This window comes from Tamandua tetradactyla, chromosome 1, assembly GCF_023851605.1.
Source record: "Tamandua tetradactyla isolate mTamTet1 chromosome 1, mTamTet1.pri, whole genome shotgun sequence".
Taxonomy (NCBI): domain Eukaryota; kingdom Metazoa; phylum Chordata; class Mammalia; order Pilosa; family Myrmecophagidae; genus Tamandua; species Tamandua tetradactyla.
In genome coordinates, this window is record NC_135327.1 from 56,499,344 (window position 1) to 56,631,396 (window position 132,053).

A 132,053-nucleotide genomic window follows, 5' to 3' on the forward strand; every position below is an offset into this window, starting at 1 on the left:
CTTTAGTGCCAACAGAGCCCTCACAGCCAGAGATCTTTGGAGATGCAAAAGGAAAACGCCCCCAGGGAATTCGTGGAAGAAGCCTGGAGAGAAAGCTAGCAGACTTCACCAAGGGCCTTCCCAGTTGAGAGAGAAACCCCAAACATCATCGGCCTTCTTGAGCCAAGGTATCCTTCTCTGGACTCCTTAGTTTGGTCATTTTTGTGTGTGTGTATGCTGTATGGCGGGGTCACATTTCATGCTTTTTCCATTGAGTATCCTATTCTTGCAGCAACATTTGTTGAATTTTTGTTGATTTGTTTGCTTTCTGGGAAGTACATGGACCGTGAATCAAACCCAGGTCTCCTGCATGGCAGATGAGAATTCTACCACTGAACTACACTTGCACCCCCAGTTCAGACATTTTTATAGCCTTAGAACTATAAACTTGCAACTTAATAAATTCCCTTTTTAAAAGTCATTCCATTTCTGGTATATTGCATTCTGGCAGTTTCAACAAACTAATACAAAGTACAAATACCTGCCCACATCCCTGCTTGCAATTCTTTTGGACATATACATAAGTGAGATTGCCAGTTCATATAGTAATTCTGTTTCACTTTTCAGAGAGCTGCCAAACTATTTTCCACAGCAACTGCATCATTTTACATTCCCTCCAACAATGTACAAGTGTTCCTATATCTTGGCATCCTCATCAACCCTTGTTATTTTCAATTTTAATAACAGCTATCCTAGCAGACATGAAGTGATATCCCATTGCAGGTTTAATTTGCAGTTCTTTATCGGCTAATGATGTTGAGCATTTTTTCGTATACTTATTGACCATTTGAGTATCTTCATTGGAGAAACATCTATTGAAGTTCTTAGCTTATTTTTAATTTGGATTGTTTATCTTTTTGTTGTTGAATTGTAACAGCTCTTTATATATTCTGGATACTAATCCCTTATCAAATATATGGTTTCCAAGTATTTTCTCCCATTCTGTAAGTCATCTTTTCCCTTTCTTCATAACGTCCTCTGATGCATACAAACTTTTAATTTTGATGAAATCCAATATGTATTTTTTTCTTCTGCTGCTCATGCTTTTGGTACAAAGTCAAAGAAACCACTGTTTAATTCAAGTTCTTGGAAGATATTTCCCTATATTTTCTTCTAACAGTTTTATAGTTTTGGCTTTTGTATTTAAGTCACTGAACCGTTTTTAGTGCATTATTGTACAGTGTGAGGTAGGGGTTCCACCATCATTCTTTTGCATATAGATATCTGATTTTCCCAGCATCATTTGTTAAAGAGGTTTTTCTTTCCCCAATGAATGGACTTGGCACCCTTGTCAAAAATCAATCAGCAACAGATTTGTGGGTTTATGAACATTCGGTTCTATTCCACTGGTCTGTCTAGCCTTATGCCAGTACCACAATGTTTTAATTGCCATAGGTTTGTAGTTAAGTTTTAAAACCAGGACACGTGTATCTAATTGTTTGTGGATAAGTACATGTAGATCGGTGTATCTCTGTATGAGAGTGTGTGGAGGTGTGTGTTTCCACTCAGCAAAAGGAGAAAAGAGAAGACTATTCCCCAATAAATGCAAGCCCTTCAAACACAGAAGGTGGCTGACAACTGGGGAGGGGTCCCTGACAAAATCCAGCCCACCTCCCTTCCCGGAGAACAACAGCCATCATCAGTCCTAGAGGCCAGACCAGGGCCCTGTGGCCAAGTGACACAGGTTAATGATGAATTCACCTGAGGTTTGCAAGGACCCTCAAGGGACTTACCTTCTCTCCATGCAGCTGATCATCCTCAAGCTCTAAGAAGTCAGGTAAGGAGCTGACAGATGGACTCAGGCCCAGCTTGAAGGAGCAGGTGAGGGGCAGGGAGAGGCTCTTATTCCCATGGGGTATGTCAATAGGAAGGGGGCCTCCCACAGACTGGAATGAGGGGTGCTCCTTGCAGGAAACACAGGCACCTTCCTTTCTGGGGGCACAGCCAGGCCACGGTGCTGCACATCCCTTCACTCAAAGTGGCTATGACACACACACACACACACACAAACACACACGCACACAGGGCCTGAGGACAACTGAAGAGAGAAGCTGAGGAACATGGGAAGGGCAAGCCTCTTTTATTATCCCAAAATGCAAAGTATTGAAGGCACTTACACTGACAAGGTGGGAGGGGAGGGGCAGCTTGGGGAGCCAAGGGGTGAAAACACAGGGCTCAATCAGCAGGACCCACCCTGGTCATGACCTGGCACCGACAGAAGGAAAAGCTACTACAGGGCCAGGTTTAAAGCCAGTTAGGAAGTCTGTCTCTACAGAAGATAAAAATCCACTCTACAGAGGAGCAGGACATTAGGAGCAGGCGGCAGCCGGGGCAAGGGCAGGCAGGCACGAGTCAGTGGTCCTGGAAGGAAGTCCTCAGGTCCCCTGCTGGAAGAGGTCTCGGTACATCTCCGTAAGCCGAGCTGCCTCCCGCTGGCCAGAGAGCAGAGCACCATGGGTGGTGGAGTAGTACTGCCGGTGGGTGGCCTCACCTGAGAACAGCACCTGCATGGGCTGGATAAGGGACGGGGAGCGGGGTGAGGGTGGGGCAGCAACAGAGGCTGAGAGGCTCCCCGCTTGCCCCAGAGCTCCCCATCCACACAAGTCAGACAGGACAGGCAGGCATTTGAGCTGCAGGCACTGCTGCTCCCACAGGCTGAGGTGATGCCCATCCCACAACCACCTGCCCCTGCTTTTCCCCAACCATCCAGGCCCCAGTCTTCTCTGCCCCGAGGCTGTGGGCCGTGCTGGCTCTGCCGTCCACAGGCTCGTGATGCCTCTTACAAGTGAATTCTGGACAAGTGGTTTAACCTCCCTATGCCTTGATTTGTTTCTCATCTGCAAGACGGCTTGTATCACCTACCTCTGAGGGCAGCTGTAAAGATTAAATGAAATAATGTATCTAGAACACTTAGAACAGGGAACAATTTAAGCATTTGACAAAGTTAGGTGGTAGTTTAACAAACCTTTATGGAGCCCCTATTAAGGTCCAGGGACTGTTCTGAGCACTTGGAAGGTAAAAGGTGATCGGGCTGCTGCTTTGAGGTGCTTCCATGCTGGTGGGGAAGCCAGACACGAAACCCAGTTACTAAAGAGCATCACATGTGCTGGGATGGCTATTTTGGTGAGGGGCTGAGAGCCCAGAAAAGAGGCTACGAAACTATCGGGGGGAAGGGGGGATCAAGCAAAGCTTCCCAGAGGACAGAGCACTGGAGCTGGTTCTCAGGAGATGCTGGGTGAATACATAAGCAAAGGACATTCAGACAGAGGGATAAATGGGGGGCAAAAATGTACCAAAGCAGGCCTTGTTTGGGGGGCAGTGAAAATTTGGGGGGCCAGGGGTCAACCCTGAGGAATCAAGCTGTCTAGCTGGATTCAGGGTAAAGTAAAAGTTCTTGTATTCCAAGTGTGAGTTTGGACTTTACGCCAGTACACCTCAAAAAGAAGGAAAGTCATCACCTGGAAATCCAAATAAAATGCAGCCTTTAATGCATCGGGGCTGAGGTGGAGCCTGAGACTCTGCATTTCTTATAGGCTCCCAGGTGACGCTGATACTTTGACCACCAACCACCCACCTTAAGTAGCAAGGCACTCTCCCACAAAGAACCCACAGAGATCTTTAAACTGAATGGAGGGCGAAAACTATGGCAGAGCACAAGCTGCCTATTCCAACATCCATCCATTCTCCTCTTTCTCCTTAGTTACAAACCCTGAGCTCATTAATATCCAGAATAAACATGACACATCCCAGCCTCTCTAGCAGCTGGGCAGTCATGTGATGGGACCTGGTCATGTGACCTCATTCCAGCAGTAAGTGCACCTGTGGCTTTAAGACACCTTTAGGTCCTAGAGACCCAACACCAGCCCTTTCTTTTCTCCCCTTGAGCACCCAGCCAGGGCGAGCACAACACATTGCTGGTTTCCTGAAATTTTCACCAATTGCACCAAACAATTGTTTTAAATATAATTCTGCTCAAGTTTTAAAATACATTACATGTATATATGTGGGAGAAAACTTGAAATCTATTTTATGGGGAGATATATATATATGATTATAATTATTTCTCTTAGATTTACTTTTTCTCTCTGAGTGTATAGTTTATATAACTTGGAGAAAATGCAGTATTCTCAATTTTATTTTCAAAATGTATTGGGAAACTTAGTTCCATGGAACCAGGGCTGTCAACACAACTTTCCATGATGGAAATGCTCTATATGTATGTTCAGTCTTAGACCCTGAAATGTGGCTTGTGCATCTGAGGAAGAAAATTGTAACTTATTAATTGAAATTTTAATAAATTTAAACTAAATGTGGCTAATGGCCATCCTATTGGGCAGAGCAGCACTGACTGGTTCACTTGTCAAGAGTTTAACTCTCAGTGTGATTCCATCTTTTCCTGCAGAGGCCAGGTGTACATTTTCTTCTTGTTCTCTGGTTTTCTCATAGGCACTGCTCCATCCTGCCTCACCTCTCCACCCCATGCACACCCCCTCCTCACCCTGCACCAGCACACCCCCAGATGCCACACACACACCCTGGCACACTCGTCCTCACCCTGCACACACTCACCGCCATCTTGGAGCTCTCGGTGTAGGGCAGGGGCTTGGCCAGCTTCTCCACATCTGCCCCACTGGAGCCCACCTGCGTGTAGGAATAGGAGCCTCGGAAGTGGGGGTTGCTGCCCCAGGCCGAGCGCAGGATTCGCCGAGGCTTTGGAATGTTGGGGTTCCCTGTTGGGGAGTCAGAGGGGCCAAGGGGAGGAAGGATGAGGGACAAGTCCCACTAGCTCGGTGAGGGGTAGGCCGCTCTGGGTAGCTGGGGCGGGGGGGTTGGGGGGATGTGCAGGGAGGATGACGGGGCACTCACAGGGAGGATGGAGGGGGACACACAGGGAGGAGAATGGAGGGGGGAACGCAGGGAGGATGAGGGGAGATGTGCAGGGAGGGTGGCGGGGGGCGCGCAGGGAGGGGGATGGCTGGGGACAAGCAGGGAGGGTGGAGGGGGCGGCACGCAGGGAGGCGGGGAGGCTAGAGCTGAATTCCCACCCAGCACCTCCTCTTGATCCCCAGCAAAACACCCCATCTCTCCGGGTCTGAATTTTCCCACTTTAAAAAAACATGACAGATAATAATGTTTCCCCTTCTAACTTCAGGAGTTCCTGTGAGGCCCTTTGGAGACAGTAGATGAAAAAAGTTCAACTGAAAGGATTAGACAGTAAAACACAAATCCAACCCTTAGCAAGACAATATAGGCATGAAACGGGCCATTGGCATTGATGCCTGAGCTCACTGCCGTCAGCCCTTGGAAAGAGAAAATAAACCCCAGGCCTATCGCTGGGAGGGCCTGCAGCCTGGAACAGAAGTGAGTGCCACTGACCAAGGAGCCCAGCATGGACACCTGGCTCGGGGGCAGGCGGTGCCAGCTCAGCTTCTCCATCGGGAGGGTGGGGAGAGAGTGGGAGAGGGTGGGGAGACCCACGCACAGCCCAGGAAGTCTGCAGGGTGGATGGGCGCACAGGAGGAGAAAGACCACAGGTGTAAGCAGGAAGGAGGACGCTTGGGCCTGGCCGGCACCTGTGAACTGTCGCAGCATCTCCGTGCAGATCTCGGCCACGGCCTCCTCGTCGCACCTCTCCATAACCAGGGCCTCCTCGCCGCAGATCCAGCCGCACAGCACGTGGCCGTAGCGCTCGGGCGGGTACAGGACATCGAAGCCGCAGAGCTTCCGGTACCAGAGCTCGGGCGGGTAGGTGAGGGTGCAGCTCTCCGCCTCGTCCTCCCACACGAACTGGAGGCTGTTGCACTCGGGGCCCCAGAAGGGCTCCTCGAATTCCAGAAAGATCTTGTCGGTGGTGCTGATGCCCAGGCGGTGGACGGCGGCCACCTTGTCGGCGGGCAGGCCGGGCCGGAAGAAGCTGGCGTGCTGCCTCTTGAGCACCCCCAGCGACACGGTCACGATCACATGGTCTGCCGGGATGAGCTCGCAGTCCTCGCACTCCACCACCACCGGCCACTGCTCCTCCTCCTCCTGCCCATTCTCCCCGGGCTCCCCACCCCGCCGGCCACCTGCCCCGGTGTCCTGATTGTGGTCACCCTCGCGGCGCGGCTCGATCTCGGGGCCCCGGGGGCGGCCCCAGGCCTGGTCCCAGTGGACACAGCGGACGGGCTTGCCCAGCTGGATGACGTGGGCCGGGATGCCCTGGGCCAGCAGCTCCACGACCCTCATGAAGCCCGAGGGGATGATGTGGTGGGCGCCAGGAATCTCGGTCCACTCCCCAAAGGCGCTCAGGGACACCTCGTCCATGCTGTGTGAGCTGCTCTCACAGCTCTCCACCTGCAGCAAGACCCAGACAGGGGCCGGCGTGAGCCCCGGGGCCGGGCAGGGGCGGGCGCGGCAGGGCGGCCCTCCCGGCACCCAGGCTCCCCCAGCCGCGTCGGCCCCACTCGGGCCCCAGGCTCAGCAGAGATACCTTCAGGTACTGCTGGATCATGGCGAGCTTCAGGCGCTTGGTGGCCTCGGGGTCGTCCGTGTCGGCGCGGACGCGGCTGCGCACCTCATCCCGGGTGAACACCCCCACGCTGTTCTGACTCTCGGCGTCTACTGGTTTATCATGGCGGAAGAACTCCTGGGTCAAGTTATAGACCTGGCGGCAGAAGGGAAAACTCCGGCTGGTCCGTATCTTCGGTTCCTAGGAAGCCACCTCTGAATCTTTGGGGTTTTTGTGATAGGAGCGGCTTTGGTTCTTCAGGGTAAGCCAAGGACCCATTCCAGTAGTTCAGATGCCGAGATGGACCATGTGATTAGGGGCTCAAGGCCTTGACATCTGGGAGGGGAGGGGGCTGCAGGCTGAGTCCAGACCCAGGGACCCTGAGCCTGTCCATCATGCCTGCCTGACGGGACCCCTGAACTCGGGACACTGAGAACCCGGACTGAGGAGATGCGTGGCTGTGCCAAGAAGGTGATGCCTTCTGACTCCACGTGGAGAGGATGTGAATGCTCCCATCTGAGACCCTCCCAGCCCTCCCAGCCTTCTGCATCTCTCCCTTTTGGCTTCTTCTTACTGGTACCTTTTACTATGTTAAAACTGTAATCATAATACTAGCACTTTCAGTGAGTTCTGAGTCATTCTAGTGACTCATCAAGCATGAGGGGATGGAGGGAACCCCAAATTTTCAGCCAACTGGTCAGAAGCACAGGAGGCCGGAGCCCCTGCCTTTGTGTGTGTGCCCTTAAATGGGGTGTCTGGCCTAACCGGGGAGTTCGAGTCGGAACTGAACTGGATGGTGTCACTGCAGTGTCTGCAGGTGCTATAAAGGCTTTCTGATGCCCTACACAGACTGCCAGAGGGAGTCGAAACACATAGCCCCTGTCCTCATCCTGCCACCACCTTGGACCCGAGGGCCACTCAGAAGCCCACCACCTCCCAGAAGCCCCCTGCTGTGCCAAAGGCCCCTGCCTCCCCGTCCGCTCCCAAGGTGGCTGCAGAGCACTGACAAGCTGCCCTAAGCAGCCCACCCCTTGCCTCTCCATGCTCCCCTCTCCAGCCCCACAGGCTGTAGGGGAGCTGGGACAGGCCTGAAGGCTCTCATGCTGGGCCCTTGCTTAGAACACAATGAAACGTTTGGTGCCCATCCAGCCTGTGGGGAAGCAGAACTCCCTCATGGGTGCTACGTGCCCAGACGTCCACCCCACTGGAGGACACGGGTCCGCACACATGCCCCTCTTCAAGAACCAAAACCACAAGCCCTTTCCCCGCCGTTCTGCCTTAGCAGGTCCCCTCTGCTCTCTCTCTCCCGGGACAGCAGTCTGGGGCTGTGGTCAGGTCTGTTTTGGGGGAAGAAGGTGAAGAAGTGACCCCAATATCTGATCTCCTGGGACATGCCCTCCTGACCCTGCCGAGATCCAAAGAAGGAGCCCCTATGTGGAGGGCTCAGGAGGCTGTGAGGGAGATGCCACAGTCAGGGCAGGGGACACGAAAGGGATGATCCCGGGGAGGGCCTGGTGTGCCGAGGAATGGAATACATTTTGTAGGCATCTTTTGGCAGGAACTGCAACCCACGCCTCAGACAGAAAACGACAAATGAGCCCTGCCTGCCCAGTACATACCCTCCAAACCCTGAGCAGAGGCTCCCCAAGGCAGGAAGCCAGCACTGGGACTGGCAGGGGATCCCTGAGGGAATGTGAGGATTAAGTAAGATCCTGATGAAAAGTGCTCCATTATAACTGAGTGCCATTAGCTGTTACAGACCTGTCCCATTTCCCTAGGGTCTCATCAGGAGGATGTCAGTTAACACAGGACAGGTGACTGTTCCCATAGGACAAACAAACAAAAGGTCTGAGGTCCAACATTCATTCAACAAACATTTACTGCATGCCCGCTCTATGGCTGACCCAGGGAGTAATAGTGAGCGAGACAGACACAGCCCTAGCCCCTATGTTCATTCAACTTGGGAGACTTTCCATACCTGAACTGGTCCGATGGGAAAGGAGAGCTGTGAGACCAGCTCAGGGAACCCTGCACAGTTAGGAGATAATCGGGTTGGCAGAGGGAATGACGGGAAAAGTGTTTCAGGCAGAGGGAAGAGCACAGCTCAAAGACTCAGAAAAGAAAGACAGAGAAAATGCAAGACTCATTTGGGGAAGTTAAAGTAGCTCAGTTCTGCCGCAGGAGGCAGCAAAGCAAGAGAAAGTGGCAAGAGATGACTTTAGAAAAAACAGGCTGGGGCCAGGCCATAAAGAACTAGAGGGTTGGGTCAAGGCCTCTAGACTTAACCCAAAGCTCTGGACATCACTGAAGGGTAGCCAGCAAGGAGATGGCATGACTGTGCACGCCCACCTTACCCCTCTGGGCTTCCTGGCTAAACCTCTGTGGCTTCCCTTCCTAAAGTGAGTTTGAATTCGGTCAGCACATGCTCCGGGAACGCTGACTGCCCTGGGTCCCAGCGCTGGGACAGGCCCAGGGGCCGCAGAGCGTAGGAAGGTGGCAAAGCCCAGCCCCCTGTTCCACTCCAGGGCACGGCCTCCGCATGAGATAGAAGCATGGACTAAACATGCCTCTAAAGTAGACCATGTGAAAAAAGAAAATGAGTTAAATTGTTCGTTTGTCCTCCACAGTCACGAGGTGCCGGGCATCTGACCTCCACTGGAATCCTCAGCAAATTCCTCACTCAGGACCACAGCCAAGGAGGGGGACCTTCAACTGGCCTCCTCCTCCTGGGCTTTTTTCTTGGGTGATAAGCAACAGGGTAGCCAGTCCTTGGGGTATGTTGACCAGCGGCCAATCCGCCCAGCTGAGCAGTAACAAATCTAATTTCTTTGTTTTTGTTTTGTTCTGCTTTTGCCAACTAGCAGCCAGCAGAGCCTCGGGTAAACATGTTTGTCCTATGGGTACAGTCTCCTGTCCCGTGTTAACTGACATCTTCCCGATGTGACCTAAGGGGAATGGGACCGTTCTGTAACAGCTAATAATACTCACCTCAATTATCATTAAGCACTTTGCATCAGGACCTCAATTATTCCTCATAATCACATGAAGTAGGCACAACTATGTCCATTTTACAGATACGGAAAGTGAGGCTCAGACAGGCTCAATAACTTGCTGAGGATGACACGGCTTATAAATGGTGGAATATGATTTGAGTCAAGGAAGACTTGCTCCAGAGACCAAGCTCTATGTGGCATTCCTACACACACTCATTTTATCTGTTAACAGACATTAGCACATTCAAATGAGTGTGGCCCTACAAAGTCATCACCTTTGGAGTCTGCATGTTTATTACAAAGCCACTCTCAGGCAGGGCTTCCCATTCTCAGGACACACCTTTTCAGAGTGGCCTCCAGCATTGGTTAAGAGCCACACAAGGACATCTGCCACATGAACTCATGACATTCCTCCCCCTTCGGGCCCAAAGCATTACCACCCTCCCTGCTCCCCACCCCTCGTCCATCCCATTTGGCCATGACTCACACTCTCAGCTTTCAAAAATTAAGCCCACCAGCAAAAGCTGATGGTGATCTGCTTTTAGACATTCAAAAAGACAAGCCACTGACCTTAAAGTCATTCTCAAGAGGCATCCAGGCTTGAAGCACTCACAGTAACCTGGGAATCAGGGTGTGACTTACCACAGGAAATCTACTTTGAAGAATACTAGTTCACATATCTGCAAATTAATAATTCAAGCTCTTTGCACATGAGTGGTCCTGGGTGAGTGAGAACACACAATGCCATACCTTGTGGTGCATACACACAAGACATTATGGGAGTGGGTGTGCATGTGACATACCCCATGTGTGTCTGTCCTCAGTAGAATAGGGGCTACCTCAAAGCAGGAGTCACTTCTCCTTTCCCATGCCCAAGATATGTAAAAAATGCATAATAGGTGCTTCTAGGCCAATTTATTGATTGACAGAGAAGGGTCATTACACTACAAATGACAAGCTATCAAAAGGCCGGGCCTATACACCTTACCTTGCTTTTTGTATGCAGTTTATAGCACCACCGAAAGATACTAAGTATATTAAGTTTTTTAAAAAACCTCAATAAGACAAATGTGTGTATCATCACGACTTCTATCCAATGTTGTACTGGTGATACTAGCAAGTACAATAAGGTAAGAAAATGAAATAAATGGTCTAAGGTTACATTGTCCAATATGGTAGCCACTAGACACTGGGCAATTTAAATTTAAATTAATTAAAATTAAATATTTAGTTCCTCAATCACAGGAGCTACCTTTCAAGTGCTTAATAGCCACATGCAGCTAGTGCTTATCATACTGGACAGACCAGGTCTAGAACAGCTCCATCACTACAGAAAGTCCTAGCAGAAAATGCTAGTGTGAGGACTAGAAAAGAAAAAAGAAAATTCTCAAATTTCAGATAGGATCATATACATAATATTCCAAAATAATATTAGAATAGTAATACAATAAATATATTAGATACTAAAAATGAAATGATAATTTAGCAAGGTAGGCAAAATCAATATATAAAAATTATATTTCTATTTCCAGAGAACAGTTAGAAAATAGAGGGTTTTTTAATTATCATTTACTAAGAGCATCAAAAAAAAAAACACTCCCACCAAGTACCTGGCAATAAATTTAGCAAGATGTTTAAGATCTTTTGGAGAAATATTTAATTATGCGGATCAACAACCTCCTGTCCAGAGCAGTCTCACCACCCTCCCTCTCTCTGCGTGGGGTATGACTCCCAGGGGTGTGGACCTTCCTGGTAACGTGGGACAGAGATTCTGGAATGAGCTGAGACTCAGCATCAAGGAACTGAGAAAAACCCTAAAATGAGCTGAGAATTAACATAAAGGGATTGAGAGAACCTTCTTGACCAAAAGGGGGAAGAGTGAAATGAGACTAAGTGTCAATGGCTGAGAGATTCCAAGCAGAGTCGAGAGGTTATCCTGGAGGTTATTCTTACGCATTAAGTAGATATCACCTTGTTGTTCAAGATGTAGCGGAGAGGCTGGAGGGAAGTGCCTGAAAATGTAGAGCTGTGTTCCAATAGCCATGTTTCTTGATGATGATTGAACAATGATATAGCTTTCACAATGAGACTCTGTGAATGTGAAAACCTTGTGTCTAATGCTCCTTTTATCTACCATATCAACAAAAGAGTAGAACATATGGAATAAAAATAAATAATAGGGGGAATAAATGTTAAAATAAATTAAGTTTGAAATGCTAGTGATGAATGAAAGCAAGGGGTAAGGGGTATGGTATGTATAACTTTTTTTCTCTATTATCGTTTTATTTCTTTTTCTGTTGTCTTTTTATTTCTTTTTCTAAATTGATGCAAATGTTCTAAGAAATGATGAATATGCAACTATGTGATGATATTAAGAATTACTGATTATATATGTAGAATGGAATGATATCTTATTGTTTTTTAAAAAAAAAACCTTCTGTCCAGTACTCCACTCATGTTCACTTTATCTTCAAGTTATCTGCTCTTCCGAGTGGAGGGCCCCTGATGGGTGTGACAGCACAGCCAGAACCACAGAAGACCCCAGCAGAGCTGCCCGACCCAGCCAGGGCACTCCCTGCCCCTCTTGTCCCCTCCCCCCATCCAGCTGCCCCATCTGCACCTCACCTCGTTGTATAAATCGCTGAATTCCTCAACCACGTCCTTGGGGATCCTCCGGCCACGGTTGGTGAGGTAGCAGGCCACGCCATTCTTGGAATAGAGGCTGATGCGACCCACGCTGCGCTCCCCCTCAGTTGTCTCTTCCAGGAGGCCATTGGCTTCTGCTAGATGATAGATGGGGTTCCCTTGGGAGCCATGGATCCACGTGGCTCCCAGCTCAAAGGTGGCGTGTCCTGACGGGGAGAACAACAGGCCCTCAGAGGAGCAAGGGCTTCGCAGCCAGGGCCATGGCGCTGCCTCACCTGCCTCTACCACAGGCCAGTAAGGGGACTGCGGGCCCCCCTCTAGCAACCAGCTGACCAAGGGCTGCAGGACAGAGTTCCCGGTGGAAGCTCCAGAAAACTGTCCCCGCCCCTCCCAGAGCCATTTCACAGAACCAGTCAAAAGGCTCTTCTTTTCTAGTCCCCCCGCTTTTCTAAGACCCTCTTTCCTCATGGCCCTCCCCTTGAAGGAAATTCCATGGGCACCCAAGAATACAGGGGTTCCAATGAGGACGTCAAGGCCACCTGAAACACCCAGGAAGAGGCCCTCCCTCCAGGCCCCTCGTCCCCACCCAGCCATTCCCCAGCTCCTCCCCATCCACACTACCCCTAGGGTAAAGAAAACAGTGGCCCCTCCCTCTCAGCCTGAGCAGGGGTGAGAGGGCAAGCATTCCAGTTTGGAAGATTCCTCCCCAAGTCTGTCTAAAACACAGACTTCCAGGGCACGGCAGCAGCATCCCGAGAGTATGGTCCACCATACTCCTGGGTCCACATGGGGACACACCTGGGGGCTGGTTCTAGAACCCCTCCCAGATGCTCTGAGGCAGGCTGTCTGTGTACCTCGGCCTCAGTTTCCTCTTCTGATATAGGGACTGTGTCACGTTCATCTCCTTCCCTGCCTAGCTGAAACAATGAAAGGAGAACAGGGGAACATTTTTTGGTGTTTTATCTTGTTTTTGGAGACCTGATTCAAGATATCATGCTTAGTGAACATTTTGCCAAAGAGCCATGATAATTCCTCCAACCACCGTACGTGTGCCACTTTGCCACGTGGCTTTGCAGCTCCTCCTGCCAAGAGGCGGGGTCTGATTCCCCACTTGGTGACTCTGGGATGGCTGGCGACTTGCTTTGATTAAAAGAAACTGACACATCCAACAACTGTTAAAGAAACCAGAAAAGAGATCAGGCTTCAATCTGAGATAAGAATGAAGCCAACCCAGTTGGGACGAAGATAAATCAGAATACAGGAGTAAGGGCATTGTCTGTATTTTAGAAGCTCACCGATGGTTGGAGACCAAAGGAAGAGAGGTATATCTTGTCCAAAACCTAAATTTTTTTTGTAGCATATAATCTAACTCAACCTGTCTGGATAGCTCATTTAAGAAACTCAGGGCAGGCCACAGTGGCTCAGCAGGCAGAGTGTTCGCCTGCCATGCCAGAGGACCCGGGTTCGATTCCCGGTGCCTGCCCATGTAAAAAAAAAGAAACTCAAACACATGGAGCCCAGAACGGGAATAAGGGTTTGTAATTCTGTATAGCTTAAGGTAATATTCAGATACATCTCGGAGTATGTTGGACAGACAACTAAAAAGTATTGGCATGGAGGGGTGCAAGGGTAGTTTAGAGGTAAAATTCTCGTCTGCCATATGGGTTCAATTTTTGGCCCATGTACTTGCCCCTCCCCTCAAAATAATTTAACAAATGGTGCTAAATAACAGGATACTCACAATGAAAAAGAATGAAATGTGACCCCTCACCATACAGCATACAAAAAAATAAAAAGGACTGGCAAAGTCCCTTGAGGGACGGGAATTAAAAATACAGAACTATTAAGCTTCGGGTAGATATTGCTATTTATCATAGTTTGCCAAATCCCAACCAAACCATTTCTGTCAACCCTAAACAACACCTAGGCTCTATCTGAGATTCTATAAAAGTTGCACGCACTATGATTACTTTCTAGAAACCTACAACCTCCAGATGGTTTCCTAGACCAGATAAGTCCTGAAATCCAGAGAATCCCGCCTCTCCAAAACATCAACTAGATCCATTCCCCTATCTTATCCATAAAACATAAAACTGTTAGAGTGAGCATAGCCCAAAACCCCCTAAAGATTGGCAGAAAGATCAAAGGAGAAGGAGGAATTATAACAGAGAAGATAGGATTTAACAAATGAGTGTGACTGCTGAATCACTGATATTTCTTTTAATCTCCAGTGTCTTGGAGCTAGAAGGAAAAACCTTAAATTATAGAACTGTAACCCATATCAAACTCTGAAATCTGTTCTACTTGCTATAATGTACTTTGGAATTTATTGGCTTTTTGTATATATATATTATATTTCACAATTTTAAAAGATGTTAAAAAGAAAATGACAAAAGGGAAGCTATGTAACTTCATGGTCTAAGCCTCAAGAAGCTTCACGGTGTCCACTCTCAACCTCTTAGAATGTGCTGCCAAGAAATCCAGGTTTATCCTCCTGGAGACACAGGGCCCAGCCACCAGCCATGCCAATCACCAGACTTGACAAACCAGCCCCACTAAAGCCACCAGTTGACTGTACTCACATCCAGCTAAGCCCTGCTCAAATTTCTGGCCCACAGAATCGTGAGCAAATAAAATAGTATTTTAATTCACTATGTTTTGGGGATGGTTTGTTATGCAGCAATAGCTACCTGAGACCCCATAACAGATGGCAGTGCTTCCCTTCACCCCAAGAACTGGGTATTCCTCTTTTTTGTGCCTTCCCTTTCCTGGGCTGCTTCTAATTAAACCACCAGTTCCTAAAAAGTAGCCCTGCTGCCATGTATGTGCTGGAGAGCAAGAGAAAATGCAACCAATTTCACACCACAGCCAGCAAGACAAAATTTTCTGGTGTCTCTGAAGGTGCAAGAAGAGGTGGGAATGGGTTGGGCCCTCTGTCCAGGAAAAGTGAGCAGACTTAAGGCACCAGAGGCTGAAACCTCAGAATCCTTCCTTCAGGGGATTCCTGGCAGACCCTGAGAGCCTCAGGCATAGGGTTCCAAAGTGCCCTGCCCGGTCTGAGCTCCCAGTAGAAGCAGATGGCATGGCAGGGAGCTCTAAGACAGAACTGGGGCTGACATGTAGGCATGGGGCCCCTCAGGAAAAGACTAAATGGGGTGAACAGCTCAAAATCAGAAGCAAGGTGGCAGCCCGTACCCCTAGGCCTCAGGCTCTGCAAAGAGGCAGAACACAAGGCCCTGGCCTGAGGATGTTTCCTGCCCTCTCCCAGGGGCCCCTCTGCTCTCACATCTTCCCCATAACAGCCTCAGAGCCTCTGGCCCTTGGCCCCCTTTCAGCATAGAAAGGTTCACAACCACCATTTCACACGACAGCAGGCCCACGCTGCAGCCTGGGGTTTCAGCCCTGCGTGTCTGTACACACGATCCATGTACCTGCACCCTTGCCCTGACATGCTCTCTCCTCTGCTGCCAAGGTGCAGCCTCCAGCTTCCCCACATACTTCATTCCATGCATATTCTCCTTCCTTTGCACTACCTACCCAACTGCACCACCACCTGAGGCCCACCCAGGAAGTCTTCCCACCAGATCATGCAGACCCTCGGCCTCCTGCAGCCCTATCCGTCCCACCTCTCAGCCATGTACCATCATTTCCCTGCACAGCATATCTCAGCTGTCAGCTACCACTGAGGCTAGGCCAACTGTCCCCCCCTCTTCTGCTTCTACGTTAAACCCTGATTATCTCATCAAAACCCCATCACCACAAAGGAAGTGCTCCTTTCCCAAGACCCTCAGTCAGTCCATTGGACATTGAGCCAAGAGCCCCAGGGCTTTCCTGCTGGCTGCCCCCAGGTTTATGAGTGCCTTAAATGGCGCTTTTGCCCTCACTGCCAGCAAACGCGGCTGTCTGTGCCAGGGAAGGGCAGATGCAACATCACGTACGCTTTCCAGGAAACGTTCTAGGGAGAGATGTCAAAAGTGGCCAAAGTTTGTGCAATAGCAGAGAAGGTCCCTCGGCCGTTCTAAGCCTAACCACCTACTTTTCTGAGTCAATTTTCTCATCTATCAAGTGGGAACACAGAACTTGGTGGGCCCTACTGTCCTGTGTGAGCAGTGACAGTCACAACATCCTCCGGTGAGTCAAAGCAGCCTCCATCCTCCAGGCCACAATGTCCCATTGTGTCATTTTCATGTCCCCTACCCACTCAATCTCTCGTCAGCCAGACATCGACCCCCATCCAAGCTGGAAAGTCCTGACTTCCGGCTGCATCTCAGGTAAATTCCCCACTCTCCAGGGCCCCAGAAAACTCTGTGTACCCCTCAGGTAAGTCTCTGGCCTGGCTGCTTTTCTCCATGGTCCTCATCAATGGCCACCTTGACAGAACCTCTTTCCAGACAATCCCAAGACTCATCCATCATCCACAAGGAGGCCCAAATCCCCTTCCACCTCCACTAACTGGGTTCCTACTACCCTAGGGCTAGCTCTCTGTCAGGAGACACTAATTCACACTCAAATGTTAATGACTAACAGGTATCAAGGGAGCTTCCTTCTGGGTGCCCCTCCCACCTAAACTGTGCACTAAGCCAGCAGTTCTCACAAAATGGAAGCCAGGGTACTCCCTCCTGCCCACCTCACAGGGCTGCAGCGTGGGGCAAGGGAAGCCTCTTGAAAACGCCAGGGCAGGATGCAGGAAGGAGCATACACCCCAGGGAAGGGACTGAAATAGTGGGATTTCAGGCAGGGCCAGGGGTTCAGGGCACAGGAGGGGGTCTTGGGGGTGGCTGGAGGGTGGGCGTACCGAGTTTCACGCTCTGCACACGGCCTCCAATGCGGCTGGAAGCCTCGAGCACAGTGACCTCTGCGAAGCCCTGCTCCAGAAGCGCTTTGGCAGCAGCCAGGCCAGCCAAGCCGGCGCCGATCACCACCACACGAGGCTGTCCCCTTCTCCGCAGGCCACGACTGAGAGGGTCATCCGCACTGTCGCCACTGGATTCACAACTTTGCATACCGTCCGCACTCGACTCCTAGGAACCTGGGGGCGAGGGGTGGGGGGGGGTGAGGGCTGAGCTCGCGCCTGGCTCTGCCTTCACTTCCCATCCGGAGGACCCTGCAAGGGCTCCCATTGCATCCTGTCCTCCCGGGAGGATTTCAATTCCTCCCCCTCCCTCCCCAAGGCCGTGCACAAGGAGATCAATGCCAGAGGATGCAGGGAGGGAGGGGGAAGGAGAGAGGAAGGGAGGGAAAAGGGAGAGAGGGAAAAGGGAGGGAGGGAAGGATGGATTTTGGACACCACGAGCAGACAGGAGAGCTGGGAGCCCACCCTGAGTCCCTGAAATCCATCGATCCTACCCAAACCTGCTGGGCACTGTGTCCCTACTGGCAGCTCCCAAGGCTGCAGCAAGAGCCAGACAGTGAGGGGGTGGCCAAGAAGGCCAAAGTCAGGAAAGACTGACCAGGGAGCTAGTGACTCAGGTTCAGCTCAGCCTGGAATCGCAGCAGTGGTCCAGCTCACCCCGACCCGAGGGTACTCCGGCCGACCCCAGGGTGCTCCGGCCAACCCCAGGGTGCTCACCTACCCTAGGGTGCTCGCCCCGACCCCGGGGTGCTCCGGCCAACCCCAGGGTGCTCACCTACCCTAGGGTGCTCGCCCCAACCCCGGGGTGCTCCGGCCAACCCCAGGGTACTCACCTACCCTAGAGTGCTCGCCCCGACCCCAGGGTGCTCCGGCCGACCCCAGGGTGCTCCGGCCAACCCCAGGGTGCTCACCTACCCTAAGGTGCTCGCCCCGACCCCAGGCTGCTCCTACCGGCCCCAGGAAGGTCACACTGACCCAGAAGCTCACACATACCGCACTGGGCCCTCTGCCACTCCCTGCCCCGCCTGGATCTCTTCGCCACTCAGCCTTGCCCCTTCTTTTCTCCTCTGGCTTTCTGTTGGCCATGCACAGCCTCAATGAGGTGGTAATTTGGTGGGCAGGACACAGTCCCACCCGCCCCCCAGAAAGTGCCACGAGGCTGGTGTCGGACAGGCCCCTGCTATTCCGGGTAGGTCTTTGGCTATTTTCTCTGACCACTGAGCCCCTCAGTCACCACAAAGCAACAAGGAGCCCAGGAAACAGGGGCCACCAGGACCTGTGGCACCAGAGGCCAGACGTCAAATTGACAGTTTCGCTAACCCAGAGACGCCAGGCTGGGGGGCTGACGGCCGGGAGGCCTGGGGCTCCCTAAATCTGTCCTACAGCTGGGAGAAGCTACTCTTCTCTTCCCAGAGACCACAAGAGCTTGGAGATAAGGGGAGGGTCATCCCAGAGGCCACTCAGCTCTGATCCTGTCCCTGTTCCTTCCCTGACCCAAGAAGCCAAGATTCCAGTTGCCTTTGCTGAGGTTTCGGTAGCAGCAGTTGCAGAATCTGATAATACCCAGGGGTGGAGGGTGGCAGGAGTTGGGGGGGGGGGGGGGTGTGCATATAAAAAGCAGTCACACACATCTAATAAAGCAAAGTATAACCCCACCCAGGGCACAGCAATCCCACTCCTCGGAATACACCCAAGAGAAATAAGGCCTGTTCCACCAAACAGACATGTTAAAGAACGTTCACAGTGGCTTTATGCATACAGCCCCAACCCGGAAACAAGCCAAATGCCCATCAACAGGAGAGTGGATAAACCTATGAGCTAGAGTAGCACATTTGAAGCACACAATATGCTTCAGCAATAAAAGGAACTGGACTGCCGGACTCCCAGCAAGTCAGATGTGCCTTGAACACACTGTGGTGCGCAAAAGAAGCCAGTGACAAATGAACATGTACTGTATGACATGCAAGTTCAAGGAGAAGCAAAACCTCTGTGATGACAGAGGTCAGAAAGAAAGGGTAGCTTGGGGGCGGGGGGGAATGATGGAAAAGGTACCGCTGGGGTGAGGGGACTGTGCGTCTTGATCTGAATGGTGGTTACACATTATACACAGAAATAAAGAGCCACTGAGTTGTTCATTTAAGAGGTGTGCAATTTACCATTGAACCTCAAAACAAATCAAGATACTCATTCCTGCCTTCCTAAAGAAAAAACAAACTGCCACACTGACATCCTTCTCCATGCATCTCAGGGTCTCATCTCTAACAGTGTACTTTAATGTCTTTTCAGCATAGGTTTAATAAAGTGAGTCTTTTGGGAAAATGTACATGGCTCCTTGTGCCTCCCTCCATCCATCCCACCTGCCCACCCAATGCCGGACTCTCGGGGTGGGGGGACACCCCACCCCATTCCCCAACCCCCACTGCACCTCCACCCCCTTATCACCCTCCAAACCGAGGAGGCCCTGGCCCTCCCAGGGCTGAAGGGACGCTGGGAGTCGGGGCTGGCTCAGGCCCTTTCTTGCACCCCCTTCTTCTGTGCCTCTCCCCCTCTCCCCCCACAGATGCTCCATCCATCCGTCTGTCCGGGGTGGGGGTCAGGGCTGGCTCAAGCCGCTTCCCCCCCTCTCTCCCTCCTTCCCCTCCCTCCACTCTCCCTCTTCCTCCCTGCCTCCTCCCCATACCCCACCAGGTTCGCCTTCCTGCGGACTAAATTTAGAGGTGAGGATGTGGCTGCCTGCAGAGGTGGGCAGGGAGGAAGGGTCAGCCATGCCACCGGATGTCTGCTGGCTGGAGCACGCCTCGAGGGAGTGAGGAAGCGGGCGCTGGGTCAGGTCTGTAAACACACGGCGCGTTGGCCAGGGCCCTGTGCCAGCTGATGCCACCACGGCTGGGCACCCCGTGACGTGGCGCTTGCTGCCACCCCACCCCCATGCCTCAGGTCCCCAGGAGGGGGATGGGGATAGGGGGCTCTACTCTCAGCCCCAGCCCCCCTATAAATGAAGGGGTGGGACCACCACAGTGGTTCTCTAAGCTTTTTGGTGGAACCCCTTCTTCTCTGAAATCTCCTGGGGGCCCAGAATATAACAGGGATTAAACCTCACCCCCAGAAAGCCATCAGAGAACCCCTCAGGCTCCCTAGGGCATCTCCTCTGAAAAGCAGGAGTCTAGAAGGGTGTAAGGATAGTACGCCTGGATACCAGTGGCTCCTGCTTAGCTATCTGAGCGTCCTGGCTTCCTAGAGCCTCTGCTTTCCCCTCTCTGCACCAGCCAGCTGGACCTCACTACACTTCAGTGACAGTTCAAATAAGGCCCTATATGGATGTCACAAGTGGTCAGTATCTTCAGATGGCTCATGCATGAAAATCATTTGTAAAGTTCTATAGCTAAATCATGAGCAGACTACCCTGGAAGGAACTGGGTTGGGGAACGGATGGGGGAGATAGGAGGCAGGCAGCTCACTTGCCTTTAAGACCACACGGGAAAAAGCCCCAAGCTCCCCCCACGAAGCCTCAAGACCTTGAACAGCAACAGCCATTCACACACGGCACCCCAGGGTGCAGGCCAGAAAGCGAGGGCCACCTGCACCCCTGGCCCTCAGGCAGGCTGCCCGCCGGTCCAGCAGCCCTGTCCTCCCACTGGCCTTGTCCCAGCTGGGCCCCATCAGCCCCAAGAGGCCAGGGACGCCCCCCCACGCAGTCCTCGGAGGACAGAGAGATGAGGTCTGCCCTGTAGTACCCCATATCAGCCCAATGAGCAAACCCTGGGCCGGGCCCAAACCGAAAGGAAGGAGGAGAGAAAACACCTCCAGGAGACCTGCTGTGAGCTGAGCTCTTGGCTAAACACTGCCAGGACTCACCAAGCGCCTGTTATCTCCAGCTGGGGGGGCATGGAGGGGGGAGCAGCAACTAGCTTTCTGTTGGTTCATGTCCTCCTCTCCCTTCCCTGTTGGATTATTTAATTTTTTTAAAAAATGAGAAAATGCCTTATTGAGGAAGCAGCACCATTTAACAGTCCTCAGTGCCTGCCTGTCCTTCTCTCGCCTTCGGGAGAGAAATAAATAAATAACATCCGCTCCTTGATCTGTATGCACAGGAGAAACAGAACACCCTGTACTTTCCAAGCAGATAAAGGAGAGAAGAAAAAAGTGCTGGCTCAGCCAGGCAGGGGGGAAGAGGGGGGCGGGCCACAGACACTTGCTTTCTTGCTCCTGCTTCCATGGCAAGATGGGGGTGAAGCCTGGAGCCCCTCTCAGCCGGCACCTGTGCAGAGGCCCGCACCCCCAGGCCTCCACACCCCCAAGCCTGGCAGCCTCAAGAAAGTAGGCCAGCGGCACGAGGGCCCCACCCAGTCACCCCCGATTCAAGGCACCCCGCTGCCGGCACCCCACCTCTCTGGCCTGCAGTCTACCACCTTCCCCTGCTACCCAGATCCGACGCTGCCCTGACGGAAGCTGCCCGAGAAGCCAAACTGGGAAGGAAAAGGCAGCAAGGAAAGGAGGCCCCACCACGGGTTGCCAAAGACAATGAAGACGCGTGGCCAGAGGATGGGAGTGGCACGAACAGCTGAGTCCCGTGTGGGCTGCCACCTCCTCACCACCCTCCCCCACACCCCCACCACTGGCGTTTTGTCACCCTCAGAAATTTACCCTCCAACAAGTGCGCGCCTCATCGGCAAAAACTAGAGACACGTTTCAGTCCAAGATCTGACACTGCTGACCTCCTGGAAACGCCCAGAACTGAGCTGGGGACCCAGCACATCTCGTGCCTTCCCTGTGGCAGTTAAAGCCACTGGAGCACCAAAGGTGCCAAGGCTCAAAGCTGGAAGTACCTTTTGTGAGCAGCCCTCCCTTACCCACCGGGTCAAGCCCTGTCAACCGCACAGCCCCCCCACCCCACGGCTTCCTCAGGAGCCTGCCTGCCGCCTCCTCAACCTCATTGCAGAGAACTGCTCAGCCAGTTCCGAGTCTCGCCATCCCTCAGTCCCACCCAGCCAGGTCTGTCACCGTCCAGGGGGTACAATCTAGCGATTGGCTGAGCACTTACTATGCGCCAGGCACAGTTAAGGCCTCAGCACACCAGCCTTGCGCCCTCCAGACACCCATCCTCCAAATATGCACAGACCCCAACCTCACCAAAGCCCACGCCCCCCCCCCAGGCCTGCGCGCAACGGTGCTCCCACTCACATGTCTCAACATGGCACACCCGTTGCACAGGGGGCGGGGACGTGCCTCTGTGCGACTGTGGAACTGGGTGCTGCTCGGACTACAGGCAACGCTGGTCCCTCAATGTTTCCTGCAACAGCAGACACCCTTGAAATGTGGGTTCTGAACACTGGTCCTGCTCTGTCCCCCCACCCCCCATTCTGCCCCAGAGCACGGGAAATCTTGTCACTGTTGTCACAGGAATGAGGCTGCAGCCCCACAATAGCTGAGTGGGTCAGCAGCGATCCCCCACGCTGTGGCTGACCCACAGGGGTGCATGGCCCGGCTCAGTGTGGGAGCTCCTGCCTCCCTAGCCCAGGCCAGCCACCGGCAGGTGTGACCCAGCCACAGAAACAACGGCACCCTTCCAAAGCCTCCCCACCTCTGACTCCTGCAAGGTCACCCCAGGATGAACAACCTCATTTCCCAAAGGGGAAGGGAAATGCCCCAAGGCAATCAGCCAACCCAATTCATCTGCCCCCACTCCTTGGGGCCTAGAACTTAGGAGGTGACATGGTCTAAAATGGGCCACCCTTCAACCAGCCAGGCTTCCCCCTCCTCCAGGGTCCAGCGAGCCCTGTGTAGGCTCTGGGTGCCCCCAGCCAGCAGGGGACAGCTCACCCACACTCTCTGCAACCACCCCTGGGACTCATGCGCCTCTCCTCCTAGCAGTCAGCCATGGCACCAATGGGCAGCTGCCCACCTCAGGTTCCCTGGAGGGGACCCTTGGCCGCAGGCTCCTAGCATGGAGCAGAGGGGGCAGGAAGGAGGCTGGGGGCCGATCCAGGGAAACCTCTTTGGACGGCCTGGCAGGTCTGGGGAGGGACTGGGATGTGTGGTCCCCAGACAATGCAATTATTCTTCAACTGTTAAAAACGTCCAGAAATCTCAGACCAGCTGCTTCACACAGAGGCCCAGACAAAGGGGTTCTGTGTGGGCCCGCGAGGCCCCTCCCACCCCATACCCCGGGGCGGGGCCAGCCCCAGCACCCCCCCCCAGCTGCCCTCACCCACGCCTGGGAGGAGGTGAAAGAGGCAGGGTTGCTGAGCCTGCAGGGCCAGCCACGGAGGGGAATGAGGGGGTATGAAATGTGGAACAGAGAAGACAGCAGGTGAGCCCCAGGAGAGGGGCTCTGTGTTGGGGAGGGGAGAGACCCAGGAGCCCAGACCTGGGTCCAAGAGCAGCTCCGTCCCGTCCTTGCCAGGTGACCCGACACCCATGTCTTCCTTTCTCTGTCCCCACTTGGCCACCCAAAGTCTGAACTCAGCCCAAGGACAGAGTATCTGACCCGACCTCTAGGATGCACTTGTCTAAGCCCCATCTGATACTTAAATGACTCCCTTGGTCTCTGAGCTTTCCTATCTGTAAAACGGAGACAGGAACCTGGCGGAACTGCAAAGGGCACTTCAGAGGGAAGATACCCAAAGAAACCAGGGCAGAGGTCAGGGCCAGTTCTCCTGGGGCCTCGAGCCCAGGGAAACTTGGGAAATTACCTTGCCTTCACCTGAGCTCAGAGCTCGACCTCAGCCTGGCCCTCAATCCTAGTGTTAGACTGAACCCCAACATCAAAAAGGACCCGGCCCACAGCCTGTGCTTGACTGCGCCCCAACCCTGACTCACCCTGACCCCCAACACTCATCGGGCCCCAGCCATGCACCCTCACTTTCAGCCTGCACCCCCAACCCTGACACTTGTATCCAGCAGTGTGGGGGAAGGTTGTCAGAGATGGGGCCCCCCAGCCACGCCCGGGCCGGGTCGTGAAGGGGGCCAGCCTGGGGGAGGGGCACCCCTCTGTGCACAAGGTCTTTGTTATACCCTCCCTTTCTTGCCACCAGATGCGTAAAGCCCCTAAAAGCACAACTTTAAAAGGTTTTGAAAGCCTATTTCAGAAGAAAAGCGGGGAACAGAGGCCTTTGGCAGCCTGTGCTGCCTGAAGAGGGGCAGCTGTTGGCTCAGTAAATCGGGGGAGGAGGGGGTCAGGTACTGGTGGGCAGGAGGGGAAGGATGCCTGTGAGGTGAGAGCACTCTGGGCCAGCCTCAATTTCCCTTCATGTTCTACAAGGCAGGACAGATGTGCAGACAACCTGGACTGACTGACTGATCCCAGCCCTAGGGGAGGCATCAGTTGACTTATTGCTGCCTGCAGGGACCCACCCAGGAGACTAGCCACCCAGCCCCAGCCTAGAAAGCCAACCGGGGGTAGAAGAGGGGAAGAAAGCATGGGAAGAAGCCAGAGCAAAGGGAGGCATCGAGCTCTGCTGGGGCCCCTGTGGCCGTGCCCTCCAGGACGCAGTGGTCCCAGGTGTCACCTGTCCCAAGGCTCCTCCACAGCAGCTGGGCTGGAGGGGCTGGGGTGGGAGAGTGGGAAAAGGAGTAAAACAGAGGTAGAGACCGGGCAGGGCAGAGCCCGCAGCTCAACCGCAATTCTCTCCCCCACATCCACACCTCAACACTTAGCCCCCAAACCTCTGTATAAATCCCAAATTGAACAAATATAACAAAGGGATCACACTCGGACGAGAGGGGAGGTGTCTGCCATGATGGCTTCAAACATCTGCTCTGAACCTTCAAAACCTGGGCCAGACCTGGCAGCTCCACTTCAACCTCTACCCACGCTCCTCACACCAGGCCCGGGCGCTCACCTGTCTGTGCGTGCACACAGCATCCTCTCTGACCCAAAGGGCCCACGCCTCTCCACGTCCTCCCCTTCTTCTGGAAGTAGGCAAGCCCCATGCTCCCTCGGTCCAGAGGAGGCTCCATGGTCTGAGGGCCCTGCCATTTCTGGACCCTCCTAGAGAAGGTGAAATCATCCAGACAGCAGCTAGTTACTGTCCTGGTTACCACGTTGATGTTCAACTGATCTTAGTGACCGCCAAAGCTGGCCAGAGGCAGGCGAGGGCCGATGGAGATGGTGCCCCGGCTGCCCACTCCCCCAGGGGAAGGGTGAATGCAGCCTCGAGACCAAGGTACAGCCCAGCTCTCAGGGAGGACCCCTCCCTCTCGCTCACACACACACTCACCAAAACACTCTTCCTTGTGTCTCAGTTTGGATCAACATTCCCCTCCTTTGAAAGTACCATCGTTTTCACAGGGGCCCCGGAGTCAGATGGGCTGTTTTACATACTAGTGGTTTGAATCTCCACCACTTTCTTACTAGATGAGTGGTCCGAACGTCAGTTTTCTCCTCAGTAAAATGGAGACAAGAATATCTGCCTCCCAGCGCTGGGCGTGACAGCGCGAGCCGAGTGCCCAGCCAGAGCACAGAGCACAACGGTTCTTACATCTTCCCACAGACCCAAGGCTGCACCCCTTGTTGGGTCCCCCAGGAAGGACAGGGCCAGGAGACCAGTGACTTCCCACACCAAGTCCAATATAGTTCTGACCCTAACTTCCCGAAGTCAGGCCAGACTCTGCAAGTTAAAGGCAAATCCCAGCCACAAACTTGGGGTTCCCGGGCCACCCCAACTTCTGACCAACTGGCTACAAACTCAGGAGTTGCCATCACCCCTTCAAGTTCAATAATTCACTAGAACGACTGACCAAATCAGGAAAACACTATACTTATGATTATAGTTTGACTACAGCAAAAAAAGGATAGAAATCAGAAGAAGCCAAAAGAAAAGATGCAGGAGTGTGTACAGCCAGGGAGAGTCTCAGACACAAGTTTCCATGTCCTCATCATGTGGAATCGGAACGCGCCACCCTCTCAGCGCGTATTACCAATCATGGAAGCTCCCAGGGTTCCAAATGTCCAGCGTTTTTATGGGTTTCCAGAACATAAGCACAATCGACGGAATAAATGTCCACATGGTTGAACTCAACCCTCAGTCCCTTTTCTATTCCTAGGAAATGGGGCAGATATAACATACTCAAGCCACAACCCTGTAATCATATGGTTCTTTCTGGCATAGCCAGCCCCCCTACCCCAAAAGACAGTAGGGATACTCAGCCCCATCCTGCCATCTATTAGCATAAACTATCAGATATGATCTGGAGCCCACTATGAAAAATAAAAAGATACTCTTGCAATGATGATGATGGGAAATCCCAAAGAGTTAGCAGTTACCCCTGCAGGAGCTGAGACAAAAGCCAGACTGCTTTTGGGGGGCCAAATCCCTTACTGGACAGTGGATATGGAGGAAATAGAGACCCTCTTGTACGACGAGCCCAGAGCAGGACCCCCAGGCCTCAGAGAACCCCACACACACACCCTGCAGAGTTCTGGTGCCAGGGGAGGGACAGGGATTAGGAGGGCAGGGCTTCCCTGCTTGCCAGCAGCACCTGAGCCCACCTGACAATGGCTGTGAGGCTGTAAGGGCAAGAACAGGACAGTCTGCAAAGCCTCCAGGGTGGCCACCCCTCGTGCCCTAATGTGGCCCCCTCCCAAGCCGAACAAAGTGGACCTGTGTAAGCAGCAGGATCCTGTAGAAACAGTGCAGGGGGGATTCCCAAGACTGGGTCATAAAAGACATCGTGACCCTGAAGCCACTGATGGAGAAGCCAGCGTAGCACGGAACTGGGACCCCGCATCCTGCCAACCACACGAATGTACCTCCCTGGATGGAGCCCCCAGTCACACCTTCAAATCTCTGCAGCGTCCCCCCCCCCACACAACATCTTGACTACAGCCTCATGGGAGAGTCCAAGCCAGAACCACCTAACTGAAGGCCTCCCAAGTTCCCCAAACCCTTAGAATAACACCTGCGCATTGTTTTAAACCACTATATGTTAGGATAATTTGTTATGGAGCAATAGATAAGGAATACAGTCAGAAACTCTCTCTCCCCAGGCAAACCCCACCCTACTTCTTCCTGGGGCCTTGGTTTCCCTTCCCTTCCCTGCAGGGGTTAGGGTGGGGCAGGCAGGGTACCCAGACCCAGCCTCTCAAGGCCCTGGGGACAGGAACTTCTTCCCAGCCAGTGCACTTAACTCACTTGGAAATTTTTAGAAACTACCCAGGCCCAGGCCCCAGCCCAGGTCATTTAAATCAGATCCTTTTGGGTGGGCCCTGAGCGTGGTGTTTTTCTTTTAAGGGCCCTACATGATGCTAATGCTTAGCCAAGATGGAGAACCAAATGCTGACTGCAGGTCTGCCCAGAGACGCCCTTAGGGCTAGGAGAGGAGGGGGGGTCTCCCTGTGCCCTGCTGGAGAGAGGGGGTCTCCCTGTGCCCTTTGCCCTGCCACGGCCCAGCTCCCAAAGCCTCTCGCCCCAGGCCTATAACCATCCCAAGCCTCCCAGCCACCAGTATTCTGCATCCCGGTGCATGCCTCACGTCCTGTCCACCACCACACCCTCGCTCTCTGCATCACCAAGGCCCACTCAGGCCCCACCCCTGCCCACCTGGCCTGATCCCTCACGAGGGAGAACCGAGGGCCAGGGGGAGGGGTCTAGCTCACAGTCATCTTGGAAAAGACTTATCTGTAAAATGGGAATTATCATCACACCTACCCTGCTCTCCAATGGGTCCAGGGCCTCCGGGCAGAAGTCCTCAGAGAGAGAGAAATATCTGGACTTGCATGTTCTGTTCCCCCAGGGACGTAGTTCCTGCCTGGCATTGCAGCAGCCGCAGGGAAGGACACAGCAATGAGGGCAACAGAAAGGTAGCCCAGGGCTCAGGGCCAGATAACGCAGAGATGCAGCCTGCAGCAAGGGGGTGGGAGTGGGGGGTGTTGGTAAATGCGGGGTGCAGGGAAGGTGGGCGGAGTGGCATCATGGACATGGGTGCTGGGAGAGAAGATTTCCAAGAGAGCCTGATTGGTGAGCTCCGGGGGGGGGGGGGGGGCGGTGAGGGGAGTATGCGGCAGGGCAGGCCCAGGCCTGCTGAGAGAGCAGCTCAGCACCAGGCACCCTGGTCCCACCCGCCGTGCCCCCCTGGCCCCTCCCCACCTGCAGCCACCACTTCTAGTTGATGTCCTCATCTCGCCAGGACTGCCCTGTACCCTGCCCCCGCACAGGGCCTTCCCCACAGGGCGCCCCCTAAGCTGGGCCTGCGAGTCAGCCACACGCGCCCCGGAAAGTGGGCACCAGGCCTCCAGGGACAGGCGAGGCAGTGGGCAGGGCAGCCAGACGGGGCGCGGGGCTGGGCAAGGTCCGGGTGGTCCAGGAGGTCTGGGCTGGGGGGTGTCAGAGCTGCCTCTTAGAGGCTGAGGCCAGGGTAGCGAGAGGAGGAGCGATCCAAGACTAGGGTTTGCAGGTAGTGAGGAGACTGGAAAGAAACATGGCCGTGGTGGAACAGAAAAGACAAGGCCTGAATGGGGGAGGGGCATAATGTGGGAAGGGAAGCAGAGCTTTCCTTCATTTACTCAAAAACTTTGAATGCAGGCTGCTCTGTGCACTCACACAGGATCCCAGGCACTTGGGGACATAGCAGTGGCCAGAAGCCTCACCCTCGAGGATTTAACCCATCAGGGGTGATAAGTGCCATAAATAAGAGAAAAGCAGGGGGGAGGAGTGTTCTGTGGCCACTCTGACAGGTGACACTGGAGCAGAGGAGGTGGCAGAGGCAGGAGGGGACCAGGACAGAAAACACAATGTGCTGCGGTGCCTTCAGGACTTGTGGAGGACAGGACCGGGGCTGGGGCAGGGTCAGCATGACTCAGTGGCCAGTCATGCCATGGGCTGGGACAAACCCTGATATGTCCTAACCGTATTGATTGCCAGCCCCTCTGTTGCTCACATCGAGCCTGTGGGGTAGAAAGACGAGAAACTGAGGCCAAGGGACCTGGTGCAGGGGTGGGAGCTGGGCCAGGCAGTCAGATTCCCAAGTCCTGGGCTATCCCTGGAGCCATGGAACCTGGCTGCTTCCTTCCACAGGGCCAAGTGCCCGCCAAACACACCAGTCCAGGGCCCCTCTCCCAGCCCCACTTCATCAGGCATAACATGCCGGACAACGCAGCCAGCCCCTGACCTGACTGGGTGCCCCCGGCAGCCCCACGCACAGAGACCCACCCATTCTGCAGAGCAGACCCCGAGCTTGGGAGCTGGGTGCCAACGGATGGGAGGGTGGCTCGTCTGGCCCCCTCCCCAGCCCCGTGGGCTTCTCCCTGCTCCCTGCACGAGCCACAGCCTCCCTGTCCCGGGGCAGGAGAACAGCCCTGTCAGCACTTTCCACTGACTTTCAAAACCGCTGAAAAGAACAGGCTTGTGAGCGCTCAGCCGGGCGCAGGCCCCCTCGGCGGCCCCTTGTGACCGCACAAAGCCCGTCTGTGCTGGAGCTACAGCCCCCCTTGAGGAGGGGTTATCCCGCGGGCCCTGGCCCATCCTCTCTCCCAGGGCATGAGGTCCCCGACTCTGGCCAGCTTGGGACCCGAGCTCCCTGCCCACAAAGGGACACCCATAGACCCCAGGGGCAGCCTCCAGCGATGTCCATGGCCATGGTTTGCTGGGTCTAGCAGCGCTTGCAACAGTGGGAGGGGGGAGGGAAGGGGAAAGAGGTGGACGGGGGTCTCCTCTACTGGAAACACTTTCCCGTGCTGCCACCTCTCCTGTGGCCCCACATGATCTCAAAGGCAGCATGCATGATCACAAAATGGCAAAAGGAAAACGTAAAAAAAAAATAAAAGCCAAGTTCCCAAGCCCCCCTCGGCCTACCCTCCACTATTTGATCCCTTCCCTGCACATACTGTGCCAGGCACTTGGGGCTGCCGGGAGTCACTCAAAGCTGGCGGCTCAGCCCTGCAACCTCCTGGCCAGGAACTTAGCGGGGTGGGCAGGCTGCTGGTCACCCGTCTCCCAACCTCATGGGGGCCAGCTCAAACTTGCCAGGCACTCCATGCTAAGCCAGTCCATAGCCCTTGGCTCTCGGCTTCCTTCTCCATCCACGCAGACAGGGACAGGGGGCTAATTACTTCTGCCAGCACAAAAGAAAACTCAACAAGCAACTAAATCATAACTTGCTCCAGCCACCAATTCTCTCACTGGCCCAAGACTTCCCCCTCCCGGTGACTTCAGGGTGGTTTAACTGTACCCTCCTAACAAGTGCCCAGAATCACCCAACAAAGAGATCCCCAGAAAGTTCAGTCCTGAGGCAGACACCCCCTCTCCCCCCAGGCAAGAGCTGGAACCAGGTCTGAAAAGCCAGCTTGGCTCAGTTCAAAACACACACAAAGCGGGCCCTGAGCTTGAAACCAGTGATTTAATCCATAAAACACCTACAGAGTTAAAACGCTGAGTCTGGACAATAAACATATTCTTCGAGCCCTTTTGTTGAGTCAAAAAGAGACTTAGTAACTCACCAGCTTTTGAAATTAAGAAAGGCCCTTCTTATAATTCTGTCATCGCTGACATCACTATTTTTTGCCAAGCATGTTTGAGATGCAGAGCACAGTGCTAATCACGGCCCGTGGAGTATTTCAGTTAATCCTCACACCACTCCACGCCAGAAGAAACTAAGGGTCAGAGAGGTCCCACAACCTGTCATTTGGCCTAATGCACTCCCAAATTCACCTCACAGGACACTGAGAGTAAAACCTCACCCTCTTGTAAATCCAACAAATGAGTCAACTTCACTGCCTTTCCTTATTTTTTTTTTTTTGCAATTTTATTAAGATATAGTCACACACCATACAATCCATCTGAAGTATACAAACAATGGCTCACAGTATCATCGCATAGCTGAGCATTCATCACCGTGATCAATTTGAGTTACTTTTTTCAAACTCTAAAAGCTTTTGGATTTAACTGCATTAATTGTATAATTAATTAATTAATTCTTTTTTTTATATATATATAATTCTTCAAAGCTAATTTTCCAAAACAGAAGATAATAAAAGGGACATGTGTGTTTAACATTTAAAGGCATCACTTTAAAATCTTTCCTAAGAACGCTTGCCCCTCTGGAGTCCTGGGTGTGTCCCTCTTGCCTGCCATCCTAAAGCCTCGCAGACACAGGGACCAGTTTTTTGCCAGCCCACAAGAAGAACCCATCAGGAGGGCAGGGGGCTGAGCTGGGCTGGCCTGTGAGTCTGGCTGTGGGTGGGAAGGCATGGTGGAAGGCCTGGGGACAGGCTCTGAGGAAACTGCAGAGAGAAGAAAGTGGCATCAGACTAGCTGCCCTGGACCTGGGTTTGAGAGCCAGGCATGCCATTTGTGGCTCTGCCAGTGTCTCCATCTGTGAAAGGGGATAATAGTCTGTGCCTCACGGGGCCATGTGCCAGGGCCTGGCACAAAGTTGGCAGGGGGTAGCTAGGTTCTTTGTTCTGTTTTGTACTAAATTTCAACTCATTTCCAAGTGCTTCTTCCCCTAGTCTTAAGTTGTACCTTCCTTAAAACCCTCCCCCCAGAAGCAGTGAGATGACAAAGGAATCCAGACCAAGGGGGCTGGGGGGCTGCACTCCCCACCAGTCATGCTGCTCTGCTCTGGCTGAACCCAAATGCTTTTCTCAATCCTCCCAACCCCTGATTAACAAAGAGCAAGAAAAGCCCCAGGCTCCTGCCTGCTGCGGGAGATGAGTATGGCATGGGGGGCAAGGTGGTCGGCACCACCAATCATGGGGAGAAGAGGGAAGGGGGTACGGGCCCTGGCACTTTTCCCCAACATCCCCTGCACTTGCGACACCCCTTCCAGGAAGACAACAGGATGAGATTACGGACATTTTGGGAAAATGACTCAGGGCTCTGAGAATCTGGGGGAAAGGGTTACAGGAGCAATTCGACCACCCCCCATGCTTTGAGCTGTAAAGGGGCACAGCTGTTCTGTGAGGGACCCCTATATGTGGGGGGTGGACCTTGCACCCCAGCCCAGCCCACCATCACTGTCCACCCCTGCCACATTCCTCACTAAAGTACTGCTCTGCTCAAAAACCTTCAATGGATCCCCATGGCCTAATGGTGCTTCCTCTGTCTTCAGCCTACCTCTCCCCTACATGACCCCACATCCACCCAAAGGAATCCGAGGGCCCGGAGTGGCCTGCAACCTCTCCCCACTCTGTCTCCATCTCCCCCCCTGCTCCCTGGCTCCCCTACCCTCCCTCTTCCTCCTCTCCTGCAGACTGCTCTGGCTAGTTGGGACCCCACCCCAAGCTGCATGCTGCATGCTGCTCTCTGCTGGCTTGTGTGCCTCTCCGGCCCACAATGACTATCCTGGTCCCTGAGGTCCTCCTGGAGACCCTGTGTTTCTCACAACAGTAAGAGCAACCAAAAGGTATCCAAGTGTTGAGATGACCCTAAGAGGGAGGCAATGTTATCCCCATTGAGGAAACTGAGGCACAGAGAGGTTTAGCTTCCTGCCCAGAGATTACAGTACTACTGCTAACCTCTGTGATGAAAGACTAGGTGAGAACTTTTAGAGCAAGATCATAGCAGGGAAGTGCTGGGCAGGAGATAATACTAGAATTCCAAAGACCCAGCTACTCACTGGGTCCTGGGCATCAGGGGGTCCTTTCAGTTCCTGTTCTCACCCTCCAGTGAAGCAGAGCTGTTGCCACACAAACCCAGGGTTGGCTCTGGGCTCAGGCCCTTTCCAGTCCCATCCCTCCCTCTGCAGAGCCCTCTTCTTCCACTGCCTGTCCAAAGAGTACCAGCCCTAACAAGTCCACTTTCCAGGAAGCCACCATCCTTTCCTCCTTCCCTGGCACTTCCGCTGCCTACCCCCAATCCTCGACCCTGAATTCATTTTTATGGCCTTCCATTGAGCAGCATCCTTCCACATCAGCCCTCCCAAAGGGTGTCTTCCTGGTTACTGGGATATTATTAGTAAGTCTTCAAAGATTTCCATGGTCAGAGCACAGTAGAATAAAACTAGAAATCAATGGACAGAAAACTGGAAAATTTACAAAGATGTGGAAACCAATGCATTCTTAAACAACCAATAGGTCAAAGAAGAACTCATGAGGGAAATTAAGAAATAGCTTGAGACAAATCAAAACAAAAATAACATACCAGAACTTATGGGATGCAGCAAAAGCAGTGCTCAGGGGGTAACTTATAGCTCTAAATGGCTACATTTAAAAAAGAAGAAAGATCGCAAATCATTAACCTAACTTCACACTTAAATAAACTAGAACAAGAAAAGAAAATTAAGCCCAAAGTCAGTAGAGGGAGGAAATAGTAGAGATGACAGCAGAGATAAATAAAATAGAGAACAGAAAACAATAGAATCAGCAAAACCAAAAGCTGTTGTTTTGTTGTTGTTGTTAAATAAGATCAATAAATTGACAAACCTTTAGCCAGAATTGACAAAGGAAAATAGAGAAAGGACACTATGAACAATTATATGCCAACAAATTAGAAAACCTAGATAAAAATTAGACAAATTCCTTGAAACATACAAATTACCTAAACTGATGCAAGAAGAAATAGAAAATATCAAGAGACAGACAACAGGAAATTGAATCTGTAATAAAAACCCTCCCAACAAAGAAAAGCCCAGGATCAGAAGGTTTCCTTGCTTAGTTATGTAAGACATTTAAAGAAGATTTAAACAAATCCTTCTCAAACTACCAGATATTTAAAGATTTAAATAAATTCTTCTCAAACGCTTCCAAAAACTTGAAGAAGAGGGATTACTTCCTAACTCATTTGATGAGACCAGCATTACGCTGATATGAAAGCCAGATAAAGACAGCACAAGAAAAGAAAATTACAATATTCCTTATGAATACAGATGCAAAAATCCTCAACAAAATACCAGAAAACCCAATCTAACAGCATATTAAAATAATTATACAAATGACCGAGTAGAATTTATTCTAGGAATGCAAGGAGGGTTCAGCATAAGAAGCTCAATCAATGTTATATGCCACATTAATAGAATGAAGGGGGAGAAAACACATGATCCTTTCAAATGATGCAGAAAAGGCATTTGACAAAATCCAGTATCCTTTCATGATAAAAACACTTATAAAACTAGAAATAGAAGGGAGTTTTCTCAACATGATAAAGGGCATTTATGAAAACACCACAGCAAGTATCATATTCAATGATAAAAGACTGAAAGCTTTTCCCCTAAGATCAGGAATAAGAAAAGGATGCTTGCTGTCACCTCTGTAATTCAACATTGTACTGGATGTTCTAGCCAGAGCTATAAGACAACAGAAAGAAATAAAAGCATCCAAATTGGAAAGAAGAAGTCAAATACGCTCTATTTGCAGATGGCATAATTCTGTATATTGAAAATCCGAAAGAATCCACAAGAAAGTTACTAGAACTGATAAAAAAAAAAGTCAGTTAAGTTGCAGGATACAAGATAAACATGCAAAAGCCACTTGGATTTTTATACACTAGTAAGAACAATTTGAAAAGGAAATCAAGAAAACAATTCCATTTGCAATAGCACCTAAAAGAGTAAAATTAAGGAATATTTTTATATTTCTAAATATTTAGGAAAATCTAGGAATAAATTTAACCAAGGAAATACTTGTACACTGAAAACCACAAAACATTGCTGAAAGAAATTAAAAAGACCTAAATAAATGGAAAGACATCCCATGTCCATAGATTGGAAGACAATGTTTTTAAAACATCAATATTGCCTTAAGCAATGTACAAATTCAACGCAATCTCTATCAAAATTCCAGCAGCCTTTTTTGCTGAAATGAAAAAGCTGATGCTCAAATTCATATTGAATTGCAAGGGGCCTGAAACAGTCCAAGCAATCTTGAAAAAGAAAAAAAGTTGGAGGACTCACACTTCCTAATTTCAAAAGTAACCACGGGGCCACAAAGCTCAGTGGCAGAGTCCTCACCTGTCATGCCAGAGACCCAGGTTCGATTCCTGCCAATTTAAAAAAAAAAAAGTAACTACAAGGCTACAGTAATTAAAATGGAATGTTACTAGCATGAGGATAGAAATCTACACCAGTGGAATAGACTTGAAAGCCCAGGAATAAAGGCTCACATCTGTGGTCAGTTGATTCTTTGCAAGGTGCCAAGTCCGCTTCATGGGGAAAGAATAGCCTCATCAACAAATGGGGACAACTGTAAACTCACATGCCAAAGAATGAATGTGGACCTATCTTCACCATATGCAAAATTAATTCAAAATGGATCAATGGTTTAAATACAAGGTGCTGGTTTGAAAGTATTATGTACCCCAGAAAAGCCACGTTTTAATCCTGATTCAATCTTGCAGGGGCAGCGGTATTTATTAATCCTGATTCAGGACTGTAGGTTGGAAACTTGATTAGATTATCTCCAGGGAGATGTGACATGCCCAGTTGTGGGTGTGACTTTTGATTAGATGGAGATGTGACCCTCACTCATTCCAGTGGGTCTTGATTAGTTTACTGTAATCCTCTAAAAAAGGAAACATTTTAGAGAATCAGAAAGGACAGAAGCCTCAGAACCAACAGAGTCCAGAGCTGACACAGATGCCGACACTTGGAGAACAGAGACATGGATGAATGGAGATGCTTGGGGCCTAGCAGATGTTGCCCTGAGATGTTAAGCAAGCCAGAACCTAGGAAGAGCTAAGGGAAGCCAAGAGATGAAATCCAGCCCTGTGAGGAACCCCAAAAGGAACAGAGGCTGAAAGCACTGGAGCCCAAGAGCAAGGGACCAGCAGATGCCAGCACATGACTACCCAGATGACAGGTGTTCCTGACCCATCAGCCTTCCTTGAATTAAGGTCTTTCCTTGGATGCCTTAGTTTGGATAATTTTATAGGCTTAGAACTGTAAACTTGTAACTTATTAAATTCCCCTTTTCAAAAGCCATTCCAGTTCTGGTATATCACATTTTGGCAGCTTGCAAACTAACACAAAGAGTTAAAACTATAAAACTTTTACAAGAAAACATAGGGAAATATCTTCAGGACCTTCTAGTGGGCAATGGAATTTTAGATTTTACACCAGAAGCACAAACAACAGGGTAGAAAATAGATAAAATGGACTCTGTCAAAATTAAAAACTTTTATGCAAAGGATATTATGAAGTAAGTGAAAAGACAACCTACAGAATAGGAGAAAATATTTGGAAACCATATATCTGAGAAGGATTTAATAATCAGTATAAAGAGTCCTACAATTCAAAACAAAGCAAACAAAAAAAAAAATACAATTAAAACATGAGCCAAGGCTTTATATAGACATCTCTCCAAAGAAGATATTCAAACAGTTAATAAGTATATGAAAAGATGCTCAACATCATTAGCCATTAAAGAAATGCAAATTAAAACTACATGAGATGCCACTTCACACTCATTAGTTTGGCTATTAGTAAAAAAAAAAAACTGAAAATAATAAGTGTTGGTTGGCAAGGATGCAGGGAAATAGGAACCCTTGAACATTGTCAGAGGGAAGGTAAAATGGAAAAGCCACTATGGAAAATAGCTTGGTGGTTCACCGGAAAAGGAAACATAGAATTACCATATGACCTCGCAATTTCACTCTCAGGTATATACCCAAAAGAATTGAAAGCAGGGACTCAGGCAGGCATTTGTGTACCACACAGCATTATTTACAAATGCCATAAGGTGGAAGCAACCCAAGTGTCCATCAGCAGATGAATGGATAAACAAAACGTGATATATCCATACTCTGGAATAGTATTCAGCTGTAAAAAGAAAGTACTGATACATGCCACGGCATGGAGGAACCCTGAAGACAACACACTGAATGAAATCAGATAGACAAGAAAAGGACAGACATTGTACAATTTCTCTCATATGAAGTACTTAGAATAAGCAAATTTATAGAGACAGAAAGCAGAAGAGTGGTTAATGGTGGTGGGGGAGGGGGTCCGTGGAGAGCCACTGCTAAACAAGTATGAGCTTTGGTTGGGGATCGTGAAATTGTCTAGAAAGATAGTGGTGAAAGTTACATGGTATTGTCAATGTACTTCATACCAAAGAACTGTCCACTTTAAATGTTAAAAATGATTTTCATGTCATGTATATTTTACTACAATTAAAAATAAATAAAAATTTAAAAATTTCCAGGGGTACAAGGGTAGTTCAGTGGTAGAATTCTCACCCGTCATGAGGGAGACCTAGGTTCGATTCCTGGCCCATGCACTTTCCAAACAAACAAAAGAAACCAACAAAAGCAAACAAACATTAAAAAAAAAAAATCAACAGATGGTGCTGCAATAGTGGAATACTCACATGGAAAAAAAAAATGTGACCCCGCCACATAGCATACAAAAAAATAAATACAATGCAATAAAAAGATTTCCATGGTCAAATCAATTTGGGAAATACTAAATTACTTCTTTTTCTACAGGACTTGCCAGAGCCTTTGATTCTCTTAAAGCTTTCTGAATCTCCCACAGGTGGTGGAGTGAATTTGCCAGTTTCTACCCTCATGTGTCCACTGAACCCTTTTCCCCACCCGGAAGCAGCTGATGAGATTGAGGTTTCTCAGAATGATCTTTAAGAAATGCCATCCTCTCCTCCCCTTAGTAGAGCCTGGCACAGCAGCAGGCACACAGACAGGGAGCAAAGGGGGGGTGTGATTGGCTCTGCCTGGCCCTCTTTTTAGGAGGCATTTGGGGAGCTCAGCCTGAGAGCAAGTCTAACCCCTGCCCCCTCCAGCCCCTCTCAGCACTGCCGGGTCCAGAAGCTTTGCCTCCACTGTCAGTCCTTCCCACACTCCTTTGTCTGGATGTCTACCTCCCCTCGGACTAGTACCCTGAGGGGCCTCAACTGCCCAGAATCCATCAGATACCCCACAGGTCTGGCACAGCTAGAGAGCAAAGGACCCTGCACTCAGAACCTAGGGAGATCCCCAGAGCACGGGAGACAGCACTTCCGTGCAAACAACTGGTTCTACTCCATCCTTGGCATGCAAGTTTTAATACTAAACACAAACCAAAATGTGTTCAGCTGCCACTGTGGGATGATGCAGTGCCCTGACCAACAAACCCTGTGACCTCTTTTCCCCACCCCCTGGGGAGGGGGCCTGAATCTCTGATTTTACCCTAGAGGAAACTGAAGCCTCAGAGAGGAGCAGTCACTTGCCTGTAGGGACCCCGACAGGTGCAGAGTAGAGAGAAGCATCCAGACCTCCCCACTCCCTGGTGCACTGGGGAAAAGGCTCTGACAGCAGCTCACGCAGCCATCAGCAACAGCAGCCAGGACCATCACAGGATGGGATGGGGGTCACTGCATGGACGGTGGGAGCTCAGCAGCTACAGAGACTCTGGCCTTTTAAGTGAAGATGCTACCACTGGGCTGGAGCCAGCTGTTTCACCCACCTCGTGGCCCCACCCTGGCTGAGGAAGGGTGCAGCCTCCAGATTGACAGCCTGTAGCGTCAGGCTCGGCTGTGGGCAGACAGATAAGGTGCCCTGCATGTCATCCTGGGACACAGTCACTCCAGACAACCTCTCAGGGTCTTGAGGGCTTCCGACAGCTAGGGGCCCCGGAAATCAGGCCTGTATTCCAGACCTGAGGCCCCCCGAGCTCCTGCACCCAGCCCTGCCTCCCAGCAATGGCTCCTGCATCCCATGCCCTCTCCACCCTCTCCCCTGCCTCAGCTCAGCCCCCATCAGGCATTCCTCTATGCCCTGTCTGCCTCCCCCTGGGGCCTAGCCCATGGGAACTGAAATGGTCCCTTTCCATGGTCCAGGTGCCACCAAACTGGTCTTGGGCCTGCTACAGCCTGGCCTAAGCCCACCACATAAAGTACAGCCCAGGGACCATGGCATCACATGGCCCAGGAGCTCGTCAGAAATGCAGACTCTCAGGCCCAGCCCAGACTTGTTGAATCAGAGCCTGCCTTTTAACAAGCTGCCCAGGTGACTCATGTATACGTTCGAGTTTGAGAAGCGCTTTTATAGATGGCTGCTCTCATCAAGTCATTGCACCCACGGCCCATAAACCCTCGATGTCCCCTGGGGACCTAGTGAATGAAGTCTAGACTCAGCCATTTCCAGCCTGGCTTCAGCATCCCTTCCTGCCCCAAATGCCTTCCTCTTCTCAGTCCAGCCAAAGGGGCCCAGGGCTTCAGGACCCTCCCCAATCCCCAACTCCTCCAGGAAGCCGGTGTGATCAGCACCTCCTTACATCCCACCTGGCATGGCTCACCTTTATTTCCTGGAGAGGGGGGACGACGATGTGTTCCCAGTGGCTCTCGGCGCCAGGCTGGGGCATGGGAGATGCCAAGCGCTGACCACGGCCAACAAGGCCCCACGTCTTAGCCATGAGGTAATCCACCCTCGGCTCCAACCCACCTGCCTTGGGCTCTCCCACAGTCCTCTATGTCAACTCGGCAGATAAGGACTTAACCAGCATGGACAAGCCTCCTCCATGCCCCCCATGCCAGAGGAGGGAGCAACTCTCAGAGGACCATGGGGGATCTGGTAGGCTTCCAACAGCAGTGTGCCTCAGTTTCCCAAAACTCAGAAAACAGTGCTCACCTATCCTGCCTCCCTCTCTTCCTGGCAGGATCTGCTGGGAAAAATGAGCACAGCACATCCTCTAAACTCTAGGGGCTCAGAATTTGGAGCAAATAGATCCCATCCCTTTGTGGTGAGCAAACCCTTCCTCAGCCAGCCAGCCAGGCCCCTGGAAGGCCAGGTCACCTGCCTAGGGGCGTCCTCACTCCCCAACAGGAATGGCTCCCAGGGCACAGCTGCCATGCCCTCCCCCAGCTCCATCCTTTCTGGCCCAGTTCCTGGAGGGAAGTCCTTGCTCCTTTCCACTGGGTCTGTAAGAAGGCACCCAAGCGCATAACCTCAAGGAGTTCCTCCAACCTCCACAACCTCTGGGAAACAAAGGAGAAGTCTCCCCAATCCCATTTGACAGACAGAGGCAGGTAAGGACAGGACCAACGATGAGACGGATTAAGCTGTTTTCAGTTCCCATCCCTCTGTCTGGCACCCTCCCCCAGTTCTCCCTCTACTCAGATCCCATCCAGCTCCCAGACCCTGTGGGAAGCCAGGTTTCCCCAGGCCATGCCTGAAGCTCTACCTCACAACATTCTAGAAGGACCCCAAGAGAAGCCAACTTATCTGCAGAGCCCAACCTGACCTCTGTCCTCTCCCAGGAAGGCTGGGATTTTAAGAAGCAGCTGAACTGGGCAATGCCAAACCCAGGGAGATGGCATTATAACGTAGCACCTCACGCAGGGAGCTGTTTTTCACCATAGGCAGGCAGCCACCCAGGTTTCAGCCACCCTGAAACCACATGTGCACATGACACCCAACTACTTGGATTTGGCCCAGAGACCCTCCTGGGAGAACAAGTGAGACATGAGGCAGAGAAATCAGGCCATTCACTCTGTGCACGCACCTCTGGGAGACAGAAAAAACACATTTATTAAGAAGCCCTCACAGGTGCATATCTGAGAGGCACAAAAGAAGCGGTAGAACAGAGTGATTAAGAGCATGGATTCTGGGAGCCGGGCTGCCTGGGTTCAATCCTGACACTGTAACTGTTTATTTAGCTGTATGACACTGAGCAAGTTTCTTAGCCTCTCTGGGCCTGAGCCTTCCCATCTGTAAAATGGCAGAGGATTAAAAGAGTTAATATTTGCAAATACCTTAAAACAATGCCACGGTAGGCAGTGAGTATACCTCCGCTCTGATTTTCCCCCACCTGGGGTGCCTGCCTCGCTCCCCCCACCCCAGCTCAAGGCTGCATCTAGGCCCGCCAGCCCCTGAGCTGGACCCCAGCCTTCCTTCCAGTGCTCACCTCATGCTGTTACTCTGGCCCCCTGCCCAGGGCCCAGCTCCCCTCCCTCCCAGACCTGAGGTCCCTGGTTCTCAGCCCTTTGTTCTGACAGCACTGGCCACACAATCTTTGCTGACTCCTCTGTAGAAATGGGAAAGCTGTGGTTGTAAGGGCCAAGGGTCTCCAGTGGGACCCCCAGCCCCAGCTTTCTCTTCCTCTTCAACTCTCTGCCCCCACCGCGCTGTGCACCCAGCAGTCACCCAACGGAGTAGAGTGAAATAAACCCTCCCCAGACTAGACTGGCTGCCCAGGCCAACTCCATCTCCCAAGTTAGGAAAGTTCTTCTCCCCAGCACACTCCCACACACACACACTCATCCTTCTGTTGACCTCCTGGCCTGGATTTCCACCAAAGGGAGCAACAAAAATCATTTATTCCCAACCTACTGAGACCCACATGGAATCCAAGCTCCCAAAACTTCCCCTTGGTGCACAGCCCTGCCCTCAAGCCACCCTGCACCATCCCCACTTCCCTTTTTCACATCCCACTGACACCCTCTGATTCTTGCAGCAATCTGCACAACTGCTTTTGTGGAAAGAAAATTAAAAATACTTCGGGTTACTTGAGGTTTAAAGGGGCTCCTGTGCTGACTACAATACCTTCCTCTTTCCAGCCCCAGCTTTCCCACCTGGCTCAAGAAATCCTGAGCATCATAAATGTTCTCAGAAACGACCATAGTGATGAATATACAACTATGTGATGATATTGTGAGTTATTGATTATATACCAAGAATGGAATGATCATATGGTAAGAATGTTCGTGTTTGTATGTTGTTGTGTTTAAAAAAAATTTTTTTTAAAAAAAAAGAAATCCTGAGCATCAACTACATGCCAGGTACTGACTAGGTGTTTCAGATATGGCAGTGGGCCCCTCAGTTAAGCTTCCAGCTCTTGAGAAGATGAATTGTGGGGCAGGTAGGGGACCTTCTACCAAGACAGGGTGGTTATGGCAAGATCTGAGGGGGGGGCCAGCCCAGTAAAGGACCCTGAAGAGCATTCTAGGAGAGGGAACAGCATGAGCAAACCCTAGGGCAGGAAAAAGTCAAGGAGTTAAAAGTTCAAGAGGCAGAAATGCTCCGGTGTGGCCGTCAGGAAAATGCAAAGGGGATTGTAGCCAGCCAGAGGCTGGACAGGTCAGCAAAGGTTAGACTGGAGGGTCAGTTTTATTCCAAGTGCAATAGGTAGCTATCAAGGTTTTTAGAGGAGTGAGATGATTTAATGTATCTTTTTCTAGATGTTTCTAGCTGCTCTGTTAAAATGGATCAGAGGAGGGCAAGCAAGGACATGGGGAGAGGAGTTAGCAGTTACTGCAGCTTTCCCCACAAGACACAATGGTGGCTTGACCTGGGGCAGAAGCCATGGAGTCAGAGCCACGAAGAGAAAGGCCCAAAACAGATTTTGTAGAAAGAATCCAAAGATCTTCCTGCTGTACTGGAGGTGGGAAAGGAGGGAGAGGGAGGGGTTGATGTCACCTGGTTTCTGGTCTTTAAAGATGAGTAGATTATGGGCCTTTTACTCAGATGGGAAAGCCCAGGGAGGGTCATGTTTGGGGAGTGCCATTGAGGATTCTGTTTCACCCATATTAAGTTTTTCCTACCTATGAGACATCCAGGACACCACAATCATCAGATTCGTGGTTAGATAGAGAGGCTGGAGGTGAAAGTTGCTATTAAAAATCATGAGAATGAAGATGGCATACATTTTAGATCTGTGTGTTTCGCTGTATGTAAATTAATCCTTGACTTTAAAAATCAAAAGAAAGAATGAGAAGCCCTGGGGGGAGGGAAGAGTAAGTAAATAGAAGGTCAGAGAATAGGAGAGGGGCCAACTAAGAGACAAAGGGGCCTAGGACAGGCACCCTGGGGCCCTCCAACGTTTAGAGCTAAGCAAAGTCTAAGGAAGGGGTAGATACGGAGGGAGGAAGTAAAACCTGAACGGCCAAGAAAGATTATTGGTTCTAGAAGGAAAGAGGGATCAAGGAGACCAAGGGAAGTCAAGGCACAGAAGGGGCAGGTAGGTCACTCCAGCAGAAATCACTGGAAACCTTGACTGAGGCAGTTTCAGAGAAGAGGTGGGACCAAAGCCAGGTCTCATGTACTGAAGAATCAAAAAGATGTGCTCCAAAGGAGCAGGTATAGACAGCTCTCTCGAGAAATTTTTCTAAGAGAAGTGTGGGTCTATAGCTGGAGAGATCAAGAGAAAAGGTAGGGACTATAAAATGGAGGGACCAAAGCATGTTCTTACATTGGCAAGAATGGTCCAGGGGGAAAGAAGCCGCTGATAAAGCTAGAAAAAGGCAAGGGAACTGAAGACTGGAGGGCCGGGGTGTGAGCCTTGGAGACTGTCATGGGATGAACTGTGTCCTCCAGAAGGATATGTCCACCCCTTCTCAACATGAAAAAGTCAGAACGAGTACTGACTAAAGATCCCGACAGATTGGCAGAGGCATCAGAGGGAAGGAGGAGGTATAACAGAGAAAACAGGATTTAACAAACAACTCTGACTGCTGAATCACTATATTAACATTCCTTCTAGCGTCCAGTGTGTTGGAGCAGCTAGAAGGAAATATCTGAGATGGTGGAATGGTAGCCCATGACAAACTCTGGGGTCTATTCTGCAACTTCTTGTTGAAGTGTGCTTTGAAAATTATTATTTTTTCTTTCTTTGCTTTGCATGTATGCTATATTTTACAATAAAAAATGCTAGGAAAAAAAAAGACATGTTCAAGTCCTAACCCCAGGGCTCTTGAATGTGATCCTATTCCCAAATGTGATCCTATTCCCAAATAGGATCTTTGAAGATGTATTGGTTAAAATCAGGCCAAATTAGATCAGGGCAAGCCCTAATCCAACATGACTGACTTCCTTACAAGAAGGGGTGAACTGAGCACAGAGAGAAGACAATCACCCGGCAGGCAGACACTACCACCAAATCCTACAGACTCCAGGGGACGCCTGGCCCCGCTGGAGCCTTTACTTCAAACTTCGAGCTTCTAGAACTGTGAGGAGATAAACTTCTGCTGTTCCAAGCCCCCTGGTTTATAGAACTCTACGGTGGTCCTGGCAGACTAAACCGGAGCCCAAGTAGGGGGCCCTGCCCTGTGGCCGCGGCTGGGATGCCCCCTCCCCCTCAACAAGAAGGAAGTGGGGCGGCGGCACCTAAGGCAGGTGGGGGACCCTCACGGCGCACACCGGGCCTACCTGCCCCTCTCCTGGCACCCGCCGGGCCACCTGCTGCCCGGCTACTGGCTCCAGGTTCGGACAAGTGGCCCTGGCGGGGCGGCACGGGATGCGCCACCAGCGGCCGGTTCTGCAACAGTCGGTGGACACATCTCACCCACGTCAGCCGCGCGCTCATCTCACCAGGCCGAGCCCCTTCCTGGGGTAAGCACCGAGGTGGGCTGTGGGCCCCCAACCCCCGGCTCTAGACAAGTCTCACCCCACCCCCACCCCACCACCCACACACCTCCGGGCAGTGGCTTTCCTCAGTCCCTCTCCCAAAGTGAGCACTCACACCCCCTGTCCCCTGCCCAGCCTGGCTCTCACCAAGCCCGGGGCAGCCCGCGAGTCCCGAGACCGTCCCTCGGAGAGAGCTGCTCCCACCCTGCCCGGAGCCTCCGCGGAGACTACCCCACACCCGGAGCTCCGAGGGGGACGGCCTCACCTCCCCCCAGCGCCCACCTTCCCGGCTGCCCGAGCCGTCGCGGGACGTGCGCGTCCGGCTTTGTCTGTGTCCACGGAGCGCGCCCACTCCGCACCCCGGGCGCCCCGGCTCGGACACGCAGTCCCCGCGGGTCCCGCCTGCCCTCCGCCCCGGCGCTCTCGCCCCCGCCCGCGTAGCCCCCGCCCCGGACCACCGCCATCCTGGGCCAGACCACCGCTACCCCCGAGGCAGCGAGGGGGGCGCGGCGCCCACCGCTCTCAGCGAAACTGAGGACCGCCGCGCTCCCTAGCCCTCCCGCCCGGGCGCCGCGCTGGCCGCCGGAGCTCAGAGCCGGACGAGACCTCAGGGACCGCGGGCGCCGCTCCGGGCCCCTCACAGGTCCCGCGGGCGGCCGTAGACCCTGCCTGCGCCCGGGCGAGGGCTGGGGGTCGGGGGCCGGAGAGGAAGCGCGCGGTACCTTTCCCTGCTGAGCCGGGGAAGTGAGTGTGCGGCGGGCTGCGCTCCAGCCTTGGCCTCCTCCGTCTCCCCTCCTCCTCCAGCCGCCCGGGCTTCCTCCTCCAGCCGCCGCCGGGTCCGTAGGGGCCCGAGCCAGCCGCCGCGGCCTGTGTGGGGCCCCGCTCCGCCTCGCGTCCCCAGCCCACCCCGCCCGGTCCGCTCGGCCCGGCCCCCTGCTCCGCCTCCGGGCAGGGACGCGCCGAGCTCCTCCCCGCGCCCGCCCCGCCGAGGGCGGGGAAGCCGGGAAGCCGGAGGCCGGCGCAGCCGGGCGCTGAGGTGTCCCTGCCTGCGAACCCCGGGCCCCGCGCTCCCCACCTGGACCCATACCCCAAGCTAGCCCTCCTCCCCGGGCGCCAAGCGGCCCCACCGATTCCCGAAAGAAAGGTAGCCAAAGTCAGCCCAGTTTTGGGGGGCGCAGTGAGGAGCCGAGGCAGCCTACGAGGCTACAGTCAGAGCCAGGACGTAGGGCCTCAGTTTACCGCAGGAGTTTGGAAACGTCCTTTCGATAGTAAGGGAGGGCATCCGCTCTACTCCCCGACCCCCCTTCATTCCTGCAGGCTTTCCTCCGGATCTCAATTCGAGGCAGGGGTTTGTTCCCAGGGACCGGTCTCATTTTCGCCCCTATACCTCTCCTGTACCCTGCCGCCACCACCCCGGCGCGGAGGTCTCAGCGCGTTAATCTCGAAACCTGAACAGCAGCCCAGAGCCGGCAGTGGGCAGGTGGGCCGGGGGCGGGGTGGGGGTGACACGGCACTGAAGTCTTCCCAGCCTGTCCCTCCACAGCCCTCAGTTGTGAGTTGACCACGTGGGTATGCTCACCTCTGTGGCTCGCAGTGGCCTCTTTAATAAAACATCCTTCCCTGGTAGCCGCCGGTGCCACGTCCTCAATGTAATGAAAACCAAAGGAAATGCAAGTGTGGGGATCACTTTTATTTTTCCTTAAAAAGAATCAGAATTATTTAGAAAGTATTTGTTTATTGACTTTCTATTTGAGATTCCCCCAAGCACTGCTCCCCTTACAGTTTTTCATTTGTTCTAGTTTAATTGTGGGGAGGGATGACTTGGCCTCTGACAATTACATTTTTTTTTAACCCTGTGAGTTCCTCCGAGGCCTCAGGGGGCTAATAAGAACGCAGCCCAAGGGATGCAGAACTTCTTTGGAAGCAGGGCCCCTGGCCTGTCCTGGATCTCAGGCTGGGGAGGAAGACAGACCTAATCTAGTCTCCCATGGAGAACCCACAGTGGGACAGGTCCCCAGGGCAGAGGAAGGGTCCTGATGGATTCTGAGGCCAGGTGGGCAGAGGTGTCCCTGCGGAAACAGGGTCTGATGCTCCCTGCAGGAGGGAACTGCTGGGGGGTCCAGGCTGCAGGCAGGGACAAGGTGAATTTCAGATAAGGTTTTTTACTCAGCAGAAAATGCCCTGTCATTGCACAAGCTGTTCCTTCCACCTGGAAGCCTTCTCTCAGCTCTCCTGGCAAACTCCTATGTCCCCTTGGGATTAAATGTCAGTTAAATGTCACACCATCTTCCGAAGAACAGAATATTTATGAATGGGGTCTGAGGGTCATAGTTCCTGGGTTTGAATTCTGCCTCCATGTAGCCTTGGGGAAGTTACTTAAGCTCTCAGTATTTCCATTTCCTCAACTGTAAAATGGGGTTAATAAATAGAGCCTACTTCTAAGAGTTGATATATCAAATAAGAATATGGACTCGACAGATTACAAAATGATGAGAAAGTCTACTCAGATTGGCTTGGTGAAAGCAAACAGGAAATTTGTATGTTCACATAACAGAAAATTCTAATGGTATGACTGCCTCAGAAATCAAGAGATTTAAAAAATATCTTCAAAACTTGGACTTCCTCTCCTCGTCTCTCACATCTATTCCTTGCAGTGGCAAGATAGCTGCCAGCAGCTCTGGGTTCCCTCCTTACAGCCCAAGTCTTCATTTCTTTCAGCAAAAAAGCCAGTGTTACACCTGGTTAGCTCTGACTGGGTCATTTGTCACCCCCAAACCAACAACTGGTAGGTTGGGCCTGACTCACACGTGCCCATATGTGGAGTCAGTCCCACTCAAACTTCATGGATGGAGAATGCAGAAGGATGATTTCCGAAAGTACATCCGAGCACTGTAAACAGATTAGAAGGTGAGTGGCCCCAGAGCTTTGATCTAGGCACAAAGCAAGTTCCCCCAAAATATAGGCTATTGTTGAGGCCCTCCATTATGTTTCTGGAGTGCCCAGTACCTCCTGCATACCCTTCTATGTTTGGGAAATTTTCCATGTCATGAATCCTGCACTCTCCACTCCAAAGCCAGAACCACTCTTTCCCAGTCTCCTCTGCAGCTGAGGGACTGGTGGCATCCAGCACCTGCCAACCAAATGCATCAATAATATTTTTTATGTGGACGTGAGCCATGCGAGGGGGCAGGTGTCCCCAGAATTCATTTGGGGGAGGGTGTGGCAAGGATGTCACCCAGGGCATATAGTTTTAGGGGCAACGGCAGAGGTGCTGGAAGTACTTGCCAAAAAGGTAAAGAAGCACATTTCAGTTGTCTATGGCTGCATAATAAGCCACCCCAAAACTTAGTGGCTTAAAACAGCAATGATTTCATATTTCTCACCATTCTTTGGACTGGTTGGGCTCAGCTGGGCATTCTGCTGCATGCAGAAGCTTGGCTGGGGCTGGAACACCCAAAGTGGCTTCTCCATCCACGTGACCTCTTCAGCAAGAGACCTTGGCTATCCAAAGGGTCAAAACTACCAGGTATCTTAAGACCCAAGCCAGAACTGGTAATTCATTATGTCTGCTGAATCCAGAAGTATTAATTGCTAAATCAAGTCCCAGGCCAGTCCACTTTCAAGGAGAGGACAAACTGACTCCACCTCTTGATAGGAGGAGTGGCATATGCATAAAGAAATGGGAAGAATCATTGGCTGCTATTTTTCCACATAATCTACCTCAAAGCAGAATCTCCCAGAAATAGCTCTCCCTTGTCTTCAGACTACTGGGGCCAGCAGGTGCAACTGACAAATATTCCTGATGAATCATACCATCACCACCCCTTGGGCATAATCTGTTTAACTATCCCACCAAAGGGACCTTTGGAGTCAGATTGGTGCCAAGTGGGCTGGAGCTAAGAAGGTTCCAGAAAACCAAGGAGAAGGAACTCAGGCTTAGGCATCTGATAACCAGTTGCGAGGCCTTGAGGAAGTTCAGGACACCCCTTTTAGTCATTTATAAAATGGAGGTAATGATAAAAGCCTGTTTCTCAGGGCTATGGTGAGTATTTAGAAGAATAAAGGAAAATAACTAAATAAATAAAGGATGTGAAGGGTGATGCCAAAGCCATCAGCTCCCCTCCAAATGTCAGTTACTGTTCATATCAGGCTCTGCCACATCTGTGCACCTTACACTCCATTTGGGGTTGAAAACTTAGAAAAGCATTGATCACGGTCAGACTGCACATGTTTTGAGCACTTACACCCCCCATGACAGGGAATAGGAGTACTGTGAGGGCAGAGCAACAAAGATGGACTTTGAGAGTGTTAGTTATAGTAATGCTAGCTGCTGTAACAAAGAGATCCAAGAAGGTAATGGTTCAAGCATAGTAGAAATTTATAGCTCTCCATATGATTTTGTGGATGGCTTTCCTCCATGCAGTGATTCAGGGTTCTGGGCTCATTCCATCTTGTGTCTCCAGCAGTCTTTAGGGTCTTGTAGCCATTTGCAGAATGCTAGCACTGGAAAGTTATAGCCTGAAAGATGGCATTTATTGCTTCTGCTCACATACCATTGGCCAGAGCTGATCACATGGTCATCCCAAACTGCAAGGGAAGCTGGGAAATGTGTTCTAGCTGTGAGCCCATGAAGGCTAGGAAAATGATGTTTGGTGACCAGACAGTAAGTCTTTGCCATGAGGGAGTTTATAGAGCTCTAGAAGGATGGGTCATGTGTCCCCAAGGAAGATTAGTTCCTGGTTGGAGAATGTAGGAGATTGCTCATTGCCACAATTCTTTACTCCCTCATGTAGTATTTTTGTGTCTGCATTCTTGCCAGGTACTCAGAGAGGTGGAGTATGTTTTCCCACCCACTGGTGTTTGGCTTAATCATGTGACTTTCTCTGACCAATGAAATGGGACAGAAGCAGTAGTGTGCCAGTTTTGATCCTTGACTTTGAGTGTTCCTGCTTTTTCTTATGCTTTCCCCATCTCCATCAGATGAGCTTCCCTGCTAGCTATGGACCCCTCAGCCTGGGCCATAGGATGAACCCAGGAGGAGCAGACCAGAGCTGGAGCCAAACTCACCCAGACCAGCACACTGAGGGCGTACTGATCCTAGCCTAGATCAGTCCCACACCCACCCAGTTCACAAATGCATGAGATCAGCAGAGCCATCCCAGCCAACACCCTTAGACATGAGGAATAAATACTAATGGTTGTATGTTGCTGAGATTTCATGGTTGTTACACAGAATTGTTGCAACAATAACTGACTAATACAGAGGCTAAATCAAGACTGCCCTTCCTATGTCCAGCCCTTTGATAACCTATATCAGTGCCATCTAGTTGAAGAAAGAGTTAAAAAAACAAAAAACACGCATTGCTCAAAACCAGACCTGCATGGCCATGTGGTAGATGAATATTGAATCTAAAGTCAAGACCAAACTATTGTATACCTCCTCTTCCCTCCCCACTTAACTTGATGGACGTCCTTAGGTTTGTCCAGCAGGACAGGAGCCCCCGATCTTTAGCCAGCATCCTTGGTTAGTGTACGGTTGTATCAATGGAACAATGATATATGATGAAAAGATCCTAACAGGCCCAGGTAATGGATACGAATTCCATGACTGTGGGAAAAGCTCCAATTTTGTACACCCAGAAGTAGAAGATGCTGAAGAAGGCTTTGATGGAGAGACGAGCAACCCTGGCTTTCAGGTCCCCACAGCTGTTTCTGTGACCGTCCATTATGATGAGGTTCCTACCCCACTGTCCATTCACAGGTGAATGGAGAAACGAAACGTGGCATGTACATCCAAAGTAATATCAGTCAGCCATTAAAAGGAAAAAAAGTTCTGATACGTACATGCCACAATATGGATGGGCCTTAAAAATATTATGCAGACTGAAATAATCCAGACACAAAAGGATAAATATTTTATGATTTTACTTTTATGAAATATATACAGTAGCCAAATCCATTGAGACAGAAAGTAGATTAGAAACTATCAGCAATTGGGGGGGAAAGAAATGGAGAGTTACTGCTTAATAGGTACAGAGTTTCTATTTGAGGTGATGAAAAATTTTAGAAATAGATTGTAGTGATGGCTACACAATGTAGCAAATTTAATTAATGCCACTGAATTATACACTTAATAATGGTTACAATGGCAACTTTTATGTTATACGTATTTTGCAATACTAAACAAAAAAATTGAGGCTCCTGACACGTCTCCTAGAGCAGGTTGTCTCAGACACAAATCGCCTGGGGACATTGCTGAAATGCACATTCTGGTGAAGTATGTCTGGCACAGGCCCCCAGACGCTGCATCTCTAACAGCTCCCAGGTGATGCTGATATGGCCGGCCTGCAAGCCCCACTTTGAAAAGCAAAGCTGTAAAGCAAACTGTGACCACAGGTTGGAATTCATTGGGAAGTTTTAATAAGTCCTGATCCCTGGCTCCCTCCCCCAGAGGTTCTGAGTCTTTGGTCTAGGGTGCAGCCTGGGCATCCTAGCCTTATTTATTATTATTATTTTTTTACATGGGCAGGCACCTGGAATCGAACCCGGGTCTCCGGCACAGCAGATGAGAACTCTGCCACCATGGCCCACCCCATGGCCTGCCCCCAGCCTTATTTTTTTAATCTCCTAACTGATTCTAACGTGTAGACACTGCTCTAAAAGCACCCTTTGCTGTTTTCAGGGGTGTTGTACTTTTCTGAAGGCATTGGTTCTCTACCTGCCTGTCTACTTTTTATTTTACCAAACAAGGGAATTAAAAAATAATAAGCTACAATTATTCTCATTTTGTGAAAGAAGAAAGACATATCAAAATGGCAAAATAGAAAGGGGAAAAACAGAGTCCTTTAAATTAAACAAATGTGGCCTAAAAACCTCACTCTCCTGCCCTTCTTTTCCTCACTAACTGGTGCAAAATCCCTACCCCTGACTACAGTACCTGGCCCAGTTCCCCCTTCCCTCTAGCTGGCAGGTGAGCTGGGGAGCTGAGTGGGGCCATCACTGAACCGTAACCAGGGGTAAATGTGTGGGGCTGGCTTGCTGGAGAGCTCCCGAGAGGAATGCTTGTTTTTCACCAGGACCTTTTTTTTTTTTTAACTTTTTATTGTAGTAAAATATGTACAACTCACTCCCCATTTTAACCGCTTTTAAGTATAACCTGAACAACTTAATACCTGTTTTTGTTTTGTTTTATCAAAACAGGCCTAGAAACATGGAGAGGCACTTAACTTCCAGGTAAGTTTTAAGTGAAATCCCAGATTTCAAAGTAATTTGGGGTTTGCTGCTGATGGCTTCAGGCTGGGGCAAAGGGACTGCCCTTTGGAGGGCTCAGGAGTGATGCCAGATTTAACAGATAAAAATAAGGACACCCAGTTAAATGTAAACTTCAGATAGACAACAAACACTTTTTTAGTAAAGTCCGTGCTCCAGTCACACTGCAGTGAGGGGTAGAACTCTGAAGTGTCACACTCAGCGCATAGTTGGGCATGAAGCCAGATGTCTGCCGAGCTCCAGGTGACTTTGGGAATTCGGCAAACCTCTCCAAGCATCAAAGACCACAAGTATCAAAAACTGCCATAGCTCGAGTCTCAGGGTTACGTGGGTATGTTGCTTGGTTGTTTCTTTTGTTTGACAATCTTGGTTTGGGTCCCTGAGCTTGGAGCTTAGGAGTCAGGTCAGAGGCAGGCACTTTGAAACCAGACAGTGCCATCATCTGTGCTTCGGCCCACTCCATGCCCATCATCGCCACCATCTGTCCTCCAATCTGGTCCAACCAGGCAGATCTTACTCCCCACCAGCCCCAACACCAATGCTCGGGAACCTTCACCAGTCCGTGGCCACTGTGCAGGATTTGAGGAAACCAAGAAAAACAAACTAAGACATGCCTCTCAGATCACATTAACTAGGGAAGAATGGGCGTAATCAGGGAGCTGGGGCAGAGAGGGGATGTAGTGAAAGGTTCTCAGGTCCCATTGCTGTGTGACCCAAGCAAGCCCCTTGCCTTCTCTGGTCCTCACTCCCTCATGAGAGAATAGGAGCTCTGAGCAAGAGGCTTTCTAACATCCCCTCTCCCGGCACTGCCCTGCTCACATCTCAACCCCTCCCCCTATCCCCACACCCCGAGTCACTTCAGTCTCCTCTCTAGCTTCAGTCAGGAGAGCTCTCCTGATTCCCGAGTCTGTGCCAGTCATGCTGGGCTGTCAGCGTCAGCAGAGAGGAGGTGACCTCAGCCAGCTGACTGCCCCCACGACATCCCCTACAACAGAGCGGGGGGGGGGGGGGGGGGGGGTGCAGTGGCCAAGACCTCCTCGGCTCTGGTGGGGCAAGCCAGCTGACCTGGTCACATCTGCCTCTGTGTGTCAGCTTCCTGGGCCCTGCCCCACCCTGGGGGGCTGGGGTGGACAACGTCACAGACCACAACCCAATGTGTCAGCAACAAGTAAACAGGATGGGCTGCTTGCTGCCTCCATAAATGATGCCACTCACCATCTGAACAGGAAAGGAAGCACACACCACCGGGAGGGCGCTTCGCAGCTCACTGTGACGTGAGAGAGGAGAGAAAGGGAAGGAGGACAGGAGAGAAGAAGAGACATTAGAAGAAAACAGACCAAGACAGAAGAGACCCAGAGAAAGAGAAAGCCAGAGTTGGCAACTCCGTGTCTCCAGAAGTCAGGCTCTTGAGCTGCTGTGTAGCCACCACGGGAACATTTGCTTGTGTAGCTCTCCTGCCTCCCACACGCCACCCGCAGTCCCTGATACCCAACCAGCTCCTCCCACATCTAACCTCCTGCCCCTTCTGCCGTGGAGGCCTCCCCACCCCCTCCACCGTCCTGCCAGGCCCTGCTCAGGCCTCTGCTTGTCCTAGAAATCCTCCAAGATTTCTCCTTCCCTTTTGTACAGAAAAGTTTCAAAGTGTGTCTCCAGCCAGCTTTACTCCCAGAGGGCTGGGTTCATCTGTTCTCCTTTTGGGCTACTGAGTCGATGTGATGAGTTCAATAACTTCAAACCCCAACTAGGAAACGATCCTGACTCTAACTGCCCAGCGTTAGCTCAGACGCCACAAGTTAAGAGCGATGTTGTAGATGATTGCCAGCTGCAAACTCCAGGGTTCCCAGGACCACCCTCACTTCCGACCAACTGGCTAAAAGTCGGGGGGGGGGGTCCCACCACCCCCTCAAGTTTGATAATTCACCAAATGACTTATACGATTTATAATTTTATTATAGCAAAAAAAGGATAAAAGGATACAAAGCAGAAGAAGCCAAAAGAAGAGAGGCAGAGGGCAAGGTCTGTCTCAAACGCAAGCTTCGGTGTCCTCTCCACATGGAGTCAGAAGGCTTTACCCTCCCAGCAGAGTTCTGTGTTTCCAGTCACGAACGCTCTTCGGGTTTGGGGTATCCAGAGTTTTTATAGAGTTTCATTATGTAGGCACGAATGATGGAACAATTCCCACGTGGTTACGTTCCACCCCCGGCCCTCTCCCCTCCCCAGAGGCTGCTGAGATCTGATATGATGTGGCTCAAAGCCCCAACCCTAAGTCATCCCCTTAACATATACTACAGGAAATTCCTAAGATTTAGAGGATATCTCCCAGGAACCAGGGACAAAGACCAGCCACTTTCTTTATTATGCAGTCTACTGACATTGTAGGATCTGCAACTTCTCCCATTTTCAGAAAAGAGCACTGGGACTTTGGTGAGCCCCCCAAGGCCACCCGCAAATGAGTGACAAATTTAGTCCCCTGGATCTTAGCCTCTCCACCCCTGTCCTCTCTCCTGGTCCATTTAGAGCTGATCTTTCTTGGCCGGCCTCCCCCAGGTCTGAGTGATAACTGTCTTTTATTTATTTATTTATTTTTTGAGAAATCTTCACACATGCACAGTCCATCCACAGTATACAATCGATGGCTCACAATATCATCACACATTTGTGTATTCTTCACCATGATCATTTTTAGAACATTTGCATCATTCCAGAAAAATAAGAAACTCATCCATCCCACACCCCTTACCCCTCCCTCTCATTGACCACTAGTATTTCCATCTACCCAATTTATTTTATTCCGTCTCCCCTACTATTTTTTTATTATCCATATTTTTTTACTCATCTGTCCATACTCTGGATAAAGGAGCATCTGTCACAAGGTTTGCACAACCACATGGATAACTGTTTCTCAACAGGAGCTCCCCAGGACCCGGTGACTCAGGTAGGGGGAGGCTGGGGGCTGCCGACTTCCTGGGAGGAGCACTTAACCATTAAACCGACCATCCTCTGAGTCACTAGGCAAACTGGGGAGATCCCAGAGGCTGGGCAAGGCTGACTCACTGTGTTTTTATTCCAGCTTCGTGAGAAAAGGCCTCACACGTAGGAGAACATAACCAGTTCATCGCCATTTCCCCCACATGATTGAAAGTTGGGATGGAGTCATATGGAGAGATGGGTCCTTGTGACAATCCTGGAAGAGGTGACCTGGGGAGAGAAGACAGAGAGTCCAGAGTCCTTTTATAATAGGGATGAAGATCAAGATACACGAAACTCAGTGTTCAAATGCAGATGCAGACAAAGAAGTACATTTAAAGGATATTATTGGTCGTGGAAAATAGTTTTCCATTAGAAGGATTCAGTTTCTTTAAATTGCATTCCATTCTTGGCAATTCCCAGGGTTTGCTGATAGTTCTGTCACTGATTAAGCACGCCAGTGCTCATGGCACTAGGGACTTCTACCTCAGAGGATCGTTGCCATTCTCACCCAGAAATTACAGGTCACTCCCAAGGCCTTGGTTCTTTCACTCTAGTTCAGTGGTTCTCAAGCTTTCAGAATCACCTGGTGAGCTTGTGGAAAAACACAGACGGCTGGGAACCGCCCCCAGAGTTTGTGATTCAATGTTTGGGGTGGTGCCCAAGAATTTGCATTTCTAACACATTCCCAGGTGATGCTGATACTTCTGGCCTACATGTTGAGAGGCTACACTTTGAGAGTCACTGATCTGTCAGACTCAGCCACCCGCACAGGCCCCAGAAAACTCCTGCGGGGAGCACTGCTAGGGAAAGTCATGCAGCCTGGTCCCTGCACTTCCCTTGGGTCTGGCCTTTCCCACTCTCCAATGTGACTAGTCCATACCTGCTCCTCTGCTCAATCTCATGACCCCGGTGTCCCCCAGCCCAGCTGATAAGCCTGATCCACACTTCACTGGAGGAAGAGAAGTCACCACCCTCCCACCACCAACCCTACAAATCCACCTGCCTCTGGGCTTGTTCTCTCTGCTGTCCCTACTATTGTGACAGAGGTGGCCCTCTGTCCCTTCTCCTTCAGTTCTTCCTTCTCTCTTGTTTCTTTAGTCACTCCCACTCTGGTAGACCATTCCCATCAACATATAAACATTCTCCAGCCTCTCTCAACTTCAAAAAAAGGCCATCCTTGACCCCCTTATCTGCCTCCAGCTACCACCCCATTCCTCAGTTAAATGCAGGAAAATTTCTTCAAAGTATTGTGACAGTTTCTATCACCAGTTCCTCCTTCCCAACCCATTTCAGTCTGACTTCCTGCCTTAGCACTGTGTTAAAATTCCAACCACTCCCACATTGTCAAATCCAATGGACACCTCTCTGCCCTCACCTCACTTAGTCCCTAGACATGTTCAATACCTCTGGCCGCTGCCTCCTTTGGGCAAGGCTCGTCCTCTTAGTTTCTGTGACCCACATTCTCCTGGCCTTCCTCCTACCTCACCACTAATCCTCTGAATGTTGAAGGGCTCCAGCCTTTGCCCTGACACCCTCCCCTTCCCTGCCCTCTCTCTGCTCCAATGACTTCAAAATGGTATCCGTTAAATTTGTATCCAGCAACCTGATCACTTCCCTGAGTTTGAGTTTTTATCTAACTACCTTCTGGGCATCTCAAACTAAACATGTCCAAATAAAACTCTTGATTTCCCTGCCCTACTTTTTCCTTCCCCAATTCCACTATCCCCCAAATTGCCCAAGAATACTCCCCAGGAAATTTTCCATCACATTATCCAAATAAAGGTACTCACAAATGTTCTGGCTTTGAAATCACTTTTTTTTCTCAACCCCCTAAAGCATTTGGTAGCAGTGGTTTTACTTTCCACTTCAGAACTTCCTGAGATGTGGGCAAGTGGTAGAACCATAAAAAAAAAAAAAAAAAAAAAAAAGGTGTGTCTGGTGCTGAGAGGTGAATATGATGGAAAAATAGATTTACCTGATTATTTTGCTCTTCTTCTCACCTTTGCATCCTTCATCTGCTCCTTTGCATCAGCCCTTTCAACTGCACTCATTTTCCTTCTGTCTAAAGTACTTACTGAATGATCTTTAGACTTTCCTTTAGTAAAGGTCTCATATTTTGGATGTTTTATTTATTGAGATGTCTTTATTTCACCTCTTTTTAAAAAGATGTTTTAGCTAGGTATAAAAATTTATATTGTTTTTTTTTTTCCCCAACACATTGAAAAGATTATTTTACTTTCTTCTTACTTCCATTGCCATTTAACTGAAAATAATCTGTCTTTTTTTCTCTGACTGCTTTTAAGATTTTTCTCCTTGTCTTTGGTCCTCTATAGTTTCACTATGATGTATATAGATGTAGATTACTTTTAATTGTTTAGAAGTAATTGAGTTTTTTGAATGTGCAAATTAGTATCTTTCAACAGTTCTGGAAATTTTTCAGCTATCATATCTTCAAATACTGACTCTACCTCATTTTTCTCTCATCAACTTCTGGAACTGTGATTAAATATATATTTCAACTTCTTACTGTATCCTCTCAGTCTCTTGCCCTCTCATCTGTGTTTTCCTTCTTTTTATCTCTTGAGATTATTATTTCACTGTTCAGATAAATGCCCATGAAATGTGTCAAGAACTAATGTCCTACCCTAGAATGAGCTGAGAATTAACATCAAGGGATTGAGAGAACCTTCTCGACCAAAAGGGGGAAGAGTGAAATGAGACAAAGTGTCAATGGCTGAGAGATTCTAGAGTCGAGAGGTTATCCTGGAGGCTATTCTTACGCATTAAGTAGATATCACCTTGTTGTTCAAGATGTAGTGGAGAGGCTGGAGGGAATTGCCTGAAAATGTAGTGCTGTGTTCCAGTAGCCATGTTGCTTGATGATGATTGAACAGTGGTATAACTTTCACAGTGAGACTCTGTGAATGTGAAAACCTTGTTTCTGATGCTCCTTTTAGCTACTATATCAACAGAAGAGTAGAACATATGGAATAAAAATAAATAATAGGGGGAACAAATGTCAAAATAAATTCAGTTTGAAATAGTGGTAAATGAAAGCGAGGGGTAAGGGGTATGGTATGTATAGTTTTTTTCTCTATTATCATTTTTTTTTTCTGTTGTCTTTTTATTTCTTTTTCTAAATCGATGCAAATGTACTAAGAAATGATGAATATGCAACTATGTGATGATATTAAGAATTACTGATTGTATATGTAGAATGGAATGATATCTAAATGTTTTGTTTGTTAATTTTTTTTTAATTAATAAAAAAAAGTTAAAAAAAAAAAAAAAAGAACTAATGTCCTGGATGGGTTGGTTACCCATGGTTCCTGGACATCTATTTTAGATGATTTTTAGATAATTTTCTATCAGCTTAGCCAGCATCCATCCATTATGCTATACACACACAATAACATCTTTGAGGAAAATACCACTTTGTAATTTAAAGATAGACCTAGTTTTCCTGGTACAGTCACTGCTATCCTTACAAGTACACACAACTCCCTCCTTCCCTCTCATAAGTATCTGTTTTGGAAAGTAAATCTTAAAAACACATTATTCATAATCATGGCATCTTTTGATTACCAGCAACTGCACACAGCTTCACAGTGATTTGCTTCTTTTGGTAACCTGGGCTGGCTTGAAATTTTAAATTTCTTAATGTTTTTAGAATTAACAGTACAAACTTAATTTTTTGTATTTAAAGAACTTGTGGTTTTGTTACCATTCCCTATTTGCCTAAACTCATTTTTAAAAATTTTTCTTCAGTTGATTTACATCACTAAAAATTAAACAGCTTCTGTTTAATGTCAGCAAAAAGTTTCTGGAAAACTGACTTTCAAAGTCTCGGCAACAGTTCCTTCATGACACGTGAATCACACCAGACTCTCACTGTTCTGAAATATCGTCCATCCAGTTTGAGGGATTTGGGAATTCCTCCTGGCTTTAGTTGCTGTCCTTGATGAGTGACAGGCAAGCTCTTTGCACATAATGCATCATCATCTACTGATGAGTGTCTTTATTTCTTAGGACCCATAAAACTCCCAGTTGTTGCTTTGCCAGAAAACATGGAATTGCTATAATCCCTTCAACATCAAATAGGTGCTTTTGCCCAGCTACTCTATTTCCTTATGAAGAGTGTACACACCAACTTTTCCTGTGAATCACAGTGTAACATGGCTATGAAATGTAAAATGGTGATTAGATTTAACACCTACTGTGCCAACATGCACGTCACTCAAAGTGATGACAATGAGACCAACCAACATCAAGTTGACTCACACTCGGGCAATGGCAAACAACATCATCACCCTAACCTCGCTAAAAGCAAGAGTAAGAATACCTTCCCTTGTGAAATATATGCCAATATTGGGGGGAGGTGGTGCAAGGGTACTTCAGTGGTAGAAATCTAACCGGTCATGCAGGAGACCCAGGTTCGATTCCCAGCCCATGCATTTTCCAAAAACAAACAAGAAGCAAACAAACAAAAATTCAACAAATGGTGCTGCAATAACAGTATACTCACATGGAAAAAGAATGAAATGTGACCCCCACCGTACAGCATACCAAAAAAAAAAGTAAAACATATGCCAATATTGGACATTTTAAAATGTGAAAAAAGTATATCTTAGAATTGATAAAATATGGTAAAAACAAAATTTGATAGCATTAGAAGAAAAAAATCAACAAATCCGATGATCTTGGTGTAAATGTTTTTAACAAACTTCTTTCAAAAGTCAAAAAATAAAGTAGATTTGAAATTTGTAAATAATATATACTATTTGAACCATAGTATTACTAAGCTTGATATAAAAGGCATTTGTAGGATCCTGCACCCAACAAGGAAAAAAAAAGCCTCATTCTTCTCAAGTGCACACATAATATTTATAGAAACTGATCACATAATAGACCATAGACCAATTCACAACTGATAGCAAAGGATGAGTATCATAAGTGTTTCCTTAATATACAGCTACTATGAATATAAAAGCTAAATGATTTTATAATCACTTAAGAAATTTAATCAAGAATTTAAAATCTACCCATTAAAAACAGGCACCAATGGTTTTAAAGGCAGTTTCTTCAAAGCATGCAAGGAACAGATCATTGCAATTTCATATAAACTGTTGCAGAAAATAATGAGAGCATGCCCCAATCCATTTTATGTGGTTAGAAGTATTTTGATACCCAAACCAAACACGAACAAATGAGAAATGAAAATCACAGACCAATCTCACATATAAACAAAGATGTAAAAATCCAAAACAAAATTCTACAAACTGTCTCTAGCAGTGTGTTTTTAAATAATAATACATTGTTCTATAGCTATATTTATCTTCACCATTTGGAAATGGTTGAACATTAAAATGTATTTAACAGCCAACTTATCATTAAATTAAAAGGAAAATACACAACATTGTCCCAAAGAAGAAAGATCTCTTTTAAAATTTCACACTCATTAATAATAAAAATTCCTAAGAATCCAGGAATAGAATGGAGCTCCCTAAACCTGGCAAAAAGTATCCACCAAAATTCTTTTTAAAAATCATACCTTAGCTTCCTGAGTCCTATAAAAGAGGAAACATTTTGGAGAATGAGGGAGATTCAGAGAGAGCAAAACGACATAGCCACGAGAAAGAGTCAGCCACCTTTGGAGATGAAGAAGGAAAAGGCCTCCCGGGGAGCTTCATGAAACTGGAAGCCGGGAGAGAAAGCTAGCAGATGATGCCACGTTTGCCATGAGAGAGACTGGAGAGAGAAACCCTGAACTCCATTGGTCTTCTTGAACCAAGGTATCTTTCCCTGGATGCCTGTGATTGGACATTTCTATAGACTTTGTTTTAATTGGGACATTTTCTCAGCCTTAGAACTGTAAACTAGCAACTTATTAAATTCCCCTTTTAAAAAGCAAAAATAATAATAATAGTAATAATAATACCTTAGGATGTCGCGCAGTTTGGCGGCCTTGGGGCTGAGCCCTAGTGTTCCGCTTTGAAATGCCCCGCAATTTAGGGAGTTTGCCCGCTGTCCACAGCGGTGCGTGGAAACCGGTAGTCACTGCGGGTTTCCAGGCTGCCGAGGAACTCCTGGAGGTGAAACCGTCCGAGCTCAGCAAAGAGGTTGGGATATCTAAAGAGGAAGACTTAGAAACTCTACAAATTATTAGAAAGGAATGTCTCTTGCATACACCGAAACAATGCTGGTACATCTGAGTCAGGCAAGAAGTGTACACCCTGGAACTTCTTGAGCAGGAGCATACCCAGGCTTCGTAATTACCTTCTGTTCAGCATTAGAAAAAATTCTTGGGGGTGGAATACCCTTAACCAAAACAACAGAAATCTGTGGTGCCCCTGGTGTTGGAAAACCCAGGTTATGTATGCAATTGGCAGTAGATGTGCAGATACCGGAATGTTTTGGAGGAGTGGCAGGTGAAGCTGTTTTTATTGATACGGAGGGAAGCTTTATGGTTGAAAGAATGGTGGACCTCGCTTCTCCTGCCTTCAGCACCTTCATCTTACAGCAGGAACATACATGGGAGATGAGCACCAAAAAGCTTTGGAACACTTCACTCTTGAAAATATCCTTTCCTATATTTATTATTTTCGTTGCCATGATTACACAGAACTTTTGGCACAAGTTTATCTCCTTCCAGACTTCCTTTCGGAACACTCAAAGGTTCGATTAGTGATAGCGGACAGTGTTGCTTTTCCTTTCCATCATGACCCAGATGACCTATCACTTCGCACTCAGTTGTTAAATGGCCTAGCCCAGCAAATGATCAGCCTTGCAAATAACCACAGATTAGCTGTCATTTTAACCAATCAGATAACAACAAAGTTTGATAGAAATCAGGCCTCACTGGTTCCTGCTTTAGGGGGAAGTTGGGAGCATGCTGCCAAATTCAGGTAATCTTTCACTGGGACCCAAAGCAGAGGGTGGCGACATTATATAAATCACCAAGCCAGAAGGAATCCACCTCACTGTTTCAAATCACGGTCACTGTTATTTGATTAGAGTGGTGTTTGGGTGTTGGGGGACAGTAATATCTGAATCTTAGGGATTTAGAGATGCTGTTGTTGCTACAGCACGTTCATTGTCAGTAGAAGGTTCCTTGAGTTCCTGAAAACAGTCACGAGAATTAGAACAGTAATCCAAAGACTAAATTCAAAGGATGCAAATGTATTGATGCCTTGGGATTCAATGTGTAAAACAGTAGACTAATTACTTTAAAAATATAAACACACACCATGGCATAAATGAATCAGAGATATACTGACAGGAATGGGGAAAATAATTAAAGAATAGGATTCCCTGAAAGTTGTTTTAAGGCACTGCTCTACAATTATATTTTTGTTCTGTTATAATTTTCCATTATGTTCAGTAGAGATGACATAGGTGTTGTGTTTCACAAATGTGGAAAGCTAATCTCATGCCGCCAAACTGAATTTATCATGCAGAGCATCCCCTCCCTTTCTTTGACTACTGCCTAGAAAATGTTTTGTTCTCTGTTTTAAATGTGACTTTGGTAATCCTTAAAAATGGCAGATTTTATTGTTTTGAAGAAGCAGCACCGTGAGTCAGTGTATCATTATATTCAGCTTTGTAGGAAAGATACAAATCTTGACTGACCAAACTGATTTTAGTAACCTCTATCCTAAAATCTAAGCCATTTATTTAATTTTCTATTGTGTTTTATAATATTAACGGAAGGACTTTGGAACCGTTATCTCATCTAGAAATTGTCTGAAACATGTATCTTCCAGAATAGGTTGATAAACTCAGAATTATTTTTTCTACATTTTTGAAACCTAGTATGGTCCATCTAGAATTCTAGGTGTATTAACATTGTCCTTTGAATTACCTCTGGCCCTAATTTGAAAGATTAAAGTTTTCATTCTTGAGTGTTTTCAAAATATAAAAAAAAAAAATCATATTTTATGGGGAAAAAAATCATACTTTATGGAAAATGTATACATACTTAATGCAAACCCTTCTTTCCATACATAAAAAAGTCATTGGCCCCTCCCCAAGGAAGATGACCCCAAAATCCTATTCAATAAAGAATTCCACTGCAAATTCAGGATCTCCGGAAGAGCTGCAGCTCTCTCCATCAGGTATGGATAAACTCCTTCATGTTCATTGGCTTTTAAATAAAAACACGTTATCTGACCCCCACCATGTGAGATATGTACAGTGCTGACGTTGGAACAGGATAATGGCAACAAAAACTTCCGCTTGAAAAATAGAATAATGAAAACCCACACAGCTTTCGGTGGTCCACAGCTATTATCAAATCCCTCTGGGTAAGCAGGAATCATGAAACTCCGTGTCCCGACAATGGAGAGAGTTCCTTGGTTGGTCCATTTGTTTCTGTTCATTTCCAGTTTGGTCTTGGCATTACCCACATCAAGACTAATTCTTCTTGATTTAAAGGGGGTTTGAAGTGTGTGGCCTTCCTGAGTTCTGTGTAGCTTTCACAGCAAATCTGGGGGACCAAGAGTTGCTTTAGGAGTTAGCAATCATCCCTGATCACCTACAGATGAGTCTTGGAGTTTCTTTAGCAATCTAGTCCCTTCAAAACACTAGAAGGCTTCTGGGTTATTTGTCCAGTCCACACTCAATTTGACATTCAAGTAAACTTACCCAAAGTACATAGTAGACATTTTTTTTTGAGGGCATATTGAAATAACAGGCTTGAATATGAAGGCATCAACTGTGTTCTGAACTTTGCTGCTGGACTGGTGCCCACTGTACACCCAAGATCCCTTCATGTAAGTGCCTGAGGATGCCCTGGACTCCTATTTTTATCTCTTGCTTAGAATGTCTTTTCAAAGCTATCTCTGACAGATACTCTGAACTCATCCCTCTTCTAGGATTTTGCTATTAGCAGCAATAAGTAGCCAACATACACCAATTGTAGTGTCAGGAAACCGGATTCCTTCTATCTTGTTGATCTGCCACCCTCGTGTATATGCTTCCAACTCTTGGTCTTAAGTGGCTGCTGTAGTTCCTACCATCATATTCCCATTCCAGCCAGCAGGAAGGGACAAAGGGGAAGGAGAGGGCATGCTCCTTTCTTTATTGAGGACATGACTCAGAAATTGCATTCATCACCTCTGCTTACTTCCTATTGGCTAGAAGAATATTCTCATTGCCTCACCTCACTGCGACGGAGGCTGGTAAATTCAGTGTTTAATTAAATGGTAATATGGCCAGCTAAAGCTTTTATGGCTTTTATTGTAGAGACAACTAGCAGGCTCTGTCACAGGCTCCATGACTATTCTGGTCTTGCTCAGATAATAAAAAGCTCTTTAGTCACTTCGATCACAAAATAGCCACATTTTAATAACTGAACACCTGGCCCTGTGTAAAGGTCAAAGCTCTGAACCTCTTCTAATATTAAAACTTCTTCCCTCCCTAGCTTCGGCCTGCTCCAGGTGAGAAACATAAAATGGGAAAGGAAGGTTCAGTTAGCTTCTGTTCCCAACCCCTTAGCTTGCTTATTCTGCAGTTTTTTCCCTCTAGGGGGAAAGAGAAGAGGTTGAGACCAGTAAATCTTACTTGACTAGTATTGTTGTGAACTGGTATTAGAATTCACTGGTTTGGCTGATGTTTAAAGCTGACTGTTTCGTGGAACTTTTGTATATTCTTTGGTGCCATTTCCCCAGCAGGAGAGATTTATCTCCTGAAATTCCCTTGACACGGGTGAAAAGCATCTTGGCCCCCAGGTAGCCGGGATGGTTCACCTCCAGGCCCAGCTCTCGTGCCAGGGAGCCCTATAGGGAAGGATCTAAGACAACCCAACTTTTTTTGTGTGGCTACATCCGGTAAAAGCAAATTGACTAGCTCCTTTGACCCACCACCTCGGGGGTGCAGTTACTTTCCAAACACAGACACGTTTCCTTTAGATCTCGACAGTTCTAGACACAGTCTTTCACAATCAAATTTCTTGGGTGAATTAAGAAATGAATCACAGTCCGTTGGGTTCTGTAAGCTCCAGGGGCACATGTCAAACTTTCTGAAGGGTGCCAATGAAGTCCCTCTCATCTGACCTGAGATAGAGGGAACCACCTCCCTATCTTATCCCCAAAGGGACAGACCCATAATGCAAGTGCCTCCAAAGAAATTTTCTCTAATTTCCAACTCTCTGCCTAGCCAACTTCCTTTATGGGCCGGAGAAAGGGGCCATCTACAGATCCCAAAGCTCGTTTCCCACACCTCTTTCCATATCCTGTATAGGTGGTCTGACAGGACTTCCCCTAGCGCTGAGGTTGGGATGGTGCCACCTATTCTCTCAGTGCTTCAGCTGAAATCAAGACATAAAGCATCCCGTTTTGACATCCTGCCACATTAGAGGGTGACAAACAAGCCCAGGATATTTTTCAACTGTGAAAATAGGGCTAAATTAAGCGCTTCCTCTGTGGGAGGGAATGTTTGGGGGAGGGCACTTAATTCCAACTCTTCCTCATGAATGAAAAAATAAATAAATAAAAAGCCTTCACCAGGCACCTCCCCACAGCTCGGAAATTCCACTGGCAGCTCAGATCTCAACTCCACTTCCTGCTACAGAAGGAAGATGGGATCCATTCCAGATCCTCAGGGCCCAGCCTTGGCAGCTTCCCTTGATGGTGTGTTTATATGGCAATTGCCACAGTCCTTCTCCATCCCATGTCCCATCGCAGCCTTCCTCCTCCCTGGCTGGTTACAGAGGACAATGGAGAAGGGGAGACCCACTTCAAAGGGCTCTCCCTTTCTCCGCTTAAGCATCCCCCTTTCTCAGCTCTCACTGCTACCTCCCCTGCCTCTTGTCCTACTTGGCATTTAAGCTCCCGGAACCTAGCTTCAGCCCCATCAGTCTATTGAAACTGTTCTTTCACAACAACGCCCTCAGTGGACCCTTTTACACCCTCCTCAGACTTGCTCTCTCAGGATCATTTTGACTTACTACCTCCTTTCTTTAGCACTCTTTTCTGTTTCTTTGGCACCAGGCCCCGGCTTTCCTCCCTCCTCTCTGGCTACTCCTTCTCAGTCTCCTAATTATCTCTTAAATGTGACTCTTCCTCCAGGTTTCGGACTCAGTCCACTTCTCTCAAGCCACACTTTTTTTCTAGGTGTTGCTTCATTTGTCATCCATATCCAATGACCCACTGTCCTTGTTTGCAAGCTGCCGGAATGCGATATACCAGAAACAGAATGGTTTTTTAAAAGGGGAACTTAATAAGTTGCAAGTTTACAACTCTAAGGCCAGGGAAATGTCCCAGTTAAAGCAAGTCTATAAAAATGTCCAAATTAAGGCACCAAAAGAAGTTACATTCTCTTAAGAAAGGCCGATGAAGTTCAGGGTTTCTCTCTCAACTGGAAAGGCCCATGGGGAACATGGCGATGTCTGCTAGCTTTCTCTCCAGGCTTCTTGTTTCATGTAGCTCCCCCCAGGGACGTTTTCTTTCTTCATCTTCAAAGGTCTCTGGCTGCGTGGGCTCTCATGGTTCTCAAGGCACTGTGCTCTCTCCAAACTCTTTCCTCTTTTAAGGGATTCCCTAAACTAATTAAGACCCATCTGGAATGGATAGAGTCACATCTCCCTCTAATCAAAGGTTAGACTCACAATTCGGTATGTCACATCTCTGTGGGGATAATCTAATCAAGCTTCTAACCTGCAGTACTGAATAAGGATTAAAAGAAACAGCTGCCTCCATGAGATGGATCAGGATTAAAACATGGCTTTTCTGAGGTACATAATCCTTTCCAACCAGCACACCCACAAATCTTTACCTTAGTCTAGATAAGTCCCCTGATTTTTCATGGAAACTACCAACTATTAAATGTCTTTACTTGAATGAAACTTAGGCAAGTCAAACAAAATATGTGCAAAAGGAAATCCATTTCCTCACCCACTCATAAAATCCAATTTATTTTTTTTTAATTACCTGACTCAGCAAAGACACCAAGAGCAATCCAGTTGTCTCCAAGCCACAAAAGTTAGATGTCTTATCCAATTTTAACTTAGCTCCCTGCTCCTCCTCCTGCATCTAATCAATAACCAAATTCTATTGATTGTAAGTTCTCAATAACCTTCAGACCCATCTAGTCAAGTTTAGGCTGTGATTATCCCTTGCATAACTGCAATAGCTCCCAAAGAGTTCCTAGGCCTCTAGTTCTTCCCCTCTCCAATCTATTCTCCATTCAGTAATTCATTCACTCAAACAATATATTTGAGTCCATGGGTAGAGAAGTGTTCATGAAAATCTGACCTTGATCGGCAATTGGCTCTGCCCCCTCCCATGTCTCCTTCAATTTTCAGCTCCAATATTACCCATCCCTCTAAAACATTTCACCTGGATCACCCCCAGCCTCGAGAAGGCACCCCTCTTCTAGCACCCCTAGCACCAAGCAGCACCCACACTCTGTAATCGCCTGTTTCCTGTCCCCATCTTTTGAATAGTCAGTGTCCAAAGAGCAGGGCTGGGTCTTGGTCTCCAAGTTTCTCTACTCAGGAAATGTTGAATGAAGAATTAAATAACAAAACAGGATACCATCTGGTAATATTAGGTATGGTTTGCCCAGGTATTTCAGATATGCTCCAGACATTCTGAGAATGCGATCTCTGTAAGCTAAACCACGTATGGCAGGGTCCACGGGGGAGGTGGGGCTTGTGGTCGGCCCTGAATTTCAGGAGGATGTGGAGAGGTGGAGCAGCCCAGAGGGGCCATCCCGTGGAGGGAAATGACCTGGTAGAGACGGTGGAGTACGCACTGTTCCAGCCCAGCACAACCCCAAGACCAAAAACACGCCAGGCAGAATAGTACCCATGAGTTTTAAATAGGGACTTATGAACAGGAGAAAATTCTACCCAATGGCGGCTGGCTGAGAAAAGAAAGTCAGCAGTCTGCACAAAACCAAAAAGGAGACACGCGCCAAGAGAGTGGCTTATAAAGTTTAACTGAGCTTTTTGAGATTTGGTTACAATGGGGTTTCAGCAGAGTCTTGTGAGATTCAGTTCAGCAGTCTTGGGAGAGTTGGTCACCGACAGGGATTAGGGGATAAATGTCACGCAAGCTGTTCTGTGCTTCTCTAAGGGAAGGGGTCCTGACCTCTAGGCTGTCACGCCACACTTCACTCAGTGAAGAAAGAGAGACACTAGAATTCTTCTTGAAGCCAAGGTCGGGGACAGACAGGATGAGAGTCTGAGGTCATAATCCTGCCTATGGGAAGTCACTGTCACAGGATCATTTAAAAAAGAGCTTTGCGGCCATTAGAGAAATGCAAATCAAAACCACAATGAGATATCATCTCACACCCACCAGAATGGCCATTATCAACAAAATAGAAAATGACAAGTGCTGGAGAGGATGCAGTGAAAGAGGCACACTTATCCACTGTTGGTGGGAATGTCAAATGGTGCAACCACTGTGGAAGGCAGTTTGGCGGTTCCTCAAAAAGCTGAATATAGAATTGCCATACGACCCAGCAATACCATTGCTGGGAATCTACTCAAAGGAATTAAGGGCAAAAACTCAAACGGACATTTGCACACCAATGTTTATAGCAGCGTTATTTACAATTGCAAAGAGATGGAAACAGCCAAAATGTCCATCAACAGACGAGTGGCTAAACAAACTGTGGTATATACATACGATGGAATATTATGCAGCTTTAAGGCAGGATAAACTTATGAAGCATGTAATAACATGGATGGACCTAGAGAACATTATGCTGAGTGAGTCTAGCCAAAAACTAAAAGACAAATACTGTATGGTCCCAATGATGTGAATCGACACTCGAGAATAAACTTGGAATATGTCATTGGTAACAGAGTTCAGCAGGAGTTAGAAACAGGGTAAGATAATGGGTAATTGGAGCTAATGGGATACAGACTGTGCAATAGGACTAGATACAAAAACTCAAAAATGGACAGCACAATAATATCTAATTGTAAAGTAATCATGAATGAAGCTGCATCCGAGCTATAGGTTTTTGTTTTGTTTTGTTTTGTTTTGTTTTGTTTTGTTCTTACTATTATTACTTTTATTTTTTTCTCTATATTAACATTCTATATCTTTTTCGGTTGTATTGCTGTTCTTCTAAACCGATGCAAATGTACTAAGAAACGATGATCATGCATCTATGTGATGATGTTAAGAATTACTGATTGCATATGTAGAATGGTATGATTTCTAAAAAAAAAAAAAAAAAATGGACAGCACAACACTACCTAATTGTAATGTAATTATGTTAAAACACTGAATAAAGCTGCATCTGAGCTATAGTTTTTTTTGTTTTTTTATCTTTTATTTTTTTATTTTTTTCTTATATATTTTTGTATTTTTTATTTTTATTTTTATCTTTTCTCTATATTATCATTTTATTTCTTTTTCTGTTGTCTTGCTATTTCTTTTTCTAAATCGATGCATATGTACTAAGAAATGATGATCATACATCTATGTGATGATATTAAGAATAACTGATTGCATATGTAGAATGGAATGATTTTTAAATGTTGTGTTAGTTAATTTTTTTTAATTAATAAAAAAATGTAAAAAAAAAAAAAAAAAAAAAGAGCTTTGCTATGGGGTGCACGGGTAGGTCAGTGGTAGAATTCTTGCCTGCCATGCAGGAGACACAGGTTCCATTCCTGCTCCATGCACTTCCCAAAAAATAAGCAAACAAAAATTCAACAAAAGGTGCTGCAATAACAAGATACTCATATGGAAAAATAATGAAATGTGACCCAGCCATACAGCCTAAGAAAAAAAAAAAAAGAGCTTTCCTAAAACGTTATAAATGCATTTGATCTAGCAACCCCACTTCTTATACTCTACGCTGAAGCTACACCTCCATTGCTAAAAAATAAAATGCCAAGACATCTCATTGTGGCATTATCTGTAATAGAAAACGATCAGCAACAATCCATGTCTATTTTGTATAGAGGGTTGTGTTAGTTCCGGGGAACGGGGAAAGGCACTGCAACTGGAGCTGCGGAGGTTGTGTCGCCCCTCCCAACATGACTTCGGAAACTAATGAACCGCCCCTTCGAACGTCACCTGACCTCCATCCTTAAAAGCTGCCCGCGCCAAAGCCCAAGCACACACTCACCTCCCTCCATCTTAGGTTCGGTGAGCTCTGCCCAGGAGTGCAGAAATAACCCTCCCCCCCCACTTTAAATTTCCTGGTCTACCTTTCTTCTTTCTCACCCTTTCACCTCCTAAACCTTTCAGGTTGGTTGAACAAACTCAATACATCTCCACTGCGATACAGAAGAATAAGGACGGGGAAGGTGCAAGATGGCGGCTTAGCAAGGTGTGGGATTTAGTTCGTCCTCCAGAGCAGCTAATAAATAGCCAAGAACAATACAGAACAACTGCTGGGGCCACGTCAGTGACCTGACACACAGTGTACCCCAGTCTGGACCAACTGGACCAGCTGCGAGCCCCCCCAGAACCATGAGTCCCCCAAGCTGCAGTGGCCGGCACCCCTCCCCCACAGGCTGCTTCCCAGAGGGGAAAGGAAAGAGACTTTTCCAGCAGCAGGGGCTGAGCCCAACCAAATGCCAATTGTGGAATTAATTAACAAATTCTGACTACTAAAAATAGGCCCCCAGCTCAGCTGAACCTGGAGTAAAAGTGACGGTCACTGGTTTTTGCCCCAGTGCAGACAGAGCAGGGCTGATGGAAAAAGAAAAAAAAAAGAAATTTGGATTTGAGAAGGTCTGGGCCCTGAAGGAAAGGAGGGGACACCTAGGACCTGGGAATACAAAGAACAACATACCAACTGAAGCTCTTGATTGGCAAACCCAAGGAATGGGGGTCCTGCTCTGAAAAGGATTTTTCTCTTTCGTTTTGGTGGCTGTGTTTCTACAGCTTGACTGCTCTTTGGATACAGCTGCGAGGTTTCTCGGGCTCCACTGCCCCAGGCATAGGCAAAATTAAGCTTGTTTGAGTGTTTGTCTGGAGCCTGTGCCTTCCCCAGGAGAGGGGTGGGGCCCACCCCAGGTATAATTCCTCCCTCAAGGAGTTCAGACCTCAAGGTCTGGAAAAGTGAAGTGATTAAAACCAGCCTACAACCTCTCCTCTGTCTCCACCATGCCCCTAGCAGGGAGAGTCTGCTGAAGTTAAAGGTACCACATCACCTTATGCTGGTGGGACCTGCAGGCAGACAAGCACCACATACTGGGCAGGATAGGAAAAATGAAAGCCTTTCAATCTGCTGGGTCTTACCCTTAGGGAAGACTGATGCAGGTGACTCTTTCCTCCTGATAGGAGACCAGTTTGGTCTGGGAAAATCTTACTGGGGTCTATAATACTTACGTAGACCCTCCTAAGATGGGAAAAAGGCACCATACAAGCAGGGCAAGAAACAAGAACTGAAGAATTCTGATCTGTTAAACAAAACCTAAGCTACAGGTCCAGAATAAACTGAACTGAATGTCAAAGAGCAGATAGACAACAAAGTCATCCAGCAAGAAAATCGTAAGTAAAAAAAAGTGAAAACAATCTCCAGAATAAGCTAATTAAGGTAAGTAAATGCCTAGGGGCCAGCAAAAAATAACAGAATCATACTAGGACAACTGAAGATATGGCCCAATCAAAGGATCAAACCAACAATTCGAATGAGATACAGGAGTTGAAACAATTAATCAGAATGTTCAAACAGACGTGGAAAACCTCATCAAAAATCAAATCAGTGAATTGAGGGAGGATACAAAAAAGGCAAGGAATGAACAAAAAAGAGGAAATCAAAAGTCTGAAAAAACAAATCACAGAACTTATGGGAATGAAAGGCACAGTAGAAGAGATGAAAAAACAATGGAAACCTACAATGTTAGATTTCGAGAGGTAGAAGATAGGATTAATGAACTGGAGGACATAACATCTGAAATCCGACAAGAAACAGAAACTATAGGGGAAAAAATGGAAAAATATGAGCAGGGACTCAGGGAATTGAATGACAATATGAAGCACATGAATATGTGTGTTGCGGGTGTCCCAGAAGAAGAGAAGGGAAAAGAAGGAGAAAAACTAATGGAAGAAATTATCACTGAAAATTTCCCAACTCTTATGAAAGACTTAAAATTACAGATCCAAGAAGTGCAGCATACCCCAAAGAGAATATATCCAAATAGATATACTCCAAGATGCTTACTAATCAGAATGTCAGAGGTCAAAGAAAAAGAGAGTATCTTGAAAGCAGCAAGAGAAAAGCAATCCATTACATACAAGGGAAACCCAATAAGACTATGCATAGATTTCTCAGCAGAAACCATGGAGGCAAAAAGACAGTGGGATGATATATTTAAATTACTGAAAGAGAAAAACTGCCAATCAAGAATTCCATATCCAGCAAAATTGTCCTTCAAAAATGAGGGGGAAATTAAAATATTTTCAGACAAAACATCACTGAGAGAATTTGTGATCAAGAGACTAGCTGTGCAAGAAATACTAAAGAAAGCACTAGAGACAGATACGAAAAGACAAAAGAGAGAGGTGAGGAGAAGAATGTAGAAAGGAAGACTATGAGTAAAGGTAAAAAGAAGGAAAATTAGATATGACATATAAAATCCAAAAGGCAAAATGGTAGAAGAAAATACTACCTGTACAGTAATAACACTAAATGTTAATGGATTAAACTCCCCAATCAAAAAACATAGACTGGCAGAATGGATTAAAAAACAGGACCCATCTATATGCTGTCTACAAGAAATGCATCTTAGACACAAGGATAAACACAGGTTGAAAGTGAAAGGTTGGGAAAAGATATTTCATGCAAAAACAATCAGAAAAGAGAAGGAGTAGCAATACTAATATCCAACAAATTAGACTTCAAATGTAAAACAGTTAAAAGAGACAAAGAAGAATAGGGGGGAACAAATGTTAAAATAAATTTAGTTTGAAATGCTAATGGTAAATGAAAGCAAGGGGTAAGGGGTATGGTATGTATAATCTTTTTTTCTCTATTGTCATTTTATTTCTTTTTCTGTTGTCTTTTTATTTCATTTTCTAAATTGATGCAAATGTTCTAAAAAATGATGAATATGCAATATGTGATGATATTAAGAATTGCTGATTGTATATGTAGAATGGAATGATATCTTAATGTTTTGTTAATTTTTTTAATTAATAAAAAAGTTTTAAAAAAAAGAGACAAAGAAGGACACTATGTATTAATAAAAGGAACAGTTCAACCAGAAGGCATAACAATCATAGATATTTATGCACTAAGCCAGAATGCTCCAAAATACATGATGCAAACACTGAAAAGAGAAATAGACACAGCTACCATAATAGTTGGAGACTTCAATTCCACACTCTCATCAATGGACAGAACATCTAGACAGAGGATCAATAAAGAAATTTGAATAATACAATAAATGACCTAGACTTAACAGACACTTATATAACATTATACCCAACAGCAGGATATACCTTTTTCTCAAGTACTCATGGATCATTCTCAAGGATAGACCTTATGCTATGTCACAAAGCAAGTCTCAATAAAGTTTAAAAGATTGAAATCATACAAAACACTTTCTTAGATCATAAAGGAATGAAGTTGGAAATCAATAATAGGCAGAATGCCAGAAAATTCACAAATATATGGAGGTTCAACAACACACTCCTAAGCAACCAGTGGGATAAGGAAGAAATTACAAGAGAAATCAGTAAATATCTCAAGGCAAATGAAAATGAAAACACAACATATCAAAACTTATGGGATGCAGCAAAGGCAGTGCTAACAGGGAAATTTATTGCCCTAAATGCCTATATCAAAAAAGAAGAAAGAACAAAAATCGAGGAATTAACTGCCCACTTAGAAGAACTAGAGAAAGAACAGCAAACTAACCCCAAAGCAAGCAAAAGGAAAGAAATAGTGACAATTAGAGCAGAAATGAATGAAATTGAGAACATGAAAGCAATTGAGAAAATCTACAAAACCAGAAGCTGGTTCTATGAGAAATCAATAAGATTGATGGACCCTTAGTGAGGGTGATGAAAAGAAGAGAGAGGATGCAAATAAATAAAATCAGAAATGGAAGAGGAGACATAACCACTGACCCCACAGAAATAAAGGAAGTAATGAGAGGATACTACGAAGAACTTTATGCTAATAAACTCGACAATGTAGATGAAATGGACAACTTACTAGAAAGGCATGAATAGCCAACACTGACTTGAGAAGAAATAGATGACCTCAGCAAACCAATCACAAGTAAAGAAATTGAATCAGTCATTAAGAAGCTCCCCAAAAAGAAAAGTCCAACCAGATGGCTTCATATGTGAATTCTACCAAACATTCCAGAAAGAATTAGTACCAATCCTGCTCACACTCTTCAAAAAATTGAAGAGGAGGGACGTATGATTTATAATATTTATTACTTCATAATTTTTGTGACAGTATGCTGCATGTACTTTTCATCAAGGGGATTTAATTTATATGTTTTAAAATAATTTTTATTCAGAAAGCGTATTGAATAGGAAACAAAAACAACTGCCCTGGACCCCAGTCTAACTTTTACTCTTCTGCTTATGTTAGAAAAATATATCCCAATTGATATATTTAAAAAAAAAATTGAAGAGGAGGGAAAGTAACCTAACTCATTCTACAAAGCCAACATCACCCTCATACCAAAGCCAGACAAAAATATTAAAGAAAACTACAGACTATTTCTCTTATGAATATAGACGCAAAAATCCTCAAGAAAATTCTTGCAAATCGAATCCAGCAGTGTATTAAAAGAATTATACACCATAACCAAGTAAGATTCATCCTTGGTATGCAAAGATGGTTCAACATAAGAAAACCAATTAATGTAATAATACACCATATCAACAAATCAAAGCAGAAAAACCACATGATCATCTCGATTGATGCAGAAAAGGCATTTGACAAAATTCAACATCCTTCCCTGTTGAAAACACCTCAAAGGATAGGAATAGAAGGGAACCTCCTCAACATGAAAAAGGGAATATAGGAAAAACCCAGAGCTAACATCATTCTCAATGGAGAAAAACTTAAAACTTCTCCCCTAAGATCAGGAACAAGACAAGGATGTCCACTATCACCATTGTTATTTGGATTGTGTTGGAGGTTCTAGCCAGAGCAATTAGACAAGAAAAAGAAATACAAGGAACCAAAATTGGAAAGGAAGAAGTAAAACTCCCACTGTTTGCAGATGATATGATACTATACATCAAAACTCCTGAAAAATCCACCGCAAAACTACTAGAGTTAATAAATGAGCACAGCAAAGTGGTAGGTTACAAGTTCAACACTCAAAAATCTGTAGTGTTTCTATACACCAGTATGAACAATCTGAGGGGGAAATCATGAAAAAAATTCCATTTACAATTGCAACCAAAAGAATAAAATATTTAGGAATAAATTTAACTAAAGAGACAAAAGACCTATACAAAGGAAACTATAAGAAATTGCTAAAATAAATGACAGAAGACCTAAATAAATGGAAGGGTATACCATGTTCATGGATTGGAAGACTAAATATAGTTAAGATGTCAATTCTACCTAAATTAATTTACAGATTCAATGCAATACCAATTAAAATCCCCAAAACTTACTTTTCAGAAATAGAAAAACCAATAACCAAATTTATCTGGAAGGGCAGGTTGCCCCAAATAGCTAAAAGTATCCTGAGAAAATTAATTGAAGTCGGAGGCCTCACGTTACCTGACTTTAAGGCATATTACAAAGCTACAGTGGTCAAAACCGCAGGGTACTGGCATAAAGATAGATATACTGACCAATGGAATCGACTAAATTGTTCAGTTATAGACCCTCTCATCTATGGACAATTGATCTTTGACAAGGCAGTCAAGTCAACTCACCTGGGACAGAAAATTCTCTTCAATAAATGGTGCCTAAAGAACTGGATATCCATATGCAAAAGAATGAAAGAGAATCCATATCTCACACCCTATACAAAAATTAACTCAAAATGGATCAAAGACCTAAACATTAGATCTAAGACAATAAAACTGTTAGAAGAAAATGTATGGAAATATCTTATAAATCTTATACTAGAAGGCAGTTTCCTGGACCTTACACCCAAAGCATAAGCATTGAAGGAAGAAATAAGTAAATGGGAACTCCTCAAAATTAAACACTTTGTGCATCGAAGAACTTTGTCAAGAAAGTAAAAAGACAGGCTACACAATGGGAGACAATATTTGGAAATGACATATCAGATAAAGGTCTAGTATCCAGAATTTACAAAGAGATTGTTCAACTCAACAACAAAAAGACAGCCAATCCAATTACGAAATGGGCAAAAGACTTGAACAGACACGTCTCAGAAGAGGAAATACAAAAGGATGCTTATGAAAAGATGCTCAACTTCCCTGGCTATTAGGGTAATGCAAATGAAAACCACAATGAGATATCATTTCACACCCACCAGTGTGGAGAGCCGCCTCCCGGGTTGGGCCTAGTGGATGCGCTGCAGCCTGCTCTAGAGATCCCCCCGCCCATCGAGTGAGTCAAGATGGCGCCCACATCCTGCTTCCGCGTATGACACACACGCCCACCAACCCTATCTTCCAATCACCTCTGTATACGTGGCACTAACCTATTGGGTTTGGGCACAGTATATAAGAGGTTACCCGGACAGGGTGGGTGGAGACGACCCACAGGGAGCCGTACCTGACGGCCGCATAGAGGTTGTCCCCCCGCGGGGTATCTTGTCCCGCGCGGAACCTGTAACAGAGAATGCAAGCTTAACTCCAGTAAAGGTCTGTGCTTACAACTGCTGCGTGTCTTGGATCTGTGTTTCTCACCAGCGCGGATTTGTCTGCGTCTCTCTGTCTCTCCTCATTGTCTCACCCGCCGGCCGGGGGCTTGACGCTGAGCGAGAAGTCGCGGACAAGTGGTGGCCCGTACGGGGAACCCTTCTGCTGCCTTTCCCTGAGCTGGTGAGGACGTGCTTCTTGAGTTCGCAGCGGACTTCCCGCGCCTGATCACCGCGAGAAGGTGAGTACTTCTTATTACGTGAGAGTTAAGGCCCGCGGGCTTTCAGGTAGCCCCGGGGACTCGGAAGAGCTCTCCGAGTGATTAAAGTACAGTGCCGACTGCAAACATGGGGCAGTCCGGAAGTTTACCTTTGTTAGCTCCCTTAAAGACCCTTTTAGCGGACGGCTCCTGTGAAAGTGAGCCGCCCACTTGTAAGCCGCCAGAGTCTGGCGCTAGTTCAGACACCTCTGACTCAGAGTCAGATGGTGATGAGACCGAGGGTGCAGACGCGCCTCCGCTGATCGATTGGGGGAGGCCCCCTGTCTCACCCACGCAGCCTTCCGCCCCGCCAGCGCCTGCTGCAGGGGCGCGGCGGCTTCCGGTGAATGGTTTTGGTGATCTCGCCAAAAACCCTCACCACGGGCTCCCTCTGGTGGCCGAATCAGGTAATTACAGTGGCCCTCCTTTGCGAGACCCGGAACCCCTTACAGGCTGGTCGGGGGAGGGGCAGTTACAGCCGTACCCCCCGCCTGCGTACGCGAGCCCTCGAGACCTTACGTCACCAAGTGATGGAGGGAGACATTTCTGGAAATGGAACCCCTTTTCAGCCTTTAGACCTTTCGGTATGATGGGTGGTTGCCAGCCGCTTAAGCCAGAACCAGTCTCAGAGATGTACCCGGTTATTATCAATCCCCAAGGTAATAACCAGTATGAGCCATATGATTACAAAATTTTAAAGGAATTGAGGCAGGCCGTCCATCAGTATGGCCCCAATGCCCCTTTTACCCTGAATATGGTTGAAAACCTTTCCGCCCTGAATCATACACCCGCAGATATTTTTCAGCTGGCCCGTGCTTGTTTACCACAGGGCCGATATATAGATTGGAAAGCATGGTTTGAGGAGCTAGCTGAGGAACAAGCCGTGAGAAACGCAGCGGGGAGACGTGGCGGGTGGAATGCAGATATGCTATTGGGGAAAGGTGCCCACTCCCAGAATCAAACAGGGTTCCCTCAAGAAGTCTATGCCCAGATTTTCCGTTGTTTCGTAGGAGCCTGGAAAAAGCTGACAGGTGAGGGAGAGGGTCAAGCCTCACTCAGCAACATACATCAGGGCCCCACAGAACCCTTCGTGGATTTTGTAGCCAAAATGCAAACTGCGGCTGAGAGAATTTTCTCAGACCCAGGAGTAGCAGAGACCGTAGTCAAACAAATGATATTTGAACAATGCAATAAAGAATGTAAAGTTATCCTAGCACAAAACAGAGGAAAAAACCTGACGGAATGGGTTCGGCTCTGCAGAGATGCTGGTAGCCCGTTAACTAATGCAGGTCTAGCTGCCATGCTAGCCAGCTCCTTACAAGTAGCTGCAAAGAAATCCAAAGACCTAGGAACAAAGCCAAGAGGATGTTATCATTGTGGCCAGTTGGGACACATTAAGAGAAACTGTCCCAATAAAGGCCAACCACCTGCCACTCAACAGTTTGGTAGACCATATGCGGCAACCAGGCTATGTGGCCGTTGCCACAAGGGACCCCATCGCGCAGAAGACTGTAAGTCAGCCTTCAATGCGCAGGGTGTGCGCCTTTCTGGCCGCCCTGAACAGGACCCCCCTGCATGCCATCCGGCGACACAACACCCGTCCAAATTCGCGCATCCCCTGGATCAGCAGGACTGGACCTCTGTGCCACCTCCAGGCTTGTACTGACCCCCTCCATGGGAGTCCAATTGGTGGGGACTTCCTTTAAAGGGCCCTTACCAACGAAGACTGTTGGGCTCATATTAGGGAGAGCATCCACAGCCCTGAAAGGACTAACAGTTATACCAGGCATTGTAGATTCGGATTTCACAGGCTTTGCCCAGGTTATGGTTCAGTCTCAGCAAGGCACCCTAGTCATTGCAGAGGGTGATAAGCTGGCACAGCTCCTGCTCTTGCCCAGCTTACATGCATCCTTCCCGAGTAAAACCAGACAGAGAGGAAATAAAGGGTTTGGATCTACTGGAGAAGTTTTTGAAGGCCTCCATATGTCCCTGGAGTCTCGACCCATGCTAACTATTAAGGTACAAGGCAGACCCTTCATGGGCCTGCTAGATACCGGGGCCGATCGGTCGATCATAAGACAACAGGAATGGCCCTCCGCCTGGCCGACGTGCAAGGCGGAGGAAACCATTAGAGGAATAGGCCACGGCCTGTCCCCGAAGGCTCAACTGTCTGTAGCCTTATTTACATATAATTTTTTAAATGAAAATTCACTAGGAATGACACCTGCTCTTCAGCACACTACTCCGAGTCCTCCACATAGAGGTCTAGTCCGTTGGAAGGATGTCCTGTCAGGACAATGGCAAGGCCCTGACCCAGTGCTCAGCTGGGCCAGAGGCTCTGTTTGTGTTTTTCCCCAGGAGCCAGGACGTCAACCAGTGTGGGTTCCGGAAAGACTGGTGAGAACCGTGACGTCGCCCGAGGACGCCAAGGAACTGTTGCCCAGAAAATTGATAAGCCTCCAACCAGAGCCACCAGATCCGGTCTCCAACTCTGCTGATGATGGCGGCGACTGACGAGATGGCAACGAAAACGCCGGTCACCCTTCGATTGTTTAGAAGGGGGACCAGTTTTAATAACCCCCGTTGCCTTCGACCTTTCCAAACTGGGCGAGACTGTACAAAGTCTGTGGAACCGAGTCACCTCTTGGTTCTCTTGGCCCAATTTGACTACTTGGATTCTCGTAGCAGTGGGACTATTAGTGGGATTAGTCACTGTTAAATGCTTGTTAGAACGCTTGTTCCAGACACAGCAGCAATTGCGTGTTACTACCATGTTGGCTATGTCACTCGCCCCTGATGCTCCTGGTAACGAACCAGCTCCCCCCTCACTGTATGACCCGTCCCGGCCACTCAGGGCGGGGCGCTCGAAAACAGGATCTGCTGCAAAGCCCATGGCCGTGTCCCGGGTGTAAAAGGCGACACCAGAAGTCATAATTTTTGTCTAAAGGATGATCTCTAAGGCAGAGTCACGGTCCTGGCCAGACTAGACTCCGGCCATTGCACAGAGACATCTAGTGACACTCTCGACTCTGGTTGCCGCTCTCCTGAGCCCCGCTTAGCCCAGTTGCGAGGCGAAGCACTGCAGGGAGAGTCACGTGGTTTCCAGTTCACGGGCTCTCCGGTCTCTATATGAGGAGGCATTCTGGTTGGTGCCTAGCAAGCCTAGTCCAGACTCCCCAAAGCACCAAAACAAGTAGTGGGCTAATCAAGCTCACGGGAGCTCACTCATCAATGGAGACACTGGGTCTAAGAAAGGGTCTACGGACCAAAAATAATAAAAAAGGGGGAGATGTGGAGAGCCGCCTCCCGGGTTGGGCCTAGTGGATGCGCTGCAGCCTGCTCTAGAGTTCCCCCCGCCCATCGAGTGAGTCAAGATGGCGCCCACATCCTGCTTCCGCGTATGACACACACGCCCACCAACCCTATCTTCCAATCACCTCTGTATACGTGGCACTAACCTATTGGGTTTGGGCACAGTATATAAGAGGTTACCCGGACAGGGTGGGTGGAGACGACCCACAGGGAGCCGTACCTGACGGCCGCATAGAGGTTGTCCCCCCGCGGGGTATCTTGTCCCGCGCGGAACCTGTAACAGAGAATGTAAGCTTAACTCCAGTAAAGGTCTGTGCTTACAACTGCTGCGTGTCTTGGATCTGTGTTTCTCACCAGCGCGGATTTGTCTGCGTCTCTCTGTCTCTCCTCATTGTCTCACCCGCCGGCCGGGGGCTTGACGCTGAGCGAGAAGTCGCGGACACACCAGAATGGCCATTATCAATAAAACAGAAAATGACAAGTGCTGGAGAGGATTTGGAGAAAGAGGCACACTTATCCACTGTTAGTGGGAATGTCAAATGGTACAACCGCTGTGTAAGGCATTTTGGTGGTTCCTCAGGAAGCTAAGTATAGAATTGCCATATGACCCGGCAATACTATTGCTAGGTATCTACTCAGAGGACATGAGGGCAAAGACACAAACGGACATTTACACACCAATGTTTATAGCAGCATTATTTACAATTTCCAAGAGATGGAACAGCCCAAATGTCCATCTACAATGAGTGGCTGAACAAGCTGTGGTATATACATATAATGTAATATTATGCAGCTGTAAGACAGAATAAAGTTATGAAGTATGTAACAACATGGATGGACCTTAAGAACATTATGCTGACTGAGATTAGCCAGAAACAAAAGGAAAAATACTGTTTGGTCTCACTGATATGAACTAACTTTAATGAACTTGGATAATTTCAGTTAAGAACAGAGGTCATCAGGAGATAGAAATAGGGTAGATATTGGGTAATTGGAACTGAAAGAATACATATTGTGCAACAGGACTGATTGTAAAAATTCAGACATAGATAGCACAATACTATCTAACTGTAATACAATAATGTTAGAACACTGAATGAAGCTAAATGTGAGATGATAGAAAGAGGAGGGCTGGGGGCACAAATGAAATCGGAAGAAAAGATAGACGATAAAGACTGAGATGGTATAATCTCAGAATACCTAGAGTGTATAATGATAGTGACTAAATGTACAAATTTAAAAATGTTTTGCATGAGAAAGAACAAAGGAATGTCAATAATGCAGGGTGTTCAAAATAAATGGTAATTCATAGTTTAAAACTTTAACTTATGTGTGAGACTAAAGCCAAAAATATTCCTTTGGTACTAAATTTATATTTTGACTAGTGCATTTCCTAATATAACTTATGTGGACAGCTTAATTGAACACCATAAGTACATGGAACCTTAAGCAGGGTGTGAGATTTTGCAGGCTTGTCCAGAGTGATGCCTCAATAAATCCCAGAAGGATTTTAACAGTGAATAAAAAGTATTTGCAAAGTCTCCTTGGGTTAATCGTGAGAAAGGGGGGAAATTCAACTTCCCCAAATGGAGAATTCTTGATATTCTCATGAGCAGTGGGGACAACCAAAGCAATAGGCTGAGCCCCCAATCTTGGGGTTTGTTCATATGAAACTTAACCCTGCAAAGGATAGGGTAAGCCTACTTAAAATTAGGCCTAAGAGTCACTCTCAAGAGGACCTCTTTTGTTGCCCAGATGTGGCCTCTCTTAGCCAACACAATAAGCAAACTCACTGCCCTCCCCTCCTCTACGTGGGACATGACTCCCAGGGGTGTGGATCTTCCTGGCAATGTGGGACAGGAATCCTAGAATGAGCTGGGACTCAGCACCAAGGGATTGAGTAAACCTTCTTGAGCAAAAGGGGGAAGAAAGAAATGAGACAAATTAAAGCGTCAATGGCTGAGAGATTCCAAACAGAGTCAAGAGGTTATCTTGGAGGTTATTCTTATGCATTAAATAGATATCACCTTTTTAGCTGAAGCATAACAGAGAGGCTAGAGGGAACTGCCTGAAAATGTAGAGCTGTATTCCAGTAGCCATGTTTCTTGAAGATGATTGTATAATGATACAGCTTTCACAGTGTGACTGTGTGATTGCGAAAACCTTGTGTCTGATGCTTCTTTTATCTACCTTATGGACAGATGCGTAAAACATATGGATTAAAAATAAATAAATAATAGGGGGAACAAATGTTAAAATAAATTTAGTACGTTGAAATGCTAGTGATCAATGAAAGAGAGGGAAAAGGGGTATGGTATATATGAATCTTTTCTGTTTTCTTTTTATTTCTTTTTCTGAATTGATGCAAATGTTCTAAGAAATGATCGTGATGATGAATACACGACTATGTGATGAAAAAAGAATGTTCATATTGTATGTTGATTGGTTTATTGATAAAAAAAATTTAATTGAAAAAAAAAAGAATAAGGATGGAGAACCAGCAGAACCAGTAGAGCCCACACAGTCAGAGACCTTTGGAGCAGAAGAAAAACGCCCCCTGGGAAGCTTTATGAAATGAAGAGAGGAACCTAGCAGACCTCGCCATGTGCCCTCCCAACTGAAAGAGAACCCCGAATTCATCATTCCTTTCTTTGGAGCTAAGTAAAGAGGAATCTGTATGACCTTACAAGTATCTCTGTTTGCCATCAATTATGGGGGGCTGACCAACTTCTGCCACAGATGACTCCATGTGTCTTGCTGAATCAGGGCTTTCTTATCCCTGCCATTGACTTACGGTGGGAAGAAGATCTTCACCTGCGCAGACCCGAGAGCAGTCCAAAGAGCCCATCGATGTTCATGTGGTTAGTGATAACAGTGGAGATGACTTGGAAGATGCTACAGAATTTCAAAGGATGATAGAGAAGTTTTCGGCATGGCATGATCTGCCCTGAGAAAATTGCCTATGATTGCAGGAAATGAAGATGTCTTTTCACAATTTACAGCAGAGTTTTCTTCAAGATATGGTGACTGCCATCCGGTATGTTTTTTTTTGTTTGTTTGTTTGTTTTCATATTTTTTTTTATTAATTAACGGAAAAAAAGAAAGTAACCCAACATTTAGAAATCATACCATTCTACATATGCAATCAGTAATTCTTAACATCATCACATAGATGCATGATCATCGTTTCTTAGTACATTTGCATCGGTTTAGAAGAACTACCAACACAACAGAAAAAGATATAGAATGTTAATGTAGAGAAAAGAAATAAAAGTAATAATAATAGTAAAAACAAACAAACAAAAAAAACCCTATAGCTCAGATGCAGCTTCATTCAGTGTTTTAACATGATTACTTTACAATTAGGTATTATTGTGCTATCCATTTTTTTTTTAATTTTTTTATTAATCAAAAAAAAGAAAAGAAATTAACACAACATTTAGAAATCATTCCATTCTACACATGCACTCAGTAATTCTTAGTATCATCACATAGATGTATGATCATCATTTCTTAGTACATTTGCATCGATTTAGGAAAAGAACTAGCAAAACAGCAGAAAAAGATATAGAATGTTAATATAGAGAAGAGAATTAAAATAATAATACTAATAATATATATATATATAAAAAGGAAAAAGAAAAAAACAAAAACAAAAGATACAAACACACAAACAAACAAACAAAAAACCATATTTCAGGTGCAGCTTCATTCAGTGTTCCAACCTAGTTACATTACACTTAGGTATTATTGTGCTGTCCATTTTTGAGTTTTTGTATCTAGTCCTGTTGCACAGTCTGTATCCCTTCAGCTCCAATTACCCATTATCTTACCCTGTTTCTAACTCCTGCTGGTCTCTGTTACCAATGATATATTCCAAGCTGATTCTCGAATGTCGGTTCACATCAGTGGGACCTTACAGTATTTGTCCTTTAGTTTTGGGCTAGACTCACTCAGCATAATGTTCTCTAGGTCCATCTATGTTATTACATGCTTCATAAGTTTAGTCTGTCTTAAAGCTGCATAATATTCCATCGTAGGTATACACCACAGTTTGTTTAGCCACTCGTCTGTTGATGGGCATTTTGGCTGTTTCCATCTCTTTGAAATTGTAGATAATGCTGCTATAAACACTGGTGTGCAAATGTCCGTCTGTGTCTTTGCCCTTAAGTCCTTTGAGTAGATACCTAGCAGTGGTATTGCTGGGTCGTAATCCATTCTGCCATTCTATGTCTTTTGATTGGGAAATTCAGTCCATTAACTTTTAGTGTTATTACTGTTTGGATATTATTTTCCTCTACCATTTTGGCTTTTGTATTATATATATCATATCTGATTTTCCTTCTTTCTACACTTTACTCCATACCTCTCTCTTCTGTCTTTTCGTATCTGACTCTAGTGCTCCCTTTAGTATTTCTTGCAGAGCTGGTCTCTTGGTCACAAATTCTCTCAGTGACTTTTTGTCTATAAATGTTTTAATTTCTCCTTCATTTTTGAAGGACAATTTTGCTGGATATAGGAGTCTTGGTTGGCAGTTTTTCTCTTTTAGTGATTTAAATATATCATCCCACTGTCTTCTAGCTTCCATGGTTTCTGCTGAGAAATCTACACAAAGTCTTATTGGGTTTCCCTTGTATGTGACAGATTGTTTTTCTCTTGCTGCTTTCAAGATCCTCTCTTTCTCTTTGACCTCTGACATTCTAACTAGTAAATGTCTTGGAGAACGCCTATTTGGGTCTATTCTCTTTGGGGTGCGCTGCACTTCTTGGATCTGTATATTTAGGTCTTTCATAAGAGTTGGGAAATTTTCAGTGATAATTTCTTCCATTAGTTTTTCTCCTCCTTTTCCCTTCTCTTCTCCTTCTGGGACACCCACAACACGTATATTTGTGCGCTTCATATTGTCATTCAGTTCCCTGATTCCCTGCTCAAGTTTTTCCATTCTTTTCCCTATAGTTTCTGTTTCTTTTTGGAATTCAGTTGTTCCATCCTCCAGTTCACTAATTGTAGCTTCTGTCTCTTTAGATCTACCATTGTAGGTATCCATTGTTTTTTCCATTTTTTCTTCTTTGTCCTTCACTCCCACAAGTTCTGTGATTTGTTTTTTCAGATTTTCTATTTCTTCTTTTTGTTCAGCCCATATCTTCTTCATGTCCTCCCTCAATTTATTGATTTGGTTTTTGAAGAGTTTTTCCATTTCTGTTCGTATATTCAGCATTAGTTGTCTCAGCTCCTGTATCTCATTTGAACTATTGGTTTGTTCCTTTGATTGGGCCATATCTTCAATTTTCCGAGCGTCATCCATTATTTTCTGCTGGTGTCTGGGCATTTGATCAGATCTCCCTGGGTGTGGGACCCAGCTGGTTGAAAGGTTTTTCTGTGGAATCTCTGGGCTCTGTTTTTCTTTTCCTGCCCAGTAGGTGGCGCTCGTGGCGGTCGTCTGTCTGCGGGGCAGTCGGCCCGGGAAACCGCGCGTGGAGGCGGGGGTCGCTGGCCGTGGCTTGGGGGAGTGCCGGTCCAAATTGCCCAGCTGGCCCGAGACGCCAAGCGTGACGGGAGGGCCCCGCTATCCAACGTTCCCAGTCAGACCGGGGAGCCATGTGCGTGGAGGGGACCCCAGACGCCAGCCACCCCAGCCGGGAAAACGTGCACCCCTCGGGTATCTCACAGCAGCGGATTCTCCCTACCCGTTCAGCCATTCCAGAATGGGGTACGCTGTCTTTTTTGGTCTCTGTCGTGACTCCGGGAGCTGTTTCCTATTGTTTCTGTTTCTTTAGTTGCTTTTCTGGAGGAGGAACTAAGACCCACGCGTCTTACTAAGCCGCCATCTTCTCCGGAAGTCCCGGTATGTTTTTAATGGCTCATTGGAATTTGCTTTTCAAGAGACCTTCTATGCAAGAGATAGAAAGCTTCTTGCTGTCTACTTCCACCATAATGAAAGTGTATTAACCAACGTGTTTTGCTCACAAATACTTTGTGCTGAATCCATTGTCTCTTATCTGAGTCAAAATCTTATAGCCTGGGCTTGGGATCTGACAAAGGACGGCAATAGAGCAAGATTTCTGACAATGTGCAATAGACACTTTGCCAGTGTTGTGGCACAAACTATTCGAACTCATAGAAATAGATCAGTTTCCACTTTTCCTGGTTATTATGGAAAGCGATCATCTAATGAAGTATTAAATGTGATACAAGGTAGCACAACAGTGGATGAGTTCATGATGAGACTCATGGCTGCAAAGGAGATCTTGACAGCCCAACAACAGGAAGATATAAAGGATGAGGAAGAATGGGAAGCCAGAGAAAACATAAAGTGAGAGTAAGATGAGGCCTGTCACCTTTCACTCAAGGCTGACAGAGCAAAGAGGGAAGCTTGTGAGAGAGAAATGGCAGAACAGTTTCATTCGGAGCAGATTCACAAAGAGCAAGAAGAGGAACCTGAGTCTGTCTGGCTGTCCTTAGAGCGGGTCCTGCCTCCAGAACCAAAACAAGAAAATGCTGAGCCTGTGAGCAAACTGCAGATCCAGACACCGAGTGGCGAGTTCCTGGAGCAACGTTTCCTTGCCAGCAATAAACTCCAAGTTGTCTTCAATTTTGTAGTTTCGAAAGGATTTCTATGGGGTGAGTTCAAGTTACTGAGCACCTTTCCTAGGAGGGATGTAACCCAGTTGGGCCCAAATAAGTCATTATTGGAGATAAAGTTGCTTCCTCAAGAAACCCTTTTCCTTGAAGCAAAGGTGTAAACATAGCCCAGTGGTGGAATCAGCCATTCCTTGACATGTCAGAGGCCTGCATCAAGAGAAAGCCTCCTTGCCAACACACCCAACAGTCTCGTCTCACTCAATTCAGTGTCACAGTTCTGCCTCTTGCGAGATTGCTGGGGGAGAAAAAATAATAAGCATAACTACTTACAATTTCCCATCCATGAAAAATAAAGAAAGAAAGAACGAGGATGATCTTTATGCACTGATCTGGAATAATTTGGAGTGTATTGTTAAGTGAAAAAAGCAACATGCAAACACTATGTATAAATATATTTTCTATTGCATAATAATGAAAGGTAAATCTGGCTATTTATACATATTTGCTTAGTGTTGCTGCTAAAGCTAAATAATAAACACCAGAAAGATAAATGACAAATAAATTAAAAGGGTTACAAATAGAGGGTGGCAGACAGTATAGCAGAGGGGAGAGGAATGGAGGCTAGACTTTGCTAGGTTATAAACCATTATATATATATATATATATATATATATATATATATATATATATATATAGTTTTTTAACTTTATTGTATAGTATAACATATATACAAAGCAAGGAAATAAAAAGCAATAGTTTTCAAAGCACTCTTCAGCAAGTGGTTACAGGACAGATTCCAGAGTTTGTCATGGGCTACCATATGATCCTCTCAGGTTTTTCCTTCTAGCTGCTCTAGAATATAGGAGGCTAGAGGGCTTAAATATTTTTTTATCATCACAATCAACTATTTTATCCTTCTTTTTGTGTGAAAAAATAACATATATACAAAAAGCTATAAGTTTCAAAGCACATCACAATCAACTTTTATTTCCTTCTTTTTTGTGTGAAAAATAACATATATACAAAAAGCTATAAGTTTCAAAGCACAGCACCACAGTTAGTTGTAGAATATACTTCAGAGTTTGACATGGGTTACAATTTCACAATTTTAGGTTTTTACTTCTAGCTGCTCTAAGATACTGGAGACTAAAAGAGATATCAATTTAATGATTCAGCACTCATATTCATTTGTTAAATCCTATCATCTCTGTATAACTCCACCATCACCTTTGATCTTCCCATCCCTCTATTTAGGGGTGTTTGGGCTATGGAAATTCTAAATTTTTCATATTGGAAGGATCTGTCACTAATATGGGGTAGAGAGATGGAACTATCTGATGTTCTGGAGAGGTTGGGCTAGGTTTCAGGACTTATCTGAAAACATCTGGAGGTTGTAGGGTTCAGGAAAGTTACTCTAGTATATGGAACCCTTGTGGAATCTTGTATATTGCCCTAAGCGTTCTTTAGGATTGACTGGAATGGTCCTGGTTGGGGGTTGGCAGGTGTATTAGTTAGGGTTCTCTAGAGAAACAGAACCAACAGGGAACACTTGCAAATATAAAATTTATGAAAGTGTCTCACGTGACCGTAGGAACGCAGAGTCCAAAATCCACAGGGCAGGCTGCGAAGCCGATGACTCCAATGGATGGCCTGGATAAACTCCACAGGAGAGGCTCACCAGCCAAAGCAGGAATGCAACCTGTCTCCTCTGAGTCCTCCTTAAAAGGCTTCCCATGATTGGATTTAGCATCACTAATTGCAGAAGACACTCCCCTTTGGCTGATTACAAATGGAATCAGCTGTGGATGTAGCTGACGTGATCATGACCTAATCCTATGAAATGTCCTCATTGCAACAGACAGGCCAGCGCTTGCCCAATCAGATGAACAGGTACCACAACTTGGCCAAGTTGACACCTGTCCCTAACCATGACAGCAGGTTATGACAGGTAGCAAGGTCTAACTGAAGTTTGCGTAAGAGCAACCTCCAGAGTAGCCTCTTGACTCTAGTTGAACTCTCTCTGCCACTGATACTTTATTAATTACACTTCTTTTCCCCCTTTTGGTCAGGATGGAATTGTTGATCCCACAGTGCCAGGTTTGGATTCATCCCTGGGAATCATCTCCCACATCGCCAGGGAGACTTTCACCCCTGGTTGTCATGTCCCACGTAGGGGGGAGGGCAATGATTTCACTTGCAGAGTTGGGCTTAGAGAGACTGAGGCCACATCTGAGCAACAAAAGAGTAGAACATTATATTTTAAACTATGCAAATATTTCATATATTCAAAGGCTAAAAAGTAAGTCAAAAGGAAAAAAATATGTATATATAAAATAGAACACAAACCAAAATAAATGTATCTAACCATATATTACACTGGTAACAATCACCTAGAAAAAATTTATTTTGTTCAGCTTTGAACATATCATTCTGATTGTATATCTATGGTGTAATATACTCCAATGATAAAAAATACATAGAGAAATCTTGTCCTTCAATGAGGAAGTTTATTGTTATGGTATTATATAGTTTTATATTTATATAAATATATAAAGATAAATAATGGAGTAACCAATGTTTTCACTGTAAGAGAAATGAGAACAAAAATATCAAAGGATTTTTTAACCCTACAATGTTACATTTGACTAATAAATATTAATATAAACTCATACTTTTTAAAGTATACATTTATATTTCCTGGCTCTGTCCAAAGAAAGGGATAAGAAGCAGTGACACCCCAATAGCAATGAGCACAACTAACATCCAGATCTTGTGGTCTAAATGCCATTCCTCACTTTAAAAACCAAAGCTCTTTGGAGAAATGGCTGATTCCAGGGCTGGGGCAGGGAAAATATTAGGTGAGCCTAGATCATTTTGTGCCAGAAAGCAACGAAGCACTCAAAGATTTAATTGAGTCACGTTAAAAGAACATAGGACTCAGCATAAAGGGGCTCCATTGGCCAAATCTGAGATACTCTGAGCATCAGAAAGAACAATTATTGTAACACATTACATAATAATAGCCTAAGGTCCAATATATATATATATATATATTGACATGAGCAGGTGAGAACTCTGCCTGCTTAGCCACTGTGGCCCACCTGATACATGTTTTTTTAATTACCACTTCATTAATTCCCAATATAATAATTGATTCAGGCAAAGATCATGAGTTGATGATAAAACTATTGGATTAAAAAGTTGGCATGAACAAGGTATCTACAAGATGTCAAAATAAAACCCTATAGATCACTTATTAATTGCAAATGTTTTTAATTACATGGCTTCTCAATTGAGAGATAATGGATTTCATCGAATGATCAAGCATAATGGAACAACCTGAGACTATGAGCCATCTATGTAGTATTTGTGCCAAAAATATTTCATCTGAATATAAGCAAGCCTTCAGATGTCACTTCCAGGTTACAGAAAATTCAGATAGTAAAAGACAAATAAAATGGCACCACAAGGAAACAGACCAATCATACTGTACAACATTCCACAAGAAACTGGCCTTGACTCTTCAAAAAGTTAAGGTCATCAGGGGAAAAAAGTGTTTGTCTTGGGGGGTGGATATTCTAGGTTAAACAATATTAAAGAGATTTATTAACAAAACAAAAGACATTAAAGAGAAATAACCAAATATTACTTTTGAACCTTGATTGTATCCTGGTTCCTAAAAAAGACACTATAAAAGACATTCTTCAGACAGTTGGGGAAATGGAATATGACCTGAATATTAGATAGTATAATGGAATTATTGCTAATTCGTATTGTGGTTACAAAGGAGACTGTCCTTATTTTTAGGAGATTCAGGCAGAAGAATCTAGAGGTGAAATGCCAATGATATCTGCAATTTACTCTCAAACTTTCAGAAAAAAGAATTGATATATATATATATAAAATGCAGATATGAAAAAAATATCAATCTAGGTGAATCTAAGTTGTGGGATATGTTGTATGTTATACCAGTATTCAGTGTACTGCTTTTTCAAACTTCTCTGCAGGGAAGCTTTTATCACAGAAAGTGGAGGAAATAAAATCTCTCTTGTAGAAATGGATGTGGGCAAGGAAGCTGGCACCCAAGGAATTAGGGTGAGGATGTTTATAATTATTCTTATATTTTCATTTTTAATTATTATACATATAATTCATGCTCACTGTAGAAAGTTGCAAAAATGCAAATAAACACAAAGACATAACAGCCTCATAATCACAGCTCTCAGGAAAAAGTATACTGTAAATGGCTTACTGTATTTCCGCCTGGTCTTTCAATATTTTTATTGAACTAGGTGCCCCCTTCCCGTCCCCCAGGCCTCCGGATATGTTTGGGACCACAATTACCCAGTTTTACTGTTCTTGCTCCCAACAGAGCCCCAGACCCCTGAAGCGCCGCAGCGGGGAGGTGGCTGGAGCAGGGACAGGCCCCCCACTCTGCTGCCCAGAGCCCCCTTTGTGCTCCCGATGGAAAGCAGGTGACAGCTGCGGTGGCTGCGAGGCCGGGCAGGAAACCCACACTGAGGGTCAGACTGGTACCTTCTTAGTCTCTGTTACTGGCCTCTCCACAAGGGAATCCCAAACCCAAGCTCACACATGCAAACACCTCCTCACCCACAAAACTATGTGCAAATACACCCTTACACATATACCCCACCACAGACACAACACACAAACACAGATGCAAGCATGCCCCTCTACATACACACACACGTGCGTATGCAAACACACCCCACACAAACGCACCCCTACACACATACCTATATACAAACACAGATGCAAACACACCCTACACATACCCACACAAACACACAACACACAAAAACACAGATGCAAACACAACTCTACACAGACACACAAAACCCATATGCAAACACAGACATGCACAAACACACAGACACACCTGCTATCTGCTCTATTACCCCTCATAGAAATTAATTGGCAAAATTAATTGGGATCTTGTCTTTTTTTCTTTTCCTAGTGAGGGCAAAGAGAACAACTTTTTTCCTTTCTCCCCTCTCAGGAAGGGAAAAGAGGGAAAGAGAACAGTTGACAACTTCCTTGTACTTCACAGAGTCCCATGGGTCCGTGATGAGTCCACCCAGAGGGCCCCCCCGCCAACTTCCCCGCGGCCATCCCAGCTGGCTTTCAAGCCAGTCTGCAGGACAGCCAAGCAAAGACACATGCCAACCTGGCGAGCAAATCCTTGGAGTCAGGTTTATTTTTATTTTCCAAAGTCAAGCCAAGAGACATTTTTTTTTGCACTAGGGTGTTGTAAAAATTTATACCTGCTGCCCCAGCAACAGTTGTAGGCATTTCAAATAAGTAACTTGGGGTGCTTAAGGTCTGCCCTTGGCCTCCTCCACAGAGGACCTTGGAGAGTATTCCACACCAGTGCCCCACTGGAGACATGGGGACCCGCCTGCCATACCCCCCTGGCCTGCAGTCGATAGGGGAGGGAGGCGCAGAGCCTCTCAGGCACTTCTGGGCCTGGTGATTCCACACAGGTTGAAGCTCAAGGGAAGGGACAGCTTGGCCCCCTCGGCAGCCAGTGCTCACCCACCACAGCTGGGATCCAGTGTACCTGCTGGTAAGGGGGACGCGGATAGACCCACTTCATCCCCTGGGTGCCCCTTTATTACCAGACACAGCTCCAAACCTTGAACAAGCAGCAGAGGTCTCAGTGCCTTATTAAACGGCTGGGCCCCACCCTCAGTGCTTCTGATGCAGGAGGCCTGGGGTGTGGCCCAGGAATTTTCATTTCTGTTCAGGTTTCCAGGTAATGCTGATGCTTCTGGTCCAGGGAGCACACTTTGAGAACCGCAACTGCAACTCCGGGCATTTGGAACAGGGCATTCCCAACAATCACAGGCTGAGTAATGAGAGGAGATGGGATTTCCTGATAAAATTAATGTTAAAATCCTGTGCTCAGCTCCCTGGAGGGAAGAGTCCAGACAAGGAGAAAGAGGCCAGAGATGAAGTAGGAGGCTTCGCTGCCTCTTCACCCTGGCTGGGAGCCTGAGACTTATGAATGGAGAATGGGGACAGGACAGCCCTGACTCCTTCCCCAGGAGGCCCAAGCTTCTGGCCTCCTCACCCCACGGGGTTCCCAGGGAAGGATGCTGAGTTCAACCCTATCCACCAGCAAAACTATACCCCAGGCCACCTGCTCTTCCCAGCCTGGTCTCATTGGTCCTGCCCCACCCCGCAGCCTCTGCAGGAGGAAGGCAGGGCGGTCAGGAAAGTCTCCCCATGGCTCCCCATTTCATCAGAGAGACAAAGGTATGTGTCCATTGCCTAACTTGTTTAAAGCAGACCAACAGCAGGCCAGTAGAGCAAAGTTCCAGGGGCTTTCATGCCAGCCAGGGGACTTTCCTTTGTAAGGAAATGAACATTCCCCACAAACTGGCTTAAGCTAAAAGGGAATCCACTGGTTCACACACTTGAAAGGTTTCAGGATCATTGGCTTCAGGAATGGCTTGATCAGGCACCAAACACTGTCTCTCCATCTCTCAGCCTTGCCTTCTTCCAGGTTGGCTCCTCTCCTGGATTTAAAAGGATGGCAGCAGCTCCATACCTCAGCAGGCCCAGCAAGGAAGAGACTCTTCCTGGTTACTCAAGCCCTGGGATCAGCTCTGGTTTAGCCTGAATGGCTTAGGCCTAGGTTGTAGGTACCTCCCCTAAGCAGGGTGCTAAGAAGGAAGGAGGAAAGTTTCCCCGAGGGAAAATCTGCTACCAGGAAGAAGGGAGAGTGGAAGTGGAGCAGTAAACCAGCTGAAGTGTTCCTCAAGAGTGCTGTGTGCTTGTCTGCTTGCCCATTTGTCTGGTCACCTAGTTGCCTAATTATCTACCTCTCTGGTTACCTGGCTGTTTGTTTTTCTGGTCATCTGCTCACCTGGTCAAGGGAGACCTGCCTGAGGATGGGGGTCTCTGGCCCCAAAGATGAAGGAAGAAAACATGCCACCTCTAGGTCCTTGGTTCCCAAAAAATTGAAGTGGAAGGTCTGGTGGATATGTTAGCGGCAACACAGGAGGGTCCCCATTCTTCCTATGGTGCTCTCCCCTGAGGCAGGGAGTGGACCTAGCATTAGTTCCTGGATACTTGGCCCCCCACCTGGCCCTCCGCAGGGATTAGGAGCTACAGAGATAGATTTGGGGAGTGCAACAGAGAACAAAGAACCTGTATCAGTCAGGGTCCATGAAGGAAACAGATGCAAATTCAAATCAGGATCATTCAAGGAGTGTTTAATAAAGGGACTATTCACAAAGGTTTGGACAGGATACAGGGAGGTCTTAAGGGATGGGAAGGTATTAACAGCTGGATTTTGTTGCCACGCCAGGCCTGATGGTCAAGGGCGTGGAGAGGGAGCTGTTAGCAGCACCAGAGGCCGGGGGCTACATGGAGCTGGCTGCCTGGCAAGACTCTGCCTGGGAGAGCGACACAGCCAGGCTGCAGGGGCTCCACCAGGGATCCCACTCTGGGATTTTCTGACACTGCTCCCACTGGTCACACCTGGGAGCCAGGGTGCAGGGGGACCACAGACCAGACTCCTGGGCCCAGAACAGAGTGGAGGAGCACAGAGAATGAATTTAGAGAGAACAGATGCTCAGGAATGTGTCTGGGGAGCCCCCACACCAAAATAAAAAAACAGCAGCTGCCCTACCTGGCTGATCTAACTCAATTGCCATTTTGCATTCTGTGCTAAAACCTCAATCCAGTGGTCTGCGGATTGCCCAGGGGAGAAGAAACAGGCCTCAGGGGCCAGACCCACATCCCCCAGAGAGACCAGGGGACAGAGGAGACAGACGGAGCCCGGTGGGGCTGACGCGTGAGAATCCGGTCTGGGTCCGCCAGGCCAGAGACAGGGAGAGCCTGACAGGCCTCCAGCACTCCTGGCACCTGGAAAACCCAGAGGAATATTCAGGAGACTTGGAAGAGGCCCTGGGAGAACGGCCAGGGGACAGAGATCTCTGGGCTTCACTTATCTCTGAGACAACCCAGTGTCCTCAACTAAGTGGCACGTTTGTCTTTCTATCTGTGCAAAACTCCTCCGAGCAGCTCCAGGGCTCCTCCTGGGTGCAAAGAAAGGAGTGACAGGCTCAGCCCCTCGGAGGATTGAGGAATAAGGAGTGTGGGCAATACCAGCTTCCTGAGTGTGCAACCATGCCAGCGGGGCAGCGTCACAGGGCTCCACACTTGGGTGAACGCTCTGCTGCCACCGTCTAAAAATTCTGAATGGTTTGTGAACAAGAGGCCCTGCATGCGTGTTTTGCCTGCAGCCCCACAGGTGATGTAACTGCTCCTGGCTGCGGTGTGCTCACCTTTTCAGAAAGACAGCCTGGAAGAAGACAATGCTTCACTGGGGCTGCACGCAGAACCAGCACGCCAGGCTGGGAGGGGAGCTATTTTGGAGGGGGGAGAAGCCCCTTACAGCGAGTCTCACAGATGACAGGACCTGAAGAGCAAGGGCAAAGCAACTCCCAGGCAGCAGCTGCAAGAAAGAGGCAGGTCCTGGGGACCTTGTCGGTAGGACGAGAGCTGTGCCCCTCACCCACCCTTCTAGGAAAGTGCAGGTCTCCCTCGTCCTGTAAGCTGAGGGGCGGCGGAGATGGTCCGGGCTCCAAGTGTCCACAACACCAGCTGTCCTGCCAAGGGCCCAGGGTGGCCCGGCAGCCCCAGGCACTGGGTGTCCTCTTACAGCCTATGATGCCATCTCCAGCGTCTTAGGTGTCTGGAAGGGGGTGGGTAGGAGAGAGCCCGGGTAGGCCCAGGGTGGAGGTCAGGGGCGGGAGAGCCTTTGGGAGCTCCAGGGAGCCAGAGCCCTTTGGGCCCCACCCTGTTATCTGTCCACTGCCCACAACCACTTCTGCGAGCAGGCCGTCCACGGAGTAGGCAAGAGAAGGGCGTGTGCTGGGCGACCCATCAGCGGTCATTCCAGACCCTATCCTCTGCGCGCCACCAGCAGAGTCCTTCTAGCAGTGCCATGGGGTGGGGACCGTCAGCCCCTTTTGCAGAGTTTTGTGGTCCTGGCACCACAGTGGGCACCAGCAGCTGGAGAAAGCCCAAGGGGCACCGGTGCTGGCAGCTGGGAAGCAGGACAGTAGGGACAGGGCCAGGGCAAGTCAGCATGAGCAACATCTGGTGTGAACGGACCTGGACTGCCTGTTACACTTGGCAGTGCCAGGTTCTCAGAGCACGGTGGGGGCGGGGCACAGAGATGCCGCGTCCTGAGGACCCGCCACGTGCACAGCTGCGTCACTCCTGTCGCTGCCGGCACCAACTGCATTAAATCTTGACCCTCCTGGAGTTAGGGCAGGTGCCACAGGCTAGGGACCCACTCTCCTCTCTTGTGAAGGATGCCCTTCTGCCCTCCCCACTCTCACTTCAGACACCAGGTGCAGGTTCTGGGGTTCCCAGGGCACCCTCACTTCTGAGCAACTGACTACAAATTCAAGGGGGTCCCCCCACCCCATCAAGTTGGATGATTCACTGGCTTGACTCACAGAATTCAGGACAGCACCATACTTACACTGATAGTCCTACTGTAACAAAAATGGATATGGATCAGAAGAAGCCAAAAGAAGAGGCACACAGGGTGGGGGTGGGAGGGGGGAGGGTCTCCGGCACAGGCTTCCGTGTCCTCTGCACACGGAGTCAGGACGCGCTACACCCCAGGCACATGAAGGCACGTGATGTCTACCCGCAATCCCGGAAGCTTTCCAAGCTTCAGGTGTCAAGAGATTTTATGGAGTTTCATCAAACCGGGGCAGGCTTTCCAAGCTTCAGGTGTCAAGAGATTTTATGGAGTTTCATCAAACCGGGGCAGGCGTGGTTGATCGTGCCCCTGCCCATCTGTTTCCAGTCCCCTCCCCTCCCCAGAGGGAGGTCCAGCTGACCTGACAGTGGCTCAAGGCCGAGCCCCCCAAGACCACCCAACAGAGTGGCCCCACCCTGGCATTGCATTAGCATAAACTCTCAGGTGTGGTCTGGGGTCCACTATGAATAACAAAAGACATTGTTTATCAGGGAAAATCCCAAGGATGGGGGGAGAGGGAGGCAAAACCCAGCCAAGTCCTTTGTCCCACTCCAGGAAGCCCTTGGTCTGTGGCCATAGTTTCCTTACCTCACAGAGACATTACTCATCAGGCCAGCCCCTCGTCATCGCGTATGACCAAAATGTGTCCCCAGGTGAGGCTGCTCAGGTTTGCAAGCTTCCATTTTGCCAGGCGCCAAAAGCAGGAGTGGCCTGGGGAGTGCCCCCCTGCACCCCATTGAGTCTCTGGCATAATCGGAACCTCTCTTGAGGCATTAATTTAATATTCCAGTTCCTCATTGCGTGGCTTGTCTGTTCATTCTTTTATCCTCAGCTAGTATTTCTCCTTCTCTCCATTTGTCAACTATTTTGACCCAGATTTTTCCCACCTTTGGAAGGGACGTGAGATTCGGCCACCAAGCTGCTCCAGGCTGCTGCCGGTTGCAAGCATGGCCAATGGAGCAGGTTTCTCCCTCGGGCCATGCCCGTTCGCGGGGGCTGGGGTGCCAGGGCACAGAGCCAGTGGGTCAGCGCAATGCTGCGCGCCACAGCAGCAGTCACGTCAACCCCAATTTTGCTAGTTGGGGTGAAAGCACAGTCCCCCCATCCAGCCCTTGAGGACTCTGACATAAAGAATTTAAAATACTACTGTTTCTGGCATTGGAATCATCTCTTTCCAGCACTTGCAACCCTAGTTCTGGGACCACTGCACCAGGTAGGGGAAAGGTAAGTTGAGGTGATGTGGAGGGAAAAATGAAGAGTTGAGGTGGTGTGGGGAAGAATTGCACATCGCAGAGTACCCTGCCCAGAAAAGCAGAGGGATTGATCTAATTGGGACCCCTAAGCCCCTTCATGCCTAGAGCCCCCAGTTTAGACAACCAGGGTTTCAACTGCCTGCTCCCATTCTCCATCAGACCGTTACTCTGTGGGTACTGCCCCTCCGCCCCTGGCCGAACATGTTGGGCTGCAAGTGTGTTTCCTGTTCTGAAGTAATGTGACTCAGCGGTACCTTCTGTCCCAATCCTCTAATAATATTTTGAGCATTTGCTTCTACTGTTAGGACAGCAAGGCCCAAAGCAGTGGAAGGGCGCATACCTTGCCTGCCAGGTGCAGGGCCTGCCCCCCAGGGACATCTGCCCCACAGCCATCTGCAGGCCCTGTCTCTCTGGTTGGCAGGAAGAACAGTTCTTACTGGCCATGTGTGCCTCGGAGGATGGCCCGACTCAGCCACTCATTTCATGGACCCCAGTGGCCACCAGTTGATCAACACATTGAGTCTAATCACTTTCCAATTCTGGAAGGAGGGGCTTCTAACGGGCATCAATGATCCTACTTTAATGCACTTCTCAAATTGCCAGTGGTTCCCACAGGGGCAACCCTTTCATAGGCTGGTTTTCCATTGCCCATATGGCCAAGCCATTGGCATGAGTCGGCAAAAAGCAAACACAGGGGCAAGCAGCACAATTCAGCCCCCTGAGCTGATTTGTTTCTACCTTCTTGGATCAGAGTGGCCACCTGCCAAACTTTGATCCAAGATGCTGTCTGTTGACCTGGAACTGTCACACATCAATCCAGCAGCTTTCTGTTGATGAGGACACAGCTGATCATAGGGCCCCGCCTAAGTGGGGACATGGTCTGGCAGCAACTCGGGGAATTCCAAAGCCATTCCTGGGAGAAAAGAGGCTCCCTGCTCAGGAGTACATGCCCGCCTTCCCCTGGTAGCATGTTCCTGCACACGTCATTTCCATTTTAGTATGGAACTCTTCTGCAAGTAGCCACCCCTATTACAGCATTCCTCCAACTTCGCCCAAGATATTGCAGATATTTCAGGTTTCACAATTATCGTTTGTACTTCAGTCATGTGGGCAGTCTCAGTCTGAATCCAGCCTCCATTTCTCTCTCAAATGGAAATTTTCTGATCTAAAACTCCAGCAGTCATCACCAGGGGCTGCTCATGGGCTCTTGCCATAAGCCCCAGTCCATGGTCCACCCAGGGCTTCTAGGCAGAGAACCGTTCGGGTCAGCCGTCAGCTTCATTTCTACACTGTTTGAAATTAACCACCTGTGTGCGTCCAATTACTAGTGCCTGAAGGTGGGCGAACATGCCTTCTGCTTTACAATGGCAAGTGGGGGAAGCTTTCCCCAGTCAGACGCTCCCCGTCCCCTACTGCTCTCAGGTAAGGAAAACCACCATTTCACATAAAGTCTGCCCAAACACTCCAGACTTGCACTCAATCCCATCAACTTCTGCGCCTTGCTGTCCTCTCCATGTCACCGGAGCCTCATCAGAACTTCACCAACGGGCTTGGATCCAGGCAGCATTGCACCCCACAACAAGGAGTTCCAGAAATGTGTCTTTGCCACCCCTGGCCGTTTTACCCCACTGCCCCCTCCCAGGCACACAACCTGGGGTCACCAGTCTCTGTCTTGATTGACCTGCCTGGCCACTGCCCCGGGCAATTCCAGGTCAGGTTTCTTACTGTCTCATTTGGCTTCAGGCCTTAAAAATTCCTCTCAACTGGGTAGAGCGGACTTGTTTAGGGGGCTTTAATGTCAGGGGACCAGGTGTTCCCATTGGCCTCCAACCTACGACAGAAGACCTTCCTTTCAACCCCATTAATGACCACTTTATTCATCCCATTTCCTGGACTACCTGAGGATTTCCACCCTATTGGAAAGAGTACTTTGACTCTCCCCACTCTTTCCTCATTTGCTTGTGAATTACTCTAATTTTCTTAGCATCTGTGAGACCCATAAGGGGAAGCTGAGACAGCAAATCTGATGAGCCTTCTCTAACTGCTGCTGGATTTGCAGCAGCATGGTTATATGGGGTGCTCGTGCCAGAGGGACCCCTTAATCACATCATTTACCATGCCCTGGGTAAGGGGCATTTTCAGTGGGTAAATATCCTGCTCATCATAAAGCCAATCCCGCGCAGCTGGCATATGAAGACTCCGATGCTTCACCTGCATGTTCCACTTGGCCTCTGGAGAGCAGGACTGCCTCCCCTCCCAGGGTAAACCAGGGTTCCAGTGGCTTTATTGCAGTCCACCTGACTAGTTCCTGCCATGGGCTTGGACCATGCAAGGCCATCCTCTGTTGCTGCGGAAGAATTCTGACCCAGAGACTCGATCCAGTTTGGGGTTTCCAGAGGTCACTCAAGCTGCAAGGGAAGAACCGATGGAGGCTTGGGGAAGGACTGGAGGCAGAAAGGGCTGCAGAAGTTTTACTACTGTGGATGCTTGTCATTGGCCCATGGTCAACCATGCGGCCCTGTGCTGCCCCCCAGTGGTATCTCAGTGGCACTGACTCCTTCAGTAAGGGGCTGAGAACCAGCGCTGGGAGCAGAAGTTCGTTCAGTAGTTTCAGACGTGAGAGTGGATCAGAATCACCTGGAGGGCTTGGTAACACTCAGGGGTCCTAACTCAGTAGGTCTGGGATAGACCCATGAGCTTGCCTTTGTAGCTAGTTCCCAGGTGATGCTGCTGGGCTGGTCCCCACAGGCTAGATTGTTTTCCACCCAGCCTGGCAGTTTGCCAGGAGAGTGAAAACGATCCTGCCCTTTGGGAAGCTGCAACCTCAGAAAGGAGATGCCTGAAGCAAATGGGGAAGGACTCCCACAGGAGACTCTCCAGGTCCTGAGGGCGCTAGGCTCTGGGAACAGGTGGGACTCAAAGGAGCCAGTTGTTCAGAGAAGGGAGAGACTTTGTGACATCTGTGAACCGGCCACCTCATTTTCATATGTCAATTCTGCTGCTTGAATGCTAGAAAACATTTTTTTAATTTATTTATTAATTTAAAAAAATTAAGAACAAACAAACAAAAACATTAGCGTATCATTCCGTTCTACATATATAATCAGTAATTCTCAATATCATCACATAATTGCATATTCATCATTTCTTAGAACATTTGCAATTCAGAAAAAGAGATAAAAAGACAACAGAAAAAAGAAATAAAATGAAAACAGAAAAAAAAAGATTATACATACCATACTCCTTACCCCTCGCTTTCATTTATCACTAGCATTTCAAACTAAATTTATTTTAACATTTGTTCCCCCTATTCCTTATTCTTATTCTATATGTTCTACTCATCTGTTGATATGGTAGATAAAAGGAGCATCAGACACAAGGTTTTCACAATCACAGAGTCACATTGTGAAAGCTATATCATTAGTCAATCATCATCAAGAAACATGACTACTGGAACACAGCTCTACATTTTCAGGCAGTTCCCTCCAGCCTCTCCATTACATCTTGAACAACAAGGTGATATCTACTTAATGCATAAGAATAACCTCCAGGATAACCTCTCGACTCTGTTTGGAATCTCTCAGCCATTGACACTTAGTCTCATTTCACTCTTCCCCCTTTCGGTCGAGAAGGTTCTCTCAATCCCTTGATGTTAATTCTCAGCTCATTCTAGGATTTTTCTCAGTCCCTTGATGCTGAGTCTCAGCTCATTCCAGGATCTCTGTCCCACGTTGCCAGGAAGGTCCACACCCCTGGGAGTCATGTCCCACGCAGAGAGGGGGAGGGTGGTGAGACTGCTCGTCATGTTGGCTGGAGAGAGAGGCCACATCTGAGCAACAAAAGAGGCTCTCTTGGGGGTGACTCTTAGACCTAAATTCTAAGTAGACTTGACCTATCCTTTGTGGGGTTAAGTTTCATATGAACAAACCCCAAGACTGGGGGCTCAGCCTATAGCTCTGGTTGTCCTAACTGCTTGTGAGAATAACAAGAATTCAACTTGGGGAAGTTGAATTTCTCCCCATTCTCACCATTCCCCAAAGGGGACTTGTCAAATACTTTCCCACTCACTGATCGAATCACTCTGGGATTCATTGGGGCATCACTCTGGACAAACCAACAAAATCTCATGTCCTACCCAAGATTCCAAGTACTTATGGTGTTCAATCAAGCTGTCAACATAAGTTACATTAGGAGATGCACTAGTCAAAATATAAATTTTGTACCAAATATTTTTTGCTTTAGTCGCACACAGAAGTTGAAATTTTAAAATATCAATTACTGTCTATTTTCAGCACCCTGCAGTAATGACATACCTTTGTTCTTCCTCATGCACAAACATTTTTAAAATTTGTACATTTAGTCACTATCATTATACACTAGGCATTCCTAGATTATACTATCTCAATCTTTATCGTCTATCTTTCTTTCTGATTTCATTTATGCCCCCAGCCCTCCTCCCTCTATCATTCTCACATGCAGCTTCATTCAGTGTTTTAACATAATTGTATTACAGTTAGGTAGTATTGTGCTGTCCATTTCTGAGTTTTTACATTCAGTCCTGTTGCACAATCTGTATCCCTTCAGCTCCAATTTCCCAATATCTTACCCTATTTCTATCTCCTGATGGTCTCTATTACCAACGAAATTCTCCAAGTTTATGTCAGTTCATATCAGTGAGACCATACAGTATTTGTCCTTTTGTTTTTGGCTAATCTCACCTCCTCAAGGTCCATCCATGTTGTTACATACTCCATAACTTTATTCTATCTTAAAGTTGCATAATATTCCATTGTATGTATATGCCGCAGTTTGTTTAGCCACCTGTGTGTTGATGGACATTTTGGCTGTTTCCATCTCTTTGCAATTGTAAATAATGCTGCTATAAGCATTGGTGTGCAAATGTCTGTTTGTGTCTTTGCCCTTATGTCCTCTGAGTAGATACCTAGCAATGTATTGCTGGGTCATATGGCAATTCTATATTCAGCTTTTTGAGGAACCGCCAAACTGCCTTCCACAGCGGTTGCACCATTTGACATTCCCACCAACAGTGAATAAGTGTGCCTCTTTCTCCGCATCCTCTCCAGCTCTTGTCATTTTCTGTTTTGTTGATAATGGCCATTCTGGTGGGTGTAAGATGATATCTCATTGTGGTTTTGATTTGCATTTCTCTAATGGCCAGGGAAGTTGAGCATCATTTCATGTGCCTTTTGGCCATTTGTATTTCCTTTTCTGAGAAGCGTCTGTTCAAGTCTTTTTCCCATTTTGTAATTGGATTGGCTGTCTTTTTGTTGTTGAGTTGAACAATCTCTTTATAAATTCTGGATACTAGAACTTTATCTGATATGTTGTTTCCAAATATTGTCTCCCATTGTGTAGGCTGTCTTTTTACTTTCTTGATGAAGTTCTTTGATGTGCAAAAGTGTTTAATTTTGAGGAGTTCCCATTTATTTCTTTCTTTCTTCAGTGCTCTTGCTTTGGGTGTAAGGTCTATAAAACCACCTCCAAGTATAAGTTTTATAAGATATTTTGCTACATTTTCTTCTAACTGTTTTATAGCCTGAGACCTAATGTTAAGGTCTTTGATCCATTTTGAGTTAATTTTTGCATAGGGTGTGAGATATGGGTCCTCTTTCATTCTTTTGCATATGGATATCCAGTTCTCTAGGCACCATTTATTGAAGAGACTGTTCTGTCCCAGGTGCGTTGGCTTGACTGCCTTATCAAAGATCAATTGTCCTAGAAAACACTTTTGATCCCCTTTCTGAATGCTTTACGTGTCTTAATTCACTTTATTCTTACTAGCCTATGAAGTAAATTCTATTATCTCCCATTTCATAGATGAGAAACTGAAGCACAGAGAGATTCATTACTGTGCCTGGTTGCTGATCGAACCCAAACAGCCATCTGGCTCCAGAGCCACATCCTTCTTCTTTGTTATTTGAGCCACTAGGTCACACGGTGCTCCTAACCATCCCCTCCCCTGCCTACCTCTCCCTCCCAAGACCACTGAGTGGAGCTTCTTCCACTCTCCTTGAACTACTGAGATGGTTGTCTAAGCTCATCTCTAATTACACAGATAGTTATCTAAATATCTGAATTCATCCATGCTCTTCCTGCTTCCATCCCCACCTCCCCACTGCAACCCCAGGTGATTTTTCCTCTGGCCCAAATTAACCTGGTCCCTCCTCTGCCTAGAGCCCTTGGTAGCTCCCCATTGCCTTCAGGATAAAGCCCTCGCAGTGTTCGGCATGTTGCAGTCATTATGGCACTTCACACCTCCATGCATGTTGTTACCCTGCAGAGCCCAACAAAGGCACAGGAACAAAGATGTCCAGGCTTTGTTCCTCTCTTGCTGTGCCTTGTTAGGTGGGTCTGCCATCTGCTGGCGAGCACGCATTCTGATTTGAGCTGCAGTTGCTGAGTCTCACCAAGCCTCTGTCACAGATCTCACCAACCTACGTTGGAAGTTTTGACGACCGCCCTTTAGAAAGGAGTAGAGGGACTAGAGGGCATGGGCCCTCCCTAAGACCTGTCTGTGTGTCCCAGATCGACTCGTTTGTAGTGGCTCCAGCATAAGCCGTGACTGGAGCTAGGTTCAGGGCAATGACTCCACCCTGGGACCAGGCGTTGTGTGTCTCCTCCAGGCGTGACTTTACAGGATGCGCAGGGGAAAGACTGGTACCCTGTGCAACAGACGGACCCATCAGTGCTGGCTCGTGCAGAAAGAGGGGGGACCAGGTGGCGTGCTGAGGTTTAAAGACATTTAAGTGCCTTAAATGCCTCTGCCACTGCTGCCGGAGAGGGTTCCTCGGTTCTTGGCCATGGTCAGAGAGAGAATTCAAGGGTTCCACTCAGACAGAGCAAGCAGGTAGAAAATGTATTAAGTACACATGGGTGAAGGCCTGCGGGCAAGGAGAGGGGTGAGAAGTGACAGCCCGGCCCTTGGGCAGTGTGCTTTCATAGGTTTTTGTTCCTTTTATAATTCCTATTGACCATTTTACTACCCACCCCTTCTTTCTCCTTTGTTGATGCTTGGCCTTAGGTGACTCATTTCTACGGGTCCTGTTGGTGGGCCCCAGGTGCTGCTGATTGTTCTCTTTTCAGAGATCTCTTTCTCCTTGGGACCTGACTGTTTCTTGGAATCTGCCCTTTGCTCATCGGCCAGCCCCTCCCTGACTCTGTCCCTGCCTCGCTCCTGCTGCCTTTGCCTCAGTCACAGCTAAGATCGCCATCCTCAGTGTTGGGGGGATGCTCAGAACCCGAGGAACTGTCTCGAGTGCTCTGTCCCTTCTCCCCCTTACAGGGCTGGAGGACCTCATCATCCCACTGGACAGCTGTCAAGTGGGACAACAAAGCCTCTGGGTTCAGTTGGACATGGCAACCTATCCACATGCTCAAGGGCAGCTCTGCTCTTAGGTCCAGGGACTCTAGAGTCTGCAAGGGACATTGTCAGTGCAGAAGGCGCCAGGCCCTGAAGATGTGGATTTGAGACTCTGGAGGGTTTATAAGGCAGAGGCGTTAGCTTGAGGGCACTCCCACCAACTAGTTTTGGAATATTTTAAGCATCAAAAAGAATAATAACTGTAATTGATTACAAAATAGTCTTTTGAAAACTCCATGAGTTGATAGTGATCCTCAAAAGAAGAGAAGGCGATTGATGCAGAGGGTTGGTGTCTGGAGTGGGCGCAGGCAGCGTCCTGCCCAGATCCCTTCTCCAGGCTGGCACATCCATCCCACAGCTGCTGGGAGTGTCGCCACTGAAGGGGCACATCGTTCCATCTCCAAAGACTTGTCCTGGGCTGACAAGTGCTACCTCCCTCCCATCTCCGGGAATCCCCCCAGCTATTGATTATGATGCAGAGAACAAAAGGCCAGTTCTAGGGTTTGGGTTTTTGTTGTAGTCGTTGCTGTCCTCGAGGCAACTGTGTTGCAGTTCTCCAGAGCTCCTTGCGGGACCAGCCTGAGGCTGGACTCCTGCTGGACTCACAACTTGCTTAGCAATCCAAGCGCTGCACTGACCTGCAGTGAGAGTCACTCTCCTTTCCCTGAAAGTCTGCCCCCAGTAAATCATGTGCACCTGAACCTCTTGCCTCAGCCTCTGCTTCTAGGGGCCCCAAACTAGGGTTGTTTCTCCCAAGTCTTTATTTTCAGTCTGTTGTCTGTTATGGCTGATCTTCAGATCCCCTGATCATGTCTCTCTCTTTCTTTCTCGTTATTCTTTAATATCCTTCGAGCTCCGTTTCATAGGAAGCATCTGGCACCCAACGTGGGGCTCGAAGAAGAAGAAGACTCCAAGACAATATTAAGGAACCAAGGGAAAGTCAACGTTAGAGGGACGTTTGTCCAGCCGATAGAAGAGGACTTGAGTCATATTGGGGATTTGCTCTTGTCATTGCAGATGACGGAAACTCGGTTTGGGTTCCCTCAAAGAGAATAAAACCCAGACATGTTAACCTGGATGAAAATAACTAAATGGAATGAGCTTCTGACCATGTTTCAAAGGCCTCCCAATTGGGCCCCGCTGTCTGTGGTATTGTGCCCACACTGAAGTCAGATCTTCGTACCATGGGACTGATTTGGGAGTGTCTGTGGCTCTGAGACAACTTGATGTGTATACACAAAAGTAAAGGTTATGAACAAGGCGATATAAGACGTCTTCTGGTAAAGCCCACCCAACTAGTAAGACAACAAATTCCACTTGCTTGGATCTCTGAAGTATGCTAGAGTTTAGAGAAAGATTCTGTAAATGCTTGATTGTAGATAAAGAAATACAAACACCAGAATAAAGTAGAATATTTACATCCTGGACAATCAAATTGGACACCTCCCCTGCACTCTGTCCCACACAAGACAGCTGTTGCTCAGAGTCATCACAGCCTGGATCCTTCCTGGAATAGATGCAGATAATAGAGCCACTCACAGCAGCAAATTAGAACCCCAGATATATCCAGACAAAAGGACACAACTCCACAGAGACCAAGTTTAAACACAAGCTCTTGAAGAGTGCCACATACAAAATTGCACCCAAGTTTAAAAAAAGACCATGACAGAATTATTGGCAAGGGCCACACACACTCTTAATAAAACTTTTATTAAGTATGGGAAACATGAAATGTGAATTCTTCATCAGTGTTTCTCTTAAGCAATTTCTACACAAACATAGAATAAAAATCAGTTTGTCAATAACTACAAGATAAATTGGTGGGATTTTTGCTGCATAACATGAATGCAAAACAGACCTTTCTGATGTACCCTAAATGGATATAAACGCAGGATACAATGACATGGGATAACCTGTGGTAGAAGACCTCATGGGAAAAATGGAGGAGGAGGCTGAACTATTGTAAGACAGGACAGATTCTAGAACTGAAAAGTATTATAAAAAGGAAACACTGAGAGAAGAAGAGAATTTAAGCAATTTGTCAGAATTGGGGAGAAAGTTGTAGACAAAAACAAACGGAACAAAACAAGATTCCCAGAGAAAGAACAAATGAAAGGAAGCGTTCCTCTGGAGGTGAAACAATTGCACACAACAAGGGCAATCTTAAATTCTGTTGCAATCCAGGGGGAAAAATCAGGTGCAGGAGAGTTGATAAAATAAGAATAGTTAAAAATGGGCTACTTAACAAAAAGCCAATTGACAATAAACCATAAACAATAGGGAGAAATTGACCTTCAGGATTAATATCTCAAAATGTTAGATGGCCAGACAATGAGAAGCTAAGAAATAGGAAGATTTGGTTCAGTCAAAGTCTTTATTTTCTGTAAGCACGTTGTGTAGCCATCTCAGTCTGCAAAAGGAGGCTGCACTTGCTTTTGGGGGAGTGGGGGGGGGCTTCTCTTTTTGACTATTGTGAATCATGCTGATTTGTGTACAAATGTCTGTTCCTGTCGCTGCTTTCAATTCTTTTTGGTATACGTCTAGAAGTGGAATTGCTGTGTCATATGGTACTTCTATATTTAACTTTCTGAGTAATGGCCAAACTGTTTTGCAAAACGGCTGCATCCTTTTACATTCCCACCAGTAATGCACAGGAGCCCTTTTTATGCTTGTCAGCGCTTGTTATTTTACACTTTCTTAACAGTAGCCATCTGAGTGGGTGAGTAGTAGCATCTCATTCTGTTTTCTTTTTTCCATGTGATTTTTATTGAGATATATTCAGACACCATACAACCCATTAAAAGGATCAATCAGTGGCTGGTAGTGTCATCACACAGTTGTATATTCATCATCACAATCCATTTTAGAACATTTTCATGACTCCAACATACACACACACACACACGCAAATGCACAAACATCCCATTCTCCTTTTCCATGCCTATTACTGACCCCTAATTGGTACGGTACATTTGTTACTGTTGATGAAAGAATATTAAAATACTTTCGTTAACTATAGTCCATGGTTTGCTATAAGGGGCATTTTCCCTATATACCCCTCTATAACTAAGTCCATATAATAGTGACGTACATTTGTTCTAGTTCATGAAAAGAACTTCTTTATGTTTGCACTGTTAATACAACAGGGTTCACTCTGTTACACATTCCTGTGCTGTTTTTATTGTTTTTTACAGCTCAAAACTTGAATGCGTCGTGAAAGAACATGCTCGAAGGAAGATGAGCGCAGGCATTCTCCAAGGAAAGAGAAGCCCGTTCCTTTGTATTAACCTCTGGCTTTCCTTTTAGTGACATACATGACTCTAAACTTGTCCTTTCAACCACAATCACACCCACAGTTCAGGCTGTGAATTACACTCACCATAATGTGCTACCATTGCCTCTATCTCTGTCCATACATTGAAATTCAACCTAATGAAAAATTCTGCACACAGTAAGCGCCCAGTCCCCGTTCTTTTGCCCCATTCTATATCCTGGTAACCTATGGTCTATATTTTATGTCTATGAGTTCACATATTTTAATTAGTTCATATCAGTGAGATCATACAGTATTTGTCCTTTTGTATCTGACTTACTTCACTTAATGTCCTCCAGGTTCATCCATGGTGTCACATGCTTCAGGATTTCATTCCTTCTTACTGTTAAATAATATTCCATCTCATGTATATACCACAATTAATTTATCCATTCATTGGTTGATTGACACTTGGTTGTTTACACCTTTTAGCAATTGTGAATAATGCCACTCTGAACATCGGTGTGCAGATGTCTGTCCGTGTCCCTGCTTTCAGCTCTTCTGCACATATACTAACAGTGGAATTGCCAGACATGTGACAGCTCTACACAGTTCTTAGTTTTGTGAAGACCCACCAAACCACCCTCCATGACAGCTGTACCATTTTACATTCCCACCAGCAGTGAACAAGTGTTCCTATTTCTCCACATCCTAACACTTGTAATTTCCTGTTTGTTTAGTAGCAGCCATTATTACAGTTGTGAGATGCTATCTCATTTTGGTTTTGATTTGCATTTCCCTAATACCTAACAAAGGTGAACATTTTTCATGTGCTTTTTAAGCCATTTGTGTTTCCTCATTGGAAAAATGGCTATCTGTGTCTCTTGCCTATTTTTACATTGGGTTGTATGTCTTTTTGTGGTTGAGTTGTAGGATTTCTTTGTGTATTCTGGATATCAAACTCTTATCAGATATGTGGTTTCCAAATATTTTCTCCCACTGAGTAGACTGCCTTTTGATAAGGCCTTTGGAAGGACAGAAATATTCAATTTTGAAGAGGTCCCAATTATCTATTATTTCTTTTGTAGCTTGTGCTTTTGGTGTGAGGTCTAGGAAACTACCTTCTATCACTAGATCTTGAAAATATTTCCCTACATTTTCTTCTAGGGGGGTATGTTACTCTCTTATATTTAGATCTTTGATCCATTTTGAGTTTATTTTTTAATAGAGAGTGAAAATGGGGTCCTCGTTCATTCTTTTGGATATGAATATCCAGTTCTCCCAACACCATTTCTTTATATATATATATATTTTATTGAGAAATCTTCACACACATACATTCCATATATAGCGTACAATTAATAGCTCACAATATCATCACATAATTGTGTATTCATCACCATGATCATTTTTTGTAACATTTACATCACTCCAGAAAAAGAAATAAAAAGAAAAAAGAAGAAACTCATACATCCATACTCCTTAGCCCTCCCTTTCATTGACCACTAGCATTTCCACATACCCAATTTATTTTACCCTTTGTCCCACCATTATTTATTTATTTTTTTATCCATATTTTTTTTACTCATCTGACCATACCCTGGATAAAAGGGACATTGGGCACAAGGTTTTCACAGTCACACTGTAAAAGCTATGTCTTTATATAATCATCTTCAAGAATCAAGGCTACTCTTTTGTCCGCCGGCCCACCACGCGGCGCCCACGCCCCGCAGCAGCGGACCCGCCCGCCCTCCTCTCCCCTCTTCCGCCTTCACCGGCTCCTCCGCCACCAGCCTCGACAGTCTTGCCACCCTCACCTTTCCTCCTCCAGAACAGCTACTGGGGGAGTGGAGATAATGCAGAACAGCTCCCAGAGCCACGAGGGAGATCAAAGGGACAGCGTATCCCATCCTGGAACGGCTGACTATCTGGGAGAACCAGCTCCAGTGAGATCACCAAGGGGCACGGGCTTTCCTGGGTGGGACGGCAAGCGACCGGAGTCCCTCCCTTCCACCTTCCCAGGCCAGCTGGTAGAATTGGACAGGCGGTCCCCTTAGGCCACGGCGGCTGGTGCCCCCACCACGCAAGGCCCCCCGGACCAACTGAGAGAGTTGGGTCGGAAATCCCCAGACTGCGGAGAACAGTGACCGGGGGATCCCTTCCAAACACGTGACTCCCCCATCCGGCTGGGAACAGTTCACTCTCCCGGGCTGTGACAGCTGGCGCCCTCCCGCCACATTTGGCGTCCCGGGCCGACTAGCTAATTCGGCCGGACGCTCTCCCGTGCTGCGGCGGCCGGCGACCCTCCCCGCATTCGGAACCCCAGGCCGGCTGGCACTCTTCCAAGACGCTTCGGCTGCCGAACCTCCCCTACGGCGAGAATTTTCCAGAGTTAAAGGACCCACAGCAACTTTCACTGGTGGAACCCGTAGACAAACGTGTGCCACGAGCGCCACCTACTGGGCAGGATAAGAAAAACAGAACCCAGAGATTGCACAGAAAAATCTTTCAACCTGTGGGGTCGAACACCCAGGGAAATCTGACTAAATGCCCAGATGCCAGCAGAAGATAACGGATCACGCTCAGAAAATTGAACATATGGCCCAGTCAAATGAACAAACCAATAGTTCAAATGAGATACAGGAGCTGAAACAACTAATGCTGAATATACGAACAGAAATGGAAAACCTCTTCAAAAACGAAATCGATAAATTGAGGGAGGACATGAAGAAGACATGGGCTGAACATAAAGAAGAAATAGAAAAACTGAAAAAACAAATCACAGAACTTATGGAAGTGAAAGATAAAGTAGAAAAGATGGAAAAAACAATGGATACCTACAATGACAGATTTAAAGAGACAGAAGATAGAATTAGTGATTTGGAGGATGAAACATCTGAATTCCAAAAAGAAACAGAAACTATCCGGAAAAGAATGGAAAAATTTGAACAAGGTATCAGGGAACTCAAAGACAATGTGAACCGTACAAATATATGTGTAGTGGGTGTCCCAGAAGGAGAAGAGAAGGGAAAAGGAGGAGAAAAACTAATGGAAGAAAATATCACTGAAAATTTCACAACTCTTATGAAAGACCTAAAATTACAGATCCAAGAAGTGCAGCGCACCCCAAAGAGATTAGACACAAATAGGCGTTCCCCAAGACACTTACTAGTTAGAATGTCAGAGGTCAAAGAGAAAGAGAGGATCTTGAAGGCAGCGAGAGAAAAACAATCCGTCACATACAAGGGAAACCCAATAAGACTATGTGTAGATTTCTCAGCAGAAACCATGGAAGCTAGAAGACAGTGGGATGATATATTTAAGTTACTAAAAGAGAAAAACTGCCAACCAAGACTCCTATATCCAGCAAAATTGTCCTTCAAAAATGAGGGAGAAATTAAAGCATTCTCAGACAAAAAGTCACTGAGAGAATTTGTGACCAAGAGACCAGCTCTGCAAGAAATACTAAAGGAAGCATTAGAGTCAGATACAAAAAGACAGAAGAGAGAGGCATGGAGAAAAGTGTAGAAAGAAGGAAAGTCAGATATGATATATATAATACAAAAGGCAAAATGGTAGAGGAAAATATTATCCAAACAGTAATAACTCTAAATGTTAATGGACTGAATTCCCCAATCGAAAGACATAGACTGGCAGAATGGATTAAAAAACAGGATCCTTCTATATGCTGTCTACAGGAAACACATCTTAGACCCAAAGATAAACATAGGTGAAAGTGAAAGGTTGGGAAAAGATATTTCATGCAAATAACAACCAGAAAATAGCAGGAGTGGCTATACTAATATCCAACAAGTTAGACTTCAAATGTAAAACAGTTAAAAGAGACAAAGAAGGACACTATATACTATTAAAAGGAACAATTGAGCAAGAAGACATAACAATCATAAATATTTATGCACCGAACCAGAATGCCCCAAAATACGTGAGGAATACACTGCAAACACTGAAAAGGGAAATAGACACATATACCATAATAGTTGGAGACTTCAATTCACCACTCTCATCAATGGACAGAACATCTAGACAGAGGATCAATAAAGAAATAGAGAATCTGAATATTACTATAAATGAGCTTGACTTAACAGACATTTATAGGACATTACATCCCACAACAGCAGGATACACCTTTTTTTCAAGTGCTCATGGATCATTCTCAAAGATAGACCATATGCTGTGTCACAAAGCAAGTCTTAACAAATTTAAAAAGATTGAAATCATACACAACACTTTCTCGGATCATAAAGGAATGAAGTTGGAAATCAATAATAGGCAGAGTGCCAGAAAATTCATAAATACATGGAGGCTCAACAACACACTCTTAAACAACAAGTGGGTCAAAGAAGAAATTGCAAGAGAAATTAGTAAATACCTAGAGGCAAATGAAAATGAAGACACAACATATCAAAACTTATGGGACGCAGCAAAGGCAGTGCTAAGAGGGAAATTTATTGCCCTAAATGCCTTTATCAGAAAAGAAGAAAAGGCAAAAATGCAGGAATTAACTGTCCACTTGGAAGAACTGGAGAAAGAACAGCAAACTAATCCCAAAGCAAGCAAAAGGAAAGAAATAACAAAGATTAAAGCAGAAATAAATGAAATTGAAAACATGAAAACAATAGAGAAAATCAATAAGACCAGAAGTTGGTTCTATGAGAAAATCAACAAGATTGATGGGCCCTTAGCAAGATTGACAAAAAGAAGAAGAGAGAGGATGCAAATAAATAAGATCAGAAATGGAAGAGGAGACATAACTACTGACCTCACAGAAATAAAGGAGGTAATAACAGGATACTATGAACAACTTTACGCTAATAAATACAACAATTTAGATGAAATGGACAGGTTCCTGGAAAGACATGAACAACCAATTTGACTCAAGAAGAAATAGATGACCTCAACAAACCAATCACAAGTAAAGAGATTGAATTAGTTATTCAAAAGCTCCCTAAAAAGAAAAGTCCAGGACCAGACGGCTTCACATGTGAATTCTATCAAACATTCCAGAAAGAATTAGTACCTACTCTCCTCAAACTCTTCAACATAATCGAAGTGGAGGGAAAACTACCTAATTCATTCTATGAAGCCAACATCACCCTCATACCAAAACCAGGCAAAGATATTACAAAAAAAGAAAATTACAGACCAATCTCTCTAATGAATACAGATGCAAAAATCCTCAATAAAATTCTAGCAAATCATATCCAACACATTAAAAGAATTATACATCATGACCAAGTAGGATTCATCCCAGGTATGCAAGGATGGTTCAACATAAGAAAATCAATTAATGTAATACACCATATCAACAAATCAAAGCAGAAAAATCACATGATCATCTCAATTGATGCAGAGAAGGCATTTGACAAGATTCAACATCCTTTCCTGCTGAAAACACTTCAAAAGATAGGAATACAAGGGAACTTCCTTAAAATGATAGAGGGAATATATGAAAAACCCACAGCTAATATCATCCTCAATGGGGAAAAATTGAAAACTTTCCCCCTAAGATCAGGAACAAGACAAGGATGTCCACTATCACCACTATTATTCAACATTGTGTTGGAAGTTCTAGCCAGAGCAATTAGGCAAGAAAAAGAAATACAAGACATCAAAATTGGAAAGGAAGAAGTAAAACTATCACTGTTTGCAGACGATATGATACTATACGTAGAAAACCCAGAAAAATCCACAACAAAATTACTAGAGCTAATAAATGAGTACAGCAAAGTAGCAGGCTACAAGATCAACATTCAAAAATCTGTAGTTTTTCTATACACTAGTAATGAACAAGCTGAGGTGGAAATCAAGAAACGAATCCCATTTACAATCGCAACTAAAAGAATAAAATACCTAGGAATACATTTAACCAAAGAGACAAAAAACCTATATAAAGAAAACTACAAAAAACTGCTAAAAGAAATCACAGAAGACCTAAATAGATGGAAGGGCATACCGTGTTCATGGATTGGAAGACTAAGTATAATTAAGATGTCAATCCTACCTAAACTGATCTACAGATTCAATGCAATACCAATCAAAATCCCAACAACTTATTTTTCAGAATTAGAAAAACCAATAAGCAAATTTATCTGGAAGGGCAGGTTGCCCCGAATTGCTAAAAACATCTTGAGGAAAAAAAACGAAGCTGGAGGTCTAGCGATGCCGGACTTTAAGGCATATTATGAAGCCACAGTGGTCAAAACAGCATGGTATTGGCATAAAGATAGATATATCGACCAATGGAATCGAATAGAGTGCTCAGATATAGACCCTCTCATCTATGGACATTTGATCTTTGATAAGGCAGTCAAGCCAACTCACCTGGGACAGAACAGTCTCTTCAATAAATGGTGCCTAGAGAACTGGATATCCATAAGTAAAAGAATAAAAGAAGACCCGTATCTCACACCTTATACAAAAATTAACTCAAAATGGATCAAAGATCTAAACATTCGGTCTAAGACCATAAAACAGTTAGAGGAAAATATAGGGAGATATCTTACGAATCTTACAACTGGAGGCGGTTTTATGGACCTTAAACCTAAAGCAAGAGCACTCAAGAAAGAAATAAATAAATGGGAGCTCCTCAAAATTAAACACTTTTGTGCATCAAAGAACTTCATCAAGAAAGTAGAAAGACAGCCTACACAATGGGAGACAATATTTGGAAACGACATATCAGATAAAGGTCTAGTATCCAGAATTTATAAAGAGATTGTTCAACTCAACAACAAAAAGACAGCCAACCCAATTACAAAATGGGAAAAAGACTTGAACAGACACCTACCAGAAGAAGAAATACGGATGGCCAAGAGGCACATGAAGAGATGCTCAATGTCCCTGGCCATTAGAGAAATGCAAATCAAAACCACAATGAGATATCATCTCACACCCACCAGAATGGCCATTATCAACAAAACAGAAAATGACAAGTGCTGGAGAGGATGCGGAGAAAGAGGCACACTTATCCACTGTTGGTGGGAATGTCAAAGGGTGCAACCACTGTGGAAGGCAGTTTGGCGGTTCCTCAAAAAGCTGAATACAGAATTGCCATACGACCCAGCAATACCGTTGCTAGGTATCTACTCAAAGGACTTAAGGGCAAAGACACAAACGGACATTTGCACACCAATGTTTATAGCAGCGTTATTTACAATTGCAAAGAGATGGAAACAGCCAAAATGTCCATCAACAGAAGAATGGCTAAACAAACTGTGGTATATACATACGATGGAATATTATGCAGCTTTAAGACAAGATAAACTTATGAACCATGTAATAACATGGATGGACCTAGGGAATATTATGCTGAGTGAATCCAGCCAAAAACTAAAGGACAAATACTGTATGGTCCCACTGATGTGAACGGACCTTCAAGAATAAACTTGAAATATGTCATTGGTAACAGAGTTCAGCAGGAGTTAGAAACAGGGTAAGACAATGGGTAATTGAAGCTGAAGGGATACAGATTGTGCAACAGGACTAGATACAAAAACTCAAAAATGGACAGCACAATAATACCTAATTGTAAAGTAATCGTGTTAAAACACTGAATGAAGCTGCATCTGAGCTATAGGGTTTTTTTTTGTTTTTGTTTGCTTGTTTGTTTGTTTGTTGTTGTTGTTTTTTACTATTATTCCTACTTTTATTTCTTTTCTTTATATTAACATTTTATATCTTTTTCTGTTGTGTTGCTAGTTCCTCTAAACCGATGCAAATGTACTAAGAAACGATGATCATGCATCTATGTGATGATGTTAAGAATTACTGAGTGCATATGTAGAATGGTATGATTTCTAAATGTTGTGTTAATTTCTTTTTTTTTTCTTTCCATTAATAAAAAAAAAAAAAAAGGTTACAGAACCCTAAAAAAAAAAAAAAGAATCAAGGCTACTGGAACACAGCTCAACAGTTTCAGGTACTTCCCTCTAGCTACTCCACTATAGCATAAACTAAAAAGGGATATCTATATAATGCATAAGAATAACTTCCAGGATAACCTCTCGACTCTGTTTGAAATCTCTTAGCCACTGAAACTTTATTTTGTCTCATTTTTCTCTTCCCCCTTTTGGTCAAGAAGGCTTTCTCAATTCTGTGATGCTGGGTCCCAGCTCATTCCAGGATTTCTGTCCCATATTGCCAAGGAGATTTACTCCCTTGGGAGTCAGGTTCCACATAGGAGGGAGGGCAATGAGTTCACCTACTGAGTTGCCAGCACCATTTCTTAAAGAGACGGTTCTGTCCCAGTTGAGTGGACTTGGGAACTTTGTCACAGATCAATTGATCTAGGTCAGATAAATCCTGAAACCCAGAGGGACTAGCCACTCCAGGATTATCAGTTAATTCCCTCTCCCTCTCCTTTAATGTTGACATCCCTTCTCAACATGAAAGATGTTGCCCAAAGATCCCTATAGACTGGGAAAAGATCAAAGGAGAAGGAGGAGATAAAACAGAGAAAATAGGATTTAACAAAAAGTATGACTCCTGAATCACTATATTAATATTCCTTCTAGGTAGGCTTAGCTTCTCTGGTACATAAGTAAGTATCATAAGAGCAAGTCTCAAGATCAAGGGCTTGGCCTGTTGACTTGGGAGTCCCTAATGTTTGAGGCAATGTGCCAGTTTGAAACTACTATGCACCCTCAAAAAGTCATGTTTCAATGCTGATCCAATCTTATGGGGCCAGGCCTATTGTTTAGGGTGGGGAAACTTTGGGTTGTTTCCATGGAGATGTGACACACCCAGTTGTGGGTGTGATCTTTTGGTTAGATTACTTCCATGAAGGCGTGACACAATCCAGTTGTGGTTGTGGCCTTTTGATTAGATGGAGACGTGACTCCACCCATTCAAGGTGCGTCTTGATTACTAGACTCCTTTTTGCCAGTTTACTAGAGTCCTTTAAAAAGAGAAACATTTTGTAGAAACCTCAGATGCAGACACTTGAAGAACAGTTGCTTTAGAGCTGACAGAGACATAGATGTTCAGAGATGCTTGGAGTGCCGACAGACAGCAGATGCCTAGTCACAGTTAGAAACCAGCAGCCATCTCCCTGTACCTTCTCAAGAGATGCTGAGCAAGCCTGAACCCAGAGGAGCTAAGTGAAGGCCCACAGATGCTTAGAGAAGAAACCACTGGCATCAGAAGCTGGAAGCAATGGAACCGGTAAAAGGACCCACAGATGCCAGATATGTGCCTTCCCATGTGACAGACATTGGGTTTTTTTTTTTTTTTTTTTTTTTTGAGTCAAGGTGTTTTTTCCCAGATGCTTTAGCTTGGACATTTTTCTGGCCTTAGAAGTGTAAAGTTGTAATGTAATACATTCCCTTTTAAAACGCCATTCCATTTCTGGTATATTGCATTGTGGTAGCTTTAACAAACTAACAGTATCAGGGGTTTCCTGGTGGTAAATCTTAATAGTTCCATATCTTTTCCCCCATCCCTCAAGGGACTTTGCCAATACGTTTTAATTATCTGCTCACTGTACTCTGGGATGTATCTGGGCATTACATTAAGCTTTACCGGATTACAAGTCCTTTTTCCCATTCTAGGCTCCCTGTGCTTGAGTTGTTTAAATGATCTATCCAGACAGGTTGAGTAAGATTATGTGCTACAGAAAGTTTAGGGTTTGGACAAAATAAACCTCTCTTTGTTTGGTCACATATAATAGTTGAAGTTCTAAAATACAGACAATGTCCTCCTTACCCCTGTGTTCTGATTTACCTTAGTCCCAATTCAGTCAGCTCTTATCTCTAATGGAAGCCTGATCACTTTTCCAGTTTCTTTAGCAGTTGTTGTATGTGGTAATGCTGACTTTCAGATCTGCAGAGCTCCTATTCTGAGTCTTAGGTGTCACACAGGTACCCAAAGTTCCAGGGAAATACCAGGTTATACATCCATAGCACAGTGCTTCAGAATCTAGAAATAACCATTACAGATCTGGACTAAATGTGATTGCTGTAAGAGCTAACAATCTAGGCCCCAATTTTCTTATAAGTATTTTCTGAAAGAGACCATACAATATTTGTTCTTTTATTTCTGGCTTATTTTGCATCACATAATGTCCCCCAGGTTCACTTACCTTGTTGCGTGCCTTACGAATTCATTCCTTTCTGTAGCCACACAGTATTCAATCATATACAGTTCACCATCCTACTTCTCAGTCAATGCATCCTTCATCTACCTCCATTCATTGGGCACATGTACAACATCCAAAGTCAACAATCCATGTCCCACATTATCCTCACCTAGTTGTACATTGTCCTCACTTAGTTGTACAATCATCAACACTCTCAAATTTTTTTAACACTCATTATTTTAAACAATTTCATTGCTTCTCCCCCCCCAAAAATGGATAAATACACCTTCACCAAATAAAAAATCCAAACCTTCCTTTAACACTTGTCCTCCCTTCACCCCAATTATTTATCTCTTGTATTGCTGTGTGTTCTAGTTTGCTAGCTGCCGGAATGCAATATACCAGAAATGGGATGGCTTTTAACAAGGGGAATTTAATAAGTTGCTAGTTTACAGTTCTAAGGCCAAAGAAAATGTCCCAATTAAAACAAGTCTATAGACATGTCCAATTTAAGGCATCCAGGGAAAGATACCTTGGTTCAAGAAGGCCAACGACGTTCAATGTTTCTCTCCTCGCTGGAAGGGCACATGGTGAACATGGCAGCATCTGCTGGCTTTCTTGTGGCTCTATCAAAAGGACTGTCTCCAAAATGGTTCCTCTTTTAAAGGATTCCTCTAAGCAACTCCACCTTCAGTGGGTGGAGACACACTTCCATGGAAATCATCTAATCAAAAGTTACCACCCACAATTGGGTGGGTGTGGTAGTTAGATTCAGTTATCAACTTGGCCAGGTGAAGGCACCTAGTTCTGTTGCTATGGACTTGAGTCAATGGTACGTGAACCTCATCTGTTGCTAATTACACCTGCAGTCGGCTAGGAGGTGTGCCTGCTGCAATGAATGACATTTGACTTAATTGGCTGGTGCTTAAATGAGAGAGCACAAGGTAGCACAGCTTAAGCAGCTCAGCATTCCTCACCTCAGCACTTGCAGCTCAGCCCAGGCCTTTGGAGGTGCAGAAAGGAATCACCCCAGGGAAAGTTGTTGGAACCTAGGGGCCTGGAGAGAAGACCAGCAGAGACCATCCTGTGCCTTCCCACGTAAGAAAGAACCTCAGTGGAAAGTTAGCTGCCTTTCCTCTGAAGAACTAACAAAATAAACCCCCTTTTATTAAAAGCCAATCCATCTCTGGTGTATTGCATTCCGGCAGCTAGCAAACTACAACAGTGGGTCACATCTTCATGGAAACAATCAAAATGCTCCCACACAGCAATATTGAATGAGGATCAAAGGGCATGGCTTTTCTGAGGTCCACCACAGATTCAGACCAGCACACTGTGCTACTGCCAATGTCTTCCTGTTAAACATAGACCATAGCACATGTGCCAGTTTGAAAGTTTTTATGTACCCTAGAAAAGCCATGTTTTAATCCTAATCCCATTTTGTAAAAACAGCTGTTTCTTCTAATCCTTATTCAGTACTGTATGTTGGAAATTTTAGATTATCTCCATGGAGATGTGACTCAATCAAGTGTGGGTATTAAACTTAATTAGGTGGAGATGGGCCTTCACCCATTCCAGGTGGGTCTTGATTAGTGTTCTAGTTTGCTACTTGCCAGGATGCAATATGCCAGAAACAGAATGGCTTTTAAAAAGGGGAATTTAATAAATTGCTAGTTTACAGTTCTAAGGCCGAGAAAATGTCCCAATTAAAACAAGTCTATTGAAATGTCCAATCAAAGGCATCCAGGGAAAGATACCTTGGTTCAAGAAGGCTGATGAAGTTCAAGGTTTCTCTCTCAAGTGGAAGGGTTCATGGTGAACACAGTTACAGTTTCTCTTTCATCTGGAAAGGCACATGGCAGACATGGCATCATCTGTTAGCGTCTTCTCCTGACTTCCTGTTTCATGAAGCTCCCTGGGAGGCATTTCCCTTCTTCATCTCCAAAGGTCACTGGCTGGTGGACTCTGCTTCTTGTGGCTATGTCACTCTGCTCTGCTTTCTCTGAATCTCTCATTCTCCACGATGTTTCCTCTTTTATAGGACTTCAGAAACTAATCAATACCCACCCAAATGGGTGGAGACACACCTTTACCTAATCCAGTTTAACAACCACTCTTGATTAAATCACATCTCCAGGGAGATGATCTAATTACAGTTTCAAACATACAATACTGAATAGGGATTAGAAGAACCAGCTGCCTTTACAAAATGGGATTAGGATTAAAACATGGCTTTTCTAGGGGACATACATCATTTCAAACTAGCACAATTACTTTACTGGAATCCTATAAAAGAGGAAACATTTTGGAGAGAGGTGGAGCTTCTGAGAAAGCAGAGAATGCTACAGAACCACGAAGCAGTGCCCACCAGCCAGCGACCTTTTGAGAACAAGAAGAGAGCCGCAGAACCACGACAGAAGGATAAGAGAACCACAGAGTGCACCAGCCAGCGACCTTTGGAGATTAAGAAGGAAAAGGTCTCCCAGGGAGCTTCATGAAACAAAAGGCCTGGAGAGAAGGCTAGCAGACTTTGCCATGTTCACCATGTGCCTTTCAAGATGAGACAGAAACCCCGACTGTCTTTACCACGTGCATTTCCACTTGAGAGAGAAATGCTGAATGTCATCAGCTTTCTTAAATCAAGTTCTCTTTCCCTGGATGCCTTAGATTGGATATTTCTATAGATTTGCTTTAATGGGGTCATTTTCATGGACTTAGAACTGTAAACTAGCAACTTATTAAGTTCCCTTTTTAAAAGCTGTTCCATTTCTGGTATATTGCATTCTGGCAGCTAGCAAACTAGAACAGCATGTGATAGTAGTTTCACCCCCATACCCTGATATTATTTACTCTTTGTACAAGATTCATACCTTTGAAGTAGTTCATGCAAGAACTTATTTGTATTTATAGTGTTAATCAGTGGGATACATGGCTCTGTTGGTAGTTTTTAAAAAATATTTTTTTATTGAGATGTCTTCATACGCATACAGTCCATCCAAAGTATACAATCAATGGTTCACAATGGCATCATACAGTTGTGTGTTTATTACCATGATCATTTTTTGAACTTTTCTATCACTACAGAAAAATAAATAAAAAGAAAAAAGAAAAAACTCATACATTCCATACCCCTTATCCTTCCCTCATTGATCACTAGTATTTCAATCTACCCAATTTATTTTATTTCTTATTACCCCTTGTTCTAGTTTGCTAACTGCTGGAATGCAACACACCAGAGAAGGATTGGCTTTTAATAAAAGAGGGTTTATTTTGTTAGTTCTTCAGAGGAAAGGCAGCTAACTTTCCACTGAAGTTCTTTCTTACGTGGAAAGGCACAGGATGGTCTCTGCTGGCCTTCTCTCCAGGCCTCTGGGTTCCAACAACTTTCCCTGGGGTGATTCCTTTCTGCACCTCCAAAGGCCTGGGCTGAGCTGCGAGTGCTGAGATGAGGTATGCTGAGCTGCTCCGGCTCTGCTACATTGCACTCTCTCATTTAAGCACCAGCCAATTAAGTCAAACATCACTCATTGCAGCAGGCATGCCTCCTAGCTGACTGCAGATGTAATTAGCAACAGATGAGATTCACGTACCATTGGCTCATGTCCACAGCAACCAAACTACATGCCTTCACCTGGTCAAGTTAACAACTGAATCTAACTACCACACCCATCCCCCATTATTTATATATTTTTTGTCCTTATTTTTTTCCTCATCTCTCCATATCCAGGATAAAAGGAATATCAGACACAAGGTTTTTGTTTGTTTGTTTGTTTAATTTTTTAATTAATTTTAAATTTAAAAACTATGACAACAAAGAAACACAAACATTCTTAATATATAATCATTCTGTTCTATATATATAGTAATTCACAATATCATCACATAGTTGCATATTCATCATCATGATCATTTCTTAGAACATTTGCATCAATTCAGAAAAAGAAATAAAAGATAACATAAAAAGAAATAAAATGAAAACAGAAAAAAAATTATACATACCATACCCCTTACCCCTCCCTTTCATTGATCACTAGCATTTCAAACTAAATTTATTTTAACATTTGTTCCCCTTATTATTTAATTTTATTCCATATGCTCTACTCATCTGTTGACAAGGTAGATAAAAGGAGCATCAGACACAAGGTTTTCACAATCACACAGTCACACTGTGAAAGCTATATCATTATACAATCATCATCAAGAAACATGGCTACTGGAACACAGCTCTACATTTTCAGGCAGTTCCCTCCAGCCTCTCCATTACATCTTGAATAACAAGGTGATATCTACTTAATACATAGGAATAACCTCCAGGATAGCCTCTCAACTCTGTTTGGAATCTCTCAGCCATTGACACTTTGTCTCATTTCACTCCTCCCCCTTTTGGTCGAGAAGGTTTTCTCAATCCCTTGATGCTGGGTTTCAGCTCATTCTAGGATTTCTGTACCACATTGCCAGGAAGATTCAAACTCCTGGAGTCATGTCCCACATAGACAGGGGGAGAGTGGTGAGTTTGCCTGTTGTGTTGGCTGGAGAGAGAGGCCACACCTGAGCAACAAAAGAGGCTCTCTTGGGGGTGACTCTTATGCCTAATTTTAAGTAGGCTTGACCTATTCTTTGCGGGGTTAAGTTTCATGTGAACAAACCCCAAGACTGGGGGCTCAGCCTATAGCTTTGGTTGTCCACACTGCTCATGAGAATATCAAGAATTCAACTGGGGGGGTTGAATTTTCCCCCGTTCTCACCACTTTGCAAATACTTTCCCACTCACAGATCAAATCACTCTGGGATTCATCGGGGCATCACTCTGGACAAACTAACAAAATCTCATGTCCTACTCAAGGTTCCATGTACTTATGTTGTTCAACCAACTATCTACATAAGTTATATTAGGAGATGCACTAGTCAAAATATAAATTGTGTACCAAATAAACATTTTTTGCTTTAGTCTCACACATAAGTTAAAATTTTAAAATATTAATTACCATCAATTGTCAGCACCCTGCAGTAATGATATTCCTTTGTTCTTCCTCATGCAAAAACATTTTTAAAATTTGTACATTTAGTCATGTATAATGTATAATCATTATACATTATACATATATAGGCATTCCAAGATTAAACCATCTCAATCTTTATCATCTATTTTTCTTTGTGACTTCATTTATGCCTCCAGCCCTCCTACCTCTATCATACTCACATTCAGCTTCATTCAGTGTTTTAACATAATTGTATTACAGTTAGGTAGTACTGTGCTGTCCATTTCTGAGTTTTTATATTTAGTCCTGTTTCACAATCTGTATCCCTTCAGCTCCAATTACCCAATATCATACCCTATTTCTATCTCCTGATGGTCTCTGTCACCCACGAAATATTCCAAGTTTGTTCACTAATGTCAGTTCATATCAGTGAGACTATACAGTATTTGTCCTTTTGTTTTTGGCTAATCTCACTCAGCATAATGTCCTTAAGGTCCATCCATGTTGTTACATACTTCATAACTTTATTCTGTCTCACAGCTGCATAATATTCCATTGTATGTATATGCCACAGTTTGTTAAGCCACCTGTCTGTTGATGGACATTTTGGCTGTTTCCATCTCTTGGTAATTGTAAATAATGCTGCTATAAACATTGGTGTGCAAATGTCCATTTGTGTCCTTGCCCTCATGTCCTTTGAGTAGAGACAGCATATAGATGGGTCCTGTTTTTTAATCCATTCTGGCAGTCTATTTCTTTTGATTGGGGAGTTTAATCCATTAACATTTAGTGTTATTACTGCACGGATAGTACTTTCTTCTACATTTTGCCTTCTGGATTTTATATGTCATATCTAATTTTCCTTCTTTTTACCTTTACTCATATTCTTTTTTTCTACACTCTTCTCCACACCTCTCTCTTCTGTCTTTTCGTATCTCAGACACAAGGTTTTCACAATCACATGGTGTGGTAGTTAGGTCCAGGTGTCAACTTGGCCAGGTGAAGGTACCTAGTTCCGCTGCTGTGAATATGAGCCATTGGCATGTGAAACTCATCTCTCACTGATTGCATCTGCAGTTGGCTGGGGGGAGTACCTTCTGCAATGAGTGATGTTTAATTTAATTGACTGGATGCTTATATGAGAGAGCTCAATGCAGCACAGCCCAAGCAGCTCAGCATACCTCATTTCAGCATTCACAGCTCAGACAAGACCTATGGAGATGTAGAAAGGAATCACTGTGGAGAAAGCTTTGGGAACCCACATGCTGGGAGAGAAGGCCAGCAGAAATGGCCCTGTGCCTTCCTGTGTGAGAGAACCTCAGATGAAATTTAGCCTCAGATGAAATCTAAATAAGCATAAGTTTTTAACTAAATGAATCTCCTTTTATTAAAAGCCAATCTATCTCTGGTGTGTTGCATTCTGGCAGCCTTAGCAAACTAAAACACATGGTCACATTGTAAAACTATATAGTTGTACATTCATCTCCAAGAATCAAGGCTACTGGAACACAGTTCTACATTTTCAGGCACTTTCCCTCCAGCCTCTCCAATATACCTTAACTAAAAAGGTGTTATCTATATAATGCATAAGAATAACCTCCAGGACAATCTCTCGACTCTGTTTGAAATCTCTCAGCCACTGAAACTTTATTTTGTCTCATTTCTCTCTTCCCTCTTTTGGTCAAGAAGGCTTTCTCAGTCCCATGATGCCAAGTCCTGGCTCATTTTGAGAGTTCTGTCCCACATTGACAAGAGATTTACACCCCTGGAAGTCATGTCCCATATGGGGAGAAGACAATGAGTTAACCTCCCAAATTGGTTTAGAGAGAGAGGCCACATCTGAGCAACAAAAGAGGTTCCCTGGGGGTGACGCTTATGCATAATTATAAGTAGGCTTGGCTTCTACTTTGCCGGAATAAGTTTCATGGGGGCCAACCCCAAGATCGAGGGTTCAGCCTTTTGAATTGGTTGTCCCCACTGCTTGAGAGAATATCAGGAATTTCCCAGATTGGGAAGTTAAATTCCTCTTTCTCCCCAGCCCTCCCAAGGGGACTTTGAAAATACCTTTTTATTCTCTCCCAAATTACTCAGGGATATTTCAGGGCATCACACTAACCTGTACAAACCAATAAGATCTCACACCTGATTCAAGATTCCATGTAATTATGAGGTTTTAATAATGTATGCTGGTAGGTTTTTGATCAGACTAATTCAATCTGTTTTACTTGTGGTTGGCTTGTCGAGGTCTTTTATTTCTTCTGTAGACAATGTAGATTGTTCATGTGTTTCTAGGAAATTGTTCATCTCATCTAAGTTGTTTAATTTGTTGGCACACAGATGTTCACAGTATTCACTTATGATCTTTTTTATTTCTGTGGGGTCAGTAGAAATGTCCCCCAAATCATTTCTGATTTTATTGTTTGTATCTTCTCTCTTTTTTTTCTTGTCAATCTAGCTAAGGATGTGTCAATTTTATTGCTGTTCTCTCAAAGAACCAAATTCCAGTTTTATTTATTCTCTCTATTGTTTTTTGTTGTTCTTCTTCTTCTTCATTTCATTTTTTCTACTTTAACCTTTGTTATTTCTCTCCTTTTGCTTGTATTGGGACTAGTTTGCTATTCCTTCTCTAGTTTCTCCAGGTGTTCAGTTAGTTATTAAATTTTAGCTCTTTCTTCCTTTTTAGTGTAGGTGTTTAGGGCTATAAATTTCCCTCTCAACATTGCCTTCATTGTATCTCATAAGTTTTGATATGTTGTATTCTCATTTTCACTCATCTTGAGATATTTACTCATTTCTCTTGCAATTTATTCTTTGACCCACTGATTAAGATTGTGTTGTTTAACCTCCATATGTTTGTGAATTTTCCAGCTCTGTGCCTGTTATTGATATCCAGCTTAATGCCATTATGATCATATAAAACATTTTGTACAATTTCAATTTTTAAAAAATTGATTAAGACCTGTTTTGTGCCGCAGCATATGGTCTGTCCTGGAGAATGTTCCATGAGCACTTGAGAAGAATGTATACCCTGCAGTTTTGGAGTACAATGTTCCATACATGTCTGTTAGGTCTAGTTAATTTGCCATATTATTTGGGTTCTCTGTTTCCTTATTGATCCTCTGTTTAGACATTCTATCTATTGAAGACAGTGATGCATTGAAATCTCCCATAGTTATTGTAGAGACATCTATTTCTCCCTTCAGGTTTGCCAGTGTTTGCCTCGTGTACTTTGGGGCACCTTGATTAGGTACATAAATATTTATGATTGTTATTTCTTCTTGATTAATTGTTCCTTTTATTAATATTTAATGTCCTTCTTTATCTATTGTGACATTTTTGCATTTAAAGTTTATTTTGTCTGATAATAGTATCAGTACCCCAGCTTTTTGTTGTTGTTGTTACTGTTTGTGTGGAATATCTTTTTCCATCCTTTCACTTTCACCAATTTGTATTTTTGAGTCTAAAATTTGTCTCTTGTACACAGAAAATAGGTGGATCTTTTTTTTAATCCATTCTGCCAATCTGTTTCTTTTGATTGGGGAGTTCCACCATTAACATTCAATGTTACTACTGCAAAAACAGTCCTTATTTCAACTACATTATCCTTTGGCTTTTATTTATCAGATCTATTTTTTTCCCTCTTTTTATCTTTTTAGTTACTCTTACTGCTAATCTTCATTTCTCTACTCTCCTCCAAGCCTCTCTCTTCTGTCTTTTTTTTTTTTTTTTTCAGCCTGCAGAACTACCTTTAGTAGTTCTTGCAGGGCAGGTCTTTTGTTAACAAATTCAGCTTTTGTTTATCTGTGAATATTTAAAATTCTTTCTCATTTTTGAAGGGCAGCTTTGCTGGATAAAGAATTCTTGGCTGGCAATTTTTCTCTTACACCATCTTAAATATACCATACACTGCCTTCTCACTACCATGGTGTCTGATGAAAAGTCAGCACTTAATCTTATATGGCTTCCTTCATATGTACTTTTCTCTTGCTTGTGTGGAGTATCTTTTTCCATCCTTTCACTTTCACCAATTTGTATTTTTGAGTCTAAAATTTGTCTCTTGTACACAGAAAATAGGCGGATCTTTTTTTTAATCCATTCTGCCAACCTGTTTCAAGAGAAAATCGCTTTTCTCTTGCTGCTTTTAGGATTCCCTCCTTCTTTTTGGCATTGGACAGTCTGATGATATGTGTGTTGGAGTAGGTCTATTCAGATTATTCTATGTTGGATATGCAATTCTTGGAATTGCATATTTATGTCTTCTATAAGGGTTGGGTAATTTTCGGCCATTATTTCCTCAAATATTCTTCCTGGCTCTTTTCCCTTCTTTCTCCTTCTGGAACACCCATGATATGTATGTTTCTGGGCTTCATGTTGTCGATCATTTCCCTGAGAACTTGCTCAAAATTTTCCATTCTTTTCTTCATCTCTTCTTTTGTCTGCTCAAATTCAGGTGCTTTGTCTTTTAACCCACTGACCCTTTCTTCTACCTCTTCAAGTCTGCTGTTGTGTGTCTCTAGAGTAAATTCATTCATGGTGACTTTCACTTTGATAATGTCTGTTATTTTTCTATGTATGCTTTCAAATACCTCTTTATGCTCACCCAGTGTCTTATTAATATAATTCATATCTTTAAGCATATTTTCCTTTATTTCTTCAGATTGATTCAGGAGATTCATTTGAATATCTTTGATTAGTTGTTCTGGATTCTGTGTCTCCTCTGACTTTTTTATTTGTTCCTTTGACTGGGCCATTTCCTCCTGTGTTTCAATAAGCCTTGTGATTTTTTGCTGCTATTTGGTCATCTGATTATCTTGATGGTCTATTCTGAAAGTCTGTTTTTCTCACTTGTCTAGGATTCAGTTGTTGCCTGGGTTATATTCAGGAATTGCTTTGACAGTTGGGTCATCAGTATTTCTCAGACCAAACAGGGCCAGATATCCATCCAGGGGGTTCAGACCAGCTCCAGTGGGACTGGGATAGGTCTAGAGAGGCTCCAAAAGGCCCTACTTTTTTCCCCTACACTTTCCAGCCTGCCCAGAAGATGGTGCTTCTTGGCTACTTATTCAGCTTCAGAAGATGCTTGACTCTTAAGAGCCCTGCAGGTCTGACCATACTGGGCTGAAACTGCGGGGATTCCTGTGCCCTCACTCCACTGGCCAAAATCAGTGTGGGGGCTATGTCTCCCTCTGTACTTGTGGCAGAGGACTCCACAAGCTGCCCCAGTCTTCAGCTGTCCCCCAGGCAAATATTGGGGCTCCTGCTGCTGCTTCCCTCGGGGATTGAGTATGGGCACCAGGAATTAAATTCTCTAACCATGTTTTCTCAGACTCTTCATCATCCCTCACTGACCTGGGCTTGAAATGTGCTCCCTTGTCCCCTGTATTCCCAAACGGTTTATTAGGAGAGTTTCTGCCTGAGTACTTGCTGCTTTGGGGAAAGAATTTTGCTGTTTCCTCCTTAATCCTCCATTTTGAGGTCTCCTCTTTTGTCCCTTTTTGTATTCTCTGCTCCCATATGGCTTGATTCCCGCCTAGGCCCCTGTGGGCTTGGGTCTCTGTGTCTGAGTATAAGGGGATGTGTCTCACTGCTCTGAGGCATTTTATAGTCTGTGTCCCTGGTGGGAGGTGGGAGGGATCCTGGCTGCTGCCTCTGGATGCTTGTCAAGCTGCATGGGACTGTTATGGGACAGAAGTTCCCTATTTGGTATTTTTCTTTGTCTTTGACTCAGTGCTTATGGGATCCTTCTCCAGTCTTTGCCTTCCTCCAGAGTTCTGAACAAGTAAGAATCATCCCTTTTTTTGCTGGATCTCTGGGGAGACTTTTTCAGCAGCAGTCTTACATAACCATGTTGATCCTTGGCCCATGTTTTAATTGAGTTGTTGCCTTTTTTGTTATTGAGTTGTAGGAGTTTTTATATATTTCTTTAATGGCCAAGTCCTTTAACAGAGGGAAAATGGAAACAGTCAAAGAAGACCTCTTTTTTGAAATAATACTTAAATTGAGATGTTCAGAACTAAAACAGAGCGTGCAACACACATGGAAAAACAAAACAAAAAACGTGAGGAAAGTGTGGGCCAGGCAGAGGAAACCTCAAATGCAAATCCCCTGAGATGGAAAAGAAGATGGCATGGGAGCAAAGTGAGAAATGGGAGGAGAGGTGTGGGGTGAGCTCAAGAAATAGATGGGGTCCATGCCATGGAGTTAGGTGGCCATGGAATGTAGTTTGGTCTTTAAGTACAACCATTGAAGACTATTCAGTGTCACAGCCAAATGGTGTTGAATAAAAGAGTTCTGCTCATGCTGTGGAAGCAGGAATGCCCATAGGAGGAGTTTGCAATGCACACAAGACAGATCATTGACCAACAAATACTAAGTTGCATCGTTGAGATGGGAACTATGGGAAATTCATAGGCGGCCAGATCAGTGTGGCCAGGTTAGCAGAGCTCTCTCAGATCTTTAAGTACAGTTTAAACTCACCCATTATATCTGGGCTACAGAAGCTGGTCTGATTGTCTGCAGGTGACAGAGGAGAAATCTCTGATCCAAGGAGAGGCCACCCGGGTCTAGGCCACAGCAATCCCTCAGAGAATCACCCAGCTCCTTATCCCCAGCTCCTTGCCTGGTCCTCACGAGTATCATGGTGTTCTGAGCTAGATGACCACGGATTCCTCCATTAACACCCTCAGGTTTGCAAGCAAGGAATTGTCTCTCTGATCCCCTCTCACCTCTTTCCCGAGTACCATGCTCCACTTTGGGAAAAAAAAAACCAGCAAATGGGCTGGGGAAAAAATATTTGGGAATCAACAACCTTTCCAGATCCACAAGGGGGCAAAAGAGAGTCAATGGACTTGCCACGATCCTTCCTTTCCCCAGCCCCAAACCTGTGGAGGGGGTGGCATAGACACAAAGACGAGGGCTCGGGTGGGCGGCAGGGGCCGAGGGAAAGGGGCAGCCCCAGGAACTCATATCTACCACTGCAAAGGCCCTGTCACCTCCTGCGACACGTGGATGGGGACTGACCTGGAGTCTAGGCTTAGTGACCCCGCGGGCAAGGCTTTTATCCACAGCAGTCAGTCATGGGTTGCAAATCGTTGGAGGGGGTAGTGTGTGTGTGTGTGTGTGTGTGTGTGTGTGTGTGTGTGTGTGTAATTTATCCTACCAGGTGAGGAGTACCATGGGCCAAGGGTCCTCCTCTAGAGAAGGAGGTGGCCATGAACCTGCAGCAGGCCACAGGCACAGCAGCTCAGGAGGGTGCAGGCGCCAACAATGTCCACTTCAGTCCCAACAAGCAAATCCACATCCACATTATTCCTGTCCCCTTCCTTTTTATCTCCTGCTATTTCACCCAGGGGTTGAGAGCAGGAAATGGCCCAACGTCCTGCAGAGCCGGCCACAGCAGGAGGGCTTTCCCAGTGACTGGGGCAGAGCCGCTGGATCTAATGGATCCTGAGCTCCTGCAGCTGGGTCCTTCCCTCCCTCTCATCCTTTCCAGCCCCGGGGTGGGGGGACCTCTCTTGCACACTCACCTCCTCTCCTGTTCCCTGCCTGACTACTGGGGAGTTAGGTTCTGCCCTTAATCTTTGACCTATCTCTTTCTCTCCAAAGGGCCAGGTTAATGTTTTTTTCTTTGTATGGCTTTGCAAAAGGCCAAGGTTACCATCCTCACCACCTTATCATCTAAAGCAACAGGGCTTTAACACTTTTCACTAAAAGAGTACTTATCACAGCAGGAATGGCGCAGATGAGCCAAGGTCCCCAGCCAGCCCACTGTGCTGGGAGCCTGCTCGGCACGTGACTGGCGAGAACAATTGACTGTCCAGCATCGGAACCCCCTGCCCACGACTGAGGAAATCCCCACTGGCTGAGTCAGCTGAGTCTGAAATTAAATGAGATGTTTTTTCCACTCTCATTTCCAAAACTAGAGGCTTGGCGGGTCAGATGCTTCCACTCAGGTCTTTGAATCTGGAGCGAGTGATGCAAAGAAGCAGGGGCAGAGGAGAATTCACCCTGGTGGCAGTGGCGGCGGCAGCATCCAGTGGGCAGGGACAGCAGAGGCCGTGGCGGCCACCACGGTGTTCACTCAAAGGTTCCAGCAGCCTGGATCTGACGGGGTGCTGGCTACCCCCCTGCCACCGCTAGTGGGGGTGTGATTTCTGGGTTTAGCTGTCCGGTCATCCTATGAGCGAATCAATATCTTGTCATTAGAGGCTTTTTCTGCTGTCGTTCAAGCCTGTTTCTGCTGCTTGCAGCTTTGAACTGACTGATCCAGGTTTTTGGGGGTTTTTTCCCCATTAAAATAAATATGCATTTAATCTTATTATTTTAGATGGTTGCCTTTTATTTTTTAATTAATTTTAAAAAAGTTTTTAAATACCAAAAAACACCAAACAAATGCAAACATTCTTGCCTTTTGATCATTCTGTTCTACATATATAATTAGTAATTCACAATATCATCACATAGTTGCATATTCATCATTATGATCATTTCTTGGAACATTTGCATCTATTCAGAAAAAGAAATAAAAAGACAACAGAAAAAGATTCATACATACCATACCCCTTACCCCTCCCTTTCATTGATCACTAGCATTTCTACTGGCTGTTTTGTGGATAAGAAGTTGGAGCGTCGTGTGGGCAGATGTGAGAAGACCAGTCAGACGGCCACCGTAGGGCTCTGTGGTGACACGAGAACAACCATGCATGGGGTTTGGGAGTTGGAATCAAATTGACTTGGTGATGCTGGAGAAGTGGAAAGAAGGAGACAGGAAGGCATCCAGGTTTCTGTCCTTTGCAAACAGATGATGGATTGCAAAAATGGCCCCAATCCTCTGACCGCTCCCTTTTCATTGTGAGTTTGTAGCTCCTGCAGGCAAGAGGTAGAGCCTAATTCTCCACCCTGTTAAGCTAGGCGTGGCCTTGAGACTTCTGTGGGCAAGAGTGTGGGGAAAGTGACCGTCTATCCTCCCGAGGCCTGCTGTGTTTTCACTTGCTTTCCTGGGCTCTTGCAATCACTGTCCGAACAAGCCTGGACTAGCCTTGGATGACCTTCTATAGCAGCCGGCCCCCAGCCAGCCTTTGGGCCCATGAGAAATAACTAGATGGTTAGTGTTTTAAGCTGCTACATTTTGGGATGGTTTGTCATACAGCAAGAGCTAACTGATACATACGTGTACATTTACATGCATTTTTAGTATGTGCATATTGC

The 132,053-nt window shown here is 46.1% G+C and overlaps 1 protein-coding gene, 1 long non-coding RNA gene and 2 pseudogenes across 5 annotated transcripts; 3 read left to right on the forward strand and 1 right to left on the reverse strand.

Annotated features, from left to right (window-relative positions):
- Positions 1-2,106: 2,106 nt before the first annotated feature.
- Positions 2,107-45,109, reverse strand: SMOX (spermine oxidase). Of its 4 annotated transcripts, XM_077116454.1 has the most exons (8): positions 44,946-45,109; positions 16,961-17,194; positions 12,145-12,371; positions 6,509-6,682; positions 5,613-6,372; positions 4,609-4,769; positions 3,005-3,094; positions 2,107-2,552 (listed from the first exon to the last, which is right to left on the reverse strand). In XM_077116454.1, exons 2-8 carry the CDS (start codon positions 17,166-17,168, stop codon positions 2,415-2,417), a joined length of 1,758 nt encoding a protein of 585 aa, XP_076972569.1. In that variant the 5' UTR covers positions 17,169-17,194; positions 44,946-45,109; the 3' UTR covers positions 2,107-2,414. The 4 variants fall into 4 exon arrangements, with proteins under 4 accessions (XP_076972569.1, XP_076972547.1, XP_076972555.1 ...); XM_077116432.1 differs by lacking the exon at positions 3,005-3,094; XM_077116440.1 differs by lacking the exons at positions 3,005-3,094; positions 44,946-45,109 and adding an exon at positions 22,838-23,020.
- A 7,552-nt stretch (positions 45,110-52,661) lies between these two features.
- On the forward strand, positions 52,662-55,012 carry LOC143684454 (uncharacterized). The gene is made up of 3 exons (XR_013176039.1): positions 52,662-52,889; positions 53,448-53,615; positions 54,563-55,012. It is a non-coding gene; the product is annotated as an uncharacterized LOC143684454 (long non-coding RNA).
- Positions 55,013-60,458: 5,446 nt separating this feature from the next.
- Positions 60,459-61,612, forward strand: LOC143684459 (DNA repair protein RAD51 homolog 3-like; annotated as a pseudogene).
- Positions 61,613-62,497: 885 nt separating this feature from the next.
- Positions 62,498-86,513, forward strand: LOC143680669 (FAS-associated factor 1-like; annotated as a pseudogene).
- The last annotated feature ends 45,540 nt before the right edge of the window (positions 86,514-132,053 follow it).

Coding starts and splice junctions, on each gene's coding strand:
- SMOX (XM_077116454.1), bottom strand. CDS start 17,168: ATGCAAAGTTGTGAATCCAGTGGCGACAGTGCGGATGACCCTCTCAGT. Junction 6,373..6,508: donor TGATCCAGCAGTACCTGAAG/GTATCTCTGCTG, acceptor GTCTTGCTGCAG/GTGGAGAGCTGTGAGAGCAG. Junction 4,770..5,612: donor GATGCTGCGACAGTTCACAG/GTGCCGGCCAGG, acceptor ACTCCCCAACAG/GGAACCCCAACATTCCAAAG.